Source organism: Xenopus tropicalis, chromosome 8 (assembly GCF_000004195.4).
Source record: "Xenopus tropicalis strain Nigerian chromosome 8, UCB_Xtro_10.0, whole genome shotgun sequence".
In the NCBI taxonomy this organism is placed as follows: domain Eukaryota; kingdom Metazoa; phylum Chordata; class Amphibia; order Anura; family Pipidae; genus Xenopus; species Xenopus tropicalis.
In genome coordinates this window covers 96,223,861-96,368,039 of record NC_030684.2, presented here as the reverse complement: position 1 = coordinate 96,368,039, position 144,179 = coordinate 96,223,861, and the positions used below count along the sequence as shown (strand labels likewise).

The following is a 144,179-nucleotide window of genomic DNA, read 5'->3' as shown; positions in this document are numbered from 1 at the left end:
TGTCCTTCTAGACAGAAACTTGTTGTTCAAATGGTTCTGAGCCACCTCACAGAGCAAAGCAGAGTTAAACTGCTCCAGGCAGTCAAACACAAGATCAATGGCATGTGTATGGGGCCCTTACGAGGCCCTGATTGATCGATACCTGCCCCAGGTAGGTTTGAAAATCCTATCAGGTAAGGCTGCATTGTACACTGATGCAGGTCTGTCCCAGTGGGTCTTCTTGGGCCTGCTATATGATCCAGTCATTGCCCTATTTGGGCCAGCATGTAGGTGGCCAAATTGGACAGAGCAACCTCACCAAACAAACACATCTCAACATGTATGGCCATCTTAATTGGAAAGAAACTTCAATAATATGATTTGCATCAATATCAGTGAATTCAGTTATATATCATTATATAGAGTATGGTATTTTATACCATATATACCATACTTCCTTCCCACATTGATTAAAATACAGATCTCTTTTATGTTCTCCCAAAGAACATAACAATACACCACCTACAATCATTATGCTTCTAAGAATGTAACATTAAATCACAGCCATGAGACAAAAATATCAGCTGCAGGGGAAGGTGACACTGCAAGCATAGAGCATATGGCCATCCTGTGAGCTCGATACAACACACTGGTGCAATGATGTAATTAGAAAATGTCAGAGTATAGTGCAGCCAATAATTCACCATGGTTAATGGAATTTCTGGAAGGAAGACAATTCATCCAAAAGAAAGTGGTCACATTTATGCACAAATGGAAAAACCAAATATAATAAGAGGCTTTAATCATTTTATTACATTTCAGGCACAGCAGCTAAATGTTAAGCAAAGTAACACTTGGTATCTGTGGCTATCTCTGCCTTAATCATAACCTCTCTATTGTCCTCTTTGCCCTCCCCAGAAAATGCAAATAAAAAGTAATATGCTTTACAAATATGGCAATGAATAAGTGAAACAGCATTAAAAAAGAAGAGGGATCAGGTAATCAATCAATCAATCAAGGATACCCTTGACAAGTTGGTTATGATGATAAAAATCCTTATGCCCTGTGTGTCAGGTCTTGTTACTAAACACACTTCTACTCAGAATGCCTCAGCTTTAGGAATGGGAAACAACTTCCAACTTATCTAGTGGTTCAAAAGAATGATATTTAAATCTTAAGTCTTGCCATCACTCAAAGGACATTGGTTACCACTGTTGGAGCACAGTATCTTTACCAACCTTAATCTAAATGATGGGTGAATTATGTAGCAATTTTAGATCTGCCTAACTGAAATGATAACAGCATCAAAACCTTTAGAACATGCACTATATATTAATGGATTTTTACCTAACTGGTATATATTTTACGTGTTCTTAGGAATTATGGCGAGTGCCTGCCAAATCATCCTTGGTTTGTGTCTTTAAAAATTACTCAAAAGTCTAAACTTTTAAAAAATGAATCTTATTACGGTCAGCTTTTTATTGGGAAACACTGGATACACTGGGGGAAGGGGGTTAGTGTTGCAGGATCCATGTTCGGCAGGGATTTTTATACAAAACAGCAGCAGTGTGTTTTCTAAAGGAAGGAATATAGCATCTTGGTTGTCCAGGAGTCTTTATACTTCATTAAAACAGAATGATGGATCAGCTTGGTTGAGATATGAGGGTACCTATGGAGGTATCCTAAAGGGATGGTGTATTTGGCCACCTGCCACCATGGGGCACAATATGTGGGTAAAACCACAAGTTATGTGGGTGTTAGAATTCTGGAGCACCTCTCGGTGGTGGAGATTTGAAATCTGACATAGCCAGACATGTTTAAATTGATCATAGGTATTCTAGTTATTTTTCAGGTTATAGGTAAACCCAAAATTAATGTTGGAAAAGGAGATATAGAGAAAAGATTATCTAAGAGAGAGGTTTATTGGATATACCATCTTAAAACTACAAAAAGTTATGGGGGTATGAAATGAGAATGAAAAGTATCCTGATATTTTCAAAGAGGGGTTCTTTGCTATATGTAGGTTTTTATATATGACCTTTTGTATTAGGTTTTTCAATTTATTTATTATTTATTTGTGAGTATAAAAATTTGGTCCTCTTCTGAACTTCAACCATTTACTATAAAATTAGCATGCTGTACAGTTTATTGTATAGTTAGATTTTGTGTAGTGTTTTGTCTGGCACTGGTGTATTTAACTTTCTGTGTGTGACAGAACCACATTGGCTTTTGATAAAGTGGCTGAGGACTACAAACCATGTCAAGCATGTGATTCTGATATGAGGATTTAATTTTTAAATCAGTACACGGTTTGTGAAATACTGTGTTCTATTGAATGATTATGCTTTCTGGGGGCTGGAATACAGGTTATAGCACATGGGGAATGTGTATTGACCAGGGTGCTCCCGTAATAATTGAACAACTACATGATTCTGAAAAAGACTAGAGTACAGCTGTGTTTTGGTCCCCCTCAAAGCCTTAGAACAGTGTTGTCTCACTTTTGTGAGAGGGTCAAATATCAAATGTTGATGATATGTCATAAAAAAAGGTAATAATACCTCTGGAAGGCCTCATCTAGCCCAGGGGCACGTATTGCTTATGATTTTTATGTGACTATTATCCCAGAGGGGATTAATGTATGGATTTGTTTGGTATTCCTTTTTATACCAAGCAGGGCCAGAAGTAAGGGTAGACAGAACAGACACTGCAGCTAGGGGGAAATTGAGCAGGAGTGGTCCATGGCAGGAGAAGCGCAAAGTGAAAAAAAAGGGAGGGGGGGGGGGATATTGTTTTTATTCCCACTTTATACCCAGCCACATGCTTTGCACTTATAAGGACTATTATTATTATTAAGGACAATTATTGAGTTGGATTCAGCAAAGACTGCACTTAAATGTCCCATTGCAAATGCCCTTAAAGGGCATGATTTTGCACTCTTTAGCGCTCTAGCATAAAGTAAGTACTTTGGACTGTGATTTCAAATCTCAGGTCTGTCTGTATGTGCAAACAGGTTTTTCCTCCTCTTCCAGTCACTCTAACACTGGAGCCAAAAGTTCACATAGAGGGTTATATTTATATTTCATTTAAAAGAAACTCTGATTATATCTTTGCATTACAAATTCTTTGTCTCTATACCACTGTGAAGAATTATTTTGTGTCTATTATGACCTCCCCCCCAAGTACAATTTCATGCCCTAAGTACAATATCATTAAGCATGCTTAGTAGCACTGCTAAGGAAACCTGCACTTATGGCAGATGTTAAGTACAGGTATACCTTGTGCAACTGGCTGTCCATAAAGAGAGGGCCCGATTTAAAAATGTTTGCTTTTATGCCATTAAACTACCAAAGCCCTATGGCTAGCCAGTAGCCAGTCCCCTGCCATCTGCCTGACACTGCCCACACAGGATAGATTTCAGCCCTAAAATGTGCAGATGTGCGTTTTGTGGCTGAAATTGGGACCTGTGTGAGCAGATCGCAGTAGCCTGGCATTTTCTCCAACTATTACTTAAATTAGCCTTACAGTCATTAGCGATGGAGCAACACCCTTCCCTCTTTGACCCTGGATAAAATACCCTGTTTAGTCCCCAAGAATAAGTATCCAAAATGCAGCTCTCCAGCTCCAATCAATATAACAATATGTAACATGTGTAGTAATATGTCATTTGATCTTCTACCATGATCATTTGGCCATTTTTTTTTTTTTTGCTAAAGTTTGCTAAGGTCCACCGCTGAGACTGAACTAAAGGCTGACTGGTAGGCTAATAACTAGGGCTCCTCAAACTACAATTCTTAACTTCCACTGACTGGTAAAGGATGCCAGTTCAGTAGTTCAAAAAAAGCCTTCTATAAAACATACAAAAACAATATTTGAAGGCTTTGTAAATATATGAGCTTTAGTGATGGCAGAAAGTTTTTGTGAAAACTTGCAGTAGTCTAATAACCTATTTCAAGAATATCTGTAATGAATGCAAAACAAGCAAACCCAAGAGATAAGAATAGTTCCTAGCCCAACCTCTAACACAAATGCAGAAAATATACAAAGTACAAAAGAAACTAATAATAGAGCAATGACAAATAATGTACCTAACTGAAATGGGCCTATAGAGAATGAATACAATTTTTATGAAAACCTTACACATTTTTTTGCAGACACCTTTGAAATATGTGTCATTTTTATTCAAGAGCAGGACAGTCACCCACATGATGAACACGCCTGCCTGTAGCTGTACAGCTGGAGCTCTGGTATGCATACCACAAACATATTTCCTTTATTGCTGTGTCATTTCTGTTAATGCCATCAAAAACGACAGAACAGTTGAACAGGTTCCAGAAATAGCAGGAACTTGTCCAGCCGCTGCCCTGTGTGAGGTGGTTCCAAGAAGTGACTGGCAGGGAAGGGAAGCCACGTGTCAGACCCAGAGGGGAGTGCACAGACACTAAGAAAGGAAATATAATGCTGTTTGCATCCCACAGATAACCCTGCACCAATCCCCTCTTATCACCCAGTGAAGCATTAATGATATTACCGCTGAATTAAAGACTTTGCCAGAAACCATCTGTCACAGCTTTGAGGCACTATGCATAAATATATGACTCCTTCTGAGCTGTGCCAGAACCAAAACAAGCAATACAATTAGTTGGATATGTTTTAAAGGTATATGCTATGATGATGGTTCTTATATAAAAGCGCACTTTGGGCACAGAATGAGGGATATGGGGGCCGATTCACTAAAGGTTGTTAAAACGAGCGCTATTTATAGCATGTTAAAAATGTTATTGCTTCTTATTTTTTGCGACTTAACGCTCGATTCACTAAAAGTACAGGTGTCATAATTAAGACGTGATGTTCTTTGCGTTATTTAACTCGCGACAAGCGTTAATTCCCGCCACGTGCTGTATTAGCGCATGATTTTACGCACGTAAACATTACTTTAGGAAAACTACTGTTCTGAAAATTACCATTTCCCTGAAAACTGGAGGATGCATCACTCTAGGGCCAACACATACTTGAAAAAATCCCACTGAAAAGTCCATGTTGTCTTGCCAAAAGCTCACGAACCACAATTTTCTTTAAGTACCGCCTGCCCCAAGAAGGTGTTAATATTCGCACAGACTAATGCGATATTTAGCACGTTTAACGCTTCATATGTTTTTGTGAATCATGCGTTAGTTCTATTTCTATTCGCTAATTAACACGATGCGAGGTAAATAACGCATTGCAATAGTGCGTTTGTTTGCACATGGGATATACGTCTTAACACATGCGAAATGACTTTGATGAATCAGGACTTAATTATTGCATGCTTTTTAACGCAAAAAAGCATGCGATAAGCGTTATCAACCTTTAGTGAATTGGCCCCATGGTGTTATATTTTTTTCAGCAGCTAGTGGAACTGTATGTACTTTGTACTTATTCATGACTTGTTAGGGATTATTATTATATATTATTCTGATATATCCAGACACAGCAAAAACAATATATCTAAATTTCAATTGCTTCCCCTCCACTGGCACAGCATAGCATAGCACACACGTCAAACTACTCATTATAAATGTAACAAACCTTTATAAACTACACAAGATACCCTGTATATTTTCAAAAGTATTGTCCATAATTTTATTTCTAAAACCAGGGTAAGATTCCATAGAAAGTAACTATTAGTGGGCTGGTGGGAGGCTGTTTGTGCCTCTGTGTACTTAGAATACCAAGGCCTATTTTGACTCCCATTCCAGACCTCCAGCAACAAGAACAACAGCATTAGTAAGGATGGGTTCTGATGTTGGAGATCAGGCCTTGGCTATAATCAGTTTTCCAGTTCATCCCACAGATATTCAGTTGGGTTGAGGTCAGGGCTATGGGCAGATCAGCAGGTTTCTTCCACTCCCATCTCAGCAAACCCATTCTGTACTGATCTTGCTTTGTGTATGGGGGTAACTTTTGAGCTGGAACAGTAAAGAACCTTTCCCAAACTGTTGCCACAAAGTAAAAAGAATGGAATTGTCCAGACTGTCATTTTACACTGTAGCATGAATGTTTACTTTCAGTGGAACAAGGGGCCCTTGTCCAAACCATGTAAACAGTACCAGACCATAATTTCTCCACCACAAAACTTTATCATCTGCATTTTAGATGACGTGTCGGGATACTTTTTGGGCAGAAATGTGTTTGGATACTTTTGGCAATACAGTGTATTTGTAAAAGTTTGTATTTTAGTTTAATTAAAAATTAAACTTTACAAATTAAATATCTAAAAAAAATAACAAAGTTGCCATGTTTCTCTTAAAGGAAACTTCCTGTTTAGTAAAATTCTCTAGATTTAAGCTCTAGGTGCATTTTGAAATGTCCATACATTTATAATATGCTGACATTTACACTTCAATATATGGGAAGAATCTGCCACTAGTCTAGTTATTAGATAAAACCTATGTTAGAACTTTAAAGGGTTGTTTACATTCAAAGTAAATTTATAGGTGAACTACTTTTTAATTATCGTAGACAATTTAACCAGCTACATCAGGTTCTATTAAAGTTTTCTGGCACTGCGCTTTTTCTAGGATTTTTTACAATGCATGTTTTGCACTTTAGATATTTTGAATTGACAAATATTACTGGATTTTACTAAATGCATGGTACTGCAGGGGGGCTGCAATATAAAACAGAACATGCTGAGCATTTTAGTGGCCTGCATTGAAAAAAATAAATGCCATCACCACTTTTTGTGTTTTATACAATCTTCTGTTTAACCACAGTCTCTCTGCCGAGAGTAGGCACAGGGTGGTTTATGCAGTGCTACTGTGTTGTGCATTTTGTGCAGGGGCCCTGTACTTCACTGTTGTTAGTTAAGGAGCTCCGCAGCACTGCTGGGATGGGTACATTAAGTTAGTGTGCCAAATGGAAATATATTATACATTATATTCATCTATAAATATATTATGCAACTAGAGATAAAAATGGATGCTGTATTGCTAGAATTCTACTGATATACAGACACTTTATAGTGACTGCCCAACTCTAAATTATTTATTTTGTATTCTTTACTTTTACAAAAAAAAAAAAAATAAAGTAAATAGCGTTTATGATAACTACAAAATATTTTGTTCTTTTTGTTAGTAGATAAGCAACACCTTTGCAAGCACATATCCCACTTATAAAAGCAAAACCTGACAAACAGCAAACAGAAAAGGGGTGCACATTCCCTACTGGTTCATAAAGATAAATCATAGGAAATACATTTTCCCATTACTTTTTGTACTAATACTAACAAAACATTTTATTAGCTATATAGATATTAATATGTTGCTTTTTGACTGTATCTATGTTATTATATTTTGTAAAAACTATAAGCCATATTCATTATTACGCATAATGAATATGTCAATATGTGACTTACCAGATGCTACCAAATTGGGGCCCTATGTTCCTCTGCTGCTCTGTGCCACATTTTCTATGTAACTGTTTTAACATTTTGCTTGTTGGGTGGCACTAAACTTTAAAGGTTACAGGTTACAGGTGCATATCAATCAATGAAATATTCAAAGGTTGTATGTAAATACTCAATCAAAAGCAGCACAATACTGGCAGCACTTTTGAAGTCTGATAAACCTGGGACAATTAATGTACTTTTGCTTTAACATTTTATCCCCAAAGTTTGAACTACGTCTGGTAACACGCAGCAACCTATTAGAAATTTATAGACAGGTAACTTATAAATGCTACCTGCTATTTGGCTGCTACAGGTAACTAGAATGGTGCAAACCTTGCTTTATTTATGTATTACATTACCCCATTAGAATATACATAGGGTTAGTGGCCAAGAGAATCCTGGGATAGATGTATGTTGATTAAAGCCAAATATAGAATATATCTAAAGACCTGCACGTGGGTCTGGAGCTCCAAAATGACTCAAAGGAAGAGGCTCTTCAGGAATGGATTTCATAGTCATCACAGTCGTTGCATGTGTTGATAGAAGAACGCACTCTGTAATATGGACTTCCAAATTTCTTCCCCTTTCCAGTGAAGGCATGTAGAGTTTACAACGACAGTGCAGGCATGTAGAGGTTACAATAACAGTACACACTTGCATGCACCTGCTCAGTGCTAATAAGCCTCCTTTAAAGCTTAGCATTAAGGTGATGTCATAAGACCAGCTTAGTATCACAAGGTCATTGGAAAGGGATAATTCAATGTTGACACTACTATACTAAGTCAGCCTTGTCCGATGTTCTGGTCAGTATCCTGCAGATAACTGGCATGGTTTTGTACTGTATGAAGAAACAGCAATTTTAATCTCAATACACACTCCTGCTGTATAAACAGTATCCAGAAAAGACAAAAGAATAAAGTCCTGGTTCACCTTAGGGCTGTGACACACAGGGATATTAGTCGCCACGCAACAAATCTCCCTTGCCGCGGGCGACTAATCTCCCCGAAATGCCATCCCACCGGCTAGAATGTAAATCGCCGGTGGGATGGCATACGCAGCGCTGCGATTTGCCAAAGTCGCAATTTATATTCTAGCCAGTGGGATGGCATTTCGGGGAGATTAGTCGCCGTGTCACAGCCCTTAATTTCTTTGAAAATTGCTTTAAAAACAAACATGAATTTAATCTGATGCCAGGATTTGTGTAACAATCTACTGCTCTAATAAATGGCAATAGTAAAATGCATGTAGTATGTAGTATTAGCACACACACTAGAAATGAAAATGTGCAACATATTAAGGTTTTAAAAATGCTGGTATATTGAAAATAATCAGACTGTAATCTTGTATGTGTTATTTTAATTGCCCAGAATATAAGACAAGATCTTTCCCTCTCTATATATGGAATGAAAAACATACTAATTAATTGTTAAATGAGGAATACCATACAGGTTTAAGGTACAGTATTAAGAAATACCCATATATCATTCTCCTCCAGTAAAGAAAGTTCCCATAATGCCTCACTCCTGCACAGACACCCAGACCAAGTGAACATGCTCAGTTAGTAAGACTATTATTATTATTAACATATATTTATAAAGCGCCAACATATTCCACAGCACTGTACAATAAGTGGGTTTCATACATTGGACATACAGAGTAACATATAAAGCAATCAATAACCGATACAAAAGGTGAAGAGGGCCCTGCCCAAAAGAGCTTACAATCTACAAGGAGAAAGGGTTGAGACACAAGGTGTGGACTATGAGGAAGTTTCCTGCTGATTGGCTCAGATCCACATTCCTAAGGGGGGGAGTGAGTTCTTAGCATTCTTGAGGGAGGGGGGAGCAGGATAGGGGAGATAGCGGAGAGCTGCGTGTCTCTGGCAGAGGAAAACAGACACAAGTAATCTTTTGACAGAGAACTCAGTGCAGTGTTTCTGTGAGTGCTTATGGCTGTATTTACATAGACCTTTCTGATAAAGCTTACTTAGTTTTAAACTTTCTTTCTCCTTTAAGGTGGCCATACTCTGTAAGATCCACTCATTTGACGAGGTCGCAAGCAAGCAGATCTTCTCTCAACATGCCCCCACAGGTAGGCGATATCGTGCTAATTAGATTGTTTGGCCCTGGGGCCAACCAATCAAATTAAAACGGCGGGCATATGCACCATCTGTTCAAGGACCGCATCAAGGAGCTGATGCGGTCCCTGATCTGATGGAAAAATCAATACTGCCTGATCGAGATCTGGCCAGTTTCAGGGGAGGCCCGTCAGTGATGCCCAGATAAGCTGTTGTAAGGGTAAAGGTAATGTTGGCTGAACTCAGTTTCCATTCTGTGTGATTCTGGAGAAGGGTTCTGGAATGAGATATTAGAAGAAATACTGATTTTTACAGGGGACAGCCACTACTTTATTATCAGAGGTCATTTATAGGTTATGGTATGATTTTATTTATGCATTTTAACTTTAACATAGTACAGTATGAATTAAAAGACATGAAAGAGAAGGTGCTGAATGCTAAATAAAAGCATACAATCACTGAGCAGGTACATGGTATGATGTATATGTTTTGATGTATGAGTTAGCATCAAGCCAGTGAGCCAGATATTATCATATTTCCCTGGGCAGCCTTGGGTGTCATAGGTTAACGTGATCAATGGGAGAGCTTTATTAACCAGTGATATCCAGGCTGGAACAGTAGGCGGTTGTGCCTCCATCCACAGCTTCCATCAACAGCTTTCTGGCATAAAACACGAGTGAACCTGTCAGTGATCTGGTAGTAGGATATCATCCACTAGTCATAGCAAGCAAACTTCTGGTGAACAGGGGCCAGGAAGAGGCCAACTCAGTAACCATATATTCCACCACTTCTTTCTTAAAGCAAGTTGTGGACAAGTCCGGGTCACAGGGTCAGACTGCACTACAGGGCAACAGGAAAAAACATATTGGCCCCAGCAACCCAGACCCAATCTCCACCGGTGCTTACCAGTGGTGCTTCCTTCCCTGATCACGCCTAAAATAAGTATAATGTACCCACACTTGGAGGAGGTCGTTGTGCAGGAAGGTGTGGACCCCTGGGGTGGCTCCAGTGGGCCCTGCACCCCCCAGTCTGACCCTGCTAGGTCATTTGAAAGAAGAAGGCCCCTCCACCCTCGCTTTTCGAGCATGGTGCACCTGGATTATGCATTTGAACAAGGAAAATCTCCAGCACACCCACACCTGGAATATTCCACATTTTGCGGGGGGGGGGGTATTGTATATTTGATGGAGAAGCTTGAATTCTATGATTCTGCCTTTTAATGCAATCAAAACATAATAAAGAGAATCTGCGGCCTCTTCCCATAGTTCCTCTTTTACTGCTAATGGTTTGCCAAGATTTTTTCGAAAAGATAAAATGATTAAAGCTTTGTGTAGTCTGAAAGTCAGTTTACTACAGTGGGGGTCATGTAATGCGAGTAAAGCAGCAGAAGAACTAAACTGTATGGCAAGTGCTGAGAATTTTGATTGGAAGTTGTGTCAGAAGGTGTGTTGGACAAGCTGGACACACCTGGTAATTTCTGCTCTGTGCAGGCCAATCAAGTTCTGCCACTGCCATGTTGATGTTAGGTTTGTTTGCCTGATCACACAGAAAACCCCACACTCCCCACAAATGGTTCCTGTACTGACTGCTCCCAGAGACAGTTTGGAACTAAGCGGTGAGTGTTTGGCAGGATACTTTTGCCCATATTGTGTATGTTGTAAAGCCATCTTCAGACTTTTGCTTTTATGAAGCCTTTCTTAGCACTGGCTGCTGGATCGCATCTTTGTGATGGTTATTGTAACTCATGTAATATTAATGACCCTGCAGCTTGGCTTAGACAGTATGCTTCATGCATACCTATGACCTGAAGGAACATTCCTTTGAGTCATTCCTAGCCCCCTGCATAACATTCAGAGCTTAATGTAAAAATGCATGTTGCAGCAAAAATAAGTAAAAAAAAAAAAGCACAAGAAGGCAGTTAACCGATTCAATGCAATGTGCTTAAATACACAATTGCAATAGAGAGCAGCCTACCCCAATGCAGTCTATTGAAGGACAGTATATGCAGTTTTAAGCAAAAAACTTTCATGTGTATGTAACACCTATTTGGCTATAAAATGGCCAACCCAGGCTAGTAGCGTGCTGTAGAGCATGTGTTACATGCGACCGTAATGCACAGGAGTGGGCCTCCGCTATGTGGGAGGTATTTAATGGAGCTGAGGGGTTGTTGAACTACAACTAGCTGAAGTAGTGTGGTGCAATAGAGATAGAAATGGACGCCAGAGGATTCTTATGAATGAACTGGATAATACTTTATTTGTCCAAGACAAAGGTAATCAGGGTATTTCAGTATACTCACTTAATAGATGTTATGCAGTATGCAGTTATACAGTTGATGTTAAAGATGGATAAATAGCAGAAATATGATGCTCCCCTGGGTATCCCTTCTCATCAAGAGGATTGGGCAGGTAGAACAACAACAGTGTGATAGCTAGGAAAGCTCACCGGCATAGTCCCATGCTCTTTTGGAGGTTAGGGCAAGGCATATTTGCTAACCTATTTCCCTAGCACTTCTGTGTCCCTAATCTAAGGCCAGTAATGCCTGTTAGGAAGACTACTCCTTTGCTATTATCCATGATGGAGCAAATGGCTGCTCTTTCTGTATAATTCTGTCTGAACTCACCACTTCTAGAGGGTGCTATAAAATATGCTGCTATACTGTCTTTTCCTCATTCACGGGGCCCTGTCCCCGACTTTAATTTGGATGGATAGTGGCTTACTGGGCCGGATCTGTACCCAGGCTCGATGGAGCTCTGCTTCAGGTAGCAGATCAGCAGCCAAAGAGGAAAACACTTCCTTGTGCCAGACACTATATAGTCTGCCAAGGGGAGTGGTTAAATGAGCTAAACCTGTAAGGGATAGCTTAAGAAACTGTAACCTGAGTATAGAGGGGTCTACCCTATAACAGTACAGATAAGGAAAAGTAGGGAAGTAAAGCCATAGGGAGCTTAACCCTATGGGTCCCTACATGTACATAGTGATGTAACATGTTCATTTAAATTGGGCAGATACATCTGTCCATTTTAATATGGTTAGAGATTCCACCACATGATGTCCAATACAAAAACACGTTCTTTCATATTTATTATTACACAATTATAAGCTGTATGAGCAGGGCCTCCTTTACACTGTGCATCTGTAAGCATTTTTATGTATACCTTTCTGTCATACAATGGTGTGAAATAGGTTGGAGCTTAAAATATTAATTAATTAAAATATTAATACCAATTCTTTATACAGATCCGACATGTGTGCAGAGCTTTAAAGAGAATGTTCACTATTCACATCAGTCCTGCACAAGAGGAGTTTTTAGTCTAGTATTCAGGGCCGGAACTAGGGGTAGCAGGGAAGGCGCATGCATTCAAAGTATGTAAGTAATTTAGAAATGAGGAAGCAATTAAGTAAGTGAGTGTCTGGGTGGCTTAGGAATAATGACAGTGGGGGAGTTGTTGGTGTTAGTGGGCAAAAATGTGGGCTGACAGGGTACAGGGCTAAGTTGGATTGCATTAGGCAGCATTAGTACTTGGTCCAGCTCTTCCAGTATTTATTGAAAAAATAAAATTAAACTTCACCCCAAGAACTGAACTCTGTTTGCTATTTCCAATATACTGTATATATAAAACCAGCAGCAGCATTATCCAATAAAGCAGAATACCTTGTAATCAGATACAAAGAACAAAAGACAAATACACCCACAGGACTTACTTAAATTATAAGTACAGATATATTGAGGAAGTGAACAATGCTTTGGTTCCCTGCTGAGACCATCATCAGGATTTCCTGGCAGAGGCCTTTAAGGGGCAAAAAGGTTGGAAACATTGATGCATTTGTGAGCTTGATTGATGTCTCATATAATCTATAACAGGGTGTGTGAACTTTTTGTTGTAAAGACACAAAATACAACATTAATCTTGTGCATAGCGCACATGTAATAAACCAGATAAATCCGCTGGAATTTATGTTTGTATATTTCTGGTCTTTGCACACTTTAATCTTTATGTGGGTATAAAGATAACACAGGTTTTATATCCTTGGGTTCCTAAATGTTGCAGACCTACAATTTCCAGGATTCCTTTGCACTTGATTCTGTGTTACAGTCTGGGCTCCCAATGTTTGGAAATAGTGGTATAAGATATAGAAAAATATGTTGAAGGGAGAGACTGGTAAGGCTTCAGCTCAGGGTGTAGGCAAGGCTATTATGAGATTATAAAATGGAAGTGGATACACTTATCTATCCCATTGTTGCACGAGTCACTATCAGTACTATCAGTATTTCAGTCATGATTGGCAGTGCAGCCTCTGGCAGTTATCACTAGGCTGATGCCACATGGGGCAGACTCTTGGCCTGTTAATAAATGCAAACTGAGAATAGGCACCTAAATCTTATCCTTGTGCCTGCTCCCAGAGCCATTGTGCCGGCCCGGGTGCAGGAACATGAAGCAGGGAACTGCATACGCTTTGTTTGCTTGCACCCGGTTCGATGCAATGGCAATAAGATTTTTGAAGTGTAGGGGCAGATTTTTGACCTGTGTTTATCATGTAGCATCAGCCTAAAGACCAACAAGTCCTCTGCCATCAGCATTTTATTACATGAGTGGATGGTAAATAGATAAATTATTAAACCCCTTTGATTCAGCAGACTGCATGGGGGATATCTTTGACTATCCCTATTATTATCAAATTTCTTTTGATGGAATCTATTCAATCTTTGGGTACATCGTTATCATGGCTGATGATAAAAGCAAAAGGTAGCATACAAAATCTTTCTGCTAACATTCAAAGCCTACACTCACACTCACCGCCATCTCTTTCTTTCTATCTTGCTGCTCCTTAGCTCTGGAATTCTATCCCTAAGTTCCTCCGTAGGGGACACTCTCACAACCTTTCCAGTAAGAAACTCAGATCCTACCTTCTGGATCACTAGAACATTATCTGTTCAAGCCTTGGCACTTTCCCGAAATCGCGCCGCCGCGTGTGCCATCCCGCCGGCGACTTACATGTTCGCCGGTGGGATGGCAGGTCATGGCAACTCGGGGAGATTAGTCGCCTGCGAACATGGAGTTTTGTCGCGGGCGACTAATTTCCCCGTGTGCCAGAGCCCTTATATACAGTTCTGCATATGTTACAGCATGACCTTTCATATCCTTGCACCATAAACATTACTGTTCCTTTAATGACACCACTGATAGCTGCTTGGTGCTAATAGATCACATTACATTCTGCGTTCATCTGTTCTGCACCTAAAACAAAGATTCTCAAGGTAAATTAGATTGGCTGTGCAACTCCCTGTTGTCTCCAATGTAATTTATTCATGCTCGTAAAAATTGTAATTCTTAATTATTAAAGCGTTTTCAATGTTCTTACAGAGGTTTATCATTAAAAAAGGCATTTGGTCCAAAAATTGTCCCAAATCTTTTTTATAGACTATTTGACTAAAAAACCTGCACATGTCAGTAGACAGCAATCTAGTCATTAATCTCTTTTCAATGGCTCTATTAGTAAAAAGATTAGACGAACAGGAATAATCCATTGTCGAGTTCTAGAATCCATAGGAAAGAGAACCTAAACGATGCAGCCATTTAAGAAGATTATGGTATAGATTAATTCCCGCAAGTGCTGGAAACACTTGACTGACCCATTAAGAGACATTGGGTCATTGCTAGACCGTTGCTTGTATTTTAATGCAATTATATGCGCTACATTATCTCCTGTTAAACCATAACATTCTTTTGCTTTCCTGAGGGCAAGAGTTCCACATATTTGAAATGTATTTTATGATTTAACAGATAACTAGCAGAACTCCTCATTAACTGATACACCAGGTGGGTTTCTGTGACAAGCATATATACAAGCTTTGATTATTAAGGGGTTAATCTAAATTTTCTTTGCTAGTTGACCTACCAAGATATAATTAATCCTTATTGGAGGCAAAACAAGCCTATTGGGTTTATTCAATATTTAAATGATGTTTAGCAGATTTAAGTTATGGAGATCCAAATTATGGAAAATCCGGAAAACCCCAGGTCCCGAGCATTCTGGATAACAGGTACCATACCTGTACTATGTAATATGACTTGCTGTTTGCAGATGGTTAAAATAAACTGGCCCAGCAGACTCTTTTATCTGGGTCCCTAGCACTAACCTTTACATAGAGAACCAAATATGTGCTTTGTTTCAATATTCAATAGAATGAGGAATCACTGCAGAGAACACTGTAAAATTCTAAGGTTAGAATGTGGGTTTGTATTACACCATTCTATTCTGCTTCTGAAATAATCATTAATTTGAAAGGTTAGGGAAATGACATGTCACAATGTGCACTTAAATATGGTACAGTTAGATCAAGCATTATTTGCTTACATGCATGACTAAAGCAAAATAAAATGTCAGTTTTTTAAAAGATTTGCACAGTCTCCTTACCAAGACCACTGAGCCTGAAGCACCACTGCTGTACTCTGGCCCATCAAATGTAAGACTGAAGCGTATTGACATGTTGATTGTAAGTATATTGGTTAGGAATAAATCCTTTGAAAACCAATTAAAGAGTTGACCGATAGCAGAACTGATGAAGCGTAGGGACTGGTAAGATGAACTTGCCCAACCAAGCAAGCAGTGTCGGACTGGGGTGCCAAGGGCCCACCAGAAAACCTTAGACCTTAGGCCCACTTTCCCCTTCTCCATTCACTCACTTTCTTTAGTCTCTTATTTACTTCTTTTTACATGATATTATCTATCCTCCATTTCTTCTGTTTCTTCTCATATAGAATTGAGTAATGGCCATGCTATAGGCATACAAGGCAAATGGTTGGATGAACAGGAGGGCCCACTGACACCTAGGCCCACCGGGTTTTCCTGGTATCCTGGTGGGCCAGTCCGACACTGCAAGCAAGTAGTCTAGTAGACATGGGATACTGAAAATCACAGGCTGTATTATGTGCAGTTACACACAAGTATATTTCTAAACACACATATATCATACACTTCCATAAAAAGGTTCAGAGGGAATTGGTGAGTAAAATTCCCTTAAACCCAGCTACATATTAACAAGCTTTTACATATGTAATTGATTCTACAAGTGTTGTTATAATGTTATAAGGGGACAAGTGAAGTTTATGCTGTGGTTTTCCATTAATTGTAAAACTATTACGTCTATATACATGTACTGAAATGATGATTGCAGTCCCCTTTCCAGGATGCATTAGTCCAGTACTCAGATCCTTTACCATACATCATTCATGAAAATGAAATCCAACCCTCAGACACTCAATCTCTGCTTTGCCAACATACAAAAGAATATTAGTACACTAGAGCAATGGCCTTTAAATAATTAATGGGACTTACTGTTAACTCTATAAATTGATGCCAGTGAGTCCTATTGCTTGAAAGAATGAAACTGCCTGCAATTCATACATAAAATAATGCATTTATAGCCAGAGGAACCTCTAAAAGAGAACTGTTCCAAAAGAACACGTGTTAGTCCACAAGCCAAGGAATCCAACTGTAATTTGACGACACACTAGTAGCAGCTACTTTTTCGTGGCTACTCAACTCCAGAAAATACCGTGATATAAACAACTGAGGTTTGGCTCTGCTAAAACACACGAAAAGAGAAGTTATCAGTAAATGATCAGCATTGTCTATTTTAGTAGCAATGACAAGTAGCTGCTACTAGTAGCTCCATGTGTCTTCACCCTAAGGGCTCTGGCACACGAGGGAGATTACTCTAAGGCAGGGGTAGGGAACCTATGGCTCGGGAGCCAGATGTGGCTCTTTTGATGGCTGCATCTGGCTCGCTGCCAAATCTATAATAAAAAAAAAAATAACGGGGGCGTGGCCTGCGCTCAGTGGATAAAAGACGTGTTCTAAGCCTTGGGACCCACCCTAGCTTGCCCCGCAGCATCCACGGCCAAACATATTGTATGGCTCTCACAGAATTACATTTTAAAATATGTGGTGTTTATGGCTCTCTCAGCCAAAAAGGTTCCCGACCCCTGCTCTAAGGTGTCTAAGTATCTGGCAATCTGGCATTCAAAATGCGCCATTAGGGCTCTGGCACACGAGGGAGATTATTCGCCTGCGACAAATCTCCCTTGTTGCGGGCAACTAATCTCCCCGATATGACATTCCACCAGTGAAAATGTAAATCGCCGGTGGGATGGCATACGCTGTGTCGCGATTTCCGCAAATCGCGGCGCCGCGTATGCCATCCCACTGGCGATGGTGCATTTTGAATGCCAGATTTCCAGATACTTAGACGCAAATTTATCAACATCCTCATTTTAGTTGTTTTAGAGGTTTTTGAACCCATGAATAATTAGTTCTTTTCTAAAACTACAAATGGGAGGTAATTTATTAAAACAGCTTTTTAAAAAAAGCATGAACAAAAAAAAAAACCCATGGAAAACATTTTTCATTTTGAACCATAAATAAAAGTATCAGAAAACACTCAAAAACCGCTAAAAGCATGAAGCAAAGAAAGATTAGCCAACTGAAAAAGGACAGCTACCATTGACTTCTACAAGACCTTGACAGCTTTTAGATAGCTTATTTTTCCTTTTGGATTTGTCGCAGTTTTGCTGCATAATAAATGGTGAAAAAAATGTTTTTCCATAGAAAAATCATATTTAGTAAATGTCCCCCTAAATTTTGGTTCATTAAATGCCCTATGAAATTGGACTTGCTTTTGCTGGGGCACATAGATAAGATACAGGGAAACAGACACAGAAACATAAGCTGATGCCTCCTTGTGGTAACTTGTATAAAGCAAATCCCAGAGGAAAGAAATATGCAGATTGTTGTATATATTTGGCCATTAAAGTCATATTATCATTTGTTTATTATTTACTTTATAGAATATATAAACCTTAAAAAAATGTAATGCTTAGGGTTTTCCTAATCCACTTTGTTACCAGGGCACTTGAGACTTACAAAAAATATTTAATTCAATTTGCTTGAGATTGCAATATACATTAATTTGTTTTAAAACCTTTAAGCTCTTTATTAACTACTAATATAATCAATTTTGTAACAATAGCAGCACTTCCTGATCAGTCTTTCTGACTCTGATGAAGGCTAATACCAGACATGCAGGATTCTCAGCCTGAGGATAAACGCAACTGCTAATAGGAAGCAGCTTAGTCCTTGGGACAAGCACCAATCCAGATACAACAATCCCATACAAGTTAATAGTGAAATTACCCTCTGGCAAACTGTGGCTCTGAATAAACATTGTGGTTTTTGTACAGTATGTCTTTCCCATGACTTCTATGCACATGGTTTCCTACATTTATTCTATTAGACATGATATATATATAACATGTCTAATAGAATATATATTTATTTAGATTGTTTGCTGTTCATGTTCATATTCTTGAATAAGGTTGAGATGGCAGATGTTTCAAACCTGCATTATGGTATGCAGCAAACTGCTAGTTGTCCCCTCAGCTTGGAGTATCCCAATATCCCATTACATAGAACAATATTGCCAGCCAGCCCACCACTGAAATCTTTACTCTTGTAAGCCGAGTTTCAGCCAGTGTGTCATAGTAACACAGTGTATATTGATATTTATTTGGTTGCTGTACTTCACTGCCTGCATTCTGTGTGCTAGAATTGGCAAACACATCTTTTATTATAAAAATAAGTTTCACAAAAGGGATTTGTTTCCCATGTGAAGTAATGCTTGTTGTGACGCTGGATACACACAGGCACACAATAGAGAACATACATAGTCTGGCTCACCAATCCCCCAGTGATACAAACTGATTCAGTCCTGGAATTGTATTTGTTGTGTTGTGAGCTGAAGAGCACAGAACTGAATGTTTTACTGGTAACTTAGGGGAGGTTGACTTCCCTGGTGAAAATCAAGAGCCATAATAAAATATTATGCCGCTTTTAACTGTGTAAAGGTGTTTAACCCGTGTTGCACTTTTTTTGTGCCCCATATAGAAAAACTACAGTGAAATAACAGGCTCCAGATCTAGTAACCCCTACTGATATTTCCTCTTTTAACAGCAGACCATGGAAAGATACCCTTTTCTTTGGTTGCTATAGGTTTACATGAAATGGAGCAAACAGCAACATATTAAAGGCATTAATCTATTAAACCTATCCAAACAAAATACCAACAGGGATTACCATTTCTGTTTAGTATTATGCACTAAATTTGTTTGTTCCACTTTTCTGCTCTGCTACACTGACTTTTCGGTTGATTCTTTGTTTTTTTCCATATGGACATAAGTAAACAGTACAAGCAACTGGTAGATAGCACAGAAACTACCAACAACCATCCTATGGAAATTGTGCCCCACATTTGTAACTTTTTGCACACCTATGGTACTTGCACCTCCCTTAGTATCAGGAGCAGCATCCTGAGGGGCTTCATTCAGGAAATGCAAGGCAGTAGTGCAGTGCTGGGCACGAGGATTGTGCACAGAGCAGCAGCGCCAACCACAGGAAGGGAGGCAAGCGCCAGGTGTAAGGGCCATAAAGAGCATGCCAGCTCTTACACCCCTGCCCATAGTAAATTAGCCTTGTTCAAGATGTAAGAAAATATTTACGCATATGCTCAGTCCTATACTTAACATGTCATGTGGTTTTCAGGCACAAGTACACGGCTAATTTTATTTTATTATTTCTAGCCCCTTCATACTTTTCAGGCACAGGAACAAAAATAGTATTTTGACCATAGTTTTCCTGTAATCGTAGCACAGAATAAAACTGGCGAACACATGTTTCTTACAATTCAGTCATTTCCAGTCAAGCTGTATGATCATCTGTCTATGTCTGACCCCCAACTTATAAGCAGCATGCTGCACTAGTTTTCACCTGTCAATATTTTAAGCAAGGCCAACTTGTAATTCCCACTGGTAAAGTCATGGGGCATCAGCTGACACAGAACTGCATGGGTCAATCAGTTAGATCAGTGCAGCTGGTCGTTGCAATGATATTCTCAAAGTCAGGCTGTGTGTTGCCTGCTTAACAACAAACAATTCTTTCTTTGGCTGTGCGTTATTCCAGTTACATCTAATTATGTTACCCAGCCCAAAAGGCACACCCAGTCTAGTATTTTGAAAACACTTTTCTCGCCTGAATGTGACTGGAACGAGGGCATTCATTTTAAAAAGTGGTTTGCCATACATTGGCAAATATCATGTACCTACTGAGATTATACCTCAGCCACTGCCGGCTGCTTATTGGTTTGTGTAGGAGTTGTGGCTTCTCCAACCCCAATGCAACCTAGTCATTAGCCCAGGAGTAAATTATCAGATGAGCTTGGTTTGACCCATGTGGCCAAACTGTAATATTTCCATTATCCAAAAACAAAAAGGCATTATTTTAAAAATTGTAATTACTAAATAATATTATATCCCAGATCTGAAATTCAGTACTAAAATACATTGTATTTGTATTTTAAATTGTAATTTTATATTTTAACAGTAAGTATCCTAAAAGGAGCAAAATCAAATTTAAAAGGTTCAATCAACTTTGTGAAATGCAAAACAAATAAACCCAGTAGGATTGTTTTGTCTCCAATAAGAATCAGTTTATATCTTAGTTAGTATCAAGTACAAAGTACAGGTATGGGATCCCTTATCCGGAAACCCATTATCCAGAAAGCTCAGAATTACGGAAAGCCCGTCTTCCATAGACTCCATTTTAATCAAATAATTCAGAATTTTAAAACTGATTTCCTTTTTCTCTGTAGTAATAAAACAGTACCTTGTAATTGATCCAAACTAACATATAAAGAATCCTTTTTGGATGCAAAACAATCATTTTGGGTTGGTATGGAGATCCAAATTACGTAAAGACCCCTTATCCAGAATACCATTGGTCCTGAGCATTCTGGGTAATGGGTCCTATACCTGTACTATTATAATTAATGCAAAGAAAAAGGAAATACTTTTTAAAAATGTGAATTATTTTATTAAAACGGCCTGAATTAAATTCTGCCTCGGGCCCCTGATATTTGCAGAAACACAGAATAACAAGTAGACATATGTGCTACTAAATATTTACAAAAAATAAGGCAAACTTTAATATATTTGCTAAAATTGCTTTAAGATACAGGTATGGGATCAATCTGGAAAACCATTATACAGAAAGCTCAGAAACATTGTGCTGTATTTGTACAAAAAGACTGATTTTTTTTCATAATACAGTATTTTCTGGTAACTGAAATGCATACATCCATATTGATGGCTAAATGATCATATTGATTTAGTTTTATGTTTTGAGTATCCTTAAGGCGTGGTACTAAAAAAACCCTTTCTGGATAACACAAGGTCCTAAGCCCATAGTAGGTGATATAAAACAAAACAAACCTAACTTTGAATTCTGGGTCAGCTCTTAAAAAAGCTTCCCTCTTAGTCCTGTATCAATATAAATATGGGTAAGTCCATTCTGCAGCTCTCTACATATTCCTAAACTACAATTCCCAGCAAACCCCTGTGGTACAGCAGCTGGATAGCATTATGCATAAGAATAGCTGGGGGGCTGCTGCATAGCTGCTAATTACAGCTACCAGCCTCTTTTCATGAGCTACCAGCCTCTTTGCCTCTGACAGTCTGGAAATATGGATGTAGTTGAGTGAAATGTGAGACCCATCAAACAGCAAGACAGAGAGATAAAAATAAATCTGGCACGTACCCACTGCTAGTCCTTCGCTGTCTGACATCATGAGAAAACCGTCTCTGCTCCAAGAAAGAAGAGGAAAGGGAATAAAAGCCTTAGTTATAGGCAGAGCACAACAGCAGTGCACTTGTCCAACCTTAGAGTGTGTCCCAGACAGACAGTTGGGTTAGAACTTGCCATATGGAAAGAAAAAGATAGTGTCAAGAGTTTCCTGCTATTGGTGGATATATTTGAGTTCTCCCTCCCCCTGGGGGTTTTCCCTCTTCCATTAGTCGCTTAGCATGCAAATGCAATATTTATATTGTGAGCTATTAGTAGTGGCCTTAAGCTTTTATTGACAAGTTGCCTATCAAGCAGCTGCTCTTCTGTCAGGCACTGTTACAAGTGCTGGAAGAATGCACCTCAGACTTCTATCCCATAGATGTAGCCACAGGCAAGAATGTACAGCTTCACGTATAACAAGAGTTTTCATATTTGTACAGAGCCCATACAAGAGTAGAGCAATAGAGCAATTTTACTATAACAGTCACCTTCAAAGCCAATAGGCATTGCTTACTCCCAATAGAAGCTACTGCCTGCTGTATTGGTCACTGTTATTAATCAGTCTGATAATACATCAGCCAAAAAGAATCTACTAAGCCAATTACCGGCAATAGAGTAGGATGCAAAGACCTCAACAAATACATAGCTTGGACCTTGTAATTAATATACAGGTATGTAATCTGTTATCTGGAATCTCATTATCCAGGAAGCTCCAAATTAAGGGATTTTCATCTCCTATAGACTCCACTCCAACAAAAAATTAAAATTTTTACAAATCATTTCCTATTTCTTTGTAATAATAAAACAGTACAGGTATGGGATCAATTATCCGGAAACCCATTGGCCATAAACATCCAAATAACAGGAAGGCCCTCTCCTATAGACTCCATTATAATCAAATAATTCTAATTTTGAGAAATGATTTCCTTTTTTTACAATAATAAAACAGTACCTTGTACTTCATTCTAACTAAGATATAAAAACAATCCTACTGGATTTATTTTATGTTTAAATTATTTTTTGGTGGACTTAACATATGTCGATCAAAATTATGGAAAGATCCCTTATCCGGAAAACCCCAGGTCCCAAACATTCTGGATAACAGGTCCCATACCTGTATGTTTGTACTATGATAATTTTATAATTTTATGCAGTGCTTTATTAATTGTTTTCAATTGTACAACTGAATTTTCATTTAACATTTGTACAAATGCAAACACACTGACTTGGGTCAGTTATTTCAGCTGCACTATGTTTATGGAGTGTTGGAGGAAACCATACAATGCAGAGTAAATACTGGGAGAACGTACAAACTTCATGCAGATACTTACCTTGTTGAAATCAAATCCAGGACCCCAATGCTGTGAGCCAATATCAATCTGTATTCTTGTTACAAGAGGTATAATTCGGTTGACCAGAAAATTTCCTATTTACATTTTATGGACGTAGGTAGAAGTAATATCAACAACCCTACAATTGGTTTTTATTTTTAGCCTTTTTGTTTTTCTATGCCTTTCAATTATGCCTTCCTAACCTGTAATTAAACTTCTAAGTAGATTCATTGTGAGATGATCGTGATGATGATGATTATTATGACTAGGTGTGGATTCTTGGAAAAGACTTGATTAGGGAAATGCCCTGTTTTATGAGACTGTTGGCAGGTACGCTTATATCTCTCTTCAGCCTTCTTTAATTTATATTCTTGTGTGTCATTCTTCTACCTAGTGACTGGCAACCACAGGCAAACCAGTTTTAATGCAAACTCGGATAGCCGCAGGAGAAAATAATGAATGAACAAACACACAGATAAAAAGTAAATTCAGATTGCAAGTTGGTTTAACTGCAACTCCCATCATTCCTTTCAGCGGGAGTTGCCTGATTTGAGAGAAGGTCTACTTCTGCCCGGGAGTTGTCCCTACCTAAAAATAACAAATCATTTATGAGCACTGGGCAAATAGTAACCAGTAGCAACAAATCCCACATTTAGCTTTTGTTCTTGCAGGTGGCAGAATATAGCTTACTGGTTGCTATGTAACTGCCCAGGTGCATATATATAAAGAATTCTATATGTCTAGAAGAATTCTGTTTTACAGTAGTTTAAAGTGAAATGACAAATGAACATTTCTCATGAAATATGATACAAATTTCTCAAGTCACACACACACACACCTGTGCATTCTCTTTCATACAATGGCAAGTTACAAGTCTGTTTAGCTGCCTGAAGATGCAGCAAAGGTGCACTAGGGTTTTTTCTTCAACATTCATATAGAGATAATGGATGCAGTTGTCTAATCTTTTCTATACCCATGAAAACGGATATTTCCTGTATGAATAATAGTATTGACCCACAGACAATGCTGCAGAAACCGTGCACTATAAACCTTTATTTTCTCAGCGGGTAACAAGAATACGCAAACCTCTCTGATGCATTACATAATGTAATAATCTATTTAGATTTGCAAAACCATCAAAAGCATTAAGTACAGCTGAATGTGGTCAATTTGTTCTTGTATTTTAAGGAAAGGTGAACAATCAAGTTGTTGAAAAAATAAAAGGTTGGCTAAGAAGTCCAAGAGACTTTAAACTCATGTCCAATGAAGTATTGGTTGTTTCAGAATAAACAATAATTTGAGGCACAAAAGCAAAATTGCCCACTATTTCCCTTTCAAAGACTGTCATTGTTACCATTGCTGGCCCTTATTTACAATATTATGTACTATTTATAAATTATTGGAATTGTAATGAATTTTGGGTAAGCTTTATTGCGTGGTTCACCTTAAGGGTAACTTTTAGTATGTTATAGAATGTCCAATTCCTATCAACTTTGCAAATGGTCTTCATTATTTCTTTTATATAGTGTTTTATTTGCTTTTCTTTTCTGCCTCGTACCTTTAGGCCATTTCTTATTAATAGTCTAGTCTCTCATTATAACAAATGCCTGGTTGCTAGGAAAAATAAGACCCTAGCAACCATATAGCTGGTAAAATACCAAATTGTTTAAACAAAAACTAAAGAAATGAAAAACCATTACAAAAATAAAATGAAGACTAATTGCAACTTGTTTCACGACATTACTGTCTACATCATTTGAAAAGCTAATTTAAAGGTTAACAGCCCCTTTAACATTGCCTCTATTTTGATATTATAGAATTTCCTTTATATAACACATCAAATAGATTTAGAAAGTCCCAATAAACCAGAGTGAAATCCCACTACATTAGAGGGGTCATTTTCTATTCCACCAGGCAGAAGTGCTTTGGACAGGGCCCTCTCCCACACCCTAACGTATGTCTTAAAAATGTGCAAGTTGGGGGTGGAGCTCACATACTTCCACCGCACCTTTTTAATAGAGCGAAACCAAATGCTGGCAGCACTCAATAGGGGTAGCCAAAAATATAGGTTCTCTAAAATGGAGGGCACCAATAAATGGAGACATGCACCAATAAAGTAAGAAAGGAAGGAAGGCAATTGCTTGAGAGGCACTGGTGTCACCCTCAGGCTTTTAACAACAACTTTATAAGTATGGCTTGAATGACTAAATCCAAAGGGGAAGGTAGAGACAGAGATGATAATAAAGGTTTTTTGTTAGTGTATAGAGGCTAGATGGCTTGTAGGCAAACTTCCTTCAACCCTTCAGTTGTGGGCGCACACAGATTTGCTTATTTGCAACACAGGCACAGTGTTACATATAAGCAAGAAATAAATTAGGCATCATACATGTTTGGGAGTACTTGCACAGTTGTTAACATAATGAAGTTCTAGCTTGAAGTAAAACCTAATTTTCTTAGGGATATTTAACATTGATAAAAACTGTCAGAGTAAATTGCTCCTTTGTCCTAGATCTAAATAATCATGTTAGTGAGTTTAGGCATGGGCATCTGCAGAAAACTTCCTGGGGAGGGGCAAAGTCATCAATTAAAATCAACCTGTTTCTTTAGACTGAGCCTGTATGCAATAACTAGGTGCCAAGTTTGTAGGAAATCAATTTATTGACGATGCCCATAAAGTCTCTTATAATTTCCACAATTGTATAACTAGAGGGAATGTTTAAGCAGAGATAGAAATCTGATACGAATATGCTGCTGTAAAAAGTTTTTGACCATGTGCCGTTTGTGAACACACCCCTAAATACCACACCCATTTAACCACAACGTACCCCAGATGTGCCAGTATAATTGCTTTACAAAATGGGTAACAAGCATATTAACCCCAGACAAGCCAGTATAATCACAAAATAAAATAAACAACATACATTTTAATCCCAGACATGACAGAATCATTACTACGACAAAAAAAAAAAAAATTGGCTTATAAACCCCAGCCATGCCAGTATAGTTACTACAGATAATGGATAATAGCATATAAACCCGAGTCAGAATAATTACTACAGATACTGGATAATCCACATATTAACCCCAGATGAGCCAGTATAATTGCTAAATAAAATAGATAACAGGCATTTTAACCCCAGACGTGCCAGTATAATTACTATGGAAAATGGCTAATCTGCATATTAGCACCAGCCATGTCAGTATAATTACTACAGGAAATGAACAGCAAATTTACTACAGACATTCCAGTATAAATTACTAAATAAAATAGATAACAGGCATTTTAACCCCAGACATGTCACTATAATTGCTATAAAATATAGATAATCAGCATATTTACCCCAGATGTGATTAACTCCAGGCATGCCAGTAAGATTAATGCAGAAATGGATAGACTGAAAGCATTCCCTCACCTACATTCATTTGCACAAGCAGAATACCAAAACTAAAGGTATCTTCTAGAAAATGTTTCACCTCTCATCCACTCAATGGCCCCGCCATAGCCTTTTAATTCAAACCCCCCCCCCCCCCACATAACCCTTGCAATTTCTACAACCCCAGTATTATCCTACCCAGTTCTTAACAGCAGGCTTAAATAACATATCAGTGAGATTTTTCTATCCAACAGGACTGAAAAATAGTTGCCATTGCAAGGCAACTGTATCCTTCTCTGCATGTACTCAAGTACATTTTCCAGTTACAAGTGGCCCATGGGTTGCTGAACAAAGTACATAGTTCCAATTGGTTAAACATAAAATTGGTCTCCATGAGAAAGTTTATACTGCATTTTACATAGGTCCCACCCAAAGAATATGACAAAAACAAATTATTCCTGACAAATATAATCCACTTAATAGCTTTTTAATAGCTTGTCTTGGGATCCCCCACTTACTGGTGCGATAATTAGAAAATGCTCTTACCATTCAGTATTGCTGTATTAAGGAGAGAACAAGTTTATTAGCAGGCACTTAGCATCTCTGGATAGTTTGAGCTGAGCAGGGAAAACAACATGTTTCTTCCATCAGATAAACAGAAAGTGCAGTACTAAAAGCAGACACCCACCCGAGGCAATTAAAGTTGCACTTAGAGTCACTTACACCAAGGAAATGACACTGAACTAGAAAATAATGTGATTATGGAGTAACAATAACAATATTCAGATAAGGAATGCTCTTTGGCAAAGTATTTACATTATCATGATTTGGAGATCTCATTACAGCAAGGTACCACTGCCAGAAAGTTACTGAAATCTGGGTCTAGGTCTGCGGTCTTATATTATATATAAGAAGCAGTAAAATATACAGGGGAGGATTGTGCAAAGCTTTTTTAAAGGGGTGGTTCACCTTTCAGTTAATTTTTACTATGTCATAGAATGGCCAAATCTGAGCAACTTTTCCATTAGTCTTCATTATTTATTTTGTATAGGTTTAAATGATTTGCCTTCTTCTTCTGACTCAAATGGGGGTCACTCAACCCAACAGCCAAACAACAACTGCTCTGTGAGGCTACAATTTTATTGTTATTGTTACTTTTTCTTACTTTTCTTCTGCTTTGGTCCTCTCTTATAAATATAACAGTTTCTCATTCAAACCAATGTTGCTAAGGTAATTTGGACCCTAGCAACCAGATAACTATACATTTTCATGCTAAAATTCTTTCTGTAGGTGCAGTGACATGCAGATTTTGTGCATCTCAGTAAACACAAATAAATGGAAAGAGAGGCAGTGGAGAAAACAAGCTGTGTGTATAGCCAAAGGAGAAAAGCTGATTTGCTGCCTTCTGCTCTCTGAATGTGTGTGTGTGAGACAGGATCTGCAAACATCAGCAGTGCCAAAATCTGCGCTATGTGTGCACTGACAGGCTCATAGCAAAAAAATGTGCTCTTCTAAACACTTCTGCAATTTATGTTAATATTTTTTTCTAGTTTTCAAGATATTAGCAGTTTTTGAACTGTTGTAATGAATGTTGTAATTGTAATGAATTTGCAACAGCATTGCTACCTGCTGGTCATTTTGGCTGAATGGCAGTCAGCTGGAAATCTATTTCATCAACAAAGGATAATCTCATGATTTATTGCTCTGCTTAGGCCTGACCAAAGAAATCTCAGATGACTCCTGTCTACTCACTAACTCCATGTGCTATGCAGAGCTACATCATTGGACTTTCTTTTTTCACAAATGTAATTTTTAGCAAATGACCAGCAGGTGGCGAAGTTACTTCAGATTCATTATAGCAGTTTTAAACTGCTAATATTAATTATTATTTACATGTATTTCTAAAACACCAACCTAGCCCTTAGCGATACACAATCAATGGGTGTATACACAGAATACACAAGATTACATACCAAAACCACCAATAACCATTAAAAGAGTTAATATCTTTAAAACTGCTTAAAAGAGCATTCTGAACAATGTTTATTAATTTCTTTTGAGTTTTTACATATTCTTTAATTTTTTTTGCTATTACTTTCTTTCCTTACCAAATGCTCCCACCCAAAGTTTCCACTATATATCCATGCCCCTCCTAAAGCAATGCAAAAAGGACATGACTTAGCCCAGAGTGGCAGAACTGGCTCTCCATACTTTGGTATATTATTTTTCTTTTCTTTTTTTTTTTTCTATTCAAGTTTTATTTAGACAAAAACATCATAGAAAGATACATTTTGTACATTAGTTTCCTTCTCATTTCCATGTACTTTCTATTTATACCTGTACATTTGTTGCTCATATTATTTTAGTTAAACATCATATTTTTATACATACCAACAATAATAATAAAAAAGGGAACTTATACATTCGGTAGTTGTGCACTAATCTTTTCCAGCTTTTACTCTTTTTGTGCTATCTCGGTTGTGTCTTGGTATTTATTTTATTTATGGTTCTATTTGCCCCGTTTATATTACCTATTCTCTGTTTGTGTCTTTTTGTTGATATATTCTTTCCAGGGTAGCCAGACTGCTAGATGATCTTGATACTTATCTCTAATTGATGCTGTTATCTCCTCCATTAGGCATAACTCATTGATTACCTTAAACCATTGATCTTTTGTAGGAATTTTGTCTGAACGCCAGTGTTCTGGTATTGTGGACTTGGCTGTCATGAGTAGTTTAAGGGGCACATTTACTAACCCACGAACGGGCCGAATGCTTCCGATTGCGTTTTTTTCGTAATGATCGGTATTTTGCGATTTTTTTCGGAAAATTTTCTCGACTTTTTCGTTACCAATTAAAACTTGCGCGAAAAGTCGCGATTTTTTCGTAGTGTTAAAACTTGCGCGAAACATCGCGCCTTTTAAGTTTTAACGCTACGGAAAAGGCGCGACTTTTCGCGCAAGTTTTAACGCTACGAAAAAATCGCAAGATTTTGCGCAACTTTCGGAATGGCTACAAAAAACTCGCGTTTTTTTGCGCAAATCGTATTGGTAACGAAAAAGTCGCAATAATTTCCGAAAAGTCGTAAAGTCGCCGAAAAAATCGCAAAAAATACGAAAAAGTCGCAAAATGTTCGTTTTCCAATCGGAATTTTTCCAATTCGGTCGGAATTCGTGTCTTAGTAAATCAGCCCCTTAGTGTGAGATATTTTTTAGTCCAATCTGCAGGTTCATATCGGTGAAAAAGGAGTATCGCTGGAGCATTTGTGTTTATCCGGCTTCCTGTGACTTCCTCGCAGATCTCCTCCACTTGGTTCCAGAATAGGGTAAGTTTTGTACATGTCAGCCAAATATGTTCTAACTTTCCTTTTGATTGGTTACACCTCCAACAAATATCATTTGGCATCAGTCCCTGGACTCCTGGAATCTACTGCTCACTGAACCTTTCGCTATGGTTCTGAAAATTCGTTTTCAATCCTCTTCTGTTATTGTTATATTGAGCTCTCGTTCCCATGCATTGGTGTATTTAGGTAATGTTTTGTATTTTTCCTCTAGGAGTATTTTATATAGAGTAGCTAGGCTATGTTGTATTGGAAAGGGTAATGCACACAGAGTTTCAAACTTTGTCAGTTCTTTAGACGTGGTTGAATCACTGAGTGCATTGGCTCTCATCCAGGTAAGTATTTGTCTATATCTCCAGTGGTCAATTTGAGCCCAGTTTGCTTTGTTTTGGTGTATAGCCGGGTCTTTCCCATTTGTTGATTTCATTAAGTGTGCAAGTCTTAGGTTTTGTATACCAAAGGCAGTTACATATCCCTTGTCTATAGTCCCAGGGATGAAATCGGCATTGTTAACCAAAGGCATTAATGGTGATGGGTAAGGGGCTAAGTTATGTTTATTTTTAGTTTCAGACCATATTTTTATGCATGCTTCTATTAGCCTGTTACCTTGGATTGGATCGGTTACTGTTAATTTTTGTCTCCAAGGCAGAGATTCCAGGATTCCTCCAGACCATACATTTTCAATCTTTCGCCATTACATCAATGAGTTACCTTTATTATATTCTATGATTTTAGATAGAATGCTCGCCTGATAATATAGTTTGCAGTCTGGCATACTTAAACCCCCTAGAATTTTTGGTTTATGTATTGTGGCTCTAGCAATCCTTTTTCTTTTACCTTGTCCTACATATTTATCTAGCATTGTTTTTAGTTGTATAAAGTAATTTTTCGGGATTGCTATTGGTACAGTAGAGAATAGGTATATAAACTTGGGCAATATAGACATTTTGATTGAATTAATCCTGCCTGTCCATGATAAAGTCTTGTGTTTCCATTCTCTCAGAGTGTTTTGAGTATTTTCTAAGAGTGGTTTGTAGTTAAGTTCAAATAGTTTAAGATGGTTGGCTGGGATCTGTATGCCTAAATATTTTATGCTTTCAGATTGCCATTTAAGTTTAAAGGTTGCTTTCAGGTTATTTTCCTCTTGTTTCTGTAGGTTCAATACTAGGGCTTCAGATTTATCCATATTTATTTTGTAATTAGATAATTCCCCGAATTTTTGTATTTCTTTCATTATGTTTGGCAGAGTTATGATCGGTTTCGTTACTATTAGTATCAGGTCGTCCGCAAAAGCTGCAGCTTTATATTCTGTTTGGCCTATCTCTAGACCTGCTATGTCTGTATTTTGCCGAATGGCATTCAGAAAGTATTCCATACATAGTACGCACAGCAAGGGTGACAAAGGGCATCCTTGTCATGTCCCATTGCCAATATCAGCGATTAGAGAGTAGGCCGTTGACTCTTATTTGTGCAGAGGGTATCGTATAAACTGCCATTATTTTTTCTTTAAATTTGGTTTTGATTCCTAATGCTGTTGGCCATATCTATAAAATCCCATTTAACTCTGTCAAATGCCTTCTCTGCATCCATGGCTAGGAGCAGAGAAGGCTTATTTGTTTTGGCACACCACATTGTCCAGTTTATTACCTTGTTCGTGTTTTCCTTGGCTTCCCTTCCCATAACAAACCCTACTTGATCTCTATGAATGCATTTTGGCAACAATGGTTTTAATCTTTGGGCTAAGATTTTTGTAAGTATTTTCAGATCTAGGTTCAATAGGGATATTGGCCTATAGTTTCCGCAGTTCACTGGGTCTTTCCCTGGTTTGGGGATAATCATAGTTACATAGGGTTGAAAAAAGACCAGTGTCCATCAAGTTCGACCCATCCAAGTAAACCCAGCACACCTAACCCACACCCACCAACCTATACACCCACATACACAAACTATAAACACAACCACTAGTACTAACTGTAGATATCAGTATCACAATAGCCTTGGATATTCTGATTGCTCAAGAACTCATCCAGGCCCCTCTTAAAGGCATTAACAGAGTCTGCCATTACCACATCACTAGGAAGGGCATTCCACAACCTCACTGCCCTTACCGTGAAAAACCACCTACGCTGCTTCAAAGGGAAGCTCCGTTCCTCTAATCTAAAGGGGTGACCTCTGGTGCGTTGATTTTTTTATGGGAAAAAAGAACATCCCCCATCTGCCTATAATCCCCTCTAATGTACTTGTACAGAGTAATCATGTCCCCTCGCAAGCGCCTCTTTTCTAGAGAAAACAACCTCAACCTGGACAGTCTCACCTCATAGTTTAAATCTTCCATCCCCTTAACCAGTTTAGTTGCACATCTCTGCACTCTCTCCAGCTCATTAATATCCTTCTTAAGGACTGGAGCCCAAAACTGCACCGCATACTCAAGGTGAGGCCTTATCAGGGACCTATAAATGGGGCAAAATTATGTTTTCATCCCTTGAGTCAATGCCCTTTTTTATACAAGACAGCACTTTATTTGCTTTAGTAGCCACAGAATGACACTGCCTGGAATTAGACAACTTGTTATCAACAAAAACCCCTAGATCCTTCTCCATTAAGGATACCCCCAACACACTACCATTCAGTAGATAGTTTGCGTTTATATTATTTCTACCAAAATGCATAACTTTGCACTTATCAACATTGAACCTCATTTTCCAGTTTGCTGCCCAGTTTTCTAATTTTGTCAAATCGCTCTGCAAAGCGGCAGCATCCTGCATGGAACTTATAGTTTTGCACAATTTAGTGTCATCAGCAAAAATAGAAACAGTACTCTCTATGCCCACCTCCAGGTCATTAATAAACAAGTTAAAAGCAAAGGACCAAGGACTGACCCCTGCGGTACTCCACTAACCACACTGGTCCAATTAGAAAATGTTCCATTTACCACCACTCTTTGTACTCTATCCTTCAGCCAATTCTCTATCCAATTACAAATATTATGTTCTAGGCCAATACTCCTTAATTTGATCATTAACCTTCTGTGAGGTACTGTATCAAACGCTTTAGCAAAGTCCAAGTAGATGACATCAACTGCCATTCCAGCATCGAGGTTCCTACTCACCTCCTCATAAAAGGCAACTAAATTAGTCTGGCAAGATCTGTTACGCATAAAACCATGCTGGCACAAACTATCATTATATATGCTAGTGGGAATTCCCTGTTTAATGGCTCTTTGGTTGATAGATTGTTAAATAGGGGTGATAGAATGGGTGTTATTATATCTTGGAATTCTTTATAAAATTTTGCTGTATACCCGTCTGGGCCTGGTGCCTTGTTGGGTTTCAGAAGTTTGACTGTTTCCTTAGTTTCACTTTCTGTTATGGGATTTTCTAGATTGTCCAATTCAGTTTGTGGTATTTCCGGTAGTTTATTGTTTGTAAAATAGGTTTTTATTTTTTCTCTAAGTTGTAATCTGGTGCTTTCTCTTTGGTCTCTATCTATATTATAGAGTTTCTCATAGTACTCTTTAAATACTGTTGCAATTTTATGTGGTAGTACCTGTGTCTTGCCCGAGGAATCTTTGATTTTATGTATATTTAAATTGTTTTGTCTGTTTTTGAGAGCTTTTGCTAGCATTGTGCCTGTTTTATTGCCTTGTTCAAAGTATGTTTGGCGTACTTTAGCAAAGTTTTGTTTTATCTGAAAGTTGAGTAGTGTTTGGAGTTCTAATCTCAACTTCGTTAGGTTTTTTAGATCGTTCTCTCGTTGGTTCTGTTTGTGTTTAGATTCTAATTCGTGTATTTCTTCAAGGAGTTTTTTAATTTTTCTATTTTTTTCTTTTTTTAGTCTTGAGCCGTGTTTAATTAAGATTCCTCGGGCAAGAGCCTTAAAGGCTTGCCACTTTGCTATATTTGAGGAGGTATCATCTTTGATATTCTCTTCATATTCTGTCAATACTTTCTTTAGTTCAAGTAAGCAGTCATTATCCTCTAGTAGGCTATTGTTCAATTTCCATTGCTAATTTGCTCTTACTTTGTTCGGGATTGCTAGTTGGATCTGGACTGCCGCATGGTCTGACCATAAGATATTATGAATTTTGGCATTTTTAAGCCAGTTTAAGTGGTGTTGTGACAAAAATATGTAATCTATCCTAGTATATACCTGTTTAGCATACGAATAGTGGGTAAAACCTTTTTCTTTTCCATTGTAGTATCTCCATGTATCTATCATACAATTATGTCGTATTTCTCTATTTGCCATATTGAGTGCTGAGAAGGGTACAGAGGATTTACCATTTGATGTATCTAGGGTCGGGTATAGGGCCATGTTAAATGTCTCCACCTATTATTAAGAGACCTTCTGCGAACTCCTTGAGTTTTCGCATGAATTTCTTTAGGCTAAATGCTTGACGTTTATTTGGAAGATATATGGAGCCTATTGTACATTTTGTATGGTATAGCAATCCTTTCACCAGAATATATCTGCCCTCTTCATCTTTTAGTATCTCTTGTTCTTGAAAGTCAGTATGCTTATGTATACCGATCGCTACCCCTTTAACTTTCTGTGTGGGGTGGTTGCTCGTATACCATTTACTATAGTTTGTAAATTTCTTAAGTGGTGTCTCTATACCTTTAATGTGTGTCTCTTGTAATAGTAGTAAATCCCCTTTGTTCTTATACATTTCTCTTATTTTACTTCTTTTTTCAGGTATATTGATCCCATTTACATTTAAGGATATCACATTTAAGTTATGCATCATAGATTCAGGTAAGTAAGAAGTATTATACCATACACTTTAGTATCCCTTTGTGTAGCACCTTTGTACTCATTATACAATCTACCGATATCAAAAAACTTTCCAACATTATAATAACCATTTAAACCATTAGTAACCTGTTGCTTCTTATGAAGCATACCTTTTAACTGTTGTCTTTGTAGATCAATTGTCAATGGGTTTATATTTGTCTGAATATTCAGACTTAATAGCAGATTATCTGCTAGTGCCCCTGGGGGGGTGTTGTACCTAGGGAGGAAGCAGTCACAGAAATTCTCCACCTTACATCGACCCTTTAGCCAAGTATCTCTTATTAGTCACATAAGTAAGTAGATCAGCCATTTTTGTATACTTATCTAGAGAGTTCCGGGTTTTAGATGAGTCACTTTTGCTTTATATGTCCTCTGACGGGTTTCTCTTATCTGGGGTTTGTTTGTTTCTCCTTCTTTTACTTTTAGGTGTTGATACCTCGATCCATCCATCTTTTCCGGGGAGCGGTGGGATCTGGGGTGTCTGTGAGAATCTCAGCCATTCCGTCAGGTCTGGTTCCTCGATGCCGCATGCTCTGCAGAAAGGTGTTATGTCTTCCGGTGAGTTGAGAGTAATTTGTTTTCCATCTTTGTTTACTTGAATACTGAAGGGGAATCCCCATCTGAACATTGTTCCTTTTTCCTGTAAAATACTTGTTAAAGGTTTTATTAGTTTCCTTTGTTGCAATGTATACCACGAAAGGTCTTGCAGTAGTATAATCTCCACATTCATATACATTAGTGGTTTTATTTTCCTTGCTTTTTGTATTAATTCCTCTTTTACTGGGAAGTGGGATAGACAGCATATTATGTCCCTTGGTTTATCCGTTGGTAGGCCGCGTGGTCTTAATGCCCTGTGTACCCTCTCTATGTTGATCTGACTTGTGGGTTCTCTTTCCAAAATTTGGTTAAATAGTTGTATAACAATGTGTAGGGGTTTGATAAAATAGGCCCCTCAGGATGTATACCCCTAGGATAGGTCCCTGGGAGGGTAATGGTTAAGGTACAATGGGTATAGCCTGGTACATCTATAGTTAATGGGGAGTATCCCAGCAGTTCGGGTTATGGCCACAGGGTGGTGCATAGGCCCATATAAGGGGAATGCAGCCATGTGCTGGAGGCCTGAGTTAAAGGAGAGCCTCTGAGAGCAGAGGTATTCTCCTCATAGGTATATTAGGAGTTTTATGTGTCAGATCACTCTAGGAGTGAGATGTAGTTAGGGCACAGGTAGAATGGGCAGAAATAGCCCCTCCAGGAGTGGTAGAGGGATTAGAATCCCCCAGCATTACATCAGCTGGAGTGTAGGGACCCAAGAGTCTAGGTAGGTGGTTAGGCTGCCGCTAGAAGGGGTACTACTCTGAGGGTACTTAGTGGTGAGTACCGGGGATGAGTCCTGGAGGTGGTCCGGCCTGGCGTGAGTACCGGGGAGAGCCCTTAGAGAGGGTCTCTTGGCGTGTAGTACCGGGGAGGACATCTAAAAGGGATCATCCTGGCGGGAGTACCGATAAGATGCCCAACAGGGGTAGGTACTCTAAAGGTTTAAAGAAGGAGAGTGTTCCCTGCACTGTGTTTGTATTGCCACTCCTGGAGAGGTCCTGCCTAATAAACAACCAACTGTTTCATCACAACTGTGTGTTCATCGTGTCTGCCTCAAGGAGCACCTACATACCAGTAATTGAATACCCCAGGGAGGGGATTCCCTTTGGGGGCTTGTGTGAGGTCTCAGGCAACACTACACCCAAGTATCAAGTCCCAGGGAGGGAGTTGTAGTTCTCCCATAGCAGAAATCCCTGCTTCCCCCATAGTAAGCGGGGCTCAGGACTCCTGGAAGCGCCAACCAGTGAAATATCAGCAGGTAGTGCCACAACCGTTTAATAAGTGGGCTACAAATGTTTTGTAGATTTCCCCCTTCTGGTTGTTCAGGTAGCCCCCTTATTCTTATGTTGCACCTTCTGCCCCTATTGTCTAGATCAGTGCTGTCCAACTTCTACGGTGCCGAGGGCCGGAATTTCTCTAGAGAAGAACAAAAGATCCTACCCGCACACCCTAGCTCTCCAAAAATTTTTTCGCTCGGTGCACACTGCTTGGAGGGATCGGCACCCTCCCAATTCCAATAGCCACAAAAAAGCACTGGCACTCAAAGCTGCAAAAAAGGGACAAGCCCTATAAAAATCTTTAATGCGGAGGTGCAACGTTTCGGGGCACAACAACCCCTTTATCAAGCATACAAATCTGTGGAAGTGACGACATATATATCCAAAACATTTGCATAATTAGCATAGTTAATTAACAACACATTTAAATCCATGTTCCAACATAATAAACAATACCAATTATAAATAGTGTATACATAGTGCAATAATGCATATAAACACAACATAATTCAAAATTCTGGTCTCCTAACCCGACTGAAATCAAGTGTTGAAAAGAATAACAGGTCCCACTGGGTACTAAAATACAAAACATTGTAACATTAAGCTAAAATTGTAACAATTAAAAACATGTTTCAATTCATGTATCAATTGATTTCAAAGAAACAAGAATCTTACCCTACATGCAGCAGAAAGAAAGTTTTAATCCCTGAGGCACAACCAAAAGGATTACTTATCTGTAATAAAAACATAGAATAATAAATAACCTGTACTTACAAAAAACATGTCATATTAAATTCCTCATTTAACCCCCTTGGGTGCCGGGACTGTAATAGCCAAATCCAGTAGCACTCCCTTTGTAACATTACTTTCTTTTTTTCTTGTCCCTGTTTAACCATAATTTTTTCTAGAATCTGCCATCTAACCTGTGACACCTGATGCCTATGTGTAAAAAAATGCTTGGCAAGCAATGTCTCTCTTTTTTTCTCCGTATCTTTACCCTTCTCCTTTTTTGAGGGGGATTGTGGTTGATAATTACGTATAGTAGATTTATGCTCATTGAGCCTAATTTTTATAGATCGAGTAGTCTGGCCCACATAGGCCAGACCGCATGGACACTTAACACAGTAGATGACATCCCTGCTATCGCAGGTAAAGAAGCCACCTACCTCGTGCTTTGTGCCATGTTGAGGATGAGTAACAAAATCACCAGGGATAATGCCATTACAATTTTTACACATAGGCATCAGGTGTCACAGGTTAGATGGCAGATTCTAGAAAAAATTATGGTTAAACAGGGACAAGAAAAAAAGAAAGTAATGTTACAAAGGGAGTGCTACTGGATTTGGCTATTACAGTCCCGGCACCCAAGGGGGTTAAATGAGGAATTTAATATGACATGTTTTTTGTAAGTACAGGTTATTTATTATTCTATGTTTTTATTACAGATAAGTAATCCTTTTGGTTGTGCCTCAGGGATTAAAACTTTCTTTCTGCTGCATGTAGGGTAAGATTCTTGTTTCTTTGAAATCAATTGATACATGAATTGAAACATGTTTTTAATTGTTACAATTTTAGCTTAATGTTACAATGTTTTGTATTTTAGTACCCAGTGGGACCTGTTATTCTTTTCAACACTTGATTTCAGTCGGGTTAGGAGACCAGAATTTTGAATTATGTTGTGTTTATATGCATTATTGCACTATGTATACACTATTTATAATTGGTATTGTTTATTATGTTGGAACATGGATTTAAATGTGTTGTTAATTAACTATGCTAATTATGCAAATGTTTTGGATATATATGTCGTCACTTCCACAGATTTGTATGCTTGATAAAGGGGTTGTTGTGCCCCGAAACGTTGCACCTCCGCATTAAAGATTTTTATAGGGCTTGTCCCTTTTTTGCAGCTTTGAGTGCCAGTGCTTTTTTGTGGCTACCGGAATTTCTCTAGCACACATGGTGGAGGGCCGCTAATGGAAGCCAGTTTTGGCCACTCCCCTTTTTGAAACCACACCCACTTCAAACCACACCTATTTTTATCACAATGGTGGTAGCACAGCAAAATCCCAAATGCTTGGTCCTTACTGTGGGGATATCAACCATTATTCATATGTGAAAGAATTATGTCATATTAAGATATACCCTTAAATTCCATATGCCTCCTCCTCCCCTGTGGATAGCAGAGCAACACCCAGTATATAATTACACACCTTAGGGACCATTTAATGGCTATTTCCAACTGCTAACAAACTCCCACAACAAACCCCTGCCAGGTTCACCTCCCACAAGCAGCATAGGGCAAGCAGAGTATGGCACACACAGGCAGCACCTGTCCTATGCTGTCTGTGTGTGCCATACTCTGCCTGTCCTACCCTGCCTGTGTGTGCCATACTCTGCCTTCCCTATGCTGCCTCTGTGTGCCATACTCTGCCTGCCCTACCCTGCCTGTGTGTGCCATACTCTGCCTACCCTACCCTTCCTGTGTGTGCCATACTCTGCCTGTCCTACCCTTCCTGTGTGTGCCATACCCTCCCTGACCTATGCTGGCTGTATGTGCCATACTCTGCCTACAGTACCTATGTCTGAGGTGTGAAGAAGTGAACAATGGGGGTGATTACAGTCTGAGCCTGAGGTGTGAACACTGCAGGGGGTGAACAATGCAGGTATTAAAAGGTGTGAAAAACACAGGGGATTACATGTTTAAACAATACAGAGGGATTACAGCCTGAATCTGAGGTGAGAACCATGCAGGGGGGCCAGTTAATCTGAGTACTGATACCATTTAAAGCTTACTCAAATGTAAGCCATCAAAGCAGCCAGACAGGTGGCGGGGGGCCACACAGAGGGGGGTCGCGGGCCGCATGCAGCCCGCGGGCCGCCAGTTGGACAGCACTGGTCTAGATCATCTAGACGTCTTTGTAGCGTGTAGATGGCTTTATCTTGTGTTAAGGTGGCAGCAATTAGTGCTTCTACTGTGCTTTCTACCGCGCCATTTCTGGTCTCTATATGCGAGACTCTAGTATGTAGCGTGGCTATATTGTTTTTGAGGGTGGCTACCTCTTCCTTCAAAGTGGTTTTTATCTGTGTAACCATGTCTACAAAGTCTGTTTTGGTTGGTAATGTTTTTAAATATGCGAGGGTAATGCAATCGGAGCTTACCGATTCACTGTCTGATTCCTCCACATGGCTGCGCGGCCGTCTCGGTGCCATTTTGGAAACCTGTTGCTCTCGGTCCGGATCCGTCGGAGCGAAAAATTGTTTAAGTAAACGTTGGCTTTCGGATGTTTTGGGTGTCTTCCCTTCCTCTCCGGTGTGCTCTTTACTTTTGCTGTGTTTCCCCATATTTTTGGGCTGATTTTACTGCAGTTTTTTGGCGGGTCTGCACGGAGCTCCTCTAGTCTGCTTCCATCTTGTCTGGCAGCTAGCCACGCCCCCCACTTTGGTATATTATTATTAGTTTGAGAAATGGACTGGGGGGGGGGATTTTTCACAAATAATACTAAATTCCTGACACAATCCTATTAAATGTACAATTTATTTGTGAGTACTGTCTCCTCTCTCCTTCTGAGATACAGGCAAGAGGAAACATGGGACCTTATGGGTCCCTTTATTCTGCAGTCAAGGGCCACTGCCTAATCACTGGTACCAGAGACCCAAATTACCAGCACAGTTAAAATGACAACTGTGGAATAAAAAACAAACAAAAAAAGTCTGCTGGTTAAACTGTTCTTAGCATATATAACACCAGAGGGAGCTCTGGGATAATGTAATGAAGAATACACTCGATTAAACCCAAAGCCACACAGTCAGTAGGCAGTATTTGTCTGTGTAACAGGTATGAACTATAAACATTCTTCATATGCAGTTACAGTGAATGCAGGTAATAGGGATGCTGTTAAGGGTTAAAGCCATAGGTGGCTATGGTTTTGCTGCTAGCCTTTGAAATCCCATAGTAAAAGTTTGAGGTTGTTAACATCACAGCATGAGAATTTTTCCAAAGAAATTGTAATTCTAAGCAACATTCATATATGTAGTAATTCACATTTATTGGTTTTAAAGTTTTTAGTAAATGTTATTGCTTTTAAAATCAGCACGTTTCTGTTATAGTCTCTATATTTGTGGTCCTGAAACAATGTAGCAGAAGCCAGCTGATTAACAGAACTGGCAGACAAATGATTCTGCTCTGTTGTTTTAAGAATCAGAACAAAAATGGTTACAAAATACTGCTTTAAGTTGCAATTATATTTACAAATCATGTTAAAACACATAAAAATAGATAATAATAAATGTGTATTCGAAACTTGATTGGAATTACATTTTCTTTCATTATGCAAAAAATGTTAAAATGTTATTATTATTATAATTAATGATACCAACATTAACTAATTTAGATGTTAACTACATTTTAACTTTCTTGCTCCTTTAAAGATTAGCCGATTGATATGTACATTAGCCCCCAATAAGAGTCACAGTGAGTAATTGTTATTAGGAATGTGGGACAGGCTGTCCTAGTGCCAGTGAGAGAGCCCAGCAGGACATTGCTTTGGATTCTTCTCTACTGCCCCTATATAATGGATTCCTCCTTATTGATCATGATAGCTGAGACAGCAACATATAACTCTCTATACAGAATTCATGATCTCTTCTTGCACTGACTCTGCAGAAGCTAGAGGGAAGCCATGAAGATAAAAACAGCCAAAACCCCTTTCTGGTAAACTAATTTTACTGCAGTGATGTAAGATATACTTGGAATTACAGTAGTAATGATCTGGTACAGAGTTATAAAACCTGCATATTGCTGAAAGCTATTATTTTGATTCATCAGTGAGAATTTAAGGTTCCTAATGTTTTTAGTGCTGGTTCTCATCCAGTATCGAAGGGTGTTTTTTAAAAACTAATTGATACATCAATGGTTATTAAACTACAGCTCTCATCACTCTTAGCAATTTGGCAGTTGGATGGTATCATGTGTAATGGGGCATGCTAGGCAGAGATCTCCACAATCTTTTGTTTTTATAAAAATAATCACAATTGCATTGATTAAACATCATTTCTGCTAGGACCACAGATTTTTTTTATCCAGTTTTGGCAATTTCTATGAAAACTTTATGCTCACCATTACGTGCATGGGGATTCCTGTAAGCTGATTTGGTTGATCAACCCAGCCGCACCAATACACTAAAACTTGTCAACCAAAAATAAAAACTGATCTAACCAAGTATTCAATCTGGCAACTATACTGGCTCATTGGCCCAACATTCAAACACTAATATACATTTTGTTGGTTGGGACCAGCATTAAGTATAGCTTATCTGACTGCCAGGCTTTCTGTTGAGAGACAATAGCATTTAACTCTTGATTCAGGGAAATATACAGCACAGTGATACTTCCTTCTCAATTATGCAAATGTAACACAATTAATGGTTTAAAATTGGTGTGAAAATAAAGGAAATGTACTATTCACTTACAGTAAAGTATTTACATTGACCTAATTGGATATCAATTAGCAGATAAATAACCACTCATCAGGGGCCATTTACTAACAATCTATTCCAAAAACTCAGTTCAATTTCCTTGGTTTAAAGGGGAGTATTATGTAAATCTAGCAATAGGAGTAATTTCAGACAAAGGTTTATAGATTATATTACATTGGCCAAGATGCTATAGTTAGAATATCAGGTTTCTATATAAGGATAGGCAAGACTGAAGCGCTTTTTAAGGAGTTAGAAAAATTGGCATAAGAACTTAGAGGAAAAAATACACTTCCCTATACAATACGATAAAGGTGGCCATACACTTGCACATTTAAGCTGACGATTTAAGTCCTTTAGACCGATTTGGCAGCTTATCTGCCTGTGGATGGGGCCCCCTGACAGACCTCCCTTATCAATATCTGGCTGGAAATCAACCAGGTGTCGATGAGTAGGTTTAATTTTCCCATCAGATCGGGGGCCACATTAGCTCATTCATGTGATCCTCAGCCTGATGGCTCCTACGCCTGTTGTTGTAATTCAGTAATTTAGTCCAATAACGAATTATTTAATTAGCCCGATATCGCCCACCATAGGTGTGCATAAAAGATCTGCTTGTTTGGTGACCTTGCAAAATAAGTGGATCTTAATTTTTATTGCTCCCTTTACTTCTAAAGCTTTTACAATGTGCCCCAGCAAAAGGTCAGTTCAATTTCATGTTTAGTGATCATACACCAATTACACTAGCCGGTGGGATGGCATTTCAGGGAGATTAGTCGCCCACGATAAATCTTTGCTACCACGGGCGACTAATCTCCCACTGGCAAGAATGTAAATCACCAGTGGGATGGTTTTCCGAAGTATCCTTGAGAAGCAACTTCAGATGACTTTGGGAAGCCGAAGCGACGCATATGCCAACTCACCGGCAATTTACATTCTTGCCAGTGGGATGGCAATTTGGGGAGATTAGTTGCCCCCAATAGTGAAGATTTTATCGCTGGCGGCTAATCTCCCCGTGTGCCACTGACTTGTGAGAAAACGTCTGCCAACTCCATAAAACCAGAGTAGCCCATGGTAGAGGAGTCAGAGCCATCAAACACTTGTGCATACCAACAGTTGAATGCAAACAGCAATTTGTACCTTGCACTGCTTGCTCCTTTGTTGGCTCATCTGCCAGAAGGCACAGAGTGCATTGCTGATAAATGCAAGGGTACCCTGTCCTTGAGAAGACTGTTAATCCTGATGTGCCTCACACCTACAGGCGCTATAGTTTTCACCTGAAAAAAGGACATGCAAGTAAAGGTCATTGACTCAGGTCCTTATCCCGGGTGCAGAACTTTGCACCTATCTGCAGAGGGCACAAAAAAGGCGGAGCAAGTTGTATTGTGGGCAATAAACAGCAAATTTCTATAAGCCCTATAGTTTGATAGCAAAGAGGGTGCTCATTTAACACAAACCTAAACTGGGAGTATGTTAAAGGTCCATGAACTCTGATGTGTTGCCATTAATGCATATAGCTGGGTTTAACCTGGTTTCTTATCAAATCCCCCACTAATGATCTAGTTTATTGATCTCTGGCTCATGTATTGACATGCTTGCAATACTGGACACTGGCAATAGTATACCATCCATACCGTGGCAAACGCTACATAGTGGTAGAATGTGTGCTAACTTCCAGGTTCTTTTAAATAAGAGCAAAAATGGTTATATTTGTGTCCACACTATGGGGATATCACATGCAGCGCTGAGATAACACCACTTTCATTGCTAACATCCTTTGCTGGAGTCATTGCCCAGAGTCTTCCATCTTTCTGCACCCATCATTCTGCCCTTTAATGACCTTTTGGTCTGGTATATCTCTTTCAGTGGAATGTCAGCCCTCCAAGTGTTTGGTTGAAATCCGGCAATCTATGTGAAAGGCTGTAACCCCTGCCTTATCTCTCAAGCTACAGATAGACTAAGGTCAGAGGCCTTTCCTGATCTGAGACCTAAGTGTGCTACATTTTGCAGTTAACTGAACCATTATTTAAACCAGTCCTTGGGAATCAGTTTTCTAAATTATACATTCATATGCCTTTGATAAGTTCAGAATTCAGCTGAAAAGAATAATTTAGTAATGAACATAAATAAAATAGCAATAATTATGATATGTATAAAGCAATACCATATTCCTCAGCAACAGCTGTGTAAGTAGTAAAACATGAGCCTCAGCACAAGTTTTGGTTCAAAGTTCTACTTCTTGAAGCCCAAACACTGACATTACTAGTCAACTCCAAAGTGCCCTCTTCTGCTTTAGACTTAGCGATGAGGTCTTATGAGGAAAAGAAGAAAAAAAAAAAATATATAGTGTAATACTGTTATTACTTCACAATGTGCACTCTCATGTGCTTTTTAACACCAGTGATGACTTTTACTTATATCACCCTTTTGTGCCCAGTTGTGATATCCCTTTCCGATTGCCAATCTACTTACAGACCCCCTTGGGTTTATATGGCATCCAATTGGTTCACTTGTAGCTCACGACTCTCTGCTTTCCCACCTCTTAATTTCAGGCAGTATTAGGAACCACTTCACATAGGTAAATTTCCAACTTTAGCAACTTTAGGTTAATTCCACGACCTTTCCGCTTCCCTTCCCCTTCTGTGCACTTACTGTGGGATAAATGCATACGCCATATGTGTAAAAACTTAAATACTTTAATATAAATAAAACTTCCCAATACACTCACAAACAGAGTATAGGATGCGCATGTCAGGAGTCACTGGTATGGATCAGGTGGCTGCTCCTTTTTCTTTCCCTGTTCCCGACCTGCAGTGTCGTTTCTGGGTTCAGCAGTCCTGCCCTGTATAGTGCTCCTCCTCTGCGTCCTCTCTCACCGCTGACGTGTTTCGCCACTTCCGGCTTCCTCCTGAGCGATGACCTCACTACATCCTGGCTATGTTTAAATATCCCACAGTTCAAAATGTCCAAACTTTATTGTACCATTTGTTTGCACAATGTCTCTAAGTCTATGTGTTCACTTTGTGCTTAGAGAATTCAATCAATTCCAACTTTATAAGTATTAAAACAGCATAAAAAACCAATAGATTTTTATATCAGCATAAAACAGCATAGAATAGCCAAAAAAAATATTTTTAACCCTTTCATGTAAAAACACTTTTTTAACCCATTCATAAAAAAATTATTTTACATTTTTAAAAAAAAACTTTTTAGGAATCACAAAAATGCCCTCAGATTGTAATCAATATTTAGGCCTAGCGGGTTTAATGTTTTTAATTTATATATCCACCAACTTTCTCTACGCAATGTATGTCTCACTATATCTCCACCTCTCCAATTTGGTTCTATTATCTCTATACCGTAGCATATTAGCCCCTTTGGGTTTTGGTTATGTGCCAGTTTAAAATGTTTTGAGACACTGTGTGTCTCCAGACCTTTCTTAATATTACCAATGTGTTCTCCTAATCTCTGTCTTATGCTTCGATTTGTCTTTCCTACATACTGTAGGCCGCAAGGGCATTCTAGCACATAGATAACATTCTTAGTTGTACATCTTATTATTGTATCAATTTGAAACTCCTCATTTGTTACTTTTGATGTAAATTTTTTTGTTTTCTTGCCATATTTACACGCTTTGCAGGTGACACATGGATAATACCCCACTAAGCTTTTATCCTTTGATTTTGCTCCTGGTGGTATACAGCTCCTTGTCACCCTTTGTTTCAAGTTGGTTGCCCTTTTAAATATTATTCCCGGTTCGCTTGGTAATTGTTGATATAAATCTGCATCTAATTTCAAGACTTCCCAATGTTTTTTGATTATTTTTTTTATTTCCTTACTTTGAGGATTGTATTGTGTTATAAAGTCAAACCTCTCATTTCCTTCTATTTGATCATGGTCCTTATATACCAGCAGTTGTTGTCTCTCTAGTCTCTTAGTTTTTTCTCTTGCCTCTTTTATTTCCTTAGGTTTATACCCTCTCTTTTGAAACCTCTCTGTTATCACCTCTGCTTGCTTTTCAAACTCTCCTATTTCACTGCAATTTTTCCTCACTCTCCTAAACTGACCATAGGGTATGTTTTTAAGCCAAGCTGAGTCATGGTTACTTGAGGCTAGTACATAGTTATTTACATCTACTGATTTAAAGTATGTTCTGGATTGTATTTTTGACTGTTTCACGTATAGTTCTAGGTCTAAAAAATTTATTTTTTCTCTACTGTAACTCAGATCAAATTCCAAATTCATATAATTGGAATTCAATTCATTAAGGAATTCTTTTAAATCCGTTTCAGTCCCTCTCCAGACTATAATAATATCATCTATGTAGCACCGCCATAGGGAGAGGTTTGCCTCCCAGCCTTTTAGATGTTCCCTTTCCCAATAACCCATGAATAGGTTGGCATAACTGGGAGCAAATCTAAACCTCATCGCTAAGTCTAAAGCAGAAGAGGGCACTTTGGAGTTATTTATTGAATTTTATTTGACCTGGGACACGAGGTATCTGAAGTGAGGAGCATACACTGAGAATTGCACTTATTTATATTTGTAAAAATTACTAGTCAACACCAGACCTCCATACACTTTCATTATTTTCTTCTTCCTTGAAAAAAAAATACTTTTGTTGCAATTCTATGCATTTTTTGTAGTTAAAGTATATCCATGCACAATCATGTACAGTATAGAGATCCAAACACAAACTCTTGGCAAATAAAGACGTCAGGGCCTTTCTAAAGGGAATCATGGTGACTTTGAAAAGCTCTTAAGGGACAGATGTGCAGAGGAGCATGTCAGCTCCATAGGAAAATTGATATTCCCTAAGAAAAAATACAAAATAAGCATCAGAATGCTGCTGGCATTTCATGAAGAATTCAGATACAGGTGTCTAAATATTTCTGTGCCTTTCCCAGTGTGAGAATTTGACTCCCCGTTTGAATGTCACAAACTGCATGATACTGGCAATATCAGTGCTTCGCCAAACATCCTTCCAGTCTGCTGCAGATGTCTGTCACTCAGGACCTGAACTAGGTATAGGCAGAATGTAGAGGTACATACTTTGCGCCACCACCACTATTACCACTGTTGTGCCTTAGGCATGGGCCTCTTCTGCCTACCCCTAGTTTTGGCCCTGGGCAATAAGCTAGTATAGCAAGTGAGAAGTTCTATGGCAGATTATAATCAGGACATATAAGTGGCAGCCCAGGGTCTAAAGCTGTGCCTACATCGTCCAAACACTAGTCTATCTACTGCATACAAGGCAACGTTTCGGGTCACATTTATCAAGCCTTGACAAAGGGCCCAGTGTGACCGAAACGTTGCCTTGTGTGCATCTGCATATGGAACCATTAGAGCACCTTTGAAGCACTAACTGTGCTACAGTATCTCCTGTTCTACTAACATCACAACTGTTGTTTAGAGGTAGAGCACTCCAACCTTGTGCACATTTAAAAAGTGTGTGTGCGCAAATGGTGCATGGACCTGTGCAACAAATTATGTTGCCCTGGAAAAGGTTTCCCTAAGCAAAGCCCCTGGAGTCAGGAAATTTGTAGGCTGCTCTGGAACAAGAGACACACTGCAACAAAGTGGAACAAGAAACTTGGATGCTCATTTATACATGAATCTTGAAGGTGATACAGTAACATTGTACTTGTTGATACCCAGGAAAATGGGGGCAAGATAGAACAGGAACAAGAATAAAGACAAGACAGCACCCTGGCAGGATCAGGAAATGGATAATTATTCTAATTATTAATAAGAACATGAATTTATAAAAGCCCATCTGATTCTGCAGAATTGTACAATATATGGGTTTATACATTGAACATACAAGAATACATACAAAAACAAGAACAAGGGGGCAAGGGATGCAGAAAGTGACCTATATGAATGGGAATATTTTCTCGTGAGATGCTAATCTTGATTCCAATCAGCTTATTTTGCTCACAGCAATCACCTATGATTTGTAGCTTGTGTAAAACTGTCTCTTTCTTACTTAATTAAAGACTAAAGCAGCTGTGTGTTGTCACTGCTCATCTACATCAGGGTTGTCCAGCTGGAGGCCCGGTAGCTAAGTGTGGCCCTGCAAGAGATTTTTTATGCCGTTCAGCATGTCCAAAATGTCAATGGGCATTGCTGTATAGCATTTACTGTTTTCTCAGACCTCAAATCTTGTGAAATGTTATGTGTGCTCTTAAATGGTATGACAGATATAATACCAGTGCCATATACAGTGCCAGAAACTGCCAAATGCAGAGCCTTCAACGAGTCACTCTAATGGATCGACATGTAATCCAACTCGATTTCTGCCTTGTGCTCCACACTGAACATCTTTCAGCAAACAACCTTCATTGGAGAAATTGGTGGTCAGTAGCAGACAGAAAACAGCAGAATAAACACAAGAATGCAAGAGTATTTGTCTATGTGTTGGTAGCCTCTGCTGTACAAGTCAGAAATACCTGGCTCCTAGAGGGCAGGCCAGAGGAATGGTGGCAAAGCATCCCTGGAACCTTACAGCTGATGATTCAAGCTGGTATTCCAAAGGCAGCCCCAGATGAACTCATAAACCTATTACTTTGTTTTATTACTATCTTATGTGTTTATTCCTTCAATCTTGCTTTATGTGCTTCATTTGTATTTGCAAGGCAAAACCTAAACAATGTTGGTTAAAATGCTAAACATCAGGGATCATAAACCCTGAATTGTGTAATGAAAACTAACATAAATGTTGCCATTCTTTAGCTATTATTACTCTAGTAAGCCCTGTAAAATTCAATAGTTTGTCCAGGAGCAAATGTACTAACCCCATTAACATTAGTAGAATTTGAAGAGTGGAAAATTCAGACATTACATACGTAGCTCATTGGTTGTGACCTAATTATCAAATTAAAAAGCACATACCCTGAAATGAAATTAAGCTTACCTTATGGAAGGTAAAACATCTTAAGAAATTAATTTCAGGTGTTCCAGGTATTGGTGGACCCAACTCAATTACCATGCTGTTCTGTGCATTGCAGTAATGTACATGATAATGACAGTTCAAATGCTTAATATATTAATGAAGGGATTTATAAATCACGGGTCTCGTGACATGGCTGGATTCTTGTTTCTAATCTTAAAATTCAAACATCTGGAATTTTTTGAAGTCACTGTAATTGTACACAATACCATATATTTCCTAACCTTACTAGAGCCTGAGGGGACGGTAGGTCAGTGCAAATTGGGATTAATTATATTGTACAATTTCTTTTGTGTTGCAGGCCATTTTAAACCAACATGATGGTACAAGGAATAGATACCGTAGAGGTTGCATGGGGCCACAAGCATTCACCGTTATTCAAAATCAAAACAAGTCTTGTGTGTTAGAGCTTATAATAATTAATGAAGAGCCCACAGCCTGAATATGAAAGCTATGTAAAGTTGCTTAGCCCCTTGGCACCTCTGTTCCTGCTGATCCAAATGAAGGCAAAATAAATTCCATTGCTGAGCTCAATGTTCTGAATGCTGCAATTGGAAATTCTCTTTTTTTTATCACCATCCTATACAAAATAATATATTTTGATTTTATTTCTTTCTGATCTTTGCATAGAAAAGCTGGCCATACAATCACCTATATAATTTTTAGACCGTGCGTGCTCAATATTATCATCATAATAATTATCGTACCATGGCGATCGGTAGGGGTATGCTATAGACCCCCTAATGTAAGCGAAGAGGAGGAGGCCCAGCTCCTGTTGCAAATAGAAAAGGCTGCTAGTTTGGGGCAAGTGATAATAATGGGGGATTTTAATTACCCTGAAATTGACTGGGGCAATAGTACTGCCAGGACAGTAAATGGGAACAAGTTTATAAACTTGCTGCATGACAACTTTATGGCACAGGTTGTTGAGAAGCCAACCAGGAACCATGCTATACTAGATCTAGTGATCTCTAATGACCCAGAACGTATAGCAAATGTGCAAGTGGTTGAACCCCTGGGTAATAGTGACCATAATGTTATTTCATTTGATGTTTGGTGCAGGAAACAAATTTACACGGGGGCAACAAACACAATGAATTTTAGGAAGGCAAATTTTAGCTCCTTAAGGGCAGCGCTTCAGGGCATAGATTGGGGCATTATGTTTTCTGATAAAAACACAGAGCAGAAATGGGTGTCATTTAAAATGATATTAAATCCTTACTGTTCTCAATTCATTCCATTAATAAGAAAAAGTAGAAGTTTTAAGAATCACCCTATGTGGCTTAAGGGCTCTGGCACACGGGGAGATTAGTCGCCCGCGGCAAAACTCCCTGTTCGCGGGCGACTAAGCTGGTAAAGGGTATGGAAAGTCTCAGTTATGAAGAAAGACTGGCCAAGTTGGGTCTGTTTACACTGGAGAAGAGGCGCTTAAGAGGTGACGTGATAACTATGTATAAATATAGTTATTATATGATCCAAGGGGATCATATAATAACCTTTCTAATGCTTTATTTACCAGTAGGTCCATCCAACGGACACGAGGGCACCCACTCCGTTTAGAAGAAGGGAGGTTCCATTTAAATATTCGGAAAGGATTTTTTACAGTGAGAGCTGTGAAGTTGTGGAATTCCCTCCCCGAATCAGTCGTGCTGGCTGATACATTATATAGCTTTAAGAAGGGGCTGGATGGATTCTTAGCAAGTGAGGGAATACAGGGTTATGGGAGATAGCTCTTAGTACTAGTTGATCCAGGGACTGGTCCGATTGCCATCTTGGAGTCAGGAAGGAATTTTTTCCCCTCTGCGGCAAATTAGAGAGGCTTCAGATGGGGTTTTTTGCCTTCCTCTGGATCAACTAGTAGTTAGGCAGGTTATATATAGGCATTATGGTTGAACTTGATGGACATATGTCTTTTTTCAACCCAACTTACTATGTTACTATGTTACTATGTTACTATTTATCTGACGGTATCCTTGGGGGACGTACAATGCATTTCCAGGAAGTCCCTTTCATATGATTGTTGTCTGTAAACTATTTCATGTTATGAACATCCTCTGATTTGTTATTTTTAGGACTGAATCCTACAATTTCAGTCTGAATGTTTTTTTTAGATCATTGTATTTAAATGTACAATTGACACCCCAACCTTTAGCGAAAGAAGACTAAAATCTGAACATGTATGGCCAGCTTAATTGTCTCTAGGGCAGGAAGTAACAGTGTGAAAGTGATTGGTTTCCCCAGTCAAATATACAAATAATAATGTCTAACTTTGTATTTATAAACAAACAACCTATATACTGGTATTACAAGGACTGGACTTCATGGACAGTTGTCTTTTTTTAAACACAAATCAACTATGTAACTATGTTCCATGATCTTTCAGCTAAAAGCACTTTATATCTTATGGAGGTAATAACTCTGGCTAATCCTCCGCCCTGTCCAACCGATCAGCCCACGTGCCGAACAGACGGATATTGTTATGTGCCCACAGTGCAAAAGCCCAAACCATTGAAACTGCAAGCCATAAAGAGGAGTTTCACCATTTACCCATGGTCTGCGAGCAGTTCAAGGGCTTGTCTATAGTTCTTTAGTGCACTGAGTGGGTGCTACAATGGCTCATTGTGGTTAAAATCCCTCATACATAAACCATCACGTTGCTAGCTGATATCAGCCTTAAAATATTCAGCTCTGTGTCAGCTCCCCTTTGAGAATGCATTATTCTCCATTTAATACATAACCTTCGATACCAGTTGAAATTTTCTGCCAGCAAAGCAAAATTAAATGCTCCCATAATTCTGTATTGTCTCTAAATCCAACTGGATTAATTCCGAATATGCAGCTGGCAAGGCAAACTCATAACGCTTGTTGGATTCAAGTGGTTCTGGAAAAATTTACAGTGTGTGTGAGATATTCATATCTCACAAGAGATTTTGTGTTCTCTGTCTTTAGCCAACAAATTAAGCCCAGAGTAATATGAAAAGCTTTAACTTGATCCATGCAAACGGATAGGAAATCAGAACTCAAATCTATCACATGGGTTGCAGCACTAAAAAGGGGTAAAAAATAAATATTCAGTGATGTGGTACTGTTCTAACTCACAAATATCTGATGGAAGCAATCCTCTTGGGCCTATCAGGGCCATCATCAAAACCAACTCTTACTACTGGGGCTGCAAACCAGCATTAAATCTGGAGCTCCCTTTGCCATAATTAATGGTACTTAACATTGCTTTCCTGAGCCCACACAATGACTGGGTCCCTTACCTGTACCCCCCACAATGGCTGCCCCGCAAATGGCTGCTATCACAATCTGCCACATCTGAGTAACAGATATAGGAGTTTCTTCTGTTGTGATACTATTTGTTGCAGAAATCTATATAATCTTATTTACAGTTTCTATGTTTTTGTTCTTGTAAATCATGATTGCTGAATGATTAACAGGCATCCTGATAATAAGGGAGGAGCAGCAGATAAAACTAGTCATTTTATGTGGCACTCGGTCACTATAAATTGCTGTAGAATATAATATATATTAAAAAAAAATACAAATGCAAATATTTAGACCTGTTTTTGTTGATGTTTTTGCTGGACTGTTTTGGGACTGCTGACTCCCTGGGCTGTGCCCCAGGTATAAGGACTGAAGGAGGTAAGGGTGTGCTGGTGAAAATTTTTTTGTAATATTTAGACCTGTGACATTACAGAAATACTCAAACGTGCCCATAACATAATTTAATAATAAGCACTTGGCTTAGAGGAAAACAAATGAAAGAGATATGTATTGGTATAATTGTTATATACTCTTGTACTGCACTGGTTTTTTAGACAGCTGAATAGCTAAATAGTCTTTGGCAACTTACAGGAGCCCCCAGAATCCACAGATTGCCAGTCTGGGGCCTGGTCCTGCTCCACCGGCCACCCTGGGACAGACTTTTCAATGCTACCCCCCTTGCCTATCATTTGGAGCTTTGGCACAGGTTGATGAGTTGCCACATCAGTAATGCAGAGAGAGAACTAGTCTAAAATAGAATTTTGGCTCTTACTGCCTTGTGGCAGTAGTGCCCCTGAAGCTGTAGCCATGGGACAGATGTGAACTTTAAAATGTAAAAAATAATTTACTGTTACTGGTCTGCAAACCTATATTTGGTTGGCAATTTGGCTTATTTCAGCCAGTGTGTCTTTACTTTTTGCAGTTTCCAGTGATTCAGCCTGAACAGGAAAGTAGAACTTCGTCACATGTATATGTATGGCTTGTTGCATGGTATCTGGCATTAGCCTTAGGCAGACTTTAAAGGAATACTGTCAAGGGCAAACATGATTTTTTCAAAACGCATCAGTTAATAGAGCTTCCCCAGCAGAATCCTGCATTGAAATTCATTTTTTAAAAATATGAACAAATTTCACATGGGGCTAGCAATGTTCTTCAATTCCCACGGTGCCGCAGACATGTGACCTGTGCTCTGATAAACTTCAGTCACATTTTCCTGCTGCGCTGAAAGTTGTAGTGATATCACCCCCCTCCCAGCAGTCGATCAGCAGAACAATGGGAGGGTAGCAAGATAGCAGCTCCCAGTAGATATCAGAATAGCACTCAATAGTAAGAAATCCAAGTCTGGCTTGGGACTCCTCCAGTTACATGAGAGTAGGAGAGAGAGGTAGGTAGGTAGGAGATAAAGTCAATTATTTGCTATGTAAACAGTGTAGAAATAAAAAGTACACCATAAAAATCATGACAGAATCTGTTCACACCATCATACCTAATAGAAGACAGCTGTGTATGAGCCAAATGGACAGATACCGTGCAACAATCCATACGTATACATGTGACAAAGTTCTACTTTTCCATTCACTTTGGTGCCGGTGAAAAGGCATTTCAGAGAGATTAGTCGATCTTGGTAGCAGAATTTTGTTGCGGGCAACTAATCTCTTTGTGGGGTATTAGGGCTGTGACACACGGGGGAGATTAGTCGCCGCGCAGCGCCGTGATTTGTCAAAGTCACGGAAGTCGCCTTGAGAGGAAACTTCCAGAACTTTGGCAAATCACGGAGCCACGTATGCCATCCCACTGGCGATTTACATTCTAGCCGGTGGGATGGCATTTCGGGGAGATTAGTCACCCGCAACAAGGGAGATACACTAATCTTCCCGTGTATCACAGACCTTAGCCTGAATGTGCATTATCTATCTATCTATTTATCTATCTGTCTGTCTATCTATCCATCCATCCATCTATTTGACTTATTCAAATTTATGATATTCAGTGAAATTGTGCAAACAAATCTCATCAGTATGCATAAGGGTAAATAGACCAAACATTGTCTTAAACATTGTTTTTTGAAAGTGAAAAGCCCAGTTTCTTAGTTATTCTAAGGGTAATTCTCTTCTTTCTCTTTAAACAGGATTTGTAATACTTTGAATTAGTGCTAAGCTTCTCTCCTTACTTGTTGCTAAATGGTGTCACTTTGGGGGAAAATAAATGTTGTACCTTGTTAGTACTGTGGGTTGACCTTATTGCCCTACAGCCCAGAGAAGCCCTGTTTCTCTCCCACTGTTTGTAAACCCTTGAGTGATGACTCCTTCGATTACAGTGGAAAGGCATCCAATGCAATCGGCTTCATTTGCAAACAAATGGGTCAGGGCAAAGAAAAAAAAAAGTGCTGAACTTTATCTAAAGCCACGCTGAGGACTTTGTATCTCATTACTGCAGATCTCCTCTTTGTGTACAATAGGCGCAGAGGGAATTACAAACATGATTGCTCACCTATATCAACACAGGATTACAGAAATGACAGTGGTAACACTTTTCTGCCTAAGCTACAGATCTTGTCGTGCGTAGTGCTCTTTTGTATTATGCCCATGTTCATGGGTCTGATGAGATGTCATTTATTTGTTTCTAAAATTATTGTGTAATGTATAGTAGAGGATTTGGGGCAAGAAACGCTCCCTTCATTTCACTAATAATTACATGACTGAGATTCCAACTGAAACCTATTATTCATTTTGGGGAAAAATGCATTCTCTAGGGTTTCTATGCCAAAATTCCCTCCATTTATCTGCACCCAGGCAGATGCAGAGGTGAGTGGTTAGGCTGTTTCTCAGGCTTCTTTATCTGCAGGCCAAGAAACAGCCTAGTCTGATTGAATTGTGTTCAAAATAAAAGATAAATATTTGAAAAAGAAAAAATACTAGTGATATTTTGGCATATGCATCCACTGTAACAACCAAATGTGGTATTATTGCATTATTTATATAGTGGAAACTATGTAAATAACTGCATAGACCTGCACTTTTTATGTAGCAATCCATTGATCTGGTCACAGGCCAGGTGGCTGGATCAGTAAAAAGGAACATCCAAGCCCTTGGCCAAATTATAAAAATGGCAGAGGTGCTGCTAAGTTGCAATAGACAGTCACTATTTTGTGGGCTGGGGGGGGGGGGCTGTTTGGGCCTCTGTGTACTTGAAATGCCAGGGCCTATTTTGACTCCCAGTCTGGGCCTGGCATCTAGCAAAAAAGAATATAGTTCTTTCTTGTTTACAAGTGCGAGTCATACTGTGGCTCCAGTCCTAAGCCAAATGGCAAACTGGCACTCAAAGCTCACCATAATGTTTTGGAGACATTCAGTGGAAAAATTAGCCAAGTCACCCAGTCAGGTCCGCATCGGCTCATTGATGCAGTCCCCGGACCGACTTTGCCTATGCCCGTCATTATAATTCGATCGTTTGGCCCCAGGGCCTGGATTCTCCCGATATCGCCCACCGGTAGGTGGGGGGTATCGGGAGAAGATCCGCTCGTTTGGCGACCTTTATTTGCCAGCTAAACACAACACAACAAAGTTTGCTGCACAAAAATTTTTATCTAATAAAAGCCACCCACTTTTCTGCAAGCACAGGTTTTAAAAGTTTGTACTTGGTTTAAAAAGTGTATACAAAAGTTCATTTTTGCACACACAGCGCCCCAAATTTTTGAGAGAACATTGGTTTTAGGGCAATTTCTTTTCTCACTGGCGATTATTATCTGGAAACTTTGTCTGCTATGTTTTTCAGTGATATTTACCTTCACTAATGCAGGGAGAGTTTAAATAACCCTTTACAACTACAAAACAGGCATGCAACAAACACTCTTGGGCTAATGGCATGCAAAATATATTGTCCGTCAATGTTTATAATCTGCCAGAAAAATACCATGTATCTCTCCATGCCCCCTGTAATTCATATGAATGGAAACTGCCTGTACTACTAGCTGAGAAATGCAATGTGTGCCATTGCCTTTATATAGCAGATAGGCTCTGCAGAATACAAAGATTGCAGTATTTGACCAGGGTGATAAGCAGAGGTCAAATGCCATTCATGACTCTCTACAGAGCTATAGAAGGAAAGTTTCTCTCATATAAAAAAGGACATGTTGTTTATTTGTAGGTGTATGATTAACCCATATAAAGTTTATGTGCATATTTTTTCACGTTACTGGTCCCTTATGTTAGTATTTCATTTAGAAGTAAATAGGAGATAGTGTATAGATCCCCTTTTGCCAAAGTTAAATTCCCAGGGCAGATGGCTAGATTATCAGATCTCTGGCTGACATATAGTGCACACGTCAGTATTGTTTACACATGGGGGGCTAGCAGAACCCTTCCTTACATAAACAGTGTGTGATTGAATTGCCCAGCTTGTGAATGATTCCTTTCTATGCAAGCTGATAAGACAAAGGAAGATGCTGCTCACTGGGGCTGGCTGTGCCCTAGGGCTTCTCTCAGCAGGCATCAAGTTAAAAGACAATGACACCCCCTCCTCCACCGCCTCACTGCTCCTCACTGCTCTGTACAACTAATGTATATTAAGCCTGCCTGCATTCGCTGAAATAATTAGGCACTAACTGCACTGGAATGATTATAGAACTGGCTTAATTGATTTACAAAGTCCCACAATACCCTCTAAAAGGAAGCGTCAATAGAGTCCTTTTCTATTTTATGATGCAATTACTGGCCATTTTAAAGTATAAGGAAGGTATTAGGTATATCAGAAAGGTATTAAAAAAATCTTATCTACTCAGCAACATGGTCTGCGGCATGTACTTAGGGCTACACATGGAGCTACTTGTCAGAAATGCCAGAAAATACCCAGTCATAGACAATACTGAGACTTGTCTCTGCTAAAACACACATTTCAATTATCAGTATTGTCTATTTTGTAGCAGTGACAAGTAGCTGGATACAAGTAGCTCCTTGTGCCATTGCCTTAAAATGCAGAGCAGCTAATAACTTTTCTGCATAGTTTGGTAGCAATTCACATACTCTATAAAGAAAAAATGAATGAATAAATGAATGAGAACTCACATAATTTAAAGATACCCCATATTAATGCAACCTAAAGGTCTAATATACCTACCATTTAATCACTTACCATGTCTCTCATACTGACTAATTTAAAGGCACTCCAATGCCTTGTTTCAATGTATTGCTTAGTAAGGCCCAGAAAGCCCATTAAGGGGCCAGGCTGAACTTTCCTCTAAAAGAATTCATACCATTACAATTATTATAAGAATCCCTGAGATATTGTATCAATTAAAACGGATGACACGAGAACAAATCTACTGTAATATATGGACGAGATGAAATGAAACCAACCTTATTTTCTATTATGGCTTTCTATCTGTAGTAAATCCTTCAGTGTATAGATTGGTAGGTGTGGGTTGGGTGTGCTGGGTTTACTTGGATGGGTTGAACTTGATGGACACTGGTCTTTTTTCAACCCTATGTAACTATGTAACTATACTATTTTATAAAGGCTGCCCACAAACCAGGAATCCCAAGTCCACTGGACTGTAGGCCATAGCCACCATTGTTTGTGATGGGCCATCTGGCACAGCTGCCTTATGACAACTCAGCTGTGGTGTTTGTGTGCTGGGGGTGGTGCTGATTGTGTGCTCAGCAGATTAACCTTTCACATGCATACAGGTGTCAACAAAGCGGGGTACAACTGAACCTTAGCATATGCACAACATCCATGGCCATTATTATTATTATAGGGACTAATACGCTCCTGCTGTTAAATATATACATGTATAGAGCTTCTCAAACTCCAAGGTGGCTTTTAATATCCTCAAAGGATATTTTTGTATTTTATTAGATTTAGTAGTTATCTGGAGATCTATTATCTGGAAATCCATTATCCAGACTCCTATTATAAAACATACTAAGATAGGTGTAGAATAAGGCAACTATTCAAAACCAGCAACAGCATTAGTGACCAAAAATAATTTATTGCTATATTTTACAACACAATTAACAACATTAAAAATATCTTTCACTGAAAGAACATTTTCAACCTATAAGGCTATTAAAAACAATGCACCTATGAATCAACAGATGTATGCTCAGTTAAGGCGTTACCTTGAAATATGTTTGGAACATAACTCTCTATCTCTATAAATACAGATATGTTCTTAAAATAATGAAAGTAAAATAGTTTGAAGTCATTACAAAAAAATCAAATGTATTCCTATGTTTTACAGTTTTTTTAAAGCACCAATGCATTTTTCCCACAGTCTGTGGAATGATGGAAGTTTAAGTTTAGCAACATACAGTAAGCTATTGCTTTCCTATGGCTATAAAAGGTAGCTGCCTATTAAAAATATCCACATTGTGATATAGATCTTTGTGAGAAGCAGTACTGGGCAATTGTCACCACATCTGGAAAAGCCATTCTGTGGCATTGTGCCCTAATTACAAATCTCAGTCTGTAGCTGGAAGGCCACAGGCTGATTGTCACTGCCTTATTTAAGTAACTGTTGAGTGTTTGATCTGTAACTTCATAATTTAAAGTACAAAGTATGACTCCCATTGTAGTGCAGTACTGTGTGGTTCCCTGGCCAAAATTAATTTCCTTCTACATTAAAAAATCAGTTTGGTATTTTCCATTCCAGCTCAGGCATATAGATGAGTTTCTGAAATCCAAGCAACTCAACCGTCCTGGTGCCAAATGCACATTAACTAACCAACCATAGTCTCCTACATGATCCTTCCATCATTTATACTGGATTAATCTCATAATCGACAATCTGGCACACATTTTTGTCTTCTACCCCAGTCAAGGATTTTGTAAAACTTCTTTATATCAAACAGGAAGGAGTCTTGAGAACTTGCTTTTAAGCATTAGTGCCCAATGTAAATGCTGAATGTTTTAAAGATGCTGAGTGTATGACACTTGGACAACCCTTATAATTCCTCAAACTGGCAATAGGGCCAATTATTCCTTCAGTGCATCACATAACTAAAGGGTGTCTAAGCCAGCGTGACTCTAAAGCATCTCCCCATCACTTTTTGACGTTGCTTGGTTTTTTCATATAAACACGTGAATTGACATCGGGGATAAGTTTGTGCGTGCTACTGGTGAATGTTGCTAGAAGTCGGCCTGCGGAATAAGACATGTATGCATTAGATAGAACATTTCCAGAGGACAGTCATCATAAAGCAAAATATGAGCAAAGGAACATGTCAGTCATACTACCTACATAAAAATAGCTTCTGCTCAAATACTATTACAAAGGCACCTCTCACAATTAGCAAATTAGATGCCACTGGCATCTTATAAAGCACTAGTGATTTCTCCTTATTTGCTTTACCCTCCTGCTGTAGTACGTCCTATAAATGATCTTCCCCTTATACATAAATATGGCAAAACACTTATACAGATTAGCTGCAATACACAATGTAAAAACATACCCATTCATGATTGTTGGTGTCTATGAAGGACATTTCAAAAAAGGTACATAATATACAAAGAGATGGGATATACTGTACATCTAATAATCTGTACCATTACTCCATGAATATGTGCAACGTGTTTTATTTGCCATTAATTGGTAATAAAGGAAAGGTAACCTGAAGAAATATTGTTGCTTTAAAGAGAAACTTTAGCCCTTAACAAACTGTGCCAGTGAATTGTTTAGTTGCTAGGGCTGCTATACAATTTCCCATCTACAGATGCCCTGTGCACCAAAAGTCCTGCATTTCTCCTCTCATATTCTGGGTCCTCTACTAACTGGCCCAACTCCTAATGTTAGTGGCTTTGCTCATGCACATAGAAACAAATAATATTACGGTACCTAGTAAGCATGTAAAAGTACATTTTGTATCTCTCATGTCATATGAATCTAAGTTTAGAACATGGCTAAGAGCGATTGTCCCTAAAAATCCACAGGCAGGTTGTGTACAAACAGCCTTACATGGAGATGGACATGGGCCCTTAACAGCACTTTACACTGAACATATCAACTTTCCAGCTTCATAAAACTCAATAACCTCTTTTATGCAGTGGGGACAAAAGGTACATGAAATGGGATTTCCCTTCCCATTATTAAAAGTGTGCATGAACACCATAAGCCCTGTGGCAGACTAGTGTTGGCATCCAATAAAAGCCTCTAGTTTAATATAACCGATATTAATGACTTGGTTCCTACATATCTGCGAGAGCCATCATGCCCCCAAAATATTGCTGCGAATAATGGACAGATAACCATCTAAAGTGCTCAAATCTGCTGGAAAATGCTGCTGCCACAGCAACTGGATGCACATAGAGCAAGATAAGAATGAAATTAATGGGGGATTTAGGAAATAAATTATTTTGTGAAAATATTTTATTAGCAAAAAAATCAAGCATTGTCTATACATGGACCAATAAAAGCTGCTAAACAGGCCCATCCAGAATAAATCAGCAGCTTATATGAGTCTCTTGCAAATTCACCCAGACATCTATCTGGCATGTTAGAAAATCAGATACACTGGCATTGGTGCACTGATGCAGCTCAATACTGAGCTCAACATACTGAAATGATTTCTTTTTCAGATATGTATCTCTTAAAGAAATATAAGCTTCAGCCCTTGAAAAGTTTGTTTTATGCTTTTATCCAGTACAGGCTGCTGGGGCAGGTCACAGATATGTATGACAATTCTGAGAGGAATCTTCTTACCTGTCCAGGTTCTTTGGTGACCAATGATAAAGTGGTGACAGTTTGTGTTCTTGCTACAGAATTCGGCAGCTTCTTCTGAATTGTGAACAGACAGCACACACCCTCTGTGATTGTAAGACGGCCAACATCTGTAGCCATCATTGGTTTCATTTAGTCTGTATCCTTCTATCAGCATGTAGTCTGCAACACAGCAAAAATTGGGAGTTTGTCTTTATTGCTGCCAGACACTCACAAATATACATGCACACTCTCAGTACCACTTGGAGGGATGAGCACGTTTTCTTTCTTTGCTACTATCTACTCAAATTTTAAATTTAAACCTCAATGGACATTCAGATTTTAGTGACATGTTTTAAGAGAAAGTTATTTGTAGAAGAACTGAACTGCCAGCTGTCACTGGCTTAAGCCATATTAGTCAAATAAGGCCCAAAAGAAACATATGCTATGCTGGCCTTATAACACTAAGTAATTCCCCCCACACACTGGCAAAAAAAAAGTTACTTTACTTGAAAACAAGATAATGAAGGAGAAAGCACCATGAGGAGAGGCTGTTGGGAATATGACAGACAGCTGGCAACAGTAAGGAAGATGACAATGCACCCATGTTATTACTAGCAAGATACCTTTTAAATATAGCAGTCGCCTCCTATGGTTCATTCCTGATTTGTACAGATTCAAAACATTCTGAAATGCTTCCAGGGTTTCATTAATGCCATAGCGTAAGTCACCTACAAAAAGAAAAAAATCCATCAGGTGTCTAGAAATTTCTCATAATAGTGTATAATGGTGCCACTATATGCCATATATATATTGCAAGCTTTCATCCAACTTTAAGCCAAGCAGCTGATTGCAGGGATGAACTACAGCAAGCACAAACATGCCATAAACCCAAGAGAATCTGACAACCACCTCCAGCCTATACTTACTATATATACTATACTAAATGAACACCATCAGCAAAAAAATTACATTTAACTTTAATGTTTATAATAAAGTGTTCTTTAAAAATTATATATATGTATTAGGTTAAAATTTAGTAATCTCCTTTCTAATTCTCTGTCACAGTTTATAGCTGAGGTTCTACCCCAGAATCTTATCAATTTTATAACAGACCATTCCAACCAAAGTAGCAAGAGATCCTACTTGAGAACCACTGGTTACATCCCTATAGGAGAGCCATTTAGGCCTTTAGATAGTGAACTACCAATCCCATGAGGGAAGCAGAAAGCAGTAGTTTAACATCAGATTTCCCCACTGTGACACACATACAACAAGGAATAATCAGTACCTGTAGCATTCATAATGTCCAAGAGAAGAGGCTGCAAAGCAGGAGGCGCTGCGTGAGGTAGCAGATACGTAAAAAAAAACCTAAAACATAAATAATCCAGCATGAGTTACTTTTGCTTCAGTCAGCAGACATCAAGCATTTTAGAGGCATGAGTTAGAGGCTGATGCCACACGTGGCATCTTGGTACTTGATAAATGCCCAGGGTTACCCAACATATAAAAAGATATGCAAATGTATCTGGCTATTCTGTTCCTCATACCTATATGCATTGAAGAGGTTCCTTTTTTCATTGATGCCAGTGCATCTCCCAGCCTTGGAGCACTTGACAGCAAATGTCCTGGATGGAAATTCAAGAGCACAGTCCTTGTCAGTTTTGCATTCAAGCTCCTCCATTGTGGCATCATCTATATCTGTCACTTTCAGGTTTTCATCAACTAGGACAAACTGCCTTGGCTGGAAATCCAGGAGAGCAATGGAACCCATGGGAGAGTTGGCTAAATAATGCAGCAAATTTACCAGTTCCAGGCAAATCTGGAAAAAAAAGATAAAAAAAGCATATGTAAGTATTTCACACTAGAAATGTAATAATTCCTGTACTCCATAACTTTATAATGCTAAATGTGTGTATGGTGGATGCAACTGATATCGGTAAAAGCCTTGGATATTGATTGTCTTGTCGATGGGGCAGGACTGAGAATTTTGATCAGGTTCCTTTGAAGATGCCCGAACATCGTAAAGTTAATGCTGAATCGTCAGGTAGGGGTAATGAATTTCTTTGTTTTTACCAGCATATACATTAGCAGAGTGGACGAATGATATTATAGTTGTAGCGTGTATGTCCACCTTTAAGGGCACATTTCTTTTTTAAAATGTGAGATTAGAGCTCACCATAGAAAAATTCACCCACTTGTGGTTTTAACAACATTAAGGGTCCCACTTTCTATTTAATTCTTTGGGAATTTTAGAAGTGTATTTTATCAGCGGGTGAAAGCTAGAGTTCAACATTTGATACATTTCTATAAATCCCATAGGAATGAATAGAAAGGGGTGGGTGAATTTTTCTGTTCTGAGCTCTAATCTCAAATTTTGAGAAATCTGCCTGTAGATCATGGTTAAAGGATTAGTCCAACTAATCTGGCCTATTACCAGTGGGGGCTAGCTTTCTTAAATATCCTTTCAGCTCATCTGGCTACTTGACCAATTTGTAGATCTGTATGTGTATGCTGAATGTTAATTCATTGGGACACACAGGCATATACTGCATGTTCATTTGCCGCTGCAGCACCTCTCATTAGTCTGGGTAAAAGGTACAATAGGATTATACGGCAAATGTCTCCAGATTGAATGATCCCACTAGAAGGTCTGTCTGTTTTCCTTCTTCACATATTACCTTGTTATATATAAACTGTGACAACAATATAACAATTGGAAAGGGGTGTGATGATAGTACATGGTTACACAACAGTGCCCATCAAGTTCAACCTTGACCCAGCATATACCAATTTCTAGTTGCTACAGAGCCCCAGAATGGTCAGTATTTCACTGAGTATTAATATCAATAGGCCTGTATATTCTAACTTGCTAAAAATGCATCTAGCCCTTCTTTACAACTATCTGGTTCAGTTCTGTGGAGGCAGTATACTTCTTTCATCTGTCTTATTCTTCAGCTGCTGTCTACAATCCACCTATGGTATATGCCACTACTGGATTAGATTTCCCCCTAGAAGCCTGCGGCTACATTCAGTTGCAGATTCCAAGTGAAAAACCAAAATATACAGATATACTATGCAGCTGTATGAAGGGTTCATGCTTATGCAAGTCCATCTAGTAAATCCCTATCTGTTTTCTGCTGTAGGCCTTTAAAAGGTAAATTGCAAATACCAGAATTGCTAATGTGGACTGGGGGTGGGACGCATTGAAATACAGTGTGTTTGCTAATCCCTGGGGGGGGGATTCATGAATACATTAACCCATCAACAACTGGCGGGACTTGCATGAACAAAGATGTCACTTGAGCACCTCCACATCCAGCAGCTATGTGGTTAATATTAGTCAGCATGGAGCCTGAGACTTGTTGGAACAATTGTCATTGTTATGTTTTCTTACTTTAAATCTCTTCTCCCAGGGGGTCTGCAGAAGCTGAATCATCTCAAGGGGAGATCCGAGTTCCAGCATAGCTGTGACCCTAAAGTCAGGAGCAATGCTATTCTCGTAGCAATGTCCATGCAACTGCAAAAGAGAAAAGACACATTTCAATAATAAAACACATGCCCTGAGTGGCTGAATGTGGATTTAGAACATCATTGCCAATTAAAAAGCAATTAAGATATTTGCATTATCTCTAAATGTGGTTTGCTGAACAATTCTACAGGCCAGATGTGCTTCAGACCCTTGGTATTTTTTAGAAACATATGGAAACTGGATCACCCTGAAATGGCAATTTTGGGCACACTGAGTGAGTTGAATTGGAAAAGCCTGACATTGCCAGAACTGGCACTTTTCAACCCAAAAATGACAGTAAAGCACCACTACTGGCATGCTTGAGGGAATAAAGGTCTGTGCATCTATAAGAGTTGCCACACTGGTTCCTTTCTAGTGCTAACAATTCATTCCTATAAGATTCGGTCTTGTGGCCAAACTGTACTGATATATGGCAGTTTTGTATTTCTTTTGCATTAAACCCTCTGGTTTTAGAGAGAGAGAAAAGCATGATTTAGAATATTGATATGATTCCACTAAAGGTTCTGCATTGATTTCACAGCAAGGTACCTGGATTTAGATGTAATGGAACAATCATGCCATTAATAACACCAAGCCATGTGCAGTGTATTTAAGACCTGATGCCAGTCATTTTTCTCTTATTTTAGCACATCCGGCCAAACATCCCATTTCCCCAATGTGTCTTCCTGACCGAATAGATCTTCTTGTGAAACTGTCATGATTTAACTGATATTAGCAGAGTCTCAGTTACATCATGGTACACAGATAACATAATGGCAAAAGCACTGCAGGTCTCATTATATTGCTTGCTTGTTTTTACAAAAGGCTAAAGATATGTGGCCCATTTGGCCCTGGGATCATGATACATGGCACAGTACCAGGACAGATTGGGGTCACTTCACACCTTCAGCTCAGTTTTTTCCACGATATAATATTTTGCTGTCTGACCCCGATAAAGTAGGTTATTTTCTGCTCTGAGCTGTATAGATGACCCTACCCTAGCTGTGTTATATCCTTCAAGGCAAATACCCTATATCAGATCAGGAATGAGATGCAGAATAGATCCTGGCAGTCAACCAAACAGTTGCTACAGCCTACAGCATTTGCCAGAATTTACTGATTGCCAGCCTTTGCCTGCCCTGTACCATGCATACCTATATACAAGTCAGGTACCCTACATGTCAAGCCCTGCAGCGTAAATGGGCGCTAAGGTAAATATATATTTACAGTGCCATGGCTAAAGCGCCGAATAGCAGGCAAAGGTAAAGTACCGACATATGTTTAGCTCTTGGCTACTGAGAGTTACAGTTCTGTAGCAGCAGCAGTGAAAGTAACACAGGGACCCCTCCTTACCGTAATGATCCCGGGGTGCCGCAAGGTCCGGAGCAGGGTGACCTCCTTGTGCAGTTTGTAGGTGGCGAGGGTGCCGCACCCAGTCAGGTCCCCGTAGCGCCGCACGCAGCGAGTCACATCGTTGCCCCCATTGTGCACGGATTTGAGGGCAATTTCCTTGCCGTTGAGCAGAGTTCCCCTCAGGACAAGTTTAGTGAAGCCGGAGCCCACATATTGGAGCCCAGATATATACGTGAGGTCCTTACAGCCTAGAGCCCCCTGCCCCATCGCCCTGGGAAGCAGCTGATCCTCTCCCCTTGCTCCATCTTCCCCCGAACCCGCCAGTAGTGAAGTGAGTAAGATCATCATGTCTCCGTGTCTCTCCATGATTTCCCTCTCCAGCCCGGGGTTGCGCTGGGCTCGCAGCAAGGACTTGTGCCTCCCATTATGGGCCAGTGGTTCCGTGTAGGAGAAGCGCAAATAGAGCGCAACCAGCACAGTCACTGCGGCTCCGCACAGGATAACGGCTCCCTTCATCGCCGGCCTTGGCAGCCCTCTCACCTCTGCCCTTTACTGTAAATGAACTAATTAGCTGAGGAATGCCGGCCCTTGTTTGTATAGTGGGATTGGATAATGGGGCCAGGGACACACTTTAAGGAGTGTCCTACCCCCCCCTCAGGGTTTATCCCATACCTGACATCTCTCAGCGAAGCGATCTCTTCGATGTCATTTGCCTCCTGCTCCCCCTAACGGGCAATAAGGAAATAGCAGGCTATTAACCCATGCTGTATTGGTACATATGTAACCGTATTGGCATCTTGATCCTGCTCACTGCAGACTTGTGTGTTCTTTTCCCTTGTGCTGAAAGAAATCCTCTGATGCCACACTGTTTGGGTACTATTCCAACACTGCAATGCTATAACCAGGCTGGGATTCAAAATGGCTTTGGAATTTCAAGTACACAGAGGCCCAGGTACACCCACAGGCCCACTGAATAGTGACTGTCTATAGCAGGATCCCCAACTATTTTTACTCATAAGCAACACTCAGGGTGGGACAGATTGTACAGGGCCTGCCGTCCCCAGGGGCTGTTATTGGCTATTTGTTAGCCCCAAGTGGACTGCTAGCCTGCAGGAGGCACTACTTGAACTACAACTGTTATATTATCTAACTAACAGGGTTACAAGACAATCAAATGGCCAGACTGAAATGGACCAAAATGTATGGCCAAGTTAGCCTATGTATTTGTAATGATCTCATATCTGCAGCACGATGTAGCCAGGACTGGCAATCTGTAGATGCTGGCAAATGCTAGAGGGGTTCCTGTAAGATACTATAGACCAGTGATCCCTAACAAGTGGCTCAGGAGCAACATGTTGCTCACCTCCGCCCTTTGATGTTTCTCCAAGTGGCCTCAAAATAAGTGCCCATTTTTACATTTCTGGCTTTGAGGCAAGTTTTGGAAGCACAGAGACACATTCTGTGTGTGTTCAACTTTAGGCCACTGCTGTTCAACATATTCCATGTAATGTTATCCTTATGTAATGTAATGTTATCCTTATGTAATGTAGGGCCTGCTGGTGGGAAGGGTTATGGCATATACATCTGGCAAATTATTTGCTTTTTCCCATTTGCCTATAGTTTGCTGGTTGTGCCCTAAGCTTCTCCTGCATTGTTCTGGGGCCACACACTGGGGTTCTGGCCTGCTTTAGCATGCTCTGTGGGTTCCCAGCTGCTCCCACTTAACTCCCCACCCATCCCACAGCTGCACAGTTCTGCTTGTAGGGAGAGGTTGAACATCATAGGGAACCCCACCACACATTCCCCCACATTTGTAATGGAATTCTGCTACAGAGCTGCACTGTGTACATGATGCTTTGACCTTAAGGCCTTTGCATTCATACATATTAAGGCACATGGTACCTAAAAAATTGCTACTGCCATAATACAAAAACACCCCAGTACATTTATATGGGAGACTCAGCTCAGTTAACTCTATACATGAGCAGTTCCGGACTGGCAATCTGGATACTCTGGCAAATGCCAAAGGCAGGGAAGTACTAAGTGATTAAAGGTACCAGGATAAATTAGCCTTTTTGGGGTTCCCTGTATTAATGGAGGAGTCAATAAGTAGGTGATTCTGCAATTAGCATTGCCTTCCTGTGCTCCAGGGCAGCTACCCCCTATGTGCTACCCCACTAAAGATGGCTCTGGCCAAGGGAGCTGCTGAAAGTTGCTATAGACCTTTGCTTTCTAACAGGCCACATTGTTTGGACCTCAGTGTACTTAAAATGTCTGCTTGTGGAGATGAGAGGTAGATAACTGAGACTGAAAAGGGCCATTCTGTAATCCACATTTCTAGTTCTGCACCACATACCATTTTGTGGGCCTCATAGCTATATTGGACTATAAAAACTAAGCTGCATTGCTGCTTCCATTGCAGGACACTGATTTAGGAGAGCAAATGATTCCTCTATGAAAAGAACAAATGTGGCCGTTTAATTTGCCTGATGCTAGAATCACAAGACATTAACAGGACGTGCTCAAACCTAAATGTGGCTGAATGGCTTTATTGTGTTTGTGACAATGGTTCAGAGTAAGGTGAAAGCAGCTTAGGCTCCCTGTAAACAGAGTAACATAGCGCTTCATTAAAGGACAACCAACGCCTCCAAATAAAAAGGGGCAATAAACCTTTAAATACCATAGAGTCCTAGCCATCGTTAGGTCATTTGTGTGAAACTCATTACAGGCCTCCAACATAAACAAAGGTTCTGCCATGCTTGGCTGCCTGTGTGTTTAATTGAGGGGCCCATTCAGGGCCAGATTTTGGGGGGTTCTTCCAGGCTGATAACGTAATACAGGCAGACTCTGGAGGAAGAAATTGAAGTTCTTTTGTTCTATTGCAGTATATTATTGATGTGGCCAGAGTTTCTTTGCAGTGTTTCATACAGTAAATCTCAGATTTCGAAGGAATGACAATGTTTAAAGGACAAGATAAACATATTTTCCATGGGGTTTTTGTTTTTCAAACAATGTTATTGATGAAATACAACAGGATAATAGTATAACTGCATCTCAAGATACACAGTTACTAAACACTACAAAAAATTAAATCAGGACATTTCATACTCCTGACACCCTGTGAGATAAATTCTAATGGGTTGCTATGAGTAACTACTCTGAATTACTATTTACAACTATTTGGTGAATTCCCCTCTGGGTTTCTGCTTGTAACTGGAACAGAGACACATTGAAATGGAGGAAAAAATGGGTCCACAAAACTAAACTAAAACATCTTCTTTTTAGTAAATGTTCACCTAACATTTTACTGTGTTACAGAATATTCTATTATCTATTATAACTTTTTAATTGGTCTTTCATTTTTTAAAGTTTTTAAATTATTATTATTATTTATATAGCGCCATCAATTTATGCAGCGCTTTACAGAATAGAGGGGTACAAAAGACAGAACAGTTAACATGTACATATAAACAATTCACAAAAATGGTTTGCAGTTACATTGGATAAGGATCGGAGACACTAGGGGGAGGGCCCTGCTCGCAAGAGCTTACATTCTCTTAAATCATATGTGACCCTCTTGTGCCTCTTTCCAGCATTTAGATGGGGTCCACAGACACCAGAAACCACAATACTATTGCTCTGTGAGGCTAGAATATTAATTGCTGTTGTTACTTTTTATTACCTCTCTGTCTATACAGGCCCTCTCCTATTCAAATTCCAGCCTCTCATTCAAACCACTGAGTGGTTGGTAGGGCACATGGAACCCTAGCAACCAGATAGCTGCTGAAAATAGAAACTGGAGAGCTGCTGAACAAAAATTAAAACTAAAATTTATAAAATGAGACCAACTGCAAATTCTCACAGTATCACTGCCTACATCATACTAAAAGTTAATTTAAAGGTGAACTGCCCATTATTTAGATTGTAATAGACTTTGTTTGGACTGAAAAGTTTATGTTCTACAAAAATATCAGGTAATTTTGGCCTTTTTTTAACATCTACACTGGGAAAAAATAAACTTGGTATGGAGGAGTAGGATGTGATAATCTAGAAGTATTTCATTTAAATGTGTTTATGCTGACACCTGCTGGCCATAGAGAAGAATGCAGCATTATAATCATTGCAAACCTGTTATATTATTGTTAGTTGTGAACGCCTTTTTATAATAGGTATTAACATGCCTTATTTAAAGAATCCTGGGATGAGACATGCAAATAATTTCCTTCTTATTGTCCCCCTGGCCAGCTGAGCATCTAAAGCTGCTGGTTTAATAGCACCAGGCCTGGACTGGGATTCAAATTAGGCCCTGACATTTCTATTACACACAGGCCCAAACAGCCCCCCATCAACCCACAATATAATGACTGTCTGTGGCAACTTATAGCAGCCCCTCTGGCAATTGCAAGAACAGCCTATTAATTCAGACCCATAAGTCCAAGCTTCAGACAAGCTTGTTTGATACACTTTATATCCAGATACAAGCAGTTTTCCAGCCCTTTCTGATCCAAATTATAAATACAAATTATTACACAGCTGATAGCAATTAAACTGCAATAAAACATCAGTGTTATATCCCCATGGTGGCAGTTCATCATTTAGAGCTCTTACATGTGTCACATTTTGCTGCCCAGTGGCTCCAGCAGCTGTACCAGGAACATCACTGTAGGTATCAGAGTTGTGTCAAGGTATCTTTTTCACCAAGATATCATTTTCATTTTTGTGACAAAGGAATGACACAAAGTTTATTTATGTAGAAAAATATTTATTTTGCATTGCACTAAATCATCTGAAGGTCATTTATGCAAAATACAGATAAAAAACACTACAAGATGTAACAAAAACACTAACAGGGCTATTGCATTGTATCACTATCAACACCAACTGCTCTTCATTCTTTTCATATTATTTTGATCAAGTTAATAACAAACATGCCCAAAATCTTGGCAGTCAAGGTAACATAAATCCCATATGCATTTTATTTCTATCTTTATGGCAATTCATTTCTATTGTGTAAGTAAGGCAGGAATGTTACCCACAGGAATGTCCTTTTATTTCTGAAGCATTAGGATCACATGAGAGCCCAATAAAATATAGACTTACCATAAAGATATGTTTTCACATTAATACTCTATTGGCAGTACATTATTACAACTGTTCCGGCAGTAGAGAAAAAGTCCCAGGCAAACATCTTCAGAATAAATAAATCCAAAGGAATAAATTGCTATATTTACATACATGCATGGTTTTAACTGTACATGCAGAAAATGTAGTCATTTAGACCAGTGTTTTTCAACCTTTTTTGGGCAAAGGCACACTTGTTTCATGAAAAAAATCGCAAGGCACACCACCATTAGAAAATGTTAAAAAATTTAACTCTGTGCCCAGCAGCAGTGCCCCCCTAGTACATTGGTGCCCAGCAGCAGTGCCCCCCTAGTACATTGGTGCCAAGAGCAGTGCCCCCCTAGTACATTGGTGCCCAGCAGCAGTGCCCCCTAGTACATTGGTGCCAAGAGCAGTGCCCCCCTAGTACATTGGTGCCCAGCAGCAGTGCCCCCCTAGTACATTGGTGCCAAGAGCAGTGCCCCCCTAGTACATTGGTGCCCTGCCTACAGCACACCAGGCAACATCTCAACACTAGTGTGCCGCGGAACAGTGGTTGAAAAACGCTGATTTAGACAATATGATATATATGGTTTACAGTATTGCTGAATTAGAACTCCCAGGGATAATTCTAGGCTGACAGGGTGGATGACTGTAACAGAACAATGTGTATTTGCTAAGGCCCTAACACATTCATCTTTTCATCCACTTTTTTTAAGCCCAGATCACAATACACACTCCAAATGTTTATGCACTGAGTGGCCTGAGGCGCCCAGCAACGCTTATCCAGTCACTAGTAATGAAGGTTTATTGTACAGAATTAAGGCCTTTCTGTTAGGTTTAGGCTGTTTTTTTCTCTCTCTTAGTATTGGACAAGAAAAATATTGCACCAACAATGAACAAAATGTCAGCAGCTTTACCCAAGGAAACACAAATATAACAAATGATCTAAAGTAGCTTTCAAACCTACATAGTCTGATGGGGCAGATTTTTCAAATGTCATATTGAAGGATTGCTAGCAGTTTGATATTTTCCCACTAAAGCTAATTGCACACAGGGATGACTCAAGGCTTGGGTATAAGCACAGACAGCCGGTCTGGGGGTCAGTGCTTCAGCCAAGATTGTCACTTTACACCTTTAATGTCCACCCACATAGTGAATCCACATCCTGCATGGCTAGTTAGCAATTCATTTACATGCAAGTGGCATGGCTGCACAAAAAACTGCATAGTCTGCAGCATGCATCTAAATTAATTGCTAATTAGCCATGCAGGATGTGGATTTAATAATTGGCTGATATTAAAGGGCTTAGGTGGCAACCCTAGCCCAGGTACAGACACATAGGGGCACATTTACAAAAGCACGAATGCTCGAGCATTCATGCGAACGCTCCGAGCGTATTTTCGTCGATTTTTTCGGGCGTCCGCACGACTTTTTCGGACGTTTGCACGAAAAAATCGGAAAGGTTTTACCGCTGTTTACAATTGTTCGGTACGAAAATTTCGTGACTTTCGGATCGCCAATACGATATTATCGTGACTAATACGATTTTTTCATAAGCATTTTCGTGATATTTGCGATCTTCCGAAATTTTCGTTTCCAATATGATTTTTTCCCATTTGTGATTCGGATTCGTGGATTAGTAAATGTGCCCCATAGAGTGGATTTCACCACAGAAAAGCACAAGTATGCATTTTTGCAGTGAAACACGTTCCATGTGTCTGAACCTGGGCCAATGCATTTGCTTCAAGTGCAGACACAAAAGACTGCAGATAAGAGTGGAGGGGCTGTTTCTCGGCCCATGTGGCATTAGCCTATAAACATTTACCTGAATAAGAAGATAGTTTTAAATTAATTAACACAGGCATTTAACCATTGTGCTGGGCTTAAACACCCTTTGAATTAAAAATCTGCACTGCAAATTTTAAATGGGAACTAAGGTTTCTAATTGTAAACTGATAAATCTGAAAGGCCTGCTTTAACAACATATGGGGGCATAATAAATCTGCCCATAGTGTATGTATGTATATCTCACTTTATATTGTGCTACGCATATACACAGTGCTGTCCATTTTTAAATACATAAATAGTGCACTACATTATATTGCTGAATGGTTTCAACAAGGGTTGGTATTCAAGGCACAGGAGGTGATAATGGTATGAACCAATGTTACAAAACCAATCACAGAAATATAAATCAGATTCCATTGCAAAAACAGAACCAAAGTCTTTGGCAGTGGCAAGAGAGGAAGGCAGAGAACTGGAAAATTAGAAAGATGCATATTGTACATGGCCCTGAACAATTTTAAACAGTTTGTACTGGTGATGAGATTCTCGGCACCTCCTATGGCAGTAAACATGTTTGTTCTATAAATGTATTTCACATATAGATGAACATTTCCATTGCAAATAAATAGGGTAGTGGCAGATTTCGTTAGGAGCGCCGCTGGGGAGGATGCACAGTATTGGGTGTGGGTGGAGCCAAATCCCTTACAATTTTATTGAGGCCAGAGATCTTTTCTTCCAGCAAATAGTTCTTCTTTTCGGCAGTCTGATGCCTCTGCTCACTCATCTCCAAAGCTTTCAGCAGCTGAGTATTTTCCACATACAAATCTTTAATGATCTCATCTGCTTTAGTATTCTTTGTGAGCTGCAAAGACATGACAATAACATAAATAGTGATTATCAAATGCTGGAGGCCTTGTATCTAAAGATCAGCTCAATTTTCATTCACTAATCAACTTGTATGTGACTTTATATATTAAAATGAAAAATGCTGTCTGTATGCGATATAATTCTGGCACAGTGCATTAGTAAGTAATTGCTTCTTTGGCAGTACTCTAGGGAACAGTCATTATAACCAATAGTCTTTACAGTTTATTTCTTACAATTATTTGTAGATTTACCACATTATTTGTGATTTTTTTAGCCTAAATTCTACTTTCTGTAATGCAGAAATCATATTCTTAATCCTTTGCAATTTTGTTAGGAGAATTAAAAAAATTCTGTCTTTACAAATTTATTCAATTACTCAATGCACACCTACTAACCACAAAAAGGCAGCAAATGGTATGTTTAACACATAATGCTCTTTATATGGTAAATATTCACAAAACAGTAAATGAATCCCCTTGACAAAAGAACTGTGTTCCAAAATGTTGGGGTTTTCTCAATCCACACGTCTGCTTTTTCTGTTTTATTACATTTTGTCCAACTGGTGGTATGTATATTATGTATTGTAATTGTATTTACTGTTTTGTGAATTTTTAGAGCTTACGGTATATATGTCTTTACAAAGTTACCCAGTGGATTGCTGCGATCAGATAGTTACATAGTTACATTTAACCCTACGCACACATAGACTCATACTGACCCATCTATACACTCACATACACAAACTATATATACAAACATTAATACTAACTGTAGATATTAGTATCACAATAGCCTTGGATATTCTGCTTGTTCAAGAACTCATCCAGGCCCCTCTTAAAGGCATTAAAAGAACCTGCCATTACCACATCACTAGGAAGGGCATTCCATAACCTCACTGCCCTCACCGTGAAAAACCACCTACGCTGCTTCAAATGGAAGCTCTGTTCCTCTAACCTCTAATCTAATTCATCTGACCAAATTGGCTATATAACTGGAGTAACAAAGCTTACCTGTTCCTTCAGCTGATTCACTTTTTCTTGCAGAAGCATTTTCACAAGCCTGAGATTTTGTTCAACTTCTATCATGCGTGCTTCCATTTTTTTTAAAAGCTGGTCTTGAACGCTCTGGGTAAGACAAGCACAGTGACACATTACATATTACATTACCAGCTGTCAGTTTTATATCTTACTCACACTTTTTCTTCCCCCCCCCTCCCTGGAAGATGCAGAAGCTGTTTATTATATATAGCAGTCTGGTTGCTCTGAAGACAGGGATCCCCAACCAGTGGCTTGCAAGCAACATGTTGCCCACTAATCCCTTAGATGTTGCTCCCAGTGGCCTCAGTGGCAGGTGCTTATTTTTGAATTCTTGGCTTGGAGGAAAGTTTTAGTCGCATAAAAACCAAATGAAGTGTCAAACAGAGCCTCCTGTAGGCTGCAAAGTCTTGCGTTTTTATGCGTAATATTGGCTACATGTGCCTGCACCCGAGCGTATTCCATTCATTCGGGTGCAGGCACATGAAGGAGGCGTAGGGCGTAATTTTCAGCAAGTGCTTTTCCGCTTGCCGAAAATATCCGCCCTACGACTCGTCTGGCATTAGCCTAAAAGCTAACCATAGCCCTTATTTGGTACCCCCAGAACTTATTCATGCTGATGTGCTCCCCAGCTCTTTTTACATTTTAATGTGGCTCATAAGTAAAAAAAGGTTGGGGAGTCCTGCTCTGAAGACATGAAGTGTGAGAGCAATGTTACCCTGTTTGACATATTATCAATTAAATTTACTGATGCAAATAGTTCTCAAAAAATAGTGTTATTTTGCTTGCTGTGTCAGGAAAATACTGCCTGAGTGGACCTCCTAGGTAAGCCTGAATGAGACACTTGGGGGCTGAAAAACTTGCGCACAAAGTTGCGCTTTTTTCGTAGCGTTAAAACTTACGCGAAACTTTGCACCTTTTAAGTTTTAACGCTACGAAAAATGCGCAACTTTTCGCGTAAGTTTTAACGCTACGAAAAAAGCGCAACTTTTTACGCAACTTTCGTAATGGATACGAAAAACTCGCGTTTTTACGCAAAAATCGTATTGGTAACGAAAAATTCGTAAAGAATCCGAAAAAATCGCAAAACATACGAAAAAGTCGCAAAATGTTCGTTTTCAAGTCGGAACTTTTCCAATTCGGGTCGGATTCGTGGGTTAGTAAATCAGCCCCTTGGTGTTTCATTACTAAACTCCTGGCTAAATACACTGTGGTACCACTGTGGAATCGGTGCATCCCTATTTAATACCTGGCTGCTGTTTCTGGGTTTGCAGTAGCAGGCCTGCAACAGGATGTTGTTCTACAGAACAGGAAGTATAGAGCACATATGAATACTGTAACCATGACAACACTGCTTACCTTACAGGAAGAGTCACATCACCTGTTTATTACAATCCAGATGGCCCTGAATGAGCAGTGCATGGTCATTCCGTTAGATTGCACTCATCTGCTGATTTAGCTCATGGCTGAATGAGCAGTTGAGAAAGAGGCTACATTGGTGTTGGCTACTATACCTCCTCAACTGGCAGGTAGTCAGTAGACGTGCCAATGGCATGTTTGCCATGTCATTTTTATAAAACCAAAATCTTGACAATTTCTGGACTCAGACCCACCTTGAGGTCCAACATCTTAGAAGGTCCCCCTTAGAGCATAACAAAATCAAAGATATATAAAACCATGGCTCACCTTCTGTTTACAATTTTTGCTTTTTCTCATAATCATAAGTGCATAAAATCTGGCAAATAACAAGATTTTGATAGTGTGAAGGTATGAGTGGTAGGCAGAATCATTTCTGTGTTAAGACTACAATTAAATTCATTCTTTTTCCTGATGCTTGACACAGAGTGGAGTGACACTGAAAATGTTGCTAAAGCTGGAAATGAACTAAGTAAGGGCTTTTAAGAATTCCAGGGAATATGGTCTCTGAACATAAAGTGCTCTGGTGTGGGAAGAATTGACGTTTTCTAGACATACACCCAGCTATGAAGTAGGCTGAGAAGCCAGCGTGGGTTTCTAGAGTTTTTAAATTGATATTTATTCTTGTTTCTATAAGCAAAAGATGACACTATCTAAATGTCAGACTGATGGAATAAAGCTATGGTATATAGGGGCTGATAGATTACAGTTCCAGTATAGAACTGTTCAACCTGCAATGTGATCATCAAGTATGTGTTCTCCCTTTCCACTTTCTGAGTGACCCATCTGGTTGGAACTCCAAAAGCAAGAACCTTTTTTTCTGACAAATACTCAGATGCCATTATTGATATAAAACTAAAAAGGTTGTCTCTGTATATATGTTATATATAGTATTATGTGCAGTAGCTTGACCCAGGGCTCTTATTTTCCACATATAGGTAAAGGGTATAATATAATAATATGACAGAGAATGTCATGTTATGCTCCCATGGTTGTATACGTTATTAAATGCCCTTGTGACCTTATCTATTGCAGCAAAACTATTAGGCAGCTGAAGGAGATAATTGGGGCTAGCACTAGGATAGTGTTAGATCCAGACAGGGCAGAAAAACTAAGAATACAAAAGAAATTGCCCAACAATTAGTTGCTAAGCATTGGGCAGAGGCCAGACACAGTCCTACAGCATTCAGGTGTATGCCAATAGAACACATCCCAAATAGGGCATGGGGATAGGATTATGACAAGGTTTGAATTGTGGATGGATTGTGTGGCACAAAGGGGGTTAAATGGCCTGTTGGCTTGTTGAAAAATGTAATAGTTTCAATGTTTATATAGAATTGATTTTGATTTGGACTGGACTAAACACACTAGAAGCTATGCTTTACTCCACAGTGACACCTTGTGGTGAGACAAAAAATATACATGTTTTATTTTACATGTTAAAAAATGAGAGGCAGTTTAGGTCATTTAGGCATTCTTTTGGAGGAGAATTGAGGGTATATAACATATAACACAATCACTAGCAAGTTCAACCAAGCACCCATAAGTGTAATTTTGGGCAGTGCTGACACTCACACACACAAATATATATACATTAGCCATTAAACTGTTCTTTGGAACTTAATGTCATTATGAATTCCCAGCTTGCAGCTTTTTTTTCTCCCCTAGCTACAGTAGATAGAGGCCATATGGCAACAACCAGGGTCTTTCTTCCACCCAAGGCACCAAAGCCCACCCTTGTCAGAGTCTAAAACAGCCCCATTGCCATATTCCTTTCCATTAAAAAAAAAAAAGATGTTTGTGGATAACTTACTACACACAATAATAGGATTTGTCTGCAGACTGATTTTTCCTGAAGACCAGTTGTAAGATATTCTGTCTTCAGGCGGTCTGTATTCATGGGTGCCAGGGTGGCTATAATAAACTCAACTGAGTGCTAATTTTTTGTATCAAATCCTAAAATATTTTAGGCATGAGTTGGAAAAATTGTTTTAATGAGAGACTGGTAAATTAGTTTCTGCATATCCTACAAATCCTTTAAAGCCCCCCTTCCTCTACACATTATGCTTTATGTAGAATATCCCACTATCCCAACAGACAATTTCCTAATGTAAGTGAAGAATAAATATATGTCTGTGGGCACCAAGGGTGCAAGGCACAAAGATAAGGTTAAAGGGTGACACTCACTCATGAATGTCTTTGGAGGGATTTAGAACTTGTGGCTCTTGTGTGTTACGTCAAACATGCAGCAAACGCATGGCGGAATTTAGTGAAAGTGAATTAAGCTGCTCTTTGTGAACATATAGACAAATGGGTTCAGAATGTTTGGCTCATGCCTTTAGCAAAACCAGCGTCCAAATAGCCCGCAGGGATTCCAAGAAAACTCATGGGGGCCCTCCTGCTTCTAACTACTAGGCCTATTTCATTGTCATTCCTTATGTCTGTATGAGAACAAAGAGGCTAAATAGATGGAAGAATAGACTCTAGTATGAAATGATAATAGACTGAGTGAGGAGAGGAAGAGGAAAAATTCTTTGGTAAATGGGTCTATGGTCTGTGGATTTATTGTGGGCCCCTGGCATCCCACTACAACATTAAGTAAAACACATTATGTAAAGTGCTGTGTTAACATTCCAACAGAGTATTAAGGATAATAATAACAACTTTAGATCTTTGTTTGTAGAGTACTAATATGTGTACGTATGTAAATACATTACAAAAGTATGCCTTTTAGAATGCTAGTTAGTATAGTTATATGAATATGGAGCCCAGGTTATTGCTTTTAATAATGCACATTTTGGTATTACAGAGGATGCACATTTGTTAACATTAATAACGTAACACATAAAATATCAGTAAGCATTAAAAGAATTTTATTTATCAAATGAATCATGATATTGCTCCTTTTCTGTTAAAAGTATGATACATGTTTAGACAAAATCTGTATAAATCAAATGAAAAACAGCTGCCTCATATAAAATGTACTTTGTTAAAAAAATTACAATATTACAAAAGAAAAATGTATATATAGATTTTTTTTTACGTCATAAAAGGGAGAAGAATCATGTTTCTAATAAATAGAATAAATACACATTTGAAACAAAGTTTTTTTTTTTTTTTTAAATAATGTATTTTACAGAAAATATTTCTACACCAATAATTACAATGGAGGTAATACTGTATTGGTTACATAAAAGCATAGCAACTGGTTACTCAGCACTCTGCACAGTCTCTCAGCTTATGCCATTAGTGTGTTAGAATATGTTAGTTTGGAGGAATTCGTTAGAAGCCATAAGATCAGAGGCGGCCAATCCGTCTGCAGGAGTCTGCATGCAGGGTTCGTTGCTCCGGAAGCAAGGCCTAAGGGAAGAATGCAATTGGTACTTTTCACCCTGATTTTAAAGTGCTGTAATGTATAAACACAAATCTAGCCCCTTTAGCTCCATAAACCTTCACTATTAGGCAGGTCTTCTGCAGCTAAAAAGGGGCAGAGATATGCACAAGCAAGGTAATGCTATGTATCAGAAACGTCAACTTCAGAATCAAAAAATCTGGAATAGTGGTAGCAAAGTACTAACTTTCAATGGTAACTTTTAATATTATAGTATCCAAGAAGAATAATGGACCAACAGTGCATCCAGACCAGAGAGGAAACAAGTTGAAGGTTACCCTTTCTCTATTAATGAAGCAGAACCATCTACATCAGTTATTTACTTTATATGGTCACTAAAAAGTTAACTTACTACAAGTTAGTTACCCATTGTTACACTAAAACACATAACTAGTTGTTAAAATTATGAAGTGCAATGCACTGGGAATTACAGGGCACCTTTAGATACATTTGAGGGAATATAATAAACAGCCTAAAATTTTGCCATTTGTCTAGTAACCCATAGCATTTACTGTTCAGCTGCTTAAAAACAGGTTTTCATAGCAACAGACATTGGTTTCTATAAGTAACTAGACATGGGCAAAAATCAGACCATTTATTACATTAGGCCAATTATGTTTTATAAAAAAAAAGATGGTTTTGCTGCTTGCCTTTAGGCAGACTCCAAGATGTTGACATTTTTGATTCAAAGCACAGACATTCAACACAAACAGTTCAGCAGGCTTTTCCTATATAATGCAACTTCATATTAAAGCTTATGATTTGTTACGTCAAGACAGACTAGAAAGCTGAAGCATGGAGTTAATGCACAAAAAGCTCCAACATTATTTTCTTACCATAGCATGTATTGTACATGTATATGTTGCTACAGATTCTATAGCACACTTAAGCTTTGGTAGTAACATAGTGCAAATAAATCCAACTCTAGCAGTCTCTAGCAACCAGTAATTAGCTTTCATCAGTTTATTGAAAGCTGATGTCTGATTGGTTGCTATAAGGCATATTTACACCATGATACTTCTCAAGCAGTGTAACATTTAAATGTTACAGGGAATGTCAGGAAAATTCTAATTATAGTTGTTTGTTGATCTTTCCTACTCATATGTGAGCTATGCTCTGCTAAGACCTATAGTATTCTGGTTCTCTGGAACAATGCACATACATATAAAGATTAGAACTATTTCTAAGTACCTTTTTGGATTGTTCTAGTATCATGTAAGAATTAGTTAGAAGTTGCAAATTGTTTTGTGTGACACTGTGACTTGTGAACCCAACATTGCTAGCAATGTTGTCCTCACTATACCCTCTTAGTGACTATTAAGACATATTGATAGGCTTCCTGTCTAGACTCACAAAAATATGTTATATTTGGTAGGCGTTTAAGGACCTTTCCTCCTTTAAAAATACTGAAGCACAAAGGATACTTTGGAAGTTATTTAATACTATCAAAGTTTAGCTTTAAAAAAAAGTGTTTAGAGGGCAAATACATATAATTTCTACATGGGCCTGAGGTCACTAAAGGTGCCCATACACGTAAAGATCCGCTCGCCTGGCGAGGTCGCCAAGCCAGCGGATCTTCTCCCGATATCCCCACCTATGGGTGGGCGATATCGGGCGAATTTAGGCTAATTTGGTTGTTTAGTCCTGGGGCCAAACGATTAATTTATAATTACGGTAATGGGAACAGTCGGTTCGGGGACTGCATCAACAAGCCGATGCGGTCCCTGATCTAACTGAATTTTTTCACCTGCCTGATCAATATCAGGCCAATTTCAGGGCAGGCCCATCATTGCTGCCTCTACATGGGCCAATAAGCTGCCGAATCGGTCTAAGGGACCAATATCAGCAGCTACAATCGGCCCGTGTATGGCCACCTTTACTGTCTATGCACAATAGCACCCTCTGGGAGCTTAAAGGAGAAAGTAAGCTACTCAGGCATTTTATTGCCCTAGAAGTTCCCTCGATTTGATTAAGAGAGCACCAGCCATTTTAGCTTGGTCTGACTTTACTTCCAGGCAGCAGTGTTCAGGCAGGGAACAGCTCTTAGCTCAGATTACAGCAGAGGGGGGAAGGGGGAGAGAGCAGAAGGGAGGGGGAGAGAGGAGCAAACTGAGCAGGCTCATGCTATGCCCTGAAGGAATTTCTGATAGAAGAAAGTCGGACAGTGAAAGGCGTTTGTTTCTTGTGTGTATACTAAAGCAGCAGCCCTGCATGAGTCAGACCTTAATTAGGTTCTGTAAATCGGGCAGTAGGCTCCATATGAATCTATTCTTCCTGTCTAGGTCCTTCCTGTAAATTCCACCACTGATAGTCAGCAAAAAGGTACTGATAACATGAGCTGCAGTTCAGAAACAAATACAAAAGTCATCAATAAGCTATCAGCACTACAACAAATCAGGGTAAAAATCATGGGCAAAGAAGAGACTCAAAAATGTCATCCTTTGCCCACTTGGTTTACAACTTAGTTTGGTTACTTGCTGTTCAGCAATTGTAGAAGCTGAAAAAACAATCTGGCATAAAGAGAGAAATATGCACTTTCCAAAATATCTTTGGCCTAGTAGCCTAAATGCTCACCTGTGGAGAGTTGTTGTTGGAACTCCTGATTTCCATTGCTGTCTGGAGTTGCTGGCTCCTTCTGTCTGCCTGCTGGAGATGTAGGTACTGCTCCCTTGGGACGGCGGCACAGGCTTGCTGCTGGGAAAGGCTAAACGTCACACTGGGAGCTGAGTGCAACATCTGCAGGACAAGATTGTGGCATTAGAGAACAGAGACATAGAAACCAATAATAAAGATAAATAAATGTAATATTTTGTGTCAAGAGAAAGCTTTTTTTTTACTTATCACTTTTTTCGTAAAGAATAACCCATCATTTTTGTGTTTCTATGACCTACACTGTTCATTTCAACTTAAACTGGATGTCTTATACATACAGCGATATTGTGAGACAATTTCCAATTAGCCTTCTTTATTTTATGTGGTTAATGAAATACTAGCTTTTCTCTGCCGCATCTCTCCAGTCTGAAACTGAAAATGTTTCTGGCTGATAGAATCATCTTCCTTACTTTGTCACTAGCCGTTTTACCCATTTCAGGTAAGATTTGGAAAGTATTTCAAGTTTTTCAAAAACACCTATAACAAATACTAGTCAGAGCCTTTCATTTTTTTAGGCATACGATACTACATAAGGTTAGACTGTCCCATTGGGGTACCAGAACAATTCGGTGGGCCCTGGCCCTTCAGTTTCACCCGACTGCTGCCCACTACCTGTCACCAGCCTTTACGGCCTATGGTGCCACAGGTTCAGGGTGCCACGTTGGCCAGGGTGTGTGGTGGAGCTCAGCTAGTGGTCAGATTATACAGTTGACCCCAGTCATCAGTGCACTGAATAACCAGGCCCCAGTGCTATTTGTAATAGACATATTGGGTTTGCAATGCATTTATTACAATATTTTGTGTGATTTATTAGGCTGCATTGGTCATAATCATGAATGATAATTGAGGCAAATCAAAGAATATATATCAAATCTGTGTTCTTCTTTAATGACATAAGTGACATTATCAAACACATGCAGTTTGTTGTTCTGTTTGATATGTTCCTACAGCATTCAAAAACAAGACAATAAAATCCAGAGTCCATGCAACAAACTGCAACACAAATATCACATGTATGGTTATTAAATGGCAATGGAATGGAGAGAGAGCATTTTGTAACTAAAACCTATTACTTCTCACTTTCTGAAATCATATGCAAAATAAGTACTTCTAATAGTAACTAACAAGTGAAGCCACTGTTAACAGTCATCAGCATGTCTAATGGTTAGGAAATTAATCTGAATAGACTAGTGAATGAGTAATAACAGAGCTGTCTTTAGGAGGTACAAAGGGAGGCCAAGAAACTGCAGGGAGAAACTGTGGGGAGAACGCAAGAAAGCAAAGATGGCAACAGTTTATATCACTGCCATCCCAACTGCAGCTCATGGGCTGTTGTTTAAGTACATTCTCCTGCATATCCTGCAGAGAATCAGCATCACTACATGTATCTGTAGGCACAACAAAGCATATCACGGACCACAGATGATAATATATCTGAGTGTCTGCAAAATAAGCTTGAGTGGGTAACTCTCCACATGAGACCTTCCAGAGAGAATCAGTGGGACTGCCAGTGGGATGCTGGGAGTTGTGCCTCAGAGACACCTAAAGCACCCTTGGTTTTCTGTTCTGGCTCAGATGCTAGAGTCCTTATACTATGATACAGAAAATCTTTGCCCAGAAGAATAAAATGGCCCCAAATAATTCATACAGTGTTCACATATTTCTACTCAGCTGGCTAATTTACTAAGACGTAGCCAAAGGAAGAGGGGTGTAGAACAAAATGGGAGCAGTGAAAAGTCTCAACATGAATCTGCCATCACCAAACCTGGCATCTGAATGTGCTTATAAGTTTTGCATTTACTATTTCTATTTAAACCACAGAGTTTTTATTATCATTCATTAAACAGGATTATTTTTATGAAAAGGAATGATACTTGGTCACACAGAGGGAACTTTTATGGACATGCAATGAAAAACAAACTCTAAAAGTCTACCTTCACCATCTATCTCAGAACCACATTGTGGTCTGGTATTTCCAATCCCTGAGGTCTAGAGACAGGCAGAAAGAACAGAACAGGCAAAAAGATAATTACTACAATAATAATAATAATATTTTTCTGTACCAGCTGAACAGCAGGCATTACACAGTGTGATATCTACAGAGACACAGACATAATATTATGTCTTCTCTAGCATGTGCTATTGAACCTGTATTATTTAGTGTATGAACATATTTATCACAGGGCAAAAAAATATTCTTCACAAAATTCAAAACTAGTTCGAAACTGAAATTGCTTTGATAACCAGCTGGAAACAGTAGTGGAGAATTGTACTTTAGCCTTGTATTAACAATGTCTCTGTTTATGAAAGTAATGCTTTTATCTTAATTCATTGTATTACACCTTTGGCTTTAATATAGGATATACACAAAGATAAACACATTAATTTAGAATCTGAGAAAAGACAGATAAAAAAGCAGATGCCATTAAAGGAACAGTAACACCAAAAAATGAAAGTGTATAAAAGTAACTAAAATATAATGTGCTGCTGCCCTGCACTGATAAAAGTTGTGTGTTTACTTCAGAAAGTCTACTATAATTTATATAAATAAGCTGCTATGCAGCCATGGGGGCAGCCATTCAAAGGAGAAAAGGCACAGGCACATAGCAGATAACAGATAAAGCACTATTGTATTCTACAGAATTTCTCTGTTATCTGCTATGTAACCTGTGCCTTTTCTCCTTTTTTCCAGCTTGAATGGCTGCCCCCATGGCTACACAGCAGCTTATTATATAAATTATAGTAGGGTTACTGTAGCAAACACACCAGTTTTACCAGTGCAGGGCAACAGTGCATTATATTTTTATTACTTTAAAGCTCTTTTATTTTTTGGTGTTACTGTTCCTTTAATGAGCCAGTTAAATACATAGTGAGACCAGCCTTTGACTCTTTCAGTGTATTAGGTTGTTCTGTGTTGTTTTCTGGATGGTATATTGCTACTGAGAAGTACTCTGCACATGAAGAATTATGATTTTGGGCTTTAAGGCTACAAAACGCTCTAAGAACATTTTATGGCCTCTCTGGGAAACTGCAGGCTACCAGAACATGGCCATTTAAATATTATATCTAATTAAAAGTCATATTTCCATGTTTACCTCCAAAACTGTATTCTCAACAGCTGATCTGTTATCGGATACCCAAAGTGAGTCCTACCACTTTACAGGACCCAACATGGTCACTTGCATAGCTAAAATTGTTTTTCTAAATTTATAAAAGGCCAATTCACATGTGGTGTTGACTGCCTCTGCAAGTGGAGTTTTCTGTCTGATTGAAATGTAGGTCAAAATGATGCATGTGTAAGCTATTGAAGCATAAGCATAACATTACAGATAAAGATACATTAATACCTATTCATTTTGATTGTTTTTTTACATACCTACAAAATAATGGAAACTACCACTGTGCATAAACGTGAGTACAAGGGGAATATACTAGCATTCATTCAAGAGAGTCTATTGCACCTGAGTTTCTGGGACAGATGTACTACACTGTATCTAAATACGTCAGGGATAAATTCTCTCCAGTTTGTAATTTCATAACACATCTCTAGTGCTTTATATTCCAGTTTTATCTTTTAAAACATATTGGCATCATCCCTCAACAAAAGATATGAAAAACAGCAAAAAGAACATATCCACCAATCACCTACATCCATTAACTGCTCATCAAATTTCCCATGCTTTGTTCTTGAACCATCATTTTCTGTCTTAATGGCATCCAAATCCCGTTCGAGAGAGCTCAAGTGGCTAATCTGGTAATCAAAAGTGAGAATTCTTAAAATTAATTATCTCTATTATACAGACATAATATCACTTCTGTGAAAAATACATGAAGGACCAGACAAGGACACAGAAGACAGCTTCTAATTTGATGGATAATCAGAGAGAGGGCTGAACAGCACAGGCCCTCAAAGGACAAGCATGTTTTAGATTAATCTTAATTAAAATATCAAGTTAATTCCAGTTCTGCACATTAAAGCAAGTGCAGTGAATCTAATTCATCATAATCAAAAGCCTGTACTCAAAAATGACAGTGGTGCTCAAAACGTTCATTTGGAACATTATCTGCAGATAAATCAAGTACATTTTTATTGTGTAAATCTAAAAGGCAAACAAAGTAATTGAAATGGATAAGAAGGAGGAAAATAGGTTCTAATTACTGAAAGGTCCTCATATTCAAAGATGCACTGTATGTAAGTTTTTCACAGATTTTTACAGAAATCATCAGGATACTCTACCTAATTTTGTTTATTATTTGTTTCACGAGTGAATATATCTTTACTGTGCATGCTCTTTGAAATAAGCACAGTTATTTCTAGGCGGTAAGCAGAAAAAATTGTCTTCCTGCAAAAAAAGGCATGTAATACTCAAAGCTCTCAAGCTCTGTGTCCGTACAAACACCATAGAGAATGCATTGTTCATGCCACTGTAACCTTACCCATCAATTTGTATCATGCAGCACACTTATGCTTTAGTGCCTGTTTGGACTAAAACCCTTTGATAAAATGGTGGGCAAAAAAAGCTTCCCACTCATACCAATGTGCTGCCTATATTGATACACATAAAACATGTGCATTATTAACAAAATGCAAATCTTGCACCTGTATTGGAGTATCAGGCTCGGACTGACAATCTGTGAATTCTGGCAAATGCCAGAGGGGCTGCTGTAAGATAGACAGTGACTATTTATTGGGCTGATGGGGGCTGTTTTGGCCTCTGTGTATTTGTAAAGGCAGGGTCTATTTTAAAGCCCAGTCCACACTTCTAGAAAATGGTGCATTGTATATAATGACACGGAAAACACTGCATTTTTGATAAAATACAGCAAATTGTACCAATTTTTACATCTTTCTTTCTGTAAATAAGGCTCACCCATCTCTCCTTGAAAAGCATTCAAGTGGCCAGGCACTGGTAAGACATTACCTGGGCAAATCTCTGTCTATGTAACATTATTAGTACACACACGTGTCTTACTGCAGAGTTTCTGTGTCCATGGAAACATGGATCTAAATTAAATAATTAAAATTTCTTTAACACAATTTATGCAGTTGCAGTGTATGTGTTTACTTACTGTAAAATCCTTTCCTCTACACACAAGGATCACTACTGTGCTTGTTAATGCCTCTTTGTGCTTTTATCAGGCATATCCTGGATTTTAAATGCATCAAATATCATCCATATCAGAGAGTCAATAATTTCACATGGCAAAGAAAAGATCCCTCTTTATTTTTAGTATCCCCTTTCCCAAGAGAGTAAAATGCTCCCTACACAGCAGAACTGCTGGAGAAGAGACAAACTGGGAACAGTTCTTGCTTTAATCTGCCTATGCCCCCCAGTGAAGGACACAATATATAAGTATAGTCTTTCTAGAGATTTGCTAAAAGGTAGAAGGACAAGAGCTTGAATTCCAGTTGTAGGTCCATTCAAGGGTCTAGCCCTTCTCAGAGACAACAGCTAAGACCATGGAGACTTCAGTGGAGGAGCAGCACAGTTAGAGCAAATAGAACCAGGGTGAATTGGCTTTGTACTGATACTGAGCAGAGACAAGTAAGAGACTACTACTGGAGTTTCCTTAGAATTGAATAGAGGACAGAGAAAAAAAGGCAACAGTGATTCCAGCGCTCTGAATAGTTTGAAAAAGGAAATAAGAATTACAAATTATAATACAGTAAAATAACTATGTATATCATTCCTACAGAACATATAACATACCTTCCTATTAGCAGAGGCCAGCTCTTTCTGAAGGTGATCGCACTCTCGTTTTAAGCTTGACTTTTCCTGTTCTAAAGCCTTTACCATACTTGACTGATTTTGGTGCTTCTGCTGTTTCACAGAAATAAGAGCAGACTCCAGCTGCCGTACCTTATTTATATAAATAAGAAAGCAGCAGGATCAGAAACCATTGCTTTGAGTTTCAAAATAAACCGATTGCAGATAATACAGAGATAATACTTCAGAGATTTACCTTTTCCCTGCACTGGGCCAGGTCAGACTTTGCATTCTGCACCTCTTTTAGGAGTCTCTCATTTTCCTGTCGTAGAAGCTTCTGTTCCTGTTCCATCAATTTCTCCAGATCATCCCAGTACATTTTCTTGTGCTGATTTTGTAACCCAGAGGACTGCAAAGTCATTTCAAGGAGCTGGTTCTAGAGAGATTTATCTAGTTTAGTCTACATTTCTCATCCATGACTTAGGGGCTGATTTACTAAGACACGATTTCGAATCCGAATTGGAAAAATTCCGATTGGAAATTAACATTTTGCGACTTTTTCATATTTTTTGCGATTTTTTCGGCGTCTTTACGATTTTTGCGTAAAAACGCGAGTTTTTCGGCGTCTTTACGATTTTTGCGTAAAAACGCGAGTTTTTTCGGCGTCTTTACGAAAGTTGCGCAAAGTCGCGATTTTTTCGGAGCGTTAACACTTGCGCGCAAAGTCGCGCCTTTTTCGTAGCGTTAAAACTTAAAAGGCGCGACGTTTTGCGCAAGTTTTAACGCTACGAAAAAATCGCGACTTTGCGCAACTTTCGTAAAGACGCCGAAAAACTCGCGTTTTTACGCAAAAATCGTAAAGACGCCGAAAAAAAATCGCAAAATTACCGATCATTACGAAAAAAAACGCAATCGGACGCATTCGGCCCGTTCGTGGGTTAGTAAATGTGCCCCTTAGTGTACACAATATAGCTATGGAATTTTAATAAACTCTGGAATAGTACTGTAGAGCTACTGTCCTTATGTCCCAATAAAATATGTAAAGGTTTTAGTGTCCAACATTGAGTTGTGAATATTCTAATGCTGAAAGCAGTAACATAGAACAAAGTTTACATGTTATGATACAAAGAGTATAAAATGGTGCTTCCATTTTTTCTGATGCTATGCTCAATAGAGTTAATCATTTTAAGACCCAGGAGATCTGTAATGCCCGTTTATATCATATGATGGGGGAATTTACCAGCAATGTGTGCACAAAACAAATTGCCAATTTATGTAATCACATGATCTAAAGTCATGTGATTTTTAGGGTTCAGATTCAGTTCCACTAGGCACTTTGATTTGGCTTAATCTGAATTCTGCCAAAAAAGGCCGAAATTGAATCCAGTATTCGGTGCATCCCTGATGTAGGTGTTTTTTTTTCTTTGCAATTATAAGAGCAGAGTAGATAGAAGTCAGACTGTGGTAGTTTAATGGTGGAATCAAATACATCATTACAAAATGACAGAAAAATTACAGGTTCTGCTTTTTTAATAATATAATTATTTTGATGTTATGTTTCAGTCCATAACAATCCAGTCAAATTACCTACGTGTTTTAAACACAGATCTATCACAATGTTACTGTTATTGGGAAATACACGTTCAGATAATGAGGAACACCACCAAAGAACTACAATGCCCTACCTTGGCATTGGATGTTTGCAGCTGCTTATGTAGTGACATTACTTCCTGTTTTAATGATTCTTTTTCTTGTTGTGCAACACGCAGATCTGACTTGATCCGGGATATCTGGAGATTTACACTTTGAAGGCTGTCCTCCAGGCTCTGAATCTGAAAGATTAACATAGGACACTTCAGAACTATAACTCACTATATCTTTCTATCTTCTCACTATAACTTTGTTCTCTCAAGGCAGATGATTAAGATTAGCTGTGCACCCCTTGCATAATGTATTTCTGCTATCAAAACAGTCACAACAAAAGGTGAAGGGAAGGCTTGTATACTGTTAATCAAACTATCTATCTCACAAGGACAAAACACTGAGTGGAGATTTTTTGTGATTAAAACAATAGGCAATATGTATGTTCAGCGCATGTTCTGCTTAAAAAATAAAATCTAATATTCCTCTGGTCAGTTTTCATTCCCCTCCCACATCTTTGTGCAATTGTGTGAGACGTTAGTCTTGGAGGTTCACATGGGGCACACTTTAAAGGTAATTTCAGGTGTGCTGCTAAAATATAGAATGGTTTTTCTGCCAGCATGTGCTATTAGACCGTAGCCGTGCACATAGAAACATGGAGGTGCTATAAATTTAGGTAGCTGAATGCTTCAGGTGAGATGTCAGTTAGGTGTTACCTGCCCATTGTTCTGTTGATAGGCAGTTGGGGGGGGGGGGGGGTGAAGAATTTGATATAATTCCAAATTGCAGTGCAACAGTAAAGAGAGATTAAAATTTATCAGAGCACAGGTCACAAGACTTAAAAGACTTAAGGTGGCCATACGCGGACCGATAAAAACTGCTAACAGTCTCAGTCGGCAGCTTATTTGCCAATGTATGGGGCCCTCAAATGGGCCTGCTTAACCAATACCTGTCCGAAAATCCTCCTTGTTGACGGGGCAGGTTTAAAAATCCTGTTGGGGCAAGGAGCATATTGATGCAATCCGAACCCTGACAGCCTGCATCCCGTCAATATCATCGAAAGGTTCAGCCCTTGGGTCAAACAATCAGATCAATCAAAATCAACACCTCAAGGTATGTATGGCTAATGTTACTTGAAAGTAAGAAAACAACTAGTCTTATGGCTTGAGGAGTGCTATTAACTTGCATTCTGTGACAGTATGCATTCAGTGTTTGGAGGTATGAGACTTATCACATAGTCATTAACAGTTCAGTCAAGTATTTCTAAATCTGTGATACCCATCTACTACTATGTTTTCTAATAATCTTACAAATGGAACAATTGGAACAGCAATGTGTGTGACAAAAACAATTGTTTATTAAAAGCGAACCCTGGCACTAAAAAAAACAAAAACAAAAAAAAAACTTTTTACCTTTTCTAGTGAGAGAGTGATCTGGGACTTAAGCATTTGAGTTTGCTGTTCCCAAGACTTCTGTTCTTGCTTCAAGTCTGCAATCTTGCTCTCTAGAAGGGTAACTTTAGCACACTACGGGAAATTACAAAATAGGTAGTTAGTATAGATTTTCCATTGATAATCAGTGAGCCAATAGATTCATTAAAAAAAGACTTCAGAATATTTGTGGTTCTTTTTCCATTCATTTAATGAGGCTAAGAATCTGAAATTGAGAAGAAATGGCAACTCAGTTTTTGATAAATTAGTCCCCAAGTATGTATCATGCAGAAAATACAGTGACACTATTTTTGTATAGGATAAGCTTGCCTCTGTAGGGATAATATATTTGAAAGTTGCTACTATATCATAAAATATCATAAATACTAGCAATGTGTAATGTTTGTATAAACCTATTGTATGCAAAAAAAATGGAGAAAAATAAACTTTAAAAACTGTATTTTTATATTCGTACAGTTGAAAGGTAAAGAATAACTATAAACCTTCGCTCCTACGATACAGGAAAGAGAATAGGTTTGATACTGTATATAAATATATCTGTAACCTTTCTATGCTAAATCTTAATAAAGATGTTACAAAAAAAACCTGTATTTTGTAAAACAAACCCAAATGCTGAATAGGCAGGACCAGGCGTCAGATTGCCAATTATGGATACTTCACTTATATGTAAAATTGTATGGGACCTAGAAGAGAATTTTCTCATGCCAAATCATCTGATCTGCAATCATATGTTACTGGGCACAGGGACTGTAGTAACTCATGCGCTTGTGCTTTTATCCCAGATCCCAGGACTTTCCTAAGATTAATGGTAACAGCTAATTATTTAACTTTATAAAGACAACCCATCCTGATGTGCCCAGCCAGGTAAACATGCAGCTTTACAGAAGAACAGAATAACACAGAGCGATCAGACAAGTTTTACCTTTTCTGCACATCTATGAAGCTCCTCCCCCAACGCTTCCTTTTCTTTAAGCAGCAGTTCATTTTTATTTAATAACCCAGAGATCTCATTCTTGAGGTCAGTAAATTCAGAGCATTTAGAGAGCTGTAAAAATCAACAAAGGACATAGGTGGTGAAGTCTATAAGTGTTTTACTTTACGACGAGAGTAGAACAAGTACAAGTAACTGAAGTCTAAAACGTATTGCTGGATGAACTGCTGAACTGTAATCCATCACGTGATTTAATAGCTATGTTTATAAAACACGCACCTTATATGGGGTCATAGGCATCACTAAACATATATTAACATAAATAATAAAGGTTATGTTTAATCAGTGAATTACTTAACATCTGGGGAAATTTTACTATTTCAAGATATATAGTTCAGTCATTATTCAGAGATACAGCTGTCTAAATCTCGTGTACACCTCTGCAGTGCAAAATGAAAACATAATTTTAAAAGGATCACAAGAGGTAGACCGGAGATGCAGAACTTGCTTTTTATTGGCACAACATGTTTCAAGACACACACAGCCCTCTGACAAAGGGCCATGTGTGGCTCCAAACATGTTGTGCCAATAACAAACATCTCCAGCCTACCTCTTGTGATATTGTTAAAATTATGTTGAAATTTCACTAGTCACATTTACAGGATGCTTATTGTTATTTTCTACATATTTCCAATTGTATACATGTATGCCTTTGTGCACATGTGCAAAAAAATCAGGTTTAGTAACTTAAAGTAACAATTACTTACAAAAACAAACCCATCAGCGAAAAAACATGACCTACAGGTAACTTTTTCGGTACATTCATATTTTGAGTTGTTTGTAGAGTCAGTTTCACTTTAACAGGAAATCAGTGGGTAATATTTATCTGTCTACTGTTGGAGAGCAAACAACTGATTGCAATGGATTTTTAAAGCTGGTGCAAAGTTTATACTGAACATTATAATGGATTGTGGCTTTTATCACTATAGGTAAGGGAATGGTGCAAGTGCAGTTTTTGATTTTAAATGACCAGCATCGTGGATGAATGCATATTTACCAATATTACATGCTCTGCCATGGGACTTCACTGTCTTGTGTACCACCTCTGGGCACCAACCCAGTAAGCCACTATCCAGGTCTGCATACCTGTTTCACTTCTAGAGGAGTCCCACTGCAATTTTTAGATTTGCAATGGCACATAAAAGTCAGATTTTACAATTAAGGTAGGAGTAGCTTAGTCATACCTGCTTAGTTTCAATTTCCTGCTTGAGCAACGTGTTCTCTTGCTCCAAAAAACGGTTTTGAAGTTTGATGTTAGACAGTTCTTTTTCTGAATCTCCAACCTAGAAAAGGTTTTACAGCCTATTAAAATAATGTATATGCATCTCCAGCCAAAAAAAATAACAGTGTAATAGTGCTAAGACAAAGTAAGTGCAAGCCTCCAACTACTACTTATTCCTACTTGTGTTTTATCAGTTCAAGCACATAGATTCTGATACAGAAACACCTGTATTTGATTCTTATAACAGCTGCTTGGGACCTTGCAAAAATGTAATTTTACCATGTAAATCACGTCATGTGATTTGTAGACCCACGCTGACTATAGTCCAGGCTGACATGCCACAATTACTTATATACCTATACTCGATCCTCCCACTTCTAATGTCACTTATGGAGGAGAGAAGGAGCCAGCCCATACACCATTACTCTATAGGGCAGTCTACTTCTACTCTAGCCCTGTAGAAAACTAAAATGCACCATATAAGAATAACCCTAATTGTATAAAAAAGAACCGGTTTCCTAGAAATGTAGCTGCATAGGTTTATTTAATGTGCTAAACATAAGCCTTTAATAGCTATAACATTACTGAGACCAGTTGCTAAAAAGAATTTTCCTTTAATTTAAAACCAGGTTACAGGGTAAATTTGCAGTTACAAATTAGGCAGTAGCCGGAGTAATCTTATATGGGCATTATTTTGGGGTTCTAAATAGACATAACTATGATATTTTTGGTTTAAAGCCAAAACATTACACATGGCACTTGAATGCCGATATTAATGGGTATGTAATAAACTACAGAAAAAAAGAATATTTTCAAAACTAAGAATAAAAATTTACATTATTCCATGTAATAAAGTGCAAATTATAACTGAACTTTGCACACTTTGAAGATGGCATACTCTTTTAAGTGCAAACTGCTTTTTAATTAATATTTTATTACATACACTACATTGGGCACATCAACAAAACACACAATCATTTTTTTCTGTTGGTGGTTGTTTTACAAAACATATATTAACTATGAGAAGAGGGGAAATGTTTGCATTACTATTTTTTTTCTTTCCATTACAATAGTTTATTACATTCCCTCAACAGTCTTCATTTTAAGGTTGCAATGTCTTCCACAGGTGAGGCCTAGAGATTAGAATAAGCAACTGTCCCATGTTTCACATGAAAAAAGCACAGGAGTAAGTGAAAAAAGAAAAAAGCTTCTGTTTTAGATTTTGCATTTGACCATACATTCCCATATTTTGGAAGCTACTAATACTGAATAATTTGGACGCATTAATAATACCTTTGCCCTGTAACTTTCAAGCTCGTCATTTATCCGACTCCTCTCTCTTTGCCACTCCTCAATGACCTTGGTAGCATCTTTCTTATCCTTCTGCTTCAGGAAAGCCACAAGCCTACGGTTCAGATCCTGAAGATCTGCTTGATTTTTTGCGTTCTTTACGCTCAGTTCTGCATTTTCAGAATCAAGGTGCTGGTTTTTGGTTTTCAATTCAGACACCTAGACAAAATAAATAAAAGTTTTGGAGTTGTAGAACTACTAAGCCTAAGAGATCTACAGTATATAATAAAGTTAGCACCATTTAATAGTTTTGTGGATTCTCTCATAATACTGACCTGTTTTGATAGGCTTTCTGCCACCTTCTGAAGTGCACCTTTCTCATTCTGTACAGTCTCTAGGTTTACCCTGCAGTATAAAAGGTATACAGACGTTACATTCAGAAATGTTTAAGGCACTGATGGATTCATTAACTGAAAGAATGATGTGTAAAAACTTAGTAGTACCACAGCTTGCCTTATTGGTGGTGGGACAATATACCCAATTATTTATAAATAGCACTACAGCTGTTAAGCTACTTACAAGTAGCACTCATAGCCCTTTCTCTGATAAAAATGTGGTGTGAGTGAAATTATTTCCCTTATGATACAACAGCTACTCTATAGGGCCCCAAAAAGTCAATGTTTGCTGCATCCACTTCCAAAGACAGGGTTCTGAGTAAAATAGCACAACATAATTACCACATTTCCTCGCATGCATCCTGGAGATCTTTTATTTTCTCATTATTAATTTCACCATCATCTTCTAAGGTGCTTATTTCAGATTTCAATGCAAGATTTTCTTCTTTAAGTTTTTTGTTCTCAGATCTTAAGAGAAAAAAAAATGATAATGATAGCACAAGGCAATAGTGAAGTGCCTTGTATACTTTTACAGGTCCCTGTGAGAGCTCTGAGGAGGTCAAAATGCCCCTTGTGCCATAGTCCAAATACTCAGAAGCTACATTTTAAACATGCAGTTTTCATAGCAGAAAGCTTTTATTGTTGGTTAATATGATTAAAATAAATGCTATAGTTCTCTGTGCCAATGCTGCAAAGAAAAAAAAACAACACCTCAGTGTTGAAAATACTTCATCAGTGTAATGAAAATACATGATTTGTCATGCCCTCCAATGCTGTTTGCAGCATTAGGTGCATATAGCAAAACTGCTTTTGTCATGTGAATTAACTACTATTGCACACATATGATACAGAAAATATTGCTCATACAAGCTGTTCTTCCATAATGGCAGACAAACAACGTATCTTAGTTTGTTTAGTATTACTTTAAAGGCCCGCAAACCCCAAGAAAGATATAAAGCAATTACATCAGGTTCTAGTTTAGGTTAACGTGTTAACCATGACAGACGAAGGTCACTGCTGTTAATTCATGAAAGTGTTAGTTCTAGAAGCGTAGAAAGCAGTACGGAAGCTGAGAATCTTGATGAGAGGAAGAAGCCAACAAAAAGTACATGTGGATATTACCTCAGAAACTCAACTCTCTTCTGCCTTTCACTGTGCTTTTCCAACATATGGGATTCTAAAATGTTTGGTTCTCTTTCCATTTGCATAGTCTTGTTCCGTTGGCTGAGGACTTCTAGTCTTCCTTTCCCCACAAGGTTCGCTATATCATTCCCCTGATTATGCTGTCTTTTGGGGCTTACTATAGATTTTGTATCATTTTCATCCTGTGTTTTGAGGTGTTTCATATTCCTTGGAGAACATTCATTAACATTCTTGGTGTGGTGTTCCACCATATTAGTTTCAGAGGTACATTCGAATGCTTGAATCTCTTTATCTGCATACTGAAGTCTCATGCACTGTTTTGCTTCCATATCACTAACCTTCTCCTCTAGATTTGCAACAAGCACCATTAGTTTACTATTTTCTTTCTTTGTCTCCTCATACATGTTTTCTAGTTTCAGCGAGGCTTCTGCTATTTCCTCCATGTTTTGAATCTCTTTTTGCAACCAAAGTACTTCAGAGGAAAGTTCTCTGTTGTTGTTCACCGCTTCCACATTTTTAAGCTCCATGTAATTTAATTTTTCTTGAAGCTGCAAATTTTCTTTCTTGGCAACTGCTAAGATCAGTTTCAACCCTGGAACGGTGAGAGCAGTTTGTTCGAGGTCTGGAACCGTAAACTCCTCTGAACTTATTACTTTTTTCATAAGCTCGTTTTCTAAAGTTACTTGCTGCATCTTTTCTTGCATTTGAAGCATCTGAGTCTGAAGATGACCATACTCAGCTTTAGCATTCTCATAGCTTTTTTCCATTTTAGTCAATGCCTCTGTGGTATTTTCAAGCTCTTTAATTTTGCTTTGAAGCCTCAGGTTGAAATCTTCCAAGGTCTCCACAGAGTGGCTGAAATGGTCACCTTCAACACTGTGGCTGTCCTCATTTTCTGTGACCCCTAATTTCTGTTTTTTTTCTGTCTGACATCCATTATGCGGTTCTGGAAGCCAATTCTTACCAGTCTTACACTGGTCAAGCTTCTTACGTAGTTTAGAAATCTCTGAAACAAGCCTGACATTTTCTTTGACTGTTTGCTCATGAACATTCTGCAGATTTTTTAAAACAATCATGTCCTCTTCCATGCATGCATTATTCTGGAGATGTGTTACAAGATTTTTCAGCTCTTCATTCTCTATCTGCATTAAGTGATAATTTCCTTGAAGTATAGATAAAGAACTAATCTCATTTTGCAGTCCAGTGATGGTGCTCTGAAGCCTGGAGATTTCGACAACCATACCTTCTTTCTTTTCTTCTGCTTTATCACAAGCTTCTTTATATTGTTCCTCAGACTTTTCCAGTTTGGAACAAAGATGCTCTTTTTCCAGTTTATGCTCACTTTCCAGTTTTCCAATAGTTTCCGTAAGGACCAGAAGATTTTTCTCAGCTTGGCACAACTGTTCATCCCGCTCTGTGAGCTCCTCTTGCAGATCATTTTCTAGTTGACTGATCTTAGCAGATAATTGACTTTCTTCCTTTTTTGAATTAACCATCAGATTTTCTAAGTCTTTCTCTACCTGTTCTTTTTCAACAACTAAGTTATTTATATACTCTTTGTAAGTCTTCTCCAGGTGTACTTTTTCTTGTATAAGTGCAGAGCAGGCTTCAAATTTATCTTTTTCTAGTCTTTCCCTCAGTCTTTCCTGGGCCTCTAAACCATCTTGAATAATCTCTTCTTTTTCAAATTCCCACTGAGATTTTTCTTCTGTGTGCTTATCTGTGAGATCTCTTAGGTTACTTTGGTACTTGTCTTCAAGCTTTGCTAAAGCCTCCTCATGGTTCTTCATTGTTGCTTCAAAGTCCTTAGAAAACCGAAATTCCATATCTGATATTCTTTTGTCATACTCTGTTTCCATTTTAATCCTAAACGTGGTTAACACAGAATATTACTTACATTTTAGTTCATCTTTGAGGAATTCTATGCAAAGGAATTCCAAATTACCGTTAAAAGGTAAATGATGATCATAAATAAATAAACATTCAGAGGAAGCAATTTGAAAAAAATAAATCATTACCAATTTAAATAAATTATACAAGCACATCTTTAAACTTATCATGAAATGTTATATTCTGTAACACAGGTCACATTTTAGAGCACAAAAAATATTACAAAGATAGCATTTAGGGAGATTCGCCACCCCCCATCTAGCTACATTTTCAGCATTGCCCAACAAATCTGTACACAAATTAAATTTGAAACATGATTTTTTGTAGGTCATTTTAATGCACTTTAGTACCTGCTTATACAAACTTGCATCCTTTTTATAGAAAAGATCAGAACACCAGAGGCCACCCATTTAGACTAGAGGAACAGAACTTTCAATTAAAGAGAGTAGGTGGTTCTTAAAGGTGAGGGCAGTGAGGTTGTAAAATGCCCTGCTGAGTGATTTTAATGGCAGATATTAATGGCTTTGGCTTGGATGATTTCTTGAACAAGCATAGTATCCACGACTATAGTGAACTGGTGTATATGTGAGTGTATGGATACGTCTGTATAAGTATGTGTATATAAATGTGAATTGGTGTTTCATTTGGTTGGGTTAAACTCATTTTTTTTTCACCCATGTAACTGCACACAATCTACTCTCAGTAGCCTTAGAAATAGTTTCCCCTACATAATTCAATATTTTTATTTCTTTTACCCAGGCTTAAATAAGTCATTACTCCCCTCTATTAGCTCTGCTTCTGTTTGCAAGCCAAAAGGAGGTATTAGCATAATTATTTATTAGAGGGAATAGCATTACTGGGGGCATATTTATTTTCTTATATGTTGATCAATCAAACAGTTTAACAGAGGTTGTAGAGGTTTGTAAGTGGTTGTCAACTTCTGACTGTTAGAAGCTTCACCTAAACAGATGGTTTTTGCTTTAGCTGCAAAAGTCTTGGGTCGGTATAAAAAGGATATAACTTAATCAACCTCAAATAGACATGCTATATTTATGATATATATAGAAAATGTATACATGCTGCTCACCTTTCCTTCTGCAGTTCGTGATGATGGTTTTCTGAATGCTTTGCCCAGTCTTCTTTTTCAGACTGCTGTCTTTCCGTTATCCTTGCAAGTTGTTCCCGGAAACTCTGCTCAAGCTGTCTTTTCTCCTCTTCAGACTTTCTTGTTAGTGCAATCATTTTGGCCTCTGTATCCTTCTCTACTGTTTGTGCAAACTCTTCTTTCTCCAAAAGCAAAGTCTGTTTAGCTTGAGCTAGCTCATTCTGTAAGGCAGCCTTCTGTTTTGCTGTTAGACTTGCAATTTGTTCCTTGAAACTTTGCTCTAACTGTTTTTTCTCTGTTTCAAACTTTTCTGTGAGTGCATATAATTTGGTCTCTGTCTCCTTTTCAGTCTCTTTTTTTGTAAGTGCAAACTCCTCTTTTTCCTTTAAGAAAGTCTGTTTATTTTCTGCTAGCTGCTTCTGTAAGGCAGCCTCCTGTTCTTCTAGGAGGCCCTTTTGCTCATTAAACAAATCTTCTCTGTTGCTTATCTCACTCTTGTGTTCACATACTATCCTATACTGCTCATCTTTAAGTTTCACAATGTCAGCTTCCAATTCAGCATGCTGCATTTGAAGAAATCGTAATTGCACCTCTGCTTTCTGAATCTCTTCTTCAAACTGCTCCTTGAGAATAGCTTTCTCTTTGTCAAATAAAGATTTCATTTCTTTCAGTTGTTCTTCACAATGAGTCGTCTGCAATAAACAAAATCATCACATCACTGTGAGGCCATCCCAAATGTTACAGAAGGTTAGCTACTGTTGTCCTGTAGGTGTAATGCCACATGTGGAGAACCAGCCCCTTCGCTCGAATCAGCCCTCTACTTTATCTACTTTATGTGTGAGTATCATTCCCCTGACCAAGTGTCTGCCAGTGAAATGAATAAGGGGCTTAATACCATTCACAAAACTTTAAACAGACATATAATCTTCAGGACAATAATTAAAGCAACCTTACTTTGGACTGAAGTTCAGTTGTCAGTTGTTCCACTTCCCGGTTATGCTGCTCCCTCATTTGTTCAATAGCCATTTCTGCCTCTATGCTCATGTTTAATGGGGGACAATCTTCTGGTCCAATACCTGCAGAATAAGCAATGGAATTTTAAAGAATGTGTTCATCTGCCCACCCCACTATTGTATTGCTAGTAAAAATATTCTAAGGATGAAAAAGTGAAAGGTGTTTCCATAGCAGTCCATCATACAGGAATTCAGTGGGACTTTTGCTGTCATTCATATCCATGTGTCTGTCTCTTATTTCCCTCAGTAATCCTACACATTCACACACTTCATGTCCAGAGACCTTTTCTAAAGGTGGCCATACACCTTACAATTACGATGTTTCCTGTGACCATTGGTCGCAGGAAAGATCATTTGTTCCCTCCACTGATGTTCGAAGCTGAATCGTCATATATGGAGGTAGAAACAATAGGCATTCTACCTCCACCTGACGATTCAGCCCTAAACGCAGATTTTTCTTTGTGATATCGGGCATCTCGTCGATCCGCCATACACGCACTGAATATCGAACAAAACTAGGTTTGTATAATAATATTGGTGCGTGTGGTCTCCTTGCTTGTAAAAATGTGTATGGGCTTGTCTATCATACTATAAAGTTAGCAAGTAGTTCAGTGGGGTAGCACTGGGGTCCCCAGCCAGGGTATTATCTGTAAGTCAGTGATCCCCAACCAGTGGCTCGTGAGCAATATGTTGCTCGACACCCCATTTGATGTTGCTCCCAGTGGCCTCAAAGCAGATCTTCATTCTTGAATTTCAAACTTGGAGACAAAGTTTGGAGGCATAAAGACCATGGGTACTATCAAACAGAGCCTCCTGTAGGCTGCCAGTCCACATATGGGCTACAAAATAACTAGTTACAGCTTTTTTTGCTCACCCCCAGGAATTTGCTCCCCAACCTTTCTTGTATTTAAATGTTGTTCATGGGTTAAAAAGGTTGGGGATCCCACTGTAAGTAGTATGTATGCACATGGATTTCCTCAGGTTACTACAGTTTTCTCCCATGCTCCAAAACATACAGGCAGGTTAACTGGCTCCTGATAAAATTGACCCCACTGTGTGTAAATGTAATAGGGACCATAGATTGTAAACTCCACTGGGGCAGGGCCTGATGTAAAAAAATAGTGTCTGCAAGGGAAATCAGAAAATGTAACATACAGTGGGCCTGACTGGTTTGCACTTCTACAGCTATAGAGAAATATAGGCAGTTCCATCCATTTACCCTGATCGGTTTCTGTGTAATTTTTATTGTCCATTTCTTCCAACAAGGATTTTTTCAGTGATCTTCTTGATCCCCTGACACCATGTGTACGGTAGTCTTCAAGTTCCAGCTGAAGTTCATCAATGCGGTCCTGCAGCTCCTGACCCAAAGCAAAAGAAGAGATTTGGTATTTACAGGCATAGAAAATGGGGGAAGGGTTAAAAGCACTCATAAAGCTGTTGATCTGACTTGCCATCCATTTTCAATAACTTACCCTTCGTTGGAGCTCATACTCCTTTCTCATTTGTTCTAACCTTTCCTCTTGACTAAGGAACTCCATACAGCTGGGATCCATATCACCAAACTACAATATCAAACACAAAGGCATGATACCAAATATGGGAATTGCAGGCCACAAAGAACTGAAGCACCATAGTTTCGTTTTAACTTTCAAATGCTAATTTCTTGATTTAAAGACCTGATTTTAAAGACAGGCAGTGAATTCTAAGAGTGTTGGAAATACTGGCAATGTACTGGATTTTCCATAGACTATAGAACTCAAGAATAGAATATTGTGTCAAACATACAAATTTTACCATATAAAAAGTATGGTGTAATAGTGATTTCTGTTCTTACATTTTTGAACATTCCTGTCATGGAAAAATTATATATCCACAGTTACAGTTATAAGCAGATCTCTTGGCTTCACTAACCTTTTCCCGCATGATATTATCCAAGCTTCTCTGCAGTTTGCATGCCAGTGATTCATACTCGGTGAGCTTTTCTGACGCTTGCAACAATTCAGTTTCTAAACGACAGCTTTCCTAAAACCATGATAAATCACCCACATCATCAACACATACCACATGAATTTAAGGGCTACAGAGAAATGACTAATACTTAAGTCTCAGCCCTTGGAGTTGCAAAGAATACACACATGGTTCCTACCTTTAAGCACAAATTAAGTCTGTCTCTGAGGTAGTTTTCCTCTGCCTTTGCCTTATCAAGTTCTTGTTCCAGTTCAAAACGATGTTTTGCACTCTGCTGTAAAATCTGGTCTCTCTCTTTCCGCAGTTCATTTTTCAAATTTTCTGTTCTTTCCTTGTATTCTTCATCCAGTTTCCTGTACAGGTTAAAAAAAAGAGAAAATACAGTCAACAGTCTGATGCAAAATAGTCAGCGGATGATGAGGGCGAAATTTATGTTTCAGAAGGCCACCAATAGATGGCTTTCTATGTAAGATCTTAAGATTGCATACAGCCAGTTTTTTAATTAAGTTGTGGCTCCTCCAAGCCTTTATAATTCTCCATCTATGGCATAAGGCCATATATAATTTTACTCATATTTGAAGGAATATACATTTAGGACATTAACATTTTATTTAATGTTCTGGTTTCATAATTATTAAAGTTATAAAAAATATATATTTTCCATACTGCTCTATTTTCCATTTTGTTAGCTATATGGCTTTTTAGGAAAGCCCAGCATTTATGCAGATTAATGAAAATGAACCATACCTAAGATTGTATTCATTTTGCCGTTCAATTTCTGCGTGATGATCATCCACCTCTGAGGCCATCTGGCTTTTCAATTTTTCATTCTTATCCAGATCAGAGCGAAGCTTCTCTCTCTCTCTGGCAGCTTGATCAGCTTGTTCCCTGGGAAAAAAGACAATAAAGGTGAAAAAATAGGAAATTCTTAGTTTCTTCTGAATAGCACTGTACACACTCCCCTAGATACTGTACCAGTATCTAGGAAAGAAAAAGCCCTATTGAGTTATCAAATATGTTTCTTAACTACTTTTACAATTAGAAATAAAAAACAATTTATCTTTCAATAACAATATACCTGTACAAATGTAGCATTTTTTGCAAATAGCTCTCTGATGTGGTCACACTAGAAGGTCACCATTTGTGCTCATTAGTAATAGTGTTAAAGTGATACTGACACGAAAAAACAACTTTTTCAAATATAAATCTACATAAAAAGTTGCCTATAGGTCGTGTTGATAATTTTTTACTGATAGGGCTGCTTTTGTAAGTAATTGTTACTTGAAATCCCAAAACCTGACTGTTTTGCCAACCTGACTGTCCCTTCTCAGCCTGTCAGTTACAGCTTCTAATGCCAACGGCCTCCTGCTGGACAAATATGGCTGCCCCCTCATAGAGGAACAAGGGGGATCAGTTAGGGAATGTAAAAGCTTGGACAAATACTGCATGCAAAGACAATGTTATGGCAGATGTAAAAATGGTTTCATTTCTGGTGTCAGTATCTCTTTAAGGAGATCTTGAGTAAATAACACTGCCTCAACATTAATTAATTTTATTAATGTGTTTGTAAAATCAAAAGTCCCATATGTGCTAGGAGCCTCTGGTTACTAAGATCTTGGGGGGGCATTAGATAACTGGATGGCAGTCATTCATAATTTGTTCATACAGCAAGGCCTGATACACCATAATAAAGAAAATGGAATACAAACTTACAATAAGTGCCTGATCTCTGAACGGAAGCTGATAACTGCAGCCTGATACACCTCATTTTTGGTCATCAGTAGCTCATGTTCCAGGATCATTGTAAGCTCCATAAGGTTAATTTTACCTTCTACATTGAAATCCAGAGCCTAAAAAACACAGAATGCAATGTAATTATTATTTTTGTACAACGAAGTCCAACTAAAATCAACTCAACAAGGCTTCACAGAGCTGATAACTTCTCAGGTTCAGAACCTTAAGTATGGCTTGGCTATTTTCTATTCCTTCTTCTTGCCAAAGATCTATGAGGTCTTCAACTGAACCATAGCCTGTTCCATCATCAAGCTTAGATAGTAAGCGGATACCAACAGCCCCCATGGACGATGGAGTTATTGTTCGTCTTCCACTCTCATCATAAGCCTGAAAATTCACAAGAAAAATGGGACAAAATCATTTGTCAGTTCATAAGTATGGCAAAGTTCCATGCTGCTCTAGAAAAAAAAACTGAAGTACCAAAAACAGAAAGCAAAAATGTATACAAAATATTTTATTTTTCAATTCAATTTTTATAAATTTTATAAATTATAAAAACAAATAAAAATTGAATTTTCTTTCTGTTTTTGGTAATTCAGTAGGCTGTCTTATTAGAGCCCACTTTCCTTCTAGGAACTTTCCCACCTGAACTTGCTCACTGTAGTACAGGTATGGGATCTGTTATCCAGAATGCTTGGAACCTGGGGTTTTCCGGATAAGGGATCTTTCTGTAATCTCCATACCTTAAGTCTACTAAAAAATCATTTAAATAGTGAATAAACCCAATAGGATTGTTTTGCCCCCAATAATGATTAATTATATCTTAGTTGGGATCAAGTACAAGGTACTGTTTTATTATTACAGTACCCAAAATTTACCCTGTACCCAAAATGCATGCACAATTGCAAACAAAGTAGAACCCCAAATAAAGAATAGAGCTGGAAAAAGTAAGTGGTGAATACAGCTGTTAATGCAGCCTTTCAACAGCATGCCAGATTATAGTCTCCTGAACTGCAAAAGGGAAAGTGTATGCATGGATAATTTCTAAAGCGCAACAAGCTATGCAGCGCTGAACAATCTTGCAATATACAAAATTACACACAGGGAGATTAAGTATTATAATAAATACAATGAATAAGTATAAATACACAGAGAATATACACAGTAGAAAGGAGGTCCCTGCTGCGTAGAGCTTACAATTAAAGTACCTTAAATACCTTAAGATGCGTAAAAACTACTTTTAATATAGTCTTGAATGCTGCAAAATATTGTAGTTTTGCATAATATAATAGCTTGTTTTCTTTAATGCAAATAGGAAAATTTAATTCATAATTTTAGACACCCCCTCCTAAAAAAAACCCAATAGTTAATCTAACATTTAGTTTTATAAATGAAAAGAAAGATGAATAATTAATTACCGGCATAGAAAGGTGCCTCTTTAGTTGACGGTAGGGGGTTGAGGATGATGGAATTAAAGGTTTGCTATTTTTACAGACTTCATAGAAAAAATCCTGAAGGCTCATTGTTTTCTCTTGATCTAGATTCTGAATCACATCTTCCAGGGTCTGTAATGAAGTAAGTTGCAGATGTAAAAACCTATATACTGCTTGCAAACGAAAGAACATTGTGCTGTCAATCTATTTCATAAGGACTGCGCATAAAGGACCTTAATAGAATGTACCAGAGAGTAACAACTTAATGACTTTACTAAACCCTCAGTGTCCTACAGCCCAAATATTCATTAGATAAAATGCAATTTTCATGTGACTTCCAGTTACAATGGAAGTCGCTATCATACATTTAATCTTTGATACAAGTTTAGCATCTCTTAAACCAACAGGCAGTCAGAGGGCAGTCTGACCTGGGAGCAGAAAGGGAAGCTGTACTTTTTAAAATGCTGTTCAAGAAGGAAACAAGAACTGATTTCGTTTCAGTGGTGGAAGGACAAGAGGGCTTTCTTAATTAAGCACAGCTTAAGAATAGCCCTATTATTTATCTAATGTAAAAATAGCGTTTAAAAGTAATTCTTAGCTCTCCTTCCTTTTTTTTTTTTTTTTAAGTCTGGGCTTACTAAGATTGTCAGGTGTGGTAGTTTAGCATAGTGGATCATTATATAATGGTCGACTCGTTTGAATGATAGGTTCATCATTCAAACGTGCTGACTTTGTGCAACATTTGCACATATATGTGCAGTCTGACATTCTTCTTCCCTCAGGACTAAATGACAGTCAATAAACAATGAAGTTTGCTCTGCACAAATGCTAAATGCCCAGTCAGCAAATGATACTGCAGAAACCTATTTTAAGGGCAGTAGCGCACCAGGCATGAAAATATAGTTATAATAAACACATGACAAAATGTCCAGAAAAACCTTTCCATTGAATAGCACTGTATTTTATTGTATGTTGGGTGATATTTAGTGATTATTTGCTATGGGAGCCTGACTGTCTGTACAATTTTGTAAACAAAAAATACTGTAATTCTTCCCTGAGAGTATTGTGGATTGTGCCCTGATTATTTATTTGAGTTCGTACTATTTACCTCTTTGTCCAAGTTCTTCAAACCATACTGTTCGCATATAGAGATGAGCTTTTTCCTATTTAAGTAATCGTTTCGGGTGATACCAAGGTCTTCGCAGATCAACTGCAACTTCTCTTCCACCCATTCATGGTCTGTAGTGCACACATTCTGAGAAGCACTGAGGTCATCAGGGTTCCAAAATCTTAACTGGCCTAAAAATGTAAAAATACACACAACTGAAACAAATGTGAATGAGCCTGCTTGGTCATCAGCCACAAGGCAGGTTGGCAACTGCCGGCCGATGGCTATGAGAGAAGTGAACGTGCTGCAGGGCTGGTTTAACAATACACATTTACTGGGCAGTTTTCCATGTTTTATGGTATGTTGGGAAAATACCCACCCAACCAAAAAAAACATTTATATTCCTTATGCTCATGCAGATCTAACCCATTGCTCTCATTTATTAATGGCATACTAGGCTTAAATTCTAAATTTTATTAGAAGCACATAACTTGGAAAAAGGGGTTAGTTTCTAAATTTAATTCAAAGCCTATCATATTTAAAATAATGATGAAATCTGATGCCAGCAATCAAGTCTAAAAAGAGTCTGCTCTAGGCAACTGCTCTTATATCTAGGCAACATCAGAGACTACAAATCAGAAAATCTCAAAATGATTCTTCTTACAATAATTACGTTACAAACTAACCTATAAAGCATAGTAAGTTAATTGTGCCCGCATAGGGAGCTTGAATGAGATATTGGGGTATAGTTATCATGATGTTTAAAAAAATGGAGAAAAGCATTACCGGTAAAGTTGCCCAGGGCAACGAATCAGCAATTAGATTTCAACAGCTAGAAAACCAAATCAAAGCATCTGATTGGCTGCTATGAACAACATCAACGGTGATGTTTTACTCCACTTTTTACACAGCATGATAAACATACCCCATTGTGTTGTTATTGGCTGGTTTCCTTCAACACCATAGACTATTATTTAAAAAAAATTAAATATAATAAAAAAAGTAAATAAAAAAAAGTAAATATGTTTGCATTAAGGGATAGTTTAAAGTGATAGTTATATATACAGTAGAACCGCTATTTTACATTCTTCAGAGGAAAAATGGTGTAAGATCTAGGAAAATGCAACATCAGGGAATGCATTATGTATTATATATATTGGTGGGACAACAAAATTGTTAATGTTAGTATCTATTTATGAATGAAGCAAAATAGTGATACAAAGAAATTTGTGCTTACTTTTTATTTGAAATAAAGTGTATTTTATTTTAATATTAATTGTTTCATAGATGTATTTTTTTCCCTAAATTTTCTTTTCAAGGAAGAAATGTTTGATTGATTTTTACCTTCTGCTGTAAATTCTTCTACATCTTCACTCTTCCACGGCTAAAACAAAATGAAATACAAACATACTGGATATTAATTGGAAAAACTGAAGGTGAAGATTGTATGTTAATTCCCTGATTACAAAAAAAAACCAGCTGATTAGACATTAGCTATGCTGTGTTCAGATGCAAGGAAAAAAGAAGTACCCATTGCCAGCTTTTATCAAGGCCTCTATTATTCATCTCAGCTGCTAGTGCCTAAACTAAACCACCCAGCTCCATTTACTTCCATTTTATTACTATAATGGGGCCTGACAGCAGCTTTTCTTCACAGAGAAGAGGATGGAAAAAGGTCAAAGGTCAAAATTATTCCAAAATGGCTGCCAATGTGTGTCAAGAGAACAAAAGGTGACTTTAATTGTTGCTATGGAGCAAGTACCTTAGTGTTGTACTGAGCTATTGTCACACAGATTTGCACTATACTGCAGCTGGATTGGAGGTCACACATATTACAGAGCATCGGTTTAGAAAGGAAAGATTTCAGGGCCTGCTTTGTGTACACACACATGCTCTGCAGGGCTTAAAAACAGATGGCCAGAGGTCTTGCTTTCTTGACCAGGACCCACCAAAGCATCTGCAACTCGTGCCGTTTACTTATTGCAGCCATTTTTTGTAACAACCATCCTACGCTGTGACATCTGCTGCTGAAGATAGACCTTTGTTCTGCTGCAGAATATAGGACTAATTTAAGAGGTTACTGAGGCGTGTGACAATGCTGGTTGTCTTTAAACTGCATGACTTCTCGCTACAGAATGTGTTGTGGCAAGCAGCGATATCCTAAATTTTCCTGTGCTATTTGTGCAGAATTTCTAATCAATTGCTCACATTTTTTAATATATATTATTTATTAAATAATCCATTCTTTCTCACTTTGCTCTTCCCATTCCTTTCCTTTTTCTTTCTCCCCTTGAGAATTGTAGAATTAGTGAGAAAAAACAGAAAGAGAAATAGTAATGCAGAATAGAAAGGGACCATAGAAAATGTTGCATATGTTTTAATTTTATCCCCATAGGATCATACCCTACTAGCTTATCGCTAAGCAGTCAGCTTCAGGCCCCATCTAGGTGGCTACATGCAAGCAGCACAGTCATATACAGTGGTGTGAAAAACTATTTGCCCCCTTCCTGATTTCTTATACTTTTGCATGTTTGTCACACAAAATGTTTCTGATCATCAAACACATTTAACTATTAGTCAAAGATAACACAAGTAAACACAAAATGCAGTTTTTAAATGAGGGTTTTTATTATTTAGGGAGAAAAAAAATCCAAACCTACATGGCCCTGTGTGAAAAAGTAATTGCCCCCTGAACCTAATAACTGGTTGGGCCACCCTTAGCAGCAATAACTGCAATCAAGCATTTGCGATAACTTGCAACGAGTCTTTTACATCGCTCTGGAGGAATTTTGGCCCACTCATCTTTGCAGAATTGTTGTAATTCAGCTTTATTTGAGGGTTTTCTAGCATGAACCACCTTTTTAAGGTCATGCCACAACATCTCAATAGGATTCAGGTCAGGACTTTGACTAGGCCACTCCAAAGTCTTCATTTTGTTTTTCTTCAGCCATTCAGAGGTGGATTTGCTGGTGTGTTTTGGGTCATTGTCCTGCTGCAGCACCCAAGATCGCTTCAGCTTGAGTTGACGAACAGATGGCCGGACATTCTCCTTCAGGATTTTTTGGTAGACAGTAGAATTCATGGTTCCATCTATCACAGCAAGCCTTCCTGGTCCTGAAGCAGCAAAACAACCCCAGACCATCACACTACCACCACCATATTTTAATGTTGGTATGATGTTCTTTTTCTGAAATGCGGTGTTACTTTTACGCCAGATGTAACGGGACACGCACCTTCCAAAAAGTTCAACTTTTGTCTCGTCGGTCCACAAGGTATTTTCCCAAAAGTCTTGGCAATCATTGAGATGTTTTTTAGCAAAATTGAGACGAACCTTAATGTTCTTTTTGCTTAAAAGTGGTTTGTGCCGTTTTTGCCCAGTCTCTTTCTTATGGTGGAGTCGTGAACACTGCCCTTAATTCAGGCAAGTGAGGCCTGCAGTTCTTTAGATGTTGTCCTGGGGTCTTTTGTGGCCTCTCGGATGAGTTGTCTCTGCGCTCTTGGGGTAATTTTGGTCGGCCGGCCACTCCTGGGAAGGTTCACCACTGTTCCATGTTTGTGCCATTTGTGGATAATGGCTCTCACTGTGGTTCGCTGGAGTCCCAAAGCTTTAGAAATGGCTTTATAACCTTTACCAGACTGATAGATCTCAATTACTTTTGTTCTCATTTGTTCCTGAATTTCTTTGGATCTTGGCATGATGTCTAGCTTTTGAGGTCTACTTCTCTGTGTCAGGTAGCTCCTATTTAAGTGATTTCTTGATTGAAACAGGTGTGGCAGTAATCAGGCCTGGGGGTGACTACAGAAATTGATATTGAAATTGAAAATTGAAATTGATAAACCACAGTTAAGTTATTTTTTAACAAGGGGGGCAATCACTTTTTCACAGAGGGCCATGTAGATTTGGAGTTTTTTTTCTCCCTTAATAACGTAAACCTTCATTTAAAAACTGCATTTTGTGTTCAATTATGTTATCTTTGACTAATAGTTAACGGTTTTTGATGAGCAGAAACATTTAAGTGTGACAAACATGCAAAAGAATAAGAAATCAGGAAGGGGGCAAATAGTTTTTCACACCACTGTATATCATATACATCTATCTATCTATAATACATTATTGCATTGTTTCGGACTGCACCCAGGCAATTAAATTATGTATATACAGAAAATAATAATCATCCGTGGCCAGCACACCCTTCAATGTTTTATCAAAAATGTATTGAAAATATATTGTTAAAACCGACGTTTCGGTCCTCATTAGGACCTTTCTCAAGGATAAAAAAAAAAAAGGTCCTAATGAGGACCGAAACGTCGGTTTTAACAATATATTTTCAATAAATTTTTGATTAAACATTGAAGGGTGTGCTGGCCACGGATGTATATTATTTTCTAAATATATACCATCCCTTCTATCTCTCCACGCCTCATTTGTGCTTCTCTACTATGCTCTGCAATTATTTTATTGGGCTCAGATTTCTAATGTCCAGAAACCAATTAAACTGGCAGCATTTTGCTAGAAGTCTAAGCAGCCTTTAAAACAGAGAGAGTGACCTGGTACAGGCCAGTTTTAAAATAATTTCAGAGCTCTTACAACACTTACAATATATTAGTATTCAGTCCTGCTGATAAAATTCTAAAGTGCAAATGCTACAGTATAAAGACATTTTGATGGGAATAAAATGACAGGCAAAAATTGTCTCATACATAATGGCTGGCACTGACAAACGCCCAAACTAGTACCAGTAATACCACTAGTACTTCCTCATGACTTCAGGGGAACTGAGGTAATACTGTAGGTTACCTGGCCAACTGGACAAAACAATGGTTGTGCCATTTCAAGGAGGTGTTCAATATGTGCTTCACTTGAAAAGAAAGCCTGCCATTTGCCAGTTTGCAATTTCTGTTGGCCAGGTACCGATCTTCCAAAATACAGTAACTGAACTGTGCCAACGGCTTCGGGATGTGCTGATGTTAAAACAGCAAAGTGGAATAAATGTTGCATAAACCTTTTTCCTGCAAATGACAGGACTATTGCTTTCCAATAGAGTAAGCAGAGGCACAAAAAACTCACTGAGGGGGTGACAAATTCTTAGGCACCCCCTACTCTAATCACTAATCTTGGAGCCCAGCCTTCTGCAGAGTTTGCACTGGTCATTTTATATCCTATTCCCATGGTTACCCTGTGTTCAATGAGTGTGCATGCACAGTACAGACATGGGATCTGTTATGCAGAATGCTCATGGCCTGGGTTTCCCTGAGATCCATAATTTGGATCTCTATAACTTAGGTCTACTAAAAAGTTTTTAAATATTAATTAAACCCAACTGGATGGTTTAACCTCTAATATGCTTTAAGTACACTTTAGTTGGGATCAAGTACAAAGGTACTGTGTTATTATTACAGAGAAAAAGAAAATCATTTTTTAAATTTTCTGGATAGCGGGTTCCTAGAACCCATCCCATACATGTATCAAAAATGCTGAAGTTGTTCTGTACCACTAATGCAAATGTTCAGGGTAACACAGGGTATCCATGGGGAGGAATAAAAAGGAAATGTAATCTGCAAACTCTGCAGAACGCACCCTGAGGAAAAGGATCAAGGGACCAAGGTCCCAAGTTAGCAATTGAAGTCATTAAGGGATGCCTAACAAATTGGTACAACACAGTAAATTTATGTTTCATTTTTAAACATCAAACTTAATTTGTGTGTACTTGCAGTCAGGGGTTCTATATAATTTGTAACACAAACTGCTACCAGGTTGTGAGTGTCATTGATTTTACTGGGTAAGCAGATGGTTACACACACTGAAAGACATACTAGAGGGAACCTGTACTGAAGGAGAGATAATCACAACTAAATAAAGAAAATTATTTTTGGGTGACAAAATTCTTCATTAGCTGACGTGGGCAAAATGGTATTTATGGTAATTAAATATCCCTTAAATATGAAAATTTGCACAGATAGTGAACTGAATGCATTTGGACTTGGCACATGGACTTTGGACTTGCCCTTGCACCTCACTCACAGTACAAAACACAACAGGCACACTGGAAGTAAGTAAATACATATGAGCTTTCTAAGCCACTATTATTTATGAAATTCTTCACCACATTAGCACCTAGCTAAACTAAGTGAGCATTTATATGAATTATTGTAAATACTGGTTTAAGAACATGCATGTGATTCTGATATTAAAAGAACAGTAAGTTCTGGGTTTCGCCATTTATTAACTAAAGAAACATTCATTAAAAACTGTACAACCCCAAGGACTTAGAAGTTTATTTATAACCCTGAAACAACATTCTTATTTTTGGGTTAGCTGAATGGTGAAAATATTTGCACAGATGATAAAGCACAGATATAGTCATCTTTATACTCAAATGAAGGCTTAGGATGAAGACAACCCAGGGTCTCCACAACCTTTTAAAAAGTCACGGTGGGTAATTAGTGCTCCACAAACTGTTGCACGATTAGTCGCAGAAACTTGTATACCAGCCTATGGAGGGTAAGTCGCCACCATTAGATGGTGCTATTGTAGTCGCAGTGACTAATTGCCCCATGTGTTTTCACCCTTATACAAAGATTATATTTAAGGGAACAATGAATATTGGAACAGAATGGCACCAGATAAAATAAACCCGTTTGTGAATGTAATAAGGGCCTTAGACTAAGGCACTGATATGATTGTGTATATCATGTGATTATGGTAAATCACAGTAAAGTAAAACATAAATATGTCAGTTCTTTATAAATAATAATAGTAATAAAAATTGTGGGGATGGTAGTAAGTTAATCTTTGTGTACTGGCGGGCAACTCTATCATTTATAATACACATTGCCATTGTTGTAACAAAACACATGGCATACATTAAACAGCTGACCAGAAACTTAAAATCTACAGCACCTGATCTATGGTCTTTTTATGCAAACAGCATAAATGCTTTTTCCTATGGCACTAAGAAAAACTGTAATTTGGACACATAATGTTCATGCACAATGGAGAAGGGGCTCATACAGTTCTATATAGGTCTGGTGAGACCTCACAGAATTCTAATGCTAACCCATATACAGGTATGGGATCCCTTATCCGGAAACCCGTTATCCAGAAAGTTCCAAATTACAGAAAGGCCATCTCCCATAGACTCCATTATAAGCAAATAATTCTAATTTTTAAAAATGATTTTCTTTTTCTCTGTAATAAAACACTATTCCAACTAAGGTATAATTGATCCTTATTGGAGGCAAAACAAGCCTATTGGGTTTATTCAATATTTAAATGATTTATAGCAGACTTAAGATACAAATTATGGAAAGATCCCTTATCCAGAAAACACCAGGTCCCGAGCATTCTGGATAAAAAGGTCCCATACCTGTACTGTGAAAAAGAATACTGTAATGGACTGTATGTTTTACAATTGCTTGTTTTTAGGTCTAAATTATATGTTTTGTTTCTTAACTGCTATTATTTACATTACTATATTTATGTACAAGAAGCACACAACATCAACAATATTACAAAAAGTAGCAGTACCAGAATACCTCCTAAACATATGATATACCAAAAACATTGAGGCTTCTTGATGCCCAAGCTCTACAAAACTTGGCTTAAGCTGTGTGTGTATTATTCATTTTTATAATAGATCATATTCTTCTAACTGTATCTGCATGACTGAATTACTAAATTTGGCTCCCAACCCATCTCTTTCACAAAACCTACATTGTTTAGTTAACAAAACCGAGTTCAGCTTGAACTGTATTTAGGAGTCTTCTACTCCAAAACAATATTCTACTCTTCACAAAAGCCAAAAATTAGACATTTAGGAAGATGTTAGCTTAGTTTTTATAGTGGGCCACTAAATTATATAGTGTTAGAAAAGCAAGTTAAGTACAAATTAAAAACTAAATTAAGGGGAACTAGTGCAAAAATGTAAATTGAATATAAGATTTCATGAAAATAAGAAACTTTCTAAATATAATTCTATAATAATGAACTTTTTTTTCAGTGTATTCCTCTCAACAGTCTACCTCTCTTCATGCAAGAATCAGAGTTTAACTGATAAACTCTTTGAATAGACTAAATGGGTCATTTACCATACTCCAGGGCGCAAATGCATGCCCCTTAGCTCACTTGTTTACTTTTTAAATCTGACATGGGGCTAGACATGTTCCCAGGTGTCCTCAGCCATGTGGCTTTAGACACTCTTTATTGCTGCATTGCAAGTTGGAGTGATGTTACCTCTCTCCCTCCCCCAGCAGCCTATCAACAGAACTATGGGAAGGTAACAGGATAACAGCTCTTGACACCCATATTGCTAAAAATGCTCCCACGGATATGAGAATAGCACTAAATAGTAAAACACCCAAGTCCGGCCATGACTCCTCCAGTTACATGGGAGTAGAAAATACAATAGCTTATCTAAAAGCAGTTGCATTGTGCAGTGCTGGCTTATTCTGAAAGGTCAAGCACAATAACCTGAGATAGTTGCCTACGCACCAATATCACAACTAAAAAAATATATATATTTATTGGTTCAAGAATAAAATTTTAAATGGCAGACTTATTTGAAATGCACACAGTGTAATTTAGTAATAAAAACTACACCATAAAAATAACATAATCCCTTTAGATATAAGAACAATCAATATACTCAATATTCCTCCACGACTGTCTAAAATAAAAAATAAAAAAAGCATGAAATATACAGAATGTTCTTCTCTATTTGTCAAGGCCAGGCGTGGAAGAGATAAAGGCCTTGCGAGGATGCTATTATCCATACTGAATAAATGGTCACTCAGCAGTGTGTGTTCTTTGTTTTACACAGTTATGCTTTCACATTTGTTCTCTAACAATAACCATTATTAGCCACAACCATTTAATTGGCTCACTCTGTCTACACATGGATAATTTTATTATTGCACTCTGATAAGAATCCACATTTTAATTTTTTTTTCTTTCCTTATATAGGTTCAAATATTAATGAGAAAGGAATAAAATTAATGTTTAGGCAATATGCGAACAGCTTGAAGAATCAACTATAATAGCAATAAAAAAAACATTAAATTACATGTCAAATTATAATTTACTTGCAGAAAATGAAGGCTGTAAAATCCCCTGCATGCTATTTAAAACCCAGAAAAACTGCCTGCTTCTCACACGCTTTCAAATGATAAAATATCCCTGTAGCATGAACTGCAATCCAGGGGCAAGAGGTTTGGAAGTGGTAATATAATTAAACATATTGTGATGAACAGCTGCGCCTGGCAGGCCCTGTATTATGGGGAATACACCATAGGACTCCGAAGTCTCCGCATTCAGTATTCTATACACATTTATAGCTGGAGTATTCCCTGAGTTTTTAGCTCATTACTGATTCAGACAGCAGGATGTGGCTGGTGGTCTTTAAATTGTGAGATTAAGAATGAATTCATTAGTCATCTATCTGGGTGTCAGTGGACAGTTGCTTTTTTTTTTTTTGAAGAGGAATATATTTTGAAGCAATTGTTCATCTCAACCATAAAAATGCTCATCTGGAAACATTAATGCATCAGTTGCAGTACACTTGATCCTTTGAGGGAAACAGGAAGGGGATGCTAGCTTTAAAGATAAGAGGAGAATTCCTAGGAAATGCTAAATACAACTATGTTACTTATCACATTCCTAGTTATAAGTACTTTAAAAATATATATTATTATGTTGTTCGTACCTCTTCGCAGTTTCTTGAGCTGACCTGTGAGGACCTGGTACCTTCATCGTCAGGTTCAATCACTGTCTCTTCATCAAACTCAAGAGAATCCTGAAGTTCGGGCATAGACCTCCTGCCATACCGCTTTCCATCTTTAATGTATTTGGGCTGGGCCTCAGTACAGGAAACTATTGGTTCAAATAAATATGATAAATTTATATGTACATTTCAGCTAAATAAGCACCAAAACACTAACAACTTATTTGTAAATTAAATCCCATAAAAGTGGATGTAGTGCCTAACAAAAATTCTTTATTTTCCCCCAAAATAAGAGAAAATGTGATCTGCTGGTCTGCTGCACAAGATTAAAACACAGGTTATAATATTACTTCCTACACCCCATACTAATCCTGCGTTGAACCATTTTTGTATCCTGGACCCAAGGACTGCAACCCACAAATCATACCCACAACACGCATACCTGCTGGAACCTGCTACCCGACCCAACTCACAACTGTCTTATTCGCAACCCGTAGAAAAATGTTTAAAGGAGTAAAATATAGATAATATAGAAGATAATATAAGAAAAATAGATAAGAACCACATCCTGACCCACAAACTGCATTTGTGCCCACATCCGAAAATCCTACCCGCAACCTGCAGGGTACCTACTTTTTTTTGTAGGTTAACCACTCAAGGTCATCACTACAATCAGATGTAGAATGCAACATATTCCACAGCGCTGTACAATAGTTGGGTTTCATACATTGTACATACAGAGTAAAATATAAAGCAATCAATAACCGATACAAGAGGTGAAGAGAGCCCTGCCCAAAAGAGCTTACAATCTATCTTTTTCAGTTTTTGCCCTGTTAAGTGCAAGAAATTAAAAAAAATGCTTATTGATGATATATTTCTTATTAATAACAATAGTCAAAAATATATTTACAAGCCCTATTCACTGAATTAATATTTAAAAAAGGGATATACCACCCTTTTAGGTTTAAGGGTTAAGGCTAATTTGTGTGTGAATACTCATGGCACTGTGGAAGGGTGACTGTTACAACAAGGTTTTTATTCACTGTAACCTTGTTGCGAAAACAAGCAAGGTTTGTATTGGTTATTTTCCAATTGTATTTGTCTACTGATGTAACATTTCTGTTGATCAATGCATAATAATAATAATAATGTCACCATATGGATAAAGGATAGTGATAATTATAACATCTCAGAGTATAAGAGTTTTTCCTCTTTGGTTTCCAAGCATCTATCATGATATTACAAAATGTGGTTAATACTGAATTGCACAATACTCCACAGTTTGCTGGCTCATTGCCATCTCCTATCACTTCCTTCCTTTAACCAGATACAAGGAAGTGTGATAATCTCCATTCCGGGTGTGTTAATGGAGTGTTGTTTTTTTATCAATGTGTGCACTCAAAATATCCAGACATGAACAGCATTATGTACAGCACAGGTCCTACAGTTTGCACATAGGCTGAAAAGTATAGCTAGGTGCTAAAAAGAAGCTTTTTGGACTCTGTTGGCCTCAAGCAAAGTGCCAAAAAATGGAAAAACTTGCCCTGGGTGTTGCGCCCTACAGAGCAACTTTGTGCAACAGGTAGGTGGAGGAAGGTGCAGAGTACAGCCTGCATGAACCACTGCCTCGGCACAAGTGTTCCCTAAATTACTGTATTGTATCTATTTATATCGCACCACAGTTGAATGCAGTGCTTTAAAAGATGTGAACATTGCACCACTTAGCATTCCAGCTGTTGTGTCTGTGGTAGTGGCATATAGCCCTTTTTTCTCTCGTGCAGATTTGGCATTTTTGTGGCTTCTCTATTGATGGCTGGTGCAGCATTTTCAGGAGGTACGCAAACATGTATATTCAGAAAACATAGTGGGTCCAAAGGATTGTTGTGAAAACTAGTGCTATTATTATTAAATTTTTCTATGTAGTGCCAACATTTTTTTCAACAAATTAATACATCAGGTAAGGAGGGCCCTGCCAGCAGGCTTACAATCTAAAGGGGAATGTAACAAAAGAAACAAGCCAACATCTACTGATGTTCAACTAACTGAAAACATATAGAGCAAATAATTAAAAAATAAAGGACATATAATGAATCATGCCTTGAATGTGGGGGCAGATGTTACCCTTCTTTGAACACAACACAAACCATCATCAAATGATATTAAGGCAATATCTTCTTTTAAAACTCTGCAGAGGTCTTATAGCCAAGGGGATAGATTTAATGAATTATTTATTATATAGTTATGAAGCTGCAATTTATTTAGTTGAAATTCTCTGGACCCATTAAACTGTTTGTACTGTGAACACCGTACTTCAGCTAGGATCAATGCACCAACTGGAAAATAAATACATGCATACAAAACTGGATACAAAAACAAGAGAGTCGGCTGCTGATGAAAACACAATTTTATTATAAAATTTCTCCTGTACAATTTAAAAAAATAAATGTAGGGCACTGAAGTGTATGATGGAAACAAAAAAGATGTCTTAAAACCATCCTAAAGAAGATGCAGTTCTTAATATGGACCTGAATGTCTAAACCTGAGACTATAAACGCATAATACATAAAATAACCTTATTCAAATAAAGAAAAGAAAATATTATAATATACAAAAGCCAAGAGAGATCAAAAAAGTAAAAAAACACTTCCCCCAAGTAATGTTAACAATAGCCAGGACCCAACAGAGAGGAAACATTGCATAGATTTCTACATTTTACATTCAAACTGTACATAGAGTGGGGTGATGGTTGTTACTAATGCAGTACAACACATTCTGATTATATTCCAAGTACGGTTCATTGATTTGTGGCAATCTTAATAGCTTCTTATAAAAAAGTTTGTATGATTTCCTGATATGGCATAAAAATTATGGCACTTGAACTAATGGAAAGAGTTTGTAGGTGGACACATAGCAAGAGCCTTTGTAAATGTAACACATTTAAACTGGGTCCACAGGGGCCATTGTAGGGCCACTCAATACATTTTTATTTAAATGATATTGTCCATAAGGGGTTCATATTTGCAGATACCAGTGGAATCAGATCTTGATATCGGTCATTTACAATAGTGAGAGAAGAAATAATACATGAGGTTTACCTTGGATCAATCTATACTTCTGCACATTGGCCATAGTAAAAAGGGAGCTAATAACTCTTAACTCTACCAATTGCCTCACATCAGTAATGAAACTATGAATAAAACAGGATTTCATTGAAATTCTACTTATCACCGAGCAGACAGATCTAGAAACTCAGCAGGGGGTACAGTGTGGTACCTATCTAATCAAGACATAAAAGAGCTGGGAACCCTTCTTTTAAGTGCAGTCAGAGTAGCCTGAGGAAATCATTAATTGCTGGGAATCAAAAATGGGTTGGATGTCCTTTATCTCCCATATTGGGGAGGGGGGGGGGGTGTTAGGTTTTCACCTAAATAAAGTCTAGTTGGCTTTCACTGTCCTTCTACGGTAAGCATACAAGACCCCACAGAAAAATCAAACCTGCCCGATCGAGATCTGCCTAATTTCAGCCCAGATGTCAGTCGGGCAGGCCTGTCGTTCTTGCCCATACATGGGCAGATAAGCTGCTGAATTGGTCTAAAGCAGTGCTGTCCAACTTCTGTGGTACTGAGGGCTGGAATTTTTCCGGCCTTCGTGGTGGAGGGCCGATAAGGGAAGCTAGTTTTGACCACTCCCCTTTTTAAAACCCCACCCACTTGAAACCACACCCATGTTATCGCATGACCATAGCCAAATTAATGGTGGTAGTACAGCAAAAACCTGCCGTACTCTGCCTGCCCTACCCTGCCTGTGTGTACCATACTCTGCTTTCCCTACCCTGCTTGTGTGTGCCATACTCTGCTTTCCCTACCCTGCCTGTGTGTGCCATACTCTGCTTTCCCTACCCTGCCTGTGTGTGCCATACTCTGCCTGTCCTACCCTGCCTGTGTGTGCCATACTCTGCCTTCCCTATGCTGCCTGTGTGCCATACTCTGCCTGCCCTACCCTGCCTGTGTGTGCCATACTCTGCCTTCCCTACCCTGCCTGTGTGTGCCATACTCTGCCTTCCCTACCCTGCCTGTGTGTATGGCACATACAGGCACCATAGGGCTGGCAAAGTATGGCACACACAGGCAGCCTACAGTGACACAATGCTGGCACTGCTCCTACAGTCTGCACAATAACTATATATTAAAAAACTTTTTACTTGCAGTACCCCCTCAGTATATGTTCTTTTTATAGTGTGCAGGGTTTATTTGTGCGTTTCTACTGTTCCTACAGTCTGTCTGAGGTGTGAACAGGGGAACAATGTGGGTTATTACAGCCTGAGCCTGAGATGTGAACACTGCAGAGGGTGAATAATGCAAGGATTAAAAGGTGTGAACAACACAGGGGATTACATTTTTAAGCAATACAGGGTGATTACAGCCTGAATCTGAGGTGTTAACCATGCAGGGGGCCAGTACTGATACCATGTAAAGCTTACACAAAGGTAAGCCATCAAAGCAGCCAGACAGGTGGGGGGCCACACAGAGGGGGGTCGCGGGCCGCCAGTTGGACAGCACTGGTCTAAAGGACCGATATCGGCAGCTAGCAACGGCTTGTGTATGGCCACCTTTAGCCAGTTACAGTATTTATAATTCTTCAATTCTTCCTACGCAATAAAGGCACTCATGGAATAACTACCATTGAATTGTTCCCCCATGATATTTTCCCTGCAGAGTGGGCATCATTTTCTCAATTTGCTATATTTCAATTTCTTAAAGGCCTATAGTGCCAAAGCAATTTGTTTTTATACTGAACAGGATGAAGATATGTGGTGCAGTAATAAAGTGTAAACTACTGCATCTGGTCAAATTTATTGCCTTTTATTACATTTGGGGGTATGTGTATTAGGTGCAAATTAACTGCAGGTAGAGAGCATTATAGAGAATCAAGACAACACCTGTATCTCGTGTAGGTATGTACAGTTCACTTATTTCATCACGCATTATAATTGATTATTAAAGGGGTTGTTCATCTTTAATTTAACCAGTGACTTGACAGCAACATGTTGCTCACCAACCCCTTATATGTTGCTCCCAGGGGCCTCAAAGCAGTTGCTTATTTTTGAATTCCTGGCTTAAAGGCACATTGCCTTTAACAGATGTACTGCCAAGCATAGACTACTGTAGGCCAATCACAGCTCTTATTTGGAACCCTCAGAAACTTGCATGCTTGTGTTACTCCCCAACTCTTTTTACATTTGAATGTGGCTCACTGGTAAAAAAGGTTGGGGATCCCTGATATTTTTTAGTTAGCAATTGACCTTCTAGTTTTTGAATTATTTAGCTTTTTGTTTACCAGCTCTCCAGTTTGGAATTTTAGCAGCTGTTTGCTAGGGTCCAAATTACCCTAACAACCAAGGCAGTGGTGTGAGTGAGATAGTGGAATATGGATAGGAAAGGCCTGAATAGAAAAATAAGTAATAAAATAACAATAACATTGCAGCCTCACAGAGCAACTGTTTATTGTCTTCTGGGGCCAGTGACCCCCCCATTTTAAAGTTGAAAGGAATTGGAAGGAGACAATTAAAAAATATAAAAAAAAATTAAAAACAAAGACCAATTGAACAGTTGCTAAGCATTGCTCATACTATAACATACTAAAAGATAACTTGTAGGTGAACTACCCCTTTAAAGAATGTGATGATATAAGTGGTTACTGCTAGCTTGTTGGCCACACATCCGGTTACTGCTAGCTTGTTGGCCACACATCCAGTTGGGAAGTGCCTGTCTCCCTGTGTGTATCTAGAATTAAATCTTACGTTAGATAAATTACACTTCTAGATCGCTAGACATGCTTAACAATGCAGTAATCAGCTGTTTTGAGCTCTAATTTCAACATCCTCTTCGATGCAAATGATTCAGCGAGGACATTTTCAGGACACACTGTATAAGCAAGCAAATTACTGGCAAGAAGTATTAAAAGCACATAATTGCAAACTGCTGATTGAACCTGAATCTAAAGAGGACATAGAAGGTTGCCTTGTGTATGGTCACAGAGGAGCTTTTGTCTGTCTTTTGATTTATCACTTAAGAGAACAGTAAGGGATAGGCCAAAGAATGCCTCATCTCTAATGCTGAAGCACCTCCTTAAGACAGATGAGCCCCTTTCTACCAACAAAGAGAACAGCAATGCTGATTACGCTGGATGACTCCTCCTTATTACAACATGGAATAATCTGTTTTTTCAGCTACAATACTCTGGATCACAAAGACAGACTTGAATGCTTATTACCACTCAGATTGTAAGCTCTACGGGGCAGGGACCTCCTTCCTACTGTGTCTCATACCACATGGCACTTATAATATATATATACACATATATGTATTTATTGTATTTATTTATTATATCACTTGTCCTCCCTGTGTGTAATTTTGTATTCTGTAAGACTGTACAGCGCTGCGTACCCTTGTGGCGCTTTATAAATAAAGTTATACATACATACATACATACATTATGGCAGGCACATAAAAACTAAACATTCATTTTCAGTTCCACCATTACACAACATTCAAAGGAAATTTTGGTTGATGATTAAATTATAGTAAATGACAGAAGCTTTGTAACATTTGACTGGATCTATATGTTCAAAGATGTAAATCCTGACTCAGCTATTTCTATTACAATCCAGGTGGCTCAAATTGTAAATGTAGAATTAAAGTGGTCCTCCACCCAAATACAATTCCTTAGTCCCTCTTCTCCAGGTCTTTCAATCAGAGACAGGAGTGCAGAGAATGTAAACAGCTATATATATATATATATATTTTTTTTTTTTTTTTCTTTTCACAGGAGTAACATTTTCAAATAAATTCAAATAGGATTGACATATTTTTTAATGAATATATTCTGGGAAGGTGCTTAGCATTAAATATCACTCGCAAAAACAGTTTTTGGGTTGAGGATCCCTTTAAGCAAAGGTAATTTTAAAACCTGGAAGCAGTGTAATTAAAAATAAAAAAAAAACAGACAACGCTATGATGTTGTGAGAAATCCATACCATTATGGTTTATATCTGATTTTTTCTCTATGTACTTACTTTATGTAGGGGGCTGTCAGTATCAAAACTGCAAAGCCACATATTTGATCAATCTAACCAGTTGTTAAAAAAGGCTCTCAACACAAGCACACATACACACTAATAAAAGGCATACCAAAAACACCACATTACAACCTTAACATAAAGCCCAATATCTATAAAATAAACTGCAATAAGAATGCAGAAAAAGTAAATTAAATTTAAGAATGCTTCTATGATAGCCGCCAAGCTACTAAGCAAAACCAAGTTTGCTTTGGCATAAACTTCTTTTTGTTTGTTTACATTTATAAGGATGATTAACTTGGAAGAACACAGCTTACGCACTTTTGCTATAGCATGTACATTTGTCTATGGGCTGTAACGGAAAAATCCTTCAATCACTAAGCAACTGCCCTGTTCCTTATCCAGGTCAGAAATTATTGACAAATCAAGAGCTCAATAAGCCTGGGGTAGCAAATATCTCAACTGGGTATAACAAAGAACATTAATAGCTCAAGGAACAGAAATAACTGTAAGTATGTAGCAATACACACCGCAAACAGGAACTCTGCCACTTGTTACTAATAATGATCTGCAACAATAAAGTTTTTTTTATCACAAATGGGAACTAAATCCCTTCCCACAACATGCAAAGTCATCTTGAAGTGGAACTATATATCTGTTGACAATCAGTGGGGAATTTTAAATTTTTCCTCACATGCAACTTTGTTATGAGTTGTTATTAAAATATCTACAGTGTATAGACCCTCTATTATGAGATCTATTTTTTCAGTGTGCACTAAAGTTTTATTCTCCACCTAATCTGTACTGCCCTGACATGTTTCACCAGCTACCCTACAATTATAGTAAGAGAACAAAGCAAGTTCTGGCACTGTGTTTTTGTGACAGTGAACCCTTGGAATGGTTAAATGAAAGAAGCTTGACCCAGAGGGCCATTGATCTTGTGGGAATAAAATAATGCACCTACTATAAAAAGAATTTCTGTATGGGGCTACAGGTATTGTTAAGTATGGTGTATATACATAAAATGGAGGCAGCTTTCATACTGATTGCTTTAGCTAATGTATTCTGCATCTTAACTAATGCTAGCAATGGGTTATAGAGCGATTTTCTTTCTTTTCTTGTGTATGTTCTGAATCCCAGAGCCAGCACATGCAGTGAAAAAGCAAACTTTTTTTTTTCAGCTTTTCACTCTACTGCACTAGCAGCGTAAAAACAGAAGAAGAGAGAGGTTTGCTCTCAACTATACCTTTTACCCCGGCCCGGGGTATAAGGTAAGCGATTACAATCAGCACTCCCCCAGTGATTGCACCTTTCCTTCTCCTTAAACTGAGCATCCATTGAGGTATATCTTCAATTGTGTATTTCGGCTTTTACAGTAAAGAAATGTATATTAGTGCATAGGGTTTTGGCTCCTCTCTTTGGAATTATATATTGCAGTGAGAGATGCATTACCTGGTTCCTGGAAGGCATCTTCATTTGATAGAGTGTTGGACAGCACAAGAATAAGAGCTTCTTTAAATTGGTCAAAATGAACCTATAAAAGAAAAAGATGTGCAAAGTGTTACAGCGTGATAACCCAGTTTTCAGTTTTCTCTATCTGATCAAGGTTACTCCTATTACTATTACAACTGGGGAAAAGGTGAGCAAGCAAGAAAGATAAGGCCTGAGGTCAAATGTGCAGACTGAAAATTGATGGAGGCATTTTCCTAAGAGTATACTTATCCTTGACAAACCAGTCAGACAGCCACTCAAAGAAACAATGAAGAAACCTAGAGGTTATTAGGCTAACCAGAAAACAGCATGCTGTACAATTCACACACTCATACTGTGAGTGTTAAATAGACTCTTTCAAAAAACAGCAATGTATTTTTAAGGTAGTAAAAGAGGGCCAGTAAAACCAAAAATTGGGAATATGTTATATTTATTTATAGATTATATCTGTCTGTCCAGCATCTATAAATAAAGTTTTTTTTAGCATCAGCTATGTTTTATTATGTAAAATATTATGCAAAATGTTATTTTGTGGGGATTCCCTTCTAATAATAATAAGAACAATAAGAATAATAAAATATAAAGCAGTGGTTGTTAAAGTGATACTAGCATTATCCCTGGTTCCCATACTCTGACCAGTTAAACTGGGGGTCTCCAACCTTTTTTTTACCCATGAGCCACATTAAAATGTATAAGAGTTGGGGGAGCAACACAAGCATGAAAACTGTTCCTGGGGTGCCAATTAAGGCTATGATTGGTAGCCCCTATATGGGCTGGCAGCCTGTTTGACAGTACACCTGGTTTTTATGCAACCAAAACTTGCCTCCAAGGCAGGAATTCAAAAATAAGCACCTTCTTTGTGGCCATTGGGGACAACATTCAAGGGGTTGGCAAGCAACTTGTTGAACCTGAACCACTAGTTGGGGACTATTGTGCCTAACTGTACAGGACACACAGAGTCTAATAAATTTGTCACACTGAGCTGGAGCAATTCCCTTAAAGCTTGATAACAAAAACAAATGTAAATGGTACTCTAGCCCACAGGAAATTTGTGCCAAATCCTCTGTTGTTGTGCAAAAGGAAGTGCTAAGCATACACTTTAGAGACCGGTAAAGCCTGGAAATCATAATGTTCAGTAAGTTTTCATGATAATCTCTATCTGGGAAGATCAGGGGTTGATAAAGCACATCATACACAGCAGCTGGTCTGCCTGCTTCTTCATGAGTTTGCCCCCAGCAGCTGGGAAATTGATGCATCCAAATGACTTAATTAGGGCAAGCAAGATAATCATATGTTTGGACGAAACAAAGCAGGGGAACAGCTTCAGAGACAGAGGAAGATCACAGACCTTCCATTCAATACAACAAGCAATAAACCTTGGGAGCACTGTTAGTTACTTGCCATGCCCTACTCCCTCCTCTTATCTTTCTACTAGCAAACCTCGGTATATCCCCTGGACCATTGAAACTAGGAGGACGCTATTTTTAATCTGCCGAGCAGCTTAGCTGGTCAAAGTTCAAACAACCATGCTTTTGCTATGGAAAAGAGCGAGGCTGCAGCTCAAGAATCCCTAATTTCAGACATAGTAGATGTTTTATCTCTGCATATTAAACATTCTCTCCCCAGAAGAGCCAGAGAGAGAAATAAAGTGTTAATGGAGACATGGCATTACTTATTATTCTTGTTAAATAAGCGGCTCTCATACATCACCCCAGGATGCAGCAGTAGTCTTCTTTCTCTGCATGTGATTGTTGCACGATCAAACATAACTGTCATATTCCTACATTTCTGCTGTATAATTTAGGCCCACAATATACATGCAGATAGGCTTAAGACTGTCTTCATGAATTACAGAGATAAGTCCAGACAGTCGGGTCTGTTTGTCGCCCCAGGCTGTCGGGGCCTTGAAGTGGCTGCAAAACGTACCACATGCCTTGGCTGATGCAGGACAACCCATAAATGTCTGAGCAGCATTTGGGAGGGGTAACTCACCCTGAGGAATCCTGGTTCAAGTAGCTGCCAAAACAAGTGAAAAATGAATTCTAATAATATGCGCTAGCCAGCCGTTGTCCAATCTGTATCCAGACATTAATATTAGAAAGGACACTAGGAGACACATAACAACCCATCTGATATAAAGAAGAATAAAAAGTCAGACAATGCTAGAATGCTGTCTCATTTTTCTCACTTAATCTGTAGCACCCAACACTACCAAACAGCTGCATATAAGACAGATGGCCTATGCTGCTGAATCGCCAGACAGTTTTACCGTGACCAAATCAGATACAACCCAAAGGGATTATTCTACATGGCAAGGGTCTGATGTTGTGTTGGCAGCTATAAATTAGCCATGCAATCTCATTTGTTTAATACACAGAGTAATTGTTCAGACAGCAATAGAATATAACATGAAAATTACATTACGCGGCATTAGGCATACTGGTGGCTTGTTTGTTTGTTTTCATTAGCTCTGTCTATTGCTAACCCAGTGGCATAACTAGAAGTCACTGGGTCCCACAACAGTTTTAGGCCCCCACCCACATAATTTTGGGGGAAATGTTCTGGTCTTCTTTATTCCTGCCCTGACAGCTGCAATACCAGGGCATCTACAATACAGTAAAAGAAACCACTGGAGTATGTTTTTATGTAGTTCATTGCCAGCCAGAGCAGGGACTGTGTAGTTCTTCTCTCACTAAGCAAGTTACATTATCCATGGAACACTGAAAAACCCATAATAATCTATAATACTTAGCAGTCAGGTATTTGACAACCAATCCTATAGATTCAAGAATGCATGACAGGTAAAGGGCTAAACATTATTCTCCAAGGACTTGAAGTCATGATACCTAACTAACCCATTCAAATTCAGGGTCATGTCATATGACCCAAAACCCTAGCAACTAGATACATATAAACTGCATAAATAAACTGAAAATCATTTTAGAATCCCGCTGTCTACATACATCACCTGACAAACAAGTTACAACTGAAATGCAAAAGGGAATGTTCAGACTTCTAAAACACCGCAGTCATTTAAAGCGCCTTTAATTGTAAGTAATATTTACTTAAAAGCTTTTTCATATATTCCAAGAAGCAAAACTCAAGAGCTTGTTACCTCCAGGCTGAAACATTGCAATAAGAACTGAGGTGGTTACTGTTTGGGGTCACTGATTAAGGAGGTTATGAGTTAACTAATAACAGAATTATAGGTATGTTCAGTCAGTCACGTGTCTAGACTTATCCACTCAAATTAACATGGAATACAGTACTTCACCATAATCCCAGTACAATAACGCAGACTTTAAAATGCCTGTAAATAGCAGATAACAAAACATTTATGAGTGAGACATGAGACCATACATATGTACTAATCAGTGGGCAAACTGTAAAGTACTTCATAAGAATATCATTCAAATGCCACAACTTGTGATATTTTTTGTAATTCCAAATCATGAACGTCCTCTGTACTGGAGCAGCCTTTTCTGTCAGGCAGTTGCAGCGATGTCAAACAAGAAATCACCAATGCAAAACCGACACCAGTGACAGAATTCCTAGAAACAGAAAGTCCTGCTATTGATCCCAAATCAGTCCAATCCATGTAACAGTGAAGAACTGTTCAACTTCTGTAGTACTGAGGGCCGATAATCAAAGGCAGATTTAACCACTCCCCTTTCTAAACCACACCCACTTCAGACCACAACGATGGTATCACAAAACCTTTTAAGACCATACCCACATTAGTGGTGGTAGCACAGCAAAAACACAAATGGTTAGTGCTCACTGCAGGAATATCCCCCCCACTCATATGAGAAAATTATTAATATTTATATTAATAATCATATTAAGCCACACCCTTAAAGGGGTAGTTCACCTTGAAATTAATTTTTTATATGATGTAGACATTGCTATTCTGAGACAATTTACAATTGGTTTTTAATTTTTTATTTTTTGACATTTTTCAGTTATTTAGCTTTTTATTTATAAGCTCTGCAGTTTGGAACTTCAGAATCTATCCGGTTGCTAAGGTCTTGTTTACCTTAGCATCCAGGCAGGGGTGTGAATGAGAGACTGCAATATGAATAGAAGGGACTAAATAGAAAGATAAGTTATAAAACGTAACAATAAAATTGTAGCCTCAAAGAGCAAAAGTTTTTTGGCTGCCGGGGTCAGTGACCCCCCCATCCTATAACATTCTAAAAGTTATCCATATGCCTCCCCTGTGGGTAACACAGCAACCCCTAGTACATAATTACACACCTTAGGGACCATATAATCACTATTTCCAAATGCTAACAAACTCCTGCCAGGTTCACCTCCCACAGGCAGCATACTGCAGGCAGAGTATGGCACACACAGGCAGAGTAGAGCAGGCAGAGTATGGCACACACAGGTAGCATAAAGCAGGCAGAGTATGGCACACACAGGCAGAGTATGGCAGAGTATGGCACACACAGGAAGGGCAGGCAGTGTATGGCACACACAGGCAGGGTAGGGCAGGCAGAGTATGGCACATACAGGAAGGGTAGGGTATGCAGAGTATGGCACATACAGGAAGGGTAGGGTAGGCAGAGTATGGCACACACAGGCAGGGCAGGCAGAGTATGGCACACGCAGGCAGCATAGAGCAGTCAGAGTATGGCGCACACAGGCAGGGCAGGCAGAGTATGGTACACGCACAATAAGCATAGGGCAGGCAGAGTATGGCACAAAGGCAGTTCAGGCATAGTATGGCACACACAGGCAGCATAGGGTAGGCAGAGTATGTCACGGGACAAGGAAACCTATCATGACTACGCGGGTAAACTGATCATGACCACTCCAAGATAAACAGTTTGTACTGCAGTACATACAGTGACCCAATGCCTGCTCTTCCAGTCTGAGGTATGAACAGGCGAACAATGTGGGTGCCTACAGTCTAAGGTCTTAATGGTGTGAACAATGAAGGAGGTTACAGTCTGAATCTGAGGTGTGAAAAATGCAGCGGTCAGTTCATTTCAGTACTGATACCAATTAAAGCTTACACAAAGATGAGTAGTCACAGCAGCCAGACAGGTGGGGGGGGGGGGGGGGGGGGCGAGCCACCAGTTGGAGAGCAGTGTAATAGAAAGTGCGTAAGAAGAATTTATTTGCATTTTTATTCAAATACTACAGATTCAGAACACTGTAGCAAAGCTTTTCCATTTAAAGACATTTTTGGGTATTATGTCACTCACACTAGCATATTTTTAAGGAACTTCTATATGACTCCTGCTAAAGATAATAGAAGTTATGGGAGCAGATGGTTGAAATATGCCAGGAGAATCCACCCCATGTGACATCAGCCATCATGCCATTTTTAGCTTTGTTTTACCCCTGACCTAGATCTTTCTTTGTCTGTGAGTGCCACAGTACAGACGAGCAGACTGATTCCCAAACAGGGGTAACCCTAAAGGAGCTAAAGCACACATGAACTCAGGCACTAAAACACAACCTGTAATATTTTAGCAGACCAAGTTTTGTGATCCATTCTACTTTCTAAAGCTTGTAATTTATATTCATTAGTTTTTATTTTTTAGTAAGTATTTCTTAGTAAGCTCTAAAAATACATTATGATCTATCACAATATATTTTACCAGAGATACAAATACAATGATGTAACGGTGAATAATAGTGCTGTAAAAAAAATCACGTCCCCCGAGATTTCATTAAAAAACAAAAACACTGACATCATATAACCTTTAATAAACATAAATTAATTGTGGACTCTCCATCTGTGAGTGAACTTCAATTCCCAAAGGCCTTAGCTGCAGGCAGTAGTTATCCAGCAAAAACTGGAGTGACAAAGGCTGCTTAGTGCCAACATACAAACAGCTCATAACAGCTTCTCATGTTATCATAATGTAATGCTTGCTAGAATAGAATGTAAAATATATCATAAGCTTAAATAAACTGTCACTTATAAAAAAAAAATGTCCTTTATTATTTAAAGGACCAGTAACATCAAAAAATTGAAGTGTTTTAAAGTAATTAAAATATAATGTGCTGTTGCTCTGCAAAAAACTGGTGTTTTTGCTACAGAAAAGCTACTATATAAATAAGCTGCTGTGTTATCATGGGGGCAGCCATTCAAGCTGGAAAAAAGGAGAAAAGGCACAGGTTACATAGCAGATAACTAGTAGATAAGCCCCATATAATGGGGGTTTATCTGTTATCTGCTAAGTAACCTGTGCCTTTTCTCCTTTGAATGGCTTCCCCAGCCTATGAGGCTTCTGATCATCTAAACGGGAGAAATATGGGCACTATAGAGAGAACTGAAGGTATGCCTGCAGCTTGAGATTAACTCTTTACTAGCCTTTCCTTCTCCTTTAAGCCAGAGCAACCAATTAACAGGTAGTATTTATCGGTCTGCTCTTGTGTATTGCTGTATTGGCTGTACCTGTGACTAAAGCAGCTCTTTAAAGGTAATTGTTTTTTTTTTTTAAAATACATGATTTTAAGCAGCCAAAAAATGCTGAGCCAACGCTCCAGAAGTCAAACCCCTTGACTAACATGAGAATCGCCAGCAAATCCTTGACAGATCATAGTTGCATGGAAAAGTAGACTGCTGGATTATGTGTCCTATGCCACAAGAAGTAAAATAAGTCTTCCTGCTGAGTAGCTGGATCTAATTTATATCATTACATTATTGTATCATATAGAAAAGAGTAATGTAATACCATAACCCCCTTGCTTAAATTGTCTTACTCTGCCTAGAGGATTGTCCTGCAGAAGGGCATGCTGTAGAGAGGGTGCCACTTCCCCAAGCTGGAGCATATGACAGAGATCAGTCAGCTCTTCTTGGTCCAGAGATCCAGTACCAGTAGTGTCAAAGCTGTCAAAAAGTTCCTTGAGTCGGGCTTCATACTGGTCCTGCTCAGCTTCATCCATCCCATAGTCCACCACAGTTTCCTAAAAAAGAATGAATTAATTAGTATCTGCTAGAAAAATAATTTTAGTGGTAACTTGACAGCTTTTATTGACTAACTGATTTATGTAAGAATGCACGCTTTAAAGAAAAAAGATTACATTTGTTTTCTCACAATAGAAGTCTGAAATGGGCATGTGAAATGAAGAAATGTGAATATGTATAAGGATTTCTTGTTTGCCCTGATCCAAGCACTTGGGTACTAAATATGCAATGTGAATATTTATTAGGGACAAGTGAGTGGTTATTTGATGCTGTCATGCCCTTTGAAATGTTCATGTTTCACATGGAGGATGGGGAGGTTGTAAGTTCCTTGGATACATGCAGAATGGGGGTGGGGGTTATAGTTCATAGTTGTACATGAAGCTTTTATCCCTGTTGAAACCACATATTCCAATGGCCAGTGTAAAAGGCATACAACTCACAGACCAAAGCTGAGCCAGCTTTTGAACCTAAATTTCAGATTTAGTCATTTTGAAGAAATTACATCTGAGGCATTTTAAAGCACTTACTGGGGGGGTGGGGTTAGAGAAAATTCCTATTTCCCCCACAGCACGGATTTGATGCTCATAGAGCACGCAGAATTAAAGGATGGATGTTTCTCTTTTTATTCCCTGTCTCCTTGATTAGATTATGCTAGCACATAAAGCTTCTTGAAAAAAAGATTTGATCAACTGCCAAAACATGCAGCGTAATTAGCAATCATAATGAAGTCATTCTCCTGAAATAGACAAGAATCCTGTGTTTTTCCTCAGTATCTTTCTAAAACAAATATCTGTTTATTTTTCTACAGTAGTTTTTCCACCTGGCTTATCCAAAGCCTTTAATTTATTTTCCCACTGTGATAATTATTAACAAAAAAATCAAAGATGGTGCTGAAAACTGGATCCTTCCAACTGTTTGAGGAGACGCCAAACAAACCGTGTTATATATGTAGTAGGCATGCAGAGGCAAATCACAGCTTCTAAGCTTTGTACAACCTCATTAATACATTATAGCACAGCACACACCTTTGGCACAGGACATAAAATCTATCCAATTCTGGAACAAACCCACTGCTTGCCATTTTCAACTGAAGTAACAGTTTGAAAAGCAGATGGTGAAAACTCCTCAGAGCCAAACTTGGCTGTATAAAAATGTTCTGAAAACATGTTGAACTTAGACCATTTTTATCTTAAGGATATAAATACAAACTAATTTACAAAACAAATATAACATAATTTTAATCCCTGGTATGTCACAGACAGCAGTACCATATATTTTCCAAACCTGATGTTTTAGGTTAGAAAGTAGAACAAAACGGGGATGATTCCCCCTCCTCCTTTATGTACAGGTACCCCCACACAGACATTAAAAATTGACTCCTTAACTAGGACTCCCAAATCTTTGTAAGTACTATATAGCCGCCCAATTGACACATATTCACTTTCAACACACCAACAATACTTTACTTTACACTCCTCTATGGGTGCACCTAGAAAACAATATGGCAGCCCCCTACACTGCAGAATCCTTGCTTTGGACACAAGTGATGCATAGACGACCTATCACTAGACCTACTTTGCGACATTCTTTGGCAATTTGGGATATCTATACAGCACCATATAAATTATATTCTCCCCATACCCCAGTAGCACCATTATTTAAACACCTCCAATTTACCCCGGGACATCAAATGCGCTTATTCCAATGGTGGATAGATCAAAATCTTGTTAGAGTTAAGAACCTACTCACAGTGAGAGGTCCATTTACACTTGACTATTTGAGAGAAAGGTATAATCTTCCACATCTGGAATACTTCCATGCATCCCAAATACTTCACATTATATCACAATGTTGGAAGCAGTATATACCTCAATCTACAAATCAAACATATTTTGAAAAATAGTGCACAGATGGAATTGTTCCTCCAAAAGCTATTACAATTCTATACCAACATATTAACTCCCCAAAACAATTATTAGATCTCCAATATATCAAGTCTTGGAATAAGGAATTAGGTAAAACACTTGAAGATTCCGACTGGAAGAAACTATGGGAAAATACATGAAAAAGCTCAAACAACACTATTTTATTGGAAGCAAGTTATAAAGTGCTCTTTCGATGGTATCTCACACCAAAGAAATTATCACATATTTATCCAAACACTAGTGAGAATTGTTTTAGGGGATGCTCTATACCAGGGACAATGGCTTGTCCACAAGCAATTAGATATTGGATACGGGTATATAACATGATATTTGCAGTTTTAAATGTCAATTTGCAAAAAGACCCATATGTTGCATTAATGGGAGCACCAGCTCAAGGGTTGACAAACACACAAAGGAGACTAATTAATCAGATATTTCTGGCTGCAAGACAAGTCCTAGCGAGATCTTGGAAATCCCCTTCTATAAACTATAATTTACTTAAGCCCAAAATTGACTGGATATTTATAAATGAAAAGCTAACCAGTATCACACTAGATAAATATCCATTGTTTCTTAAAATCTGGCAACTACAAATTTGGAGGGACTCTTCCTACCCAGTTACTATCTATTTAACCAAATAGTAGTAAAGTGTTCTTAAATTGAACTATGTACAATTGAACAATATATTCCTCTGTTCTTATCTACCTTTTCTTTTTCTCTTCTGTTATTATGGAAATATATTTGTCATTGCCATTTTCCAAACTGGCACACAGTATCACAAATAAGATAATGACAACTGTATCTCTATATAAAGATAATATGTAGCATTATGACAATATTATTCAACTGTTAAAAAAAATATGCAACTTGATTCACGTAACGTGAAATGTTTATTTTGTTTCTAAAAAACAATAAAAAATTATAGAAAAAAAAAATTGACTCCTTAAAGGAGAATGCAAGTCAAAATATAAAAAGCATACTACCCAATAGTCCTCCAATTGTTTAGTAAAAAACGTCACACTTTTGGCTCACCTAATCAAATATTTACTCAGTCACACTTACTTCACATTTTCTAGAACAGGCAGCCATCTCTAAAAAGGTATTCTCCCTTCCTTTCCCTCCTTGCTTCATACTGCACATGTGTTTCATTGCTCCCCCCCCTCCCCTCTGCCAGATCCGCTTCTGATTGGCTGGTGGGCATGTGTAGCTCAGAACAGGAGACAGGATCAAGTTACACACATGCTCAGAGAATAGGAAGGCTGCCGCTGGCACCTACAGGAAGGGGAGAGAGATTTCAGTGATGTCACTGTAGTCTTCACACTGCTGTAGGCTGCCAGCACCATATCTCAGAGAAGCAAGCAGGGATCTGGAAATTTAGATATACAGTAAGTACTTAAAAAGAATGCCTTTAGTCTTACTTTTAATTTAGATTAACCTTTCATTGTCCTTAAAGTCCCACTAACAACGCTTCACCCACCCACCATTGCACCCTAGGCATGTGCCTCTTCTGCCTACCCCTAGTTGAGTCCTCAGTATTAAGGGACTAGAAAAGCAAAGGAAAGGGTGTGAATCTGCATTACTAAGCTACAATTTGCATTACCACCTGGAGAAGGGTGACTGAAGCCTATGGCCACTTGTATTCCCTCACACTGGCCCAGTTTTGTTTGGGCTGTTTGCCCAATTTCTACTATACTGTCTGATCGTCTGGGCATAGGTGTCTGCATGGGGTTCAGCTTTTGACATTAAGTCCAGTCAGATCACAGTTGACTTGTGCAAACTGGAAACTTCATCACTCATGCACCATGTTGACATGTGCATGGAAAGCATACAATGCATCAACAGCTCCTCTTTGCCGCCTGTCAGATCGGATCATTCAAATGGCTGACCTGAATGAACAGAACAATGGCAAAATCCTGTGTATAGCCAACCAAATCTTATTAGTCTATTCGTCCTGCAGGCCAGTTAACTGGATACCTATAGGGGTCAGTCAGTATATGCCACCTAGATGACAAAGCACTGCCACACTAAGGGGCAGAATTATCAAAATGTGAGATTAGATTTTAGCACTGAAAAACTTGCCCACTTTCTATTCATTCCTGTGGGATTCAACCTCCAGCGATTAAAATGCTTGGTATTCAAATATCCTAAGAGACATTCAGAAATTACTTATGGTACTGTCATACTGCTTACTTGTGTGAACTGCCAAACTGCTAACTCTGTCAAGCAAAGATGGAACAAAATTCTCAAAGACCAAAAACATAGAATGCATTACCATGCAAAAGCTTTAAACCAAAGTAATCATGGGTGTGAGGTTACCCTTCAGAGCCAGCAATTTGGATCAAATTAACTTTTACAGACTGGTAACAAATATGGTTTGCCCAACTAAATATACTGTATTTCTTACACTGGTTGCAACAAATTACATTAACATAATTGCTTTAGTAATGTAGCCGTATATGGAACTACAATTATATTAAAATAATCTTGGTTTTCTTTCATTTAACGTGAAGTGATGTAGCACAGTTGGTGATTTCAGAAGTGTGGCAAGTATTTAAAGGAACAGTAACTCCAAAAAATGAAAGAGCTTTAAATTAATATAAATATAATGTACTGTTGCCCTGCACTGGTAAAACTGGTGTGTTTGCTACAGTAACACTACTATAATTTATATAATAAGCTGCTGTGTAGCCCCGGGGGCAGCCATTCAAGCTGGAAAAAAGGAGAAAAGGCACAGGTTACATAGCAGATAACAGATACGTTCTGTAGAGAACAATAGTGTTTTATCTGTTATCTGCTATGTGCCTGTGCCTTTTCTCCTTTGAATGGCTGCCCCCATGGCTACACAGCAGCTTATTTATATAAATTATAGTAGACTTTCTGAAGTAAACACACAACTTTTACCAGTGCAGGGCAGCAGCACATTATATTTTAGTTACTTTTATACACTTTCATTTTTTGGTGTTACTGTTCCTTTAATTGATGTAAAAATGATAGATTAACACTGGTAGGCTGTTGGTATATATTGTGCTCATCAAATTATTCTACTCAGGACCCTGGACTGGAAGCCCACTAAGAAATTGAGCAATAAAGCATAATTGGTTAGTAGTATGTAAATGCTAGTCACAAGATTAACAAAAAATTAAAAGCCCTTTGAAAGCTGATCAGTAATATTTGTTCTGATTTCCTTCACAAGCTACAACAGAACATCACCACCCTTTATTTATATAGGGCCAGCAAGGTATATCGCCCTTTATAATAATTTATAACAAACGGAATTTAACAAAAAAGGGTTACAATAAAATTATGGGATTAGACGACTCTGCTCACTGTTTTGTTTAAATGCTAAGCTAGATCATAATTTATCACATATACTATCAAAAATTCATGAACATTAGTGCAATGGGGAAATAACATTGGAAAAGATATAAAACCAACAGAAGGGATTTTTTATTGAGAAGTTTCCGCAGAATAAAAATGAATAATGAAGTGGTCCATGTCCAGGAAATAGCTGATTTTTGGCCAGTGACTGCTGCCAATACCAGACATATGTAGGTCACTGCTTCCTGGTGCTGAAGACCATACAATGCTTGGCCACATGACAAAAGGAATAACTGCTGTCAGACTCAGCAACATTTGGATTGATTATCTACAAATCAGTTTTATAACTAACAAATTAAAGTGCTTCTTCTTGCTATCATACATAGGTTGCTAATCATTTTTAAATATCTGATACATTTGTAAGAAGCTGATATATTTGTAAGGTGCTGTAAACAATACAGTTGTACTTGGGATCTACCAACTGTGGACTGAAATATGTGAACTGTGTTTTACATTCATTTCTAAAACACAGTCCTTAAAGTTGGCCATAAACAGGCTGATAAATGCTGTTGACTCCCCCTTTAGCTTACTGGGTCATGTATGTGGCCCGCCCGTCAGGTAATAAGCAAATCAACACGCTGATCCTGCCCTTGGCTGATGGGTCTCTATATGCCTTAATATTGTCTAGACCATCTCCAACCAGTGGCTAGTGAGCAACATAATGTTGCTCCCATTGGCCTCAAATTTGGTGCCCATTTTTTAATTTCTGACTTGTAGGCATGTTTTGGAGGCATAAAGACCAATATGAGTCCTTATTGGTCTTTGTGCTTGTGTTGTTCACCATCTTTTTTTTAAATCTTTACTTAAATGTTGCTCATGGGTAAAGAAAAGTTGGGGATCCCTGGTCTACAGCTTGGGTGGCCAAATTAGGCAGAGATCTGCTCATTTGGTGACAAATCAAATAGCGGATATCATTGTGTATAGCCAGCTTTAGGCCTTTGGCACACTTAATGCTGCTATATTATGGTCCAAATACACCTATTGGCCTATTTGTAAATTTTTTTCATAGAGATAAATTAGGAATACACTTAATGCAGACATGGTACTGGCAAGGAGGTGTCAGCTTTGAAACGTCAAAGCAAGACGTTTTGACTATAAGGAAACAAGTTTGATATGTATGTTTGATAAGTATGTAGAAAGTAAAGAAAAAAAAAAAAAAGGGGGCCCATTTACCAATAATCCATTCCTGCCCACTAGATAACACTGTGCTGTTTATAAAAGTATGTACCATAATTTCACGTGTTGGTAATTTTCCTAGTTGTTTCAACAGTAGCTGGCATGCTCAGTATTCTGATGGTCACAATTTTCTTTGACAAAGTCATGCAGATGACAGCTGATAAAGTCCTCTCACTGGAAGTGCACAGTTTGTGTGTGTTCCATAGACTCAATTTTAATGAAATCATTTTTTTGAATGATTTTCTTTTTCTCTTTCTTTTCTTTTTCTTTAATAATAAAATGGTACCTTGTACTTGATCCTAACGATCGATGATTAATCCTTATTGGAGGCAAAACAACCCTATTGGGTTTATTTAATGTTTAAATGATTTTCTTTTAATTGACGTAAGGTATAATGATCCAAATAATGGAAATATCCAGAAAACCCCAAGTCCCAAGCATCCTGGAAAACAGGTTTCAAACCTGTATAGATAAGAATATACAGTTCAGTCACATGTCTAGAAAACTTAAATCTATTACTGATGCATACAGACCATTATTACACTTAAATAATATATTTCTATATTTATGTCACTAGTGACAGTGGGACTATGCAGGCAGGCTGCATTTTGCATTTTTGGAAATGTATCTAATAAGTTAATAAGTTTCAGCCACTATCATACTGCCCATGCTGCCTGCCTCCAAGAAGATCTGGTTAATAGCATTCATAGGTGAGAAGCATGAAAGCTACTGATTATTGGTTGCATTTGTGTGCAAATAATCTTTTTGAGCCTGTGGGCAGAAAAGGGGGAAAGAGCAGCAAATTATTATAAAGGCTTATTTCCCAGACTCTCAGGCAGACTGCTTTAATGTTTACAACAATGTATTGGGCATACACATATTATAAATAACATAAATAATTGTTTCAACTCTCAGCAGGGCGATATATTTTCTTTCAGATCCTGACTGGGCAAGAAGAATGATGTGTATTTCATTTCAAATTAACCAGACTGCTTTCTTCCAAAGCCTGAAACTATTAGCTAAAATATTTTGCTAGACTTCAGTAAAACATCATTAGTCATTTTACCAACACAGTGCTTGTAAATATGAAACATTCTCCTGTGTTTAATGCTAAATCATCTTAAGTGTTCTTCCAATAAAGAGGTCTATTCTTTGTGATCTACCCCCTTGGCAGCAAGTCTCTAAACAAGAGCATAAAGAGCGGCAAATTTATGCAAACAGCATTGAAAATAACAGTCCTGTTCTGAATATTCAACATAATTCTGAATACTAATTGTAACATATTAAGCGCTTTAAAAACAAACATGTGGCAGTATGAAAATGTGTTTCCTCTGAATTATATCAATTAGCCTAAATATCATCTTAAATTCTTTCCAGAATTGTTTAATTGCAAGCTAACAATTCTATTCAATAGGGAGTTACAACTACTCCTTTTGTTGCTCCCAGCATTCATAGTGACCCATAAGCCTTGAAGCTGCCTGTAAGAAGCTTCCAAGATGTTCAGCATGATCTCAGGGGGCCTAGGCAGTCCTGCTTTGTGGGACCCGATTACCTATATAAAGTCTGTGTTGTTCTGAGGACCATTATAAAAATAGCTATGCCTAAATACTAGTAAATATATTTTTTTTTAAATGCATAAAATAGTCATTTTTATATGAGAACGTTCCTGAATAGAAAAATAGAAATATTGTGAGCTATGTTTCTAGTGGAAATGACGAGATAATGCTCTGACAAAGTCTGTGTAAACAAAGAGCTTTAGTGATCAAAGCAATGAATGGATACCAAAGCCATGTCTAGGAAGTGAACAGCATCCGTGCAATGTAAATGGTAATCAGCTGCACTTGGCATATCCTATCTACCCCAAGCACTGTGTATATCTAGCTCTGAAAAGAGACAAAAGCCTGATTTACATGAGCGACTCACTCATTCAATATGATTTGCTGCTCTACCAAATCTAACGCTTTTTTTTTTTTGTTTTTTTTCTGTGAAGTGCAAACATCTAGTCAACTTTCTACCCATTTATTATCATGCAACTAACCAATAAGACCTATTTTTCTAGGGATGAGCATTTATACGTTCATATGTGTATGCAGGCAGATAATAGTGAAAGCAACCTATTATTTGTCTGCTTCAGGACAATGGCATGCAACATAGTTGGATCATGCAATGGAAAAAACACAATGAAAACAAATGATCTGCTTTTAAGATGAACCAATAAAATAGTAACAATAAAATCAAAGTGAACATTAACAGTGTTTATATATAATTAATTTAAAGAAAATATAATTTTTACACTCTGCAATGGATTCATCAGCTGATATCCAAGCCACAATATACAATAAGAGCAAAAGGAAATAACAGCATAGTTCTAAGGGTTTGCAACCTAACCTCCATTATTAAATAGAACTTTAGTGGAAAAAGCACACATTTAGAATGCTAGAGGCAAAGTGAAAAAAAAATTCCAGAGTGCCATGGATGCACCCAAGGCTATCAAGAAATTAAAGCCAGTAGGTGCTTTATGGATAAAAGAGAAGGAACACATGATGTGGGCAAGTTAGTTCTTATTTGTCACTCTCAGTTTCTATTGTCTGCCAGCTGGTGGCTCTTAATGGACATTTGTCTATGAGCATACACATGTAGCATTCATTTACCAGTAATTTGCCTGTGCTTGTTTGAAGGAGACACAAAGCAAAGCTTCACCTCCCCTAGCAACTGAGGTGTGTTAGGAGCCACAACAAGTCCATTACCACTAACACAAACACTTCACACCCTGCCTACAGCTCTGTTGAAACAAACATTAGTGTGCAGACAGTACTCAGTGGGATTGCATTCAGTATAATTATACCCAAGCCCTATGACCCTATTTACGGAGGGAGATTAGCTCTTGCTGTAACCCATATATTAAACACATATAAGAGAGAAGCTTTTGTGTCTGGGGCAAACAAATATTAGGCTCAGCTGCACACAGAAATGGTCTGATATGTTCATTAGTTTAAACCCCCCCTGTAATCCAGAGAACTGCAGAAAATCTCAAATACCATATGGCTGATATGATGACATACAACCTCTTGCACACATTGGAGTGATCATAAAATGTCCCCTCATATGCATTATTATGGGTTAAAAGTTATTTTTTTTCACAGAAAGTCACCTTAAATGTGTTACCTTTTGCTTCTAGAAAAAGTAAGCAGCTAACTAGATGGGTCAACAATCAAGAAATGATGTCAGCAAAAGGGTTAATGGGCTGGATACAAGCAAAACATTTGGAAAAGTGGTTTGCTTTCCCTTGGAAATTCATGGCCATACTTTGTTGAAAGTGACAATAAAAGGAAGCAGATGGGAGCGTTAAAGGAAAAATTAACTACACCAGAGCTCATCCACAAGCCCAGGCAACTAACTGTGCCAGCCTAGCCAGAAAAAAACAGCTAATTCCCAGAGAGAAATGCACAGCACCCAAGGGTTCTTTGCTGTCAGCCCCCATGGATCACATGCACTGTTGTAATGAAATAATGCTACAGGCTGCAGAACGAATACAGGGACTGTCAAACTCCCTTTCTGGACTACAGCTCCCATGCCAGCCAACAAAAAGGGCAGATTATGGGTTTAACTCTTTGGTTACATCAGCTGCTATATTTTTTAAATATCCGATGTATGATTTCACTATAAATACACACCACTACCCTTGGCAGTGCTATACACTGTGTTATTCATTAAGCAGGGAGAGAAGTATGATGGCAACTGCAAATCAGCATAGAAACTCCATAGTGACAACAGTTGTGTGGCTTCACTGAACCACTGAGGCAGTTTCCCAGTCCAGTAGAAGCTAGTGCTGCACATTAGTAGTACCAAGAGTATATTGTGTATTCATCCTGGCACAGCCACTGCATAAACCCCTGGCACAAGCCCTTTACCAATCCCCATGACCTTTAAAGTTTATGTCTCCCAGTTAGTGCCAAGAGATCCGTTAAACCATGCAATGGCAGTATCTGTATCCCTAGCAGTGGCACAAGATCTCTTCTCATCACCAAACATGCTCATTAGGTGCCCCTAGCAGTGGCACAAGATCTCTTCTCATCACCAAACATGCTCATTAGGTGCCCCTGGCAGTGGCACAAGATCTCTACTCATCACCAAACATGCTCATTAGGTGCCCCTGGCAGTGGCACAAGATCTCTACTCATCACCAAACATGCTCATTAGGTGCCCCTGGCAGTGGCACAAGATCTCTACTCATCACCAAACATGCTCATTAGGTGCCCCTGGCAGTGGCACAAGATCTCTACTCATCACCAAACATGCTCATTAGGTGCCCCTGGCAGTGGCACAAGATCTCTACTCATCACCAAACATGCTCATTAGGTGCCCCTGGCAGTGGCACAAGATCTCTACTCATCACCAAACATGCTCATTAGGTGCCCCTGGCAGTGGCACAAGATCTCTACTCATCACCAAACATGCTCATTAGGTGCCCCTGGCAGTGGCACAAGATCTCTACTCATCACCAAACATGCTCATTAGGTGCCCCTGGCAGTGGCACAAGATCTCTACTCATCACCAAACATGCTCATTAGGTGCCCCTGGCAGTGGCACAAGATCTCTACTCATCACCAAACATGCTCATTAGGTGCCCCTGGCAGTGGCACAAGATCTCTACTCATCACCAAACATGCTCATTAGGTGCCCCTGGCAGTGGCACAAGATCTCTACTCATCACCAAACATGCTCATTAGGTGCCCCTGGCAGTGGCACAAGATCTCTACTCATCACCAAACATGCTCATTAGGTGCCCCTGGCAGTGGCACAAGATCTCTACTCATCACCAAACATGCTCATTAGGTGCCCCTGGCAGTGGTACATGATCTCTAAACGTAGCATGCATTCTAAGAGCCTGTATCCCATTCCCTGACAATAGCATGGCACAGTGATTTCCTGGCCAGACACCACTCTGGTTTCCTCTATTTTCGCTCGGGTAAGTACAGCTCTGTGCCACAAGCGCCCATGTGAGATGAGCGGCACAAGAAACGCGAGCATTGGGCTTGGCTCCTGGCTGATTCAGCATTTGGATCACAAGTACAGATTGGGCTTCCCTAAACCAGAGACCGCCCTCCCCTCTAAAACCGTTACATACCCCTCTTGTTCCTGCGCCAGAAGATCCGCTCTCACTCCATCCCGGGGCTGGGGCTGTGTGTGCGGAGAGCTGCCCTGTGTAGCGCGGTGACGGGGCCGGGGGAATGGGGACTGGATGCTGGAGTTGGTGAGCTTCTGGTCCCCTGGTCTCCACAGCCCGGTTACCCTTCCACCGATCTCTAGCTGAGCTGTTTGAATGGTCAGAGACAGTAGGAGGAGAGACCTTACGTCTGTAGGCGTGGGAAAGACATGGAACCCAGAGAGAAGGCGCACACGCTCCCCCCACAGGCAAACACGGGGAGCTGCCACAGAACGCAGCCAGCAGGGCAGGGAGCGGTGCGTCTGCTACTCGGATGCTGCGACCTAAGGTCAACCCAACCCCCCGACCGAATGAGTGGGGTTTAAAAAGTGAAAGAGCTGGAGGTTGATCGACTCTTGAATAAATCTCATGTCAGAAGAATGCTTCAGTTTTGTTATGCCCTAAAGCAGGCATTGTAATGCGCTACTACTTGTTACTGGGCATGTTCTGACCTATTACTTGTATCATGTTGAGCATTATAGCATCTGTATTACTTTTCTGCCAAGAACAATGCAGGCTTTTTTATTGGAATTACTGGTCTAGATACTCTTCAAAAAGTATCGGGGGTTTTGGTGAATAGAAGTGCATATTTCAAAATACACATTTTAGACAGTCTTAACTGGGCCATGCAGGAATGCCCCAATATACTGGGCCCAATAATACCATGTGGTAGAATGTCCTCCAAAATGTGCAGTAGGGGTAGGAAAATGGTGTAAGTGGGATATATATATATATAAAAAAAATTTTTCAATAAAACCACTTTTTCTTTTGTATCAAGTCCCTATGTGTGCGGCACTCTTTCTATTATATTTTTGTT

The 144,179-nt window shown here is 38.5% G+C and overlaps 2 protein-coding genes and 1 long non-coding RNA gene across 7 annotated transcripts; 1 reads left to right on the top strand and 2 right to left on the bottom strand.

Annotated features, from left to right (window-relative positions):
• The first annotated feature begins 30,088 nt into the window (after nucleotides 1-30,088).
• LOC116406877 lies at nucleotides 30,089-35,553 on the top strand. Its single transcript, XR_004219818.1, has 3 exons — nucleotides 30,089-30,189; nucleotides 34,900-34,959; nucleotides 35,425-35,553. It is a non-coding gene; the product is annotated as an uncharacterized LOC116406877 (long non-coding RNA).
• A 22,978-nt stretch (nucleotides 35,554-58,531) lies between these two features.
• On the bottom strand, nucleotides 58,532-66,664 carry pkdcc.1 (protein kinase domain containing, cytoplasmic homolog, gene 1). The gene is given in 7 exon segments (NM_001142110.1): nucleotides 58,532-59,702; nucleotides 61,261-61,440; nucleotides 61,884-61,988; nucleotides 62,549-62,628; nucleotides 62,808-63,079; nucleotides 64,655-64,777; nucleotides 66,122-66,664. Coding segments are annotated over 7 exon segments (1,224 nt in total). The 5' UTR covers nucleotides 66,488-66,664; the 3' UTR covers nucleotides 58,532-59,604.
• A 6,165-nt stretch (nucleotides 66,665-72,829) lies between these two features.
• On the bottom strand, nucleotides 72,830-143,656 carry nin (ninein). Of its 5 annotated transcripts, XM_002936591.5 has the most exons (30): nucleotides 143,285-143,656; nucleotides 131,473-131,676; nucleotides 124,711-124,792; nucleotides 116,163-116,329; nucleotides 107,806-107,845; nucleotides 106,462-106,652; nucleotides 105,339-105,485; nucleotides 104,143-104,307; nucleotides 103,900-104,036; nucleotides 102,934-103,074; nucleotides 102,365-102,539; nucleotides 102,130-102,240; nucleotides 101,691-101,780; nucleotides 101,438-101,576; nucleotides 100,160-100,281; nucleotides 99,188-99,897; nucleotides 96,190-98,076; nucleotides 95,410-95,535; nucleotides 95,008-95,077; nucleotides 94,676-94,891; nucleotides 93,345-93,443; nucleotides 92,092-92,214; nucleotides 91,131-91,244; nucleotides 89,763-89,909; nucleotides 88,334-88,513; nucleotides 88,081-88,230; nucleotides 86,019-86,120; nucleotides 82,292-82,453; nucleotides 74,887-75,000; nucleotides 72,830-73,871 (listed from the first exon to the last, which is right to left on the bottom strand). In XM_002936591.5, exons 2-30 carry the CDS (start codon nucleotides 131,653-131,655, stop codon nucleotides 73,656-73,658), a joined length of 6,306 nt encoding a protein of 2,101 aa, XP_002936637.3. In that variant the 5' UTR covers nucleotides 131,656-131,676; nucleotides 143,285-143,656; the 3' UTR covers nucleotides 72,830-73,655. The 5 variants fall into 5 exon arrangements, with proteins under 5 accessions (XP_002936637.3, XP_004917225.2, XP_031747965.1 ...); XM_004917168.4 differs by lacking the exon at nucleotides 96,190-98,076 and having other exon boundaries at nucleotides 143,285-143,550; XM_004917167.3 differs by lacking the exons at nucleotides 72,830-73,871; nucleotides 74,887-75,000 and adding an exon at nucleotides 79,179-79,686 and having other exon boundaries at nucleotides 143,285-143,550.
• Nucleotides 143,657-144,179: the final 523 nt, after the last annotated feature.

Coding starts and splice junctions, on each gene's coding strand:
- nin (XM_002936591.5), bottom strand. CDS start 131,655: ATGGATGAAGCTGAGCAGGACCAGTATGAAGCCCGACTCAAGGAACTT. Junction 106,653..107,805: donor AGAAGAATTTACAGCAGAAG/GTAAAAATCAAT, acceptor TTACATTTTTAG/GCCAGTTAAGATTTTGGAAC. Junction 95,536..96,189: donor AAGAGAGTTGAGTTTCTGAG/GTAATATCCACA, acceptor TTTTCTCTTAAG/ATCTGAGAACAAAAAACTTA.